Below are 140495 nucleotides of genomic sequence, written 5' to 3'. Positions count from 1 at the left end.
GATGTCCATAGAAACATCCATGGTAATGATCACCTGAAATCCCACTGCAAAAAATAGTGGGGTGAAAAGGTTGACAAGGTTTTATACAGAAAATAAACCACAACTTTAATCTGTCAAGAAAATCAAGTGTACAAGTTCAAATCTGCTTACAAGGCTGCTGTTCAAAGCAGTTATTTCTATGTATGATCTATTTGCTTCTTTCTTAGGTGTACTTAGCCAGATGGTTTGTGCAAGTCTCTTTCCTGAGCATGGAGAGGGGTTTCTTGATTTTTCTAATCAGGGATGTGCAGCTGTGTCAGGAGAAGGTGGGTTGGCTGGTTTTCCCTTCACATGTTGTTGTTCAAGGCTCTTGCCAGTGGTCTGGACACAGTCAGGTTTTTATTATGATGCCTGAAACTTCACTGGGAAGTTTAGAGTGGCTGTGCACATTGCAGGTCCCTATGTTTGTTTATATGTTCTGATGAAATCCATCCTGTCACATGTACTCAGAGGATGAAACTGGTTTTATTCAACCCAAACCATTCTATCATTCATCTTGAAAAAGAAATATAGCCAAGTTAGGTTATTATGAAAGCAGCTTGTCTTTCATGTTAAAAACCTTAGAAAAAATGTTATCTTCAAAGCCTTCTTTGAACTTCTGCATAATTTTCTTTCCTTGAATTTAAAAGCAGAGTCAGGTGACAAATAGCCTGGAACTTCACAGACAGAAGCTGTTTTAAGGGAGTAATTTGGAAAATACAGTAAATTCAGGGATTAATAGGAATAATATGCCTAAGCAAATTCCTTGGGGATTGACTTGGGAAACTGAAGACATTTTGCCAGTAATCCTGCAATGAATGCTACAATGCAAGAATAATCATCCAGTTGGCATTTTTGTATGGGAGAGAAGGGAAACTTGGATACTCATGTGGGATATATCTTTCACAAACCAGACTTAATCACAGTCTCTCTTACACTGCTTAGAAACCTCTCTCTTGGTGACCTTTGGCAAGTCTGAACCATAAAGATTGAACACAATTGCTTTTACTGTGAAAGGAGCACATTTGTTGTAATGCCCAGCCCTGTTCCCTGCTCTGCTTGTCCACAAACCATCCTTCATTTCCCTCCCATCTCTCATTTTGGGAAACCAGTCGCATCTACACATGATGAACCAAAATAGAACAGAACTGGAAAAATGAGGTCAATTCTGTGTAGACAAAAAAAAAAAAATGCTGAGACTGGTTTACTTGGGGAGAAATAGGGAGCTCTACCTACATGACTAAGCAAATTTTCTCCATTAAAGTGACTTGGGTTTGGCCCAAATCAAAGCTGATTTTTTAATGTTGTTTATTGAAAGTTTGGGGGAGGCTGCTTTGAAAGACAGTTCATGTGTGCAATTGAAGAGGCATTCTATGTAACCAAATATACCCTTAATCTTCTTATCTTGATTTGTTTAGTGCAAGTAGGTCCTAAAAACCAATTGACTAGTTTTAATCACTGTGAATCATGACAAGTGTAAAGGTGCTCCCCAAAATAAGATAATGTTTCTTTAGCTTAATTTACTTACTTATAGTATTTTACTTCAGTAATGTGTTAGAACAAAAGCAACAGCTAAACACAGCTATATCAGAAGCAACTGATGGGACAGATATGGTAACACACTGAAAGATGAAGTATCTATAGAGGGGTTGATGTGTTGGGAAAAAATAGTGATTAAAAAGCAAAGCATGTGTGCCAGAGGCTTCTTAAAACTTGGATGCAATATTATATATTGCAACAAGACTTCTCTGAAAAGCTTTTTGGAGCATAGTAGGGAATTAGAGCCAAGGTCAAACTGCAGCCCATCAATGCTAACTAGATTAAGACAAAAAAGCTTTCAATTTTTTTCAATTCTGAAAATAGTTGTGTTGGAACTTTGGAACAGACACAGTAGGGCTGTGTCTGACAGACAGTAGCTCCTGCAGGCACCATGTATTTTGCTGTCTCAGAGTTTGTTCTGTAGGGACCTGCTTGAGAGACAGGTACAGAAGAGCAGCCTCTCAGCTGAGACATGTTTTGACTTCTTGTGCCTATCACTGGGTGTGGAATGGAAAGTAATTTTTTTCATAAGGTGTTTTTGGGGTTGCTTTTTCAAGACAGGCTCAGCAGAACTCAAAGCACATATGGCCCAAAATAGCCCCAGTTTCAAACACAGCTGCCTTGCAGCTATTCCTCCCCTGCCTTTCTTTTCCTTGCCACTGGAATAGTGTGTTATGTTATGTTATCACAGTTACAAACATAGCTTGTACTTCAGCATAATTCACAGGGCTTCTACAGCTCAATTATGACATGTGCAGTAGTAGTAAAACATTTCCCAGTACTTCTAGAAGACTACAGTTCTTTCTGTAAGGTACTTAGTCTGTTCCTCTAAGAGTTAAAAGGGCAGTAAGAGGACTCTGTTTTCTGTTTGAAGGATACTGAGGAAAGAAAGTCTAGTAAGAAGCTGAGCAGTCAGCATGAAAATCTAATTCTGAGCTATTCCTGAGTTTCTGAGACTAAAGAGGTTTGTCAGGAGAAGGGAGTAGGTTTTGTGCAGGTTTCAACACCAGCTTGCAAACAATAGGTAAGTACTGATGGATTGTTAACTGGGACCTTGTTTCCAGCAATGTTTGAATATTGGACAGCACAGGGTATATTGCAGTCCAAGATTCCTGGAGAAGCTGTCAGAGGGAAGCACTGTATAGGACATAGAATGTGTTCAGGAGGAGATGTTCCTGCCCTTAATATCAGATCTTTTTGAGATGTTCAGTCTCTCTGTTCCTTTTCATTATTAGAAAAGAGAATCTTATACATTTCTCGTGCCCTTTTCCTCCAAATTTTGGTGAAATCCGGATTCAAACTGGATCTAAGTGTGTTAGTCATTTATGAACATTTGGATTGTTAATGTGCTGATTATGCCCCTTTTTACCACTTGGTGTCACCTTTTCTAGGCTCAGAAGCACAGAAAGCAGACGCAGATTGCAGAATTCCTGCCGAGGCGATGGCTTAGGGTAGAGCTGTACGTGCAGGGGCGCTGCTCCCATGGATGGCTGCGGGGTGACGGTCCCGCAGCGCTGACACACGCCTGTGGTCGCCCTCGGTGCTCTCTGGAAGCAAGTGATCGTGTAAGAATCAAGTGGAAAGCTGGGAAATCAGAGTGGGTATTATCTCTGTAGAGATGTACATATTTGAGGTGAAGGGATGGTAAACTATGAAGGCGACAGAGAGAAAACTTTTTCTGTTAATCAAGGATGCACTCTTTAAAATGAAAAAACTCAACTAACAAACCCACATTTTTCCCTTGAATAAGGAGTGCTTCCTATTGGAGTAGGTTTTAAAATCTCACTTGTCACTCTCGCTCTTCTAGTACATCAGCTGATTGTGTAATTACTGAATAACTAATTTAAAAATTACCATGTCATCTCACTGGGAAAATATTTCTCTGTTGAAAGGAAGGTGAGTTTTAATCAAACCTCTTTTAATGAAATATTTTTCTTAATTTAACAAATGCCAGTACTTTGCTACTTAAATATTTCTTGAAGTAATAAGGTAGAAAACTTGAAAATAAAAATAGAAGAAAATGCATCAGGAAGTATAAATGAGATCTGGAACTGTAAAGTTCATGTTAATAATTTCATTGCTATTTTAAACAAGAAACTAAAAAAATTACACTTTAATTAGGTGCAGTGAGGTACTTGGAGCAGTGCTAGTGAATGTTCTGAAAGTTACTGTCTCAATAATACTGGCCAAGGGGAGCTGTAGAAGGTAAAAAAATAATGCTTCCATGCTATTAATATGTTTCTGATTGTGATTAAGAGATATGGATTTATTCAGATTCTATATTATTATTAAAGTGAGATCCTGCCTACCTCTCTGAAGAAATAAGACAGAGGGTTCATCTCTCATGAAAAATAAGTAATGGGAATGAGTAGGGGATGGAGGAGAGGAAGGGAAACATCAACAAAAGAGCCAGGGGAAGCCAGGAGCAGAAGCATTTCAAGCTTCTTACAGGAGCCAGTCACACAAATATGTCACTTTTGACAAGATGAGAAATGGGCACAACCTCTGCAATTGGACATCTGAGACAGCCTGGCAGTGAAACCCTGGAGGCAGTCAAGGTGGCTGCATGTTTATAACCAGGTACTGGCAGGTTTTTCTGGAAGAAACCATCCCTGAGGGAAATCTTGCTGTGAACTTGGCTAATTCAGCTACAGTTAGAGGCTGAGGAGTTACAGGGAAAGATGTTCTTTCTGGGTCCTTTGAGGGATGCTGCAAGAGGAGGCTCCGTGGGTTGAATGAGAGCCTGTGCCAGAAGAAGCAGAAGGATCTCATGGTGGGAAGGTTTCTCAATCTATGTTGTAAGGAAGAGATCTGTAGCACATCTTTATGTCCTGAGCCTTGCTAAAAGTTCTGCTGTAGAGCACTGGAGGACACACACATCAAACAAGGGAAGGGCAGCTCTCTGTGGCAGTTTGTCTTCATAAGGGACAGACTGGGCGTAGTCCGTGAGGGAGCATATGCCATGGTGAGTAACACCACACCTAAGGGTTGTGGAAAGATTTTCAGCTGACCAGTTCCTGCTTCTGTCCTGTCCAGCAGGTTGCTCTTTTCCTGTCATTCTCAAACATGCAGGACAAACATAGACTATAGAAAGCATGGTTTGTTGTATGTGGATAAATTCTGTGTAATTAGAAGATTATTCTAATTACTCTTGGATCTGGTAATGTATATTACAAGGTTTCTGAAGCTGTGGCAATCACTACTAACCTGCAAAATAATCAGCTTTACAAAACTGAACTGACAGGGTAATCTATCACAGCTGTTTATTCTCACTTCATGCAGAAAACTCTTTGTCCCGAGTTGCCACATAACTAGTGATCCAAGTTAAGCTCATAATCACGTTCTTATCATTACATGCCTCTCAGCAGCAGCCTTCTCACACTGGAAAGCTGAGTCTGCTAGAAATAGCTAAGCTGTTTGCTGCCATATCCATCATACACTTATGAAGTTCTCTACAGTTGTTCATTTTAAGTAATGGCAGTAGTTTTATTGTCTGTGTTGCTGTTAGGGCTGACAGAAAAGTAGCAGAACAGCATCAGCCTTTTTTTGCTTTTGTGAAGAAGAATGTGGTTTTAAAGCAGGCTTGTTAAAGTGTGCAGTGTTACACAATCACTTGTACAAGGAGACGACACAAATACTGTGTGAGGGAGCTATGTAAATGTATTCATCCACTTGAAATAGTTGGATACCTTTTTCAGATGATGGAGCTAAGTGGAACAGGGGAATAGGGAGCATCAATAAAAACATGCTTGCTTACAGAAACCTGCTTGGAAGAGGAGCCAGGGAGCTTAGGTGCATAGGAAATGCCTTCCCTTTCTCATATCCATTCCCTGTGTGTCTGCCTTCATCTTAAATCCATAGTGTTGAAGTGGCCACATGTGTGAGCCTAGTCTTTCTTCCTAGTGACAACACCTTTATTGGTATAGCAACTTCTGCCCAACCCAATACTCTGAGAAAGTCTCTGCCTAAAACATTTTGCGTGGGTTCAGCCCAAGAAATAGAACTTACAGAAGTTTGCAATTAAGAAGCCCCTTTCTCAACTGTCTCCACAAACAGAAACCACCCTCTTTGAAATAGGATCTGTGAGCCCCGTGATGCTGGTTACTCAGCATTGTTGGATGATAACATACTGCAGCTAGGAAACAGAAGTGCTTCAGACTTCCAGAACTTGTACAGTCAGGGTCTTTCTTTCACCATTTAAGGCACTTTTTTGCATTTCTGTGGGTGTCTCTTCTCCCCTCCTTCCCTCCCCCCATATTCAGAACAAACCCAGTATCTCTTTAAGTAATGAAGAATGATTTAAAGCATACTGTGTCGTTTATGACAAGCAACTGCACGGTCTAATTTAATAAATGCTATGCTGTAATTGCAGGCTTTCCTTTTCCTATTAGCTCTTCCCTTTTGTGAGTCTGGCACTGAATGAAGCTGAGGAAGCAGAGTGCCTTGGGGAAGGGAAGTAATAATGACAACTTTGGAATGTTTTTAAATTGACTCCCACGAGCTCTCATGTTTTTGATTGCTGTTGTAAGATTCCTTCTCCATACAAGGCTTATGCACCAGCAGAAAATGCATTAAGCATTTATTGCTCATCATGAAGTAAACAGGGTTTTGGGGGGGGAAATTCTGGTGTTTTTCTTCCCTCTGTAAAAAGAGGAATTAAAGACCCAAGAAAACCCCCCATAAACCACACTTACACATTCCCAGGAGTTTTAACCCATACACAGATGGTAGCTATAGTACAGCAGGGATGAAAAATAAAAATAAGATTCTGTACAAATTGTTTGATTGGGATATTAATTTTGTAAGGTATTCCTTCTCATGAATACAGTGGATATCTTCTTTTAAGGCATGTATAAAGTGTTGAGATCCACAACCAGTTAGTTCCAACTACAAGGTGATTTTTTCTATTCTCTTGAGTTTTTGTGTTTGTGTATGCTGACAGCCATCATTAGCAGTTCTCATCTCTGGGGCAGGCCCATAATGCCTTGAATTAACATCAGTAGCACAAGTACAGGCAACACTGTGGAAATGGAAGGAGAAGCTGTGAATGCAAACCCTGACTAATTGCTCATGTAAGTGGACAGCAGAAATGTGACTCAGGACTCTTCAAAACCTCCAGTTTGTGAACTGTGGCTTCTCCTAGTTTTATCCTTGGAGGTGCCCTAGTGTTCTGCTTTATACACTTGTTAGATTGTGGCAGCTTGCCTACACTGCTGTCCCAAAATAAGTTTCCTAAATGTATATTTAATTTAGTTCTGGAATGAATACTGTACATTGTTTTGAAAAGGAAGACTTATGTTTCCAGTCACCTTTATTTCACTAGAAAAGTATAAATTACCATCATAAATACAGATAACACCAGTATAAAAATTAGATTCTCATTTATAAAATAAATACTACAAGTCAAAGCAACAGGTATCTCCAAATCCCATCACCAAGATTATTTGAATCTACACCACAGAAACCATTCTTCAACTGTTAATTAAAATGATGTTCAAAATGCAGTAAATACTGCTACCTATTCTGTGCTTGCTGAAATGAGTTACTATTGACTCAAAGCCTGCAAAGTCTTTGTTCTAACACTTAGTTGGAACTATCAGACTCCCCTGTCTATATAACTCTAGGTGTAACTGGATATACTTTCCAGATAAATAGCAAGTACCTGCTTCAATAGTGTTTCTTACAAGTTGCCAGTGCAGTAGTTTCAGTTTGTTTACCTTTGTCTGCTTCCAAAGATAAACAGACCAAGTTAATTTTATCCAAGAAGTGCAAAAATAATAGTAGCAGTTTTGTCGCATCTGAACTAACAGATTATTTCACCAGTTAATATTGTTAAGAGGCAGATAAATACAGGGTTTGTTTCATAGAAACAGAAAAATATTCCTTTTAGTTAGGTAAAGGACACCTATTTTTCAAAAGTAGTGTTTTTTCCCCTCACAAGTACTGTAAATCTTCTGGCTCAATAAGGCCACACTGATCAAGTTAAAAGTACCTCTAGTTCAGAATCCTGTTTGACAGGACAATAGAAGGAGCTTGGGAACAGTCTAGGAAAAATCTGTCTACAAAGAGACCTTGGCAATTTAGAGACAGGCAATCACCAGCCACAGGGAGCTCTACAAGGGAAAGTGCAGGGCTTGGCACCTGACATGGGGCAAGCCTGGTGTACAGACAGGCTGGGCAATGAGAGGCTGGACAGCAGAAAGGGGCCACAGAAAGGGGCCTGGGGGACCTGGTCAAGGGAAAGTTGAACATGAGCCAGCAGTGCCCTGGGCAGCCAGGAGGGACATCCCTGTCCTGGGGACATCAGGGACAGCATCACAGCCAGGCAAGGGAGGGGACTGTCCCGCTCTGCTCTGAGCTGGGGCGGCCTCACCTCAAGTGCTGGGGGCAGTTCTGGGTGCCACAATACAAAAAAGACATTGAGCTGTTAGAGAGGGTCCAAAGGATGGTGAAAGCTCCAGAAGGGAAGCTGTGTGAGGAGTGGCTGAGGTCACTTGGTCTGTTCAGCCTGGAGAAAAGGACACTGAGGGGAGACAGTTCAGCAACCTCGCCAAAGGAAGCAGAGGGGCAGCTGCCAATCTCTTCACTCTCATGACCAGTGACAGGACTCAAAAGTCCAACATGAAGCTGAGTCAGGGAGGGTTTTAGTTCAGTATCAGGGACAGGATTTTCACCCAGAGGGTGTTTGGGCACTGGAACAGGCTGCCCAGGGCAGTGGTCACAGCAGCAGCCTGGCAGAGGTCAAGAAGCTGTTAGACAGCACTCTCAGGCACAGGGTGTGACTTGTGGGGATGGTCCCATGCAGGGCCAGGACTTGGACTCGATGATCCTGATGGGTCCCTTCCAACTCAGCACATTCTATAATTCTATGACTGTAACAGATCACCAGAATGTTCTTCCAGCCTTTGGCCACTAAAAACACAGGGCTTCCTGATATCTGGATTTTTCGTCTGTACTGTCTAGTGGATTTTTTAATCCACATAACGTTTGGGCTTCAGAATTCCTGTTTCAGAGAGCCTAAAAGGCTCCACTCAATTACCCAATTTTGTTGTAGGGGTTTTTTCTGCTTTGGCTCTGCCACTAGTGTCTGCAATACTTTTTCCTTAGACACCATTAAGCAGCTCCTTTTCTCTCACAGCTCTTGCTTTCTTTGCTTTCTTGCGTTTACACAGAACCACGGGAAGGACAATGGCGAGAGTGATGACTGCAACTGCTATCACTGCTAAGATGATAAAGACTTCTGTTCCATATTCTGTAGAGGAAAAAAAATATCCAAGAGGTTACAATCTAGAAAAGACCAAGAGAAGATTTTTCTATTTAAATTTTAATGAAATTGCAATTTATTACTTTTTTGGTAAATTCTCTGGATAAAAAAGCTAAATTGAGTTCATTTGCCATTTTAGAAGAGTTTTTCTAGAGTGCAGATATTCTTACTTAGGGAGAAGAAAGATACAGTACAGCAATGTGATATTATTTAAGTAATATTGATGACTGTATATTGAAGAAAGTGTTATCCAAATGGCTAGTCTGAAATGGCTAGCTGATTCACCTACACTTGCTAACTTGTTTACCAGTAAAGAAGTCTATCTGCCAACCTCTGACCTCAGAACAAGAAAGAAAGTCTTATTCTCATCAGCTGTTTTTGGCATAACTAAAGGTCAGTTCATTCTACAAGTAAATGGATATGCAGGTTTCCAGCACTTCTATGTTTTAGAGCTAATCCTTCAAGCACTTCCTATGGCACTTGCTATTGGAAGGATCCAAGGAAAACAATTGGAAACAAAACTGAAGCTGAAGGCTAGTGATGACATCTGGAACCTCAGACACCAGTCATCAATTGAGACATTTTAACCAAAACAGTTGGGCAAAACCCTAAAACCAGCTCCAACTAACTAAAGATGGTGTCATACTTAAAGTGAGGTCTTCCCATGAATTTCCATGTTCCAACTGTTAAATAGTTTATTTCATTGCAGGCACCAGAATTTAAAGATGTGGGTTTTTTGTTAGAATATTAAAGACTGAGTGACAAACCTCATCTGATACTTACCATCTAAGATATTCCTTCCTACACTGGTGCAGAGCACCCTGCTTTCTAGGCCATTACGATTTTCTCTGCGAGAGGGAATGATTGCCTGGACATAGAAGCAATAGTTCTTTCCACTGTCAACGCTTACTTCAAAATTATGGCTTTTTGTTGTTACATCTTTCTGTAAAGGAAAAAAATATTCCAAGTGTCAACTATGAAGGTAGCACAGAAATTGTGTAACTATATAGAATGTAACAATTATTACAGAACAAAAACTAGAGTTAGACCTTACCTTTCCAGAACTTTGATCTTTCCAGTAATAGAGTTTGTATTCCAGGTCATGCTGGAAAATATCTTGAATACTCATAAAGCTTCCATTAGGAAATATATATGGAGTAAGCGGATCTTTGAACACGACATTCAGTTTGGAACCTTTTTGTGAATAATCCTTTATCTCTGGTTTTCCAATAACAGCTAAACAAAGATTTTTAGAATTTAAAAAATGACATCATTTATATATGACACGCTCTTTTTCCTTCCACCCTCCGTAACCTTCCCTTCTCAAATCTATTACAAATTTACAAAGCCAGTGAAGGCCTAAATTGTAAACAAGTATCCTCACCTAGTACATAATATTAACTAAATGGTCTACTCAGTGCAGTGAGAAACAAATGAGAAACAAACTAAAATCTTTCACTCTCCCCTACAACAGGGAAAGCTTTATGCCTGAATACCTTTTTTTCCAATAGCAGCAGGGTTACCATAAGAATCTATAGAAAAAAACCTTTAAGCTCAATCTAAACCTTGTTTAAATCAACAGAAGTAATCTTGAAAATAAATTTATAGTAAGATTTAATGACAATCCTACTTACTCTGGCTATAAGGTGTAAATTTTTCAGAGACTTCAAAAGGTGGCTCTTCAAAGTTATCCATCTGCGCAGGCTTTACAGACAGTATGTGTGCTGTGTAGGTCTCCTTTACATTCCTGAGCGCATCAGTAACATCACACTCTGTTTCTGGTGTCTGTATGCATTTTCTCTTCACGTCAGATGTCTGTCTGAAAAGAGCAAGAAGGAAATGTCAACACTTTTGAACCAGACATATATGTATTACATATTTAGATACATTAAAAAACATTTTTCCCCTCAAACTGTATAGATTTCCCTCCTCCAATAGAACAGCCTTGCCGGCTAAAAGGAGAAAAGCTCAAAAGTCACTACCTGTACAGCTGTATTTCACAATTCAAAGCAGAATTCAGTAAATCAAGTATGATTGATATTAATTACAGAAATGTGCTATAGGACACATTTGGTTTTGCATTTATGCAAATGCCACTAAGAACCAGACAGTAGCAGCAAATTTCAATGCAGAATTGCAATTTAAAAACACTGACAAAAAGCATGAACCATGCACTTGTCTTGATTTTTAAATGATAGAAAGCAAGTCCATTTACTTGCAAGATAGCAATGAGACTATGAAAAATGTTAATTTCTCATTTTAGTTCCTCACAAGAAGGAACAAAAAACCAGATTAGATATTAATCCTTCAATTCTTTTCCCTCTTTTTGCTGGTGAATTAAGGAGAGCAAAAATTGTGTGATCTCAACTGGAAGAGCGAGTGCTGCCTGTTTGAATATTAACAAAGTGTTTTTTCTCAAAGTAGATCAAGTTTCCTTGTTTAGAGTCAGCTGAACTCCCTTCTCACTTCATCAGATTTCTTTTGTCACAGATCAGTGAGGGACAGTGCCACAAGAAATGCACTGAAAAGGGATAGAGGTTTGACCTTTTTGATGAAACAAATGTATTTTGTAAATATACGTACACAAGAAAGCAAACATTTAATCCCACGTCCTCCATAATAGCAACTTCAGTTAAAAGAGATGCCTCTGCTGCAGAACTACACCTGATTCTATACTGAATCTCGGGCAAACAGATTTCAGGTTTTTGCAAGCCTGAAAGGTCTGGAAAGAAACTCCAGATTCAAAAATATCACAAAATGTGTTCTGCTAAGTGTGTGCTTTTAAGTCCATTAATCTAATCACTCCTAAAGAATGAAAAAGAACATTAAGCCATTAGACTGCTATTTCACTTTTTAGTCATGAGAGAACACTCATTTATACGCCACTTTTAGAGACAGTAGAGACTACAGTATCACTTTTTCATTAATATGTAGGAAGTTTGATGATGCATTTTCCCTTTAGGGCACGTTTAATAGGGCACGTTTAATAATGCTCTGTGTATTAAAATGGGAGCTAAAACCAGCACAGATTTATTACTGAACTTCATGGAAAGTTTTGTGCAGTTCTGAAAGAGGTATTAGGCACTTCACATAAGCTGGCTATGTTTATATCTACAATATTTTACAGCTTACATAAAACACAATATCAGAGGAATAATATCATAACATAACATAATATCATAACATAACATAATATCAGAGGAAATCTTGACAGAGGTAAATGAACAAAGGTAATTTTTAGTATTACCCAGCAAGACAAAATTATTAATTACTGTGATTCACTGATTAGAATAAAATGCAGACTCATTTATTAGATACCTCCCAAGACTGAAGACACAAGTCCAGACACCTTGGAAGACATAAAAAGGTAAAGTTCTGTCTAATATGCGGTATGTCAGGTTGAGTATCAACTCCTTCAAAGTATCCTGGCTGGCTCTCTCGAGCAGCACTGAACCCCAGAACTGAAATACTGATCTAAAGCTCATCTCTCCATTTCCAAAGTGGGCAAAACCAAAAGTCTAAACCTGATATTTTTATAGTTGGACACTAAGAAGTATTAGACAATTTTCCTAAATCCCAGTATTTGAGCACTTTTCCTGTTACATTCCCTTTCAGAAATATTCAAACATGCTCTCTTTTCATTTTCTTCAATTGCCATTAATGAACATATCATGGTGTTATCTACTTACCCATGTATTTCTACAGTATAGAAGTAGCCTGATGGTTTTGGTTGCCACTGTAGTATAGTTTTAAAATTGATTGAAGACCAAGTTATATTGACTGCTGTTGGTGGGTCTTCAGAGCCTTTAAATACAGAAGAGAGTGCCATCAGTCATATAATATATAATTCCTGTTTCCCTGCAGTCATTGTTCAGTTGCCATTAATTGCAACTTGGAAACGTTTTCTTGGGGGAAAAGTCCTGCCCTTAGGAAAGGACTGCTCATCTTACTAAAGGAATGTGTCCTGGTAGAAGTGAAGAATGAGAAGACAATTATTTTCTGTCTTGTAACTCTGAAACTGATGAGGTAATTTAGAGTTCCTTTTTGATCCAAGAGCTCTGCAGAAGGTACAAAAGCTTGAACATTCTCGTGAATGAAGCACTGAATAAATGAGACATAGTTCAAAATCATCCCTAGCTGTATCTGCAGCAAGCGTTAGCTCCTGGATTCCCATTTACATATTTAGGAAAGATAGTCTCTGTAAAAATCGGTGGTTACCGTACACACCTACAATATATGAGAGAGGCCACCCCGGGATGAGCTCGTGTCCCCCTCAAGCACATTTTTGGCCAGCCACAGCTGCTTCGGGGAAATGCCCAGGACGAAGCCGGATGGGAAAACCCCTCGCAACCCTGTAACCTCTGGAAACCCCTCGACAAGCTCGGAGCTGGGAACAACGGGACGAAATCTTGCGACTTTTCTACAGCTGCCCACCCCCGAGGCCGACCCCGCTCCCAGCACGGCCGCGGCCAGCGAGGAGCCCGCAGTGACGCCCGGCCCCCGGCAGCCGGGCGGCGGAGCGCTGGGCAGGGAGGGCCAGCGTCCCGTCCCCTGCCTGCCAGCGCGGGGCCGCTCTCCTCGGACTCCCTCAGGGACACCCTGTCCTGGGGCTCCGAGGGACCGATCGCTGGCGCCATCCCTCCCATATCATCCCGCCCCATCCCATCCCGTCCCGTCCCGCGGGCCGTCACTCACCGGCGGCCAGGTGCCACAGCAGCGCGCCGAGCAGCAGCGCCCGTGGCGGGGCGGCGGCACGCAGCAGCATCCTGGGCGCGGTGAGGGAGCTGCGGCTGACGGGCCGCCGCCGCATATATGGAGCAGAGGCGGGACCTAGGCCGCGCCCCGGGGCCGCCCAGCGGGGGCGAGGGGACGGAGCGCGGCGGAAGCGCTCGGGCACCGCCGGGTTGCGCAAACACAGAGCGGGATTTTCGAGGAAAAGGAGGGAGGGGCGCTGAGGGACGGACGTGTCCCGCGGGATGCGGCCCTGCCACCGCATCCCCCGGCGCAGGCCGAGCTGGACGTGAGGGCACACCTGGACATGCCTGCGGTCCGTGTCCCTCTGCCTTTTTGGTGTCATCAGGCCCTTGTTACCATCCCTCCCTTCTCCTCTTGGAATTCTGGTGAAACTGGACACCACTGGATAGCCAGCTTCATCCTCTGCAAACATTTAGCTGGCTGTCGAGGGACACCCCAGCTCGGAAGTGGCTGCTCTGTGGGGCAGCTGGTCATGCAGAAGCGATGTTGGGTTAATTAACTTTGATCCCGTACATTCTGAAGGGCTAAATATGTCAGTCCTTCCCTCGGCACATAGGACATTGGACACAACTGCTCAGCTAGATCACATCCTCTATCCCCTCACAGCGTGCCTAGCGGACCCCGTCAAGGCTCATCGGTCACACCAGACAGAAAGTAAGTTTCAGATGTTCAGGGCTTAGTACCTCACCTCTCCTATAAACCAGGGGCTCTTAACCCTTTTCCAGTAAGGTCACATTGGAAAGGTATGCCATTTTCAGAGGAGCAGGGAATTTCTGACAGAAGGCATTCCGGATCTCAGCCTTTGCTGAGGCTCGGGCTCCTGGGCTGTGCGTGGCGATCGCGGTGTCCCCCAGGGCCTTTGCCCAGGCGGAGGCTGTGGCTCTGTGTAATGCTCAAGCTCTAGAGGGAGCTGTGCTCGCAGGAGCTCAGGACTCTGCGCAGGAAGGTGGGAAACAGACCGTGCAGTAGAACCTGTGTCATAATTCAGGGGGACATACGCATTTACAGTCTTAGACTGACTTATTTTCATTTTGATGCTGACTTGGTACCATGGACGTGGAACATGTAGGTAAGAGAAGAAGACTAATGGAGAAGTTGAATATTTCATTACCTTTAATTTTCATGATTGACACATACTTGTCTGCAAGCAATCAGTTCTCTCTCATAATGCAAAATAAATGCATATGGAACAAATTACAATATCCATTCAACCAGAGTCTGCATCAGAATTCATATTATTCTAAGGCACACCTAAACCCTTAACTTTTAAGTTTTTGACATACCTTCATTAAATCCAGCCATACACCTTCTCATTTTCCTCCTTTGTTTTTCATCAAATTTCAGCACCGTCTGTATGTAGCTGTATGCTAACATTGCCTCAGTCAAAAATACTTCCTGCTTTTAACTGGGTGTGGAATACAGATCTTGTGGGGTTTCTAGCTTTTCAGGATGGTGACCTTATAAGATCACAGTTGATTTTCAAAGGACTTTAGAAGAAGAAGAAACAGTACACACGTTTAAAGAAAGAGATGCTTATATGAAACTTTTAAATGACTTTTAGGCTTTAATTTCACTTAATTTCATGTAGTTCAGTCACAAAAGATGGAAAGTGGGTCAGCGGTGGTTTCCAGTTTTAATGCAGATAATCTCAGGATGCCCTTCTCCTGCCTATTCCTTCTTATTCACATATCTTCTGTCAAGAGCACACTTGAGAGAGATGAGGAACCATCCAGACCTTGTCCAGACTAACCAGTGTGACCACTGCTACCTTATTCCAGTTTCCATCAAGGTATTTAATTTTCACTAACACTAAGCTCTTAGATGTTCTCCTCCTTGCTGCAGCATGAGAGGAGGACACCAGTTTGCCAGAGCTGATCAGGTTGGCATGGCAAGGTTGTGATGGAAAAGGGAGAAGCACTGAGGTGAGGAGCTGCTGCTGCCATATCTGGTCTTCTTTCTCTTCTTTGGCCAAGAGTAGATTTGACCACAAAATAAGAACTGCTCAGCCCTGCCTGGCTCCAGGCACCAACCAGCGTGGGAGAGGAGAGGAACCTCACACAGCCTGACATGGGCTGAAGCCTCTGAAGTCTGCTCAGCAGCCAGTGACTTCACTGTGACATTCTGGTCACATTTCCTGCCCACTTTATGGTATTTCAACAGCTCATTTAACACAGAAAAAATTGTGCCTTTTTTCAAACATATGTTGTTACATGCAGGAGAGCCTTCTGCTGACGTAAAGCTCTGGCAATTTGTCTAGAAACTTAGTACTTGGCTCCCATAGTGGAATGCCAAAATGTAGGCATCATCTCTGTACATGTCTCTAACCCATTTAGTCATCCTGTGCTCATTTAGAATCAGCTGAGAAAAAAACTCATTCCTAAGGTGAAGTACATATTTTCTAGTATAGGCACCACCTAAAGCAAGTCAAATGAATTTATTTCAGTGTTGAAATAAATGGAACATTTCTATTGATGGAGATGAAGATCTTGCTGGGACCATTTAGAATATGTGGGAGACATGCAAGAGCGCAAGCCTGGCTGCACAATTTGGTTTAGATGACCTCCTCCACTCTGTGACATCTTCAGTCTGGTGAACTGGGTGGAATCATGGTTGTTACCCATTTGGAGGGTTTGCCAGAAGGCAAGCAGGTTCTACAGATTTTCTTTCCTTGATATGTTTGCTATGGAACCAACTGATTATGGGAAAAGTGAGGAGGAAAGCAAAATTAAATCTCTGAATCTCCATTCTTTTTTAAAGAGGTGTGTGCATTTATTTTTACTGTATGACCTGCCAAGTCTCTAAACTGGTTTGCTTAGAGAGAGCTACAAATCTTTGCTTGACAAAGCAATTGCCACATCATGTTTTCTGTACAGTCATATATAATTATTGAAGTGGAATGCCTCAGGTGACATCAGTGACAGATTGGTTTCTTTACGCTGGTGGTTTTGCAAGACTGTAAGTAAAATTTTGTAATAGTTATTAATGTTTTGAAATTCTGTAGTGCTATAAAACGTTCATCACTATGTGATGAATATCAATATCATCAATATGATCATATCTGTTAGTGTCAAATGTATTTGTGTGAGCAGGATTTGAAATCACTGAGAACTTTTTCCACAATGAAATTGCTCCTGATATTTATCTTAAATTTAAATCTTTGTTTAATTTGTCTTAGTGACCAATATGATTGGGTAAATAATGTAATTATACAATTAATTATATTTCATTAGAAACCCCAGAAGTTTAGGTATCAACCTGTAATTTGGTACCTGCTCCCATAAATATCTTAGCATTTCTCTTGCAGACGTGCTTTATCAAATACTGTGTTATAAATGCATTCACAAACTCACAAATACCACTGAGAAACAGTATTTGCAATTAAGAGGAATTGTATAATGTTGTAAAATTAGTTACTAAGTTCCCTTTTTGATGCACAGAAACTCATTTAGTATTGTCTCCCTTTGGTGAGCAAAGTCATTGAACCAGTGTAATGGAGTGAAGAATCAACTTTTATACCTAAAAGTAGCTGTGTTTATCCCTGAAATCTCCATACCAATGAAAGTCCCTGTATCAAGATTTCCTTGTGAATCCCTGATTTTCTTATTATCTAAACCATTATAAATTATTCTGTGATTTTAAAGCTACCTTTTGATTTTATAATGCGATCGCATGTAGCTTAACAGAAAACAGTTAAGCTTCACTGGGATAGAACTAGTTAAAAAGTTAAGTCCAGTTCTGACATTAATGGATCTTCCTTTCACTTTGAAAAAAAGGAATGAATAAACAAAGTTGATAGAAAATTGAAACTCGCAAAAGATATTTCTAACAGGGGAATCATAGGTACAATATGAATTTCTTATTGATAGTGGAAATCCTGAAGTGAATATTTGTGTGTTTTTCTGATATTCTGCTTTCAAAATGTGTGTTTTTACCACGTTGGCTATACGAACATCTCCTCACACCTTATCATATGGATATGTTAGAAAGAGACACTAGCACAGGAACAAATCTCCTGGGAGTTTTTGGGTCTGGATGGGCTCTGTGTGGAAATGATGCCTGCTTGGGAGGCAGGACATGCATCCCAGGGAGGGAGACTTTGAGCCTTTTCCACTCTGAAAATTCTTGTCAACATTGCTTTGGTGTTGGCTCCAAATTCCTGTTTTTCACTCACAGAATGACGTGTGATGAGTTTATTACCCTTCTCAAAATCTTGTTTTGTAGCCCTATTTCATGAAAAAGAATTTGACAACTTATTCGGTGCATTTTATTTCTGTGATTTTCAGTGATGCCTTGGGGTAAATAAGATCACATAAATGAAAATTTAAACCATGCTTTGGTTGATTTGGTGTGTGGAAGGAGTCCGAAAGCGAGTGGCTACAGCAATAGCACAGCTGTGCTGTGAGGAGTGCCAGGGTCCTGGGAACAGCTGGGTTTGTTTACTAGAGACTCTCTCCTGCTAGAGGACAAGCAATTACAAAAGTAGTAATAAATGTCACTGGAGCACAACAGAAACTATGGAGATAGAGACACTGACTGGTATTGGTTCCTTCTGTGCCCAGAGGCTTTACTTCAGCCAAACCAAAGTGTTACAAGATTGAATCTGTTGTTTGACACTGTGATGCAGTCTGTCTTCCCTTTATTCCAGGTGTTCTGTCCCAGCTGTCAACTACCCTCTTGGGATATTTAGCTTACCCTGTTATATCTTAATGACATAAATTAATCTTGCAGTTCCAATGCATCTCCCCCATAAGATTTATTTTTCCCGAGTGTTGTTAGACACAAGTGCAACTAGTAGACCTTACTTATTTAGGTTTTCTTCTCATGCCTGAGTTTGTGAGGAAGAGACAAAACTGAAAAAAACCAAAAAGCAACATAAATATTAAATAAACAAAGCTTATTTTAAAAGAGATAGTACATTAAAAGTAACCTCCTTTCTTTTCATATTGAATCTAGTCTCGGCTCATGAGTCTTTAAATTTCAGGTTTGAAATGAATCCATTTTACTAGATAGTTATAACTGTTAGTAAAACTTACTCCCTTTTCTTATAGATTATTAAAAATATGGACTTGCTAATTTTAGATGTGACATATATAACTTCTCAGTGAAGGTAGTGCTAGTCAAATTCAGTGTTCTTTGAAAATGACACAAATGGTATGAGCACACCTTGAAAGGTTAGGCAATTCCATGGGTAAAGTAAACAAAGCTTCAGTTTGAACAAATATGATCCCTAGGCTGTCATTAAACCTATTCTTAGGAATTGTGAGAGAGGAAAAGATAAACAGCACTCCATTTGACTATGCTATTGTAATGTTTGATCTTCGTGTAAAATGGCTTTCTCTTTTGGAGAAATTTGATACAACCTAGACCCCATTCTGTATGAACCAGGAAAATTAAATTGAGTTTCTTTTATACCCTGCATCTCTGTTCTTTGCCATTACATTACTTTGTTGATGCTGCCTTTTTTGCTGAGGTGGGAGTCAGTAGATTAAAGATAATTGAAAAACGGATCAGATTAGCTATTGGAGAATAATTCTGGGTTTGATAATGGGACATAATCAGCCTGCTACTCCAATTATCCAAATGCTACAAGAATTATCTATTTAACTTGACATAATTGCTCACAGCTTACTGAATAATTAAATATCACTGTAAAGTGACATTTTTTAAAAAAACTATACAACAATGTAAACAAAACATAGCATCTACTGAAATTAGTATACTTGTGCCCCCAGTGTCGGACTTGAAATTTTATATTCAAGGAACGAAGCAAATATTAAAATACATAAAAGGCTAATGCAGCACGATTTTAGCTGAGTTCGTCATCACGACAGGAAAGAGTGAATTTTACTTCACTGTAAAATGTGAAGTGTTTTACTGTGAGATAAAGAGGGATTTGATTCTTACTGTCCTTTGATGCCAGTTAGTGTTGACAAAATACTGGCAGAGATCATATCACTTACTAGATATTTTCTGCCACTTTGTGCTACTTGTCAACTCAAATTGTAAATCAGTATAAACAACTTAAAATTTTAGCCCTGACAAAAAAAATACATGCAAAGGGGTATTACTGCTGCTAATCAGTTTCCTATCTGTCCAGTACAAAGGGAAAGAAACATCTTAGATCTAATTCAACAAGATCTGAAGGAGTTTTCTCAAGTATCTCTGCACTGTTTTTTACAGACATACTCATTCTCTGTCTTTGAATGTAAGAACAATTTTAACTCAGCCAGTTTAATGGCAAGATAAGTACAGCATAAACTGGTGCTAGCTAAGGCATTATTCCCCATTCCTGTGTGGAGCAATCCTCCCGTAGCAGCCAGCACCCAAATACATTCTTTCACTGTACCGGGGGCACAGAGTGCACTGAGTGCACTTCGAGTGGCTCCGTGTGTTCATTTAGGATTAGTAGAAAGGGCTGAGGGAAACATCCAGCAACCAGCATTTAGCTACAAAAGCTGTGTGGTTTGTAGCAAAGGGCTGAATGTTGAACACTGAAAGTCTCAAGGATTTAAAAACAATTGTGTCATTATATTTTGTATTTTGGTGTGTTGGGAGTCAAGTTAGGGTCTCTTGTAAAGCTTGAATGCTGGCATTCCAAACTGCTGCCTTTGAACATGCAGCTGATGGATTAGCGGTGCTTAGAGATTTGTGAGTGTATTTGAAAAAAATGTAAAGTACATAGAGGAAATATGTTCTTACATTGAGTGTTTTCCTTGGAACAAAGAAAAACTACAAAATAATAACACTGATCAGTTATTATCAGAATATGTCATTTCAGCTTATTTTATTAACAGCTAGGTAGTCTAGGATTTTAAGTTTGAAAAACTGATTTTATTTTAGTCCAGTTATCTTGTTCTTTCCCCATGATATTTAGCTTCAAAATAACATCAGCCCAGTTTTTGTTTCCTGGTATCTGTCTCCATTATCTAAACCACACTGACTCCTACTGATGCCTACAGGAACATCTTGGAACATCTCTTCCCCCCACCCCTGGATTTGATTCCGAACAGTGTGATTGGTATCTGATTGGTACAATAGTTGTTAGAATAGAAGGTAAATACCTTTCAAATGAAGAGTAAATATCACTTTGCAATCTAAGACATCTAGAAAGTCAAAGCCATCCTTCTGTAAGATTCCAGTTACAAACTTAGGCTCCGTGGTGCTTTAGTGAAGCAGCAGTAAGAAGTATTCTCTTGGTCACAGGTAACAGATTAGTGCAAACTCTGAAGTACTATTGCTTTTCCAAATGCTGTGTACTTTAGCACTTAAAGGAGTTTTATAAACTCAAAGCTAACTTACATTTAGAAAAAAACCCCAGAAGTATACACTTTAAAAATAGGATAATGTAGCATAAGACATAGGAAAATGAAAATGCTTATTAGATTGAAGTGGTCTACTCATTCTTTCCTACAAAACACAGTCCTGTCCTCTAGGTTCACACTTTTCCCCACAATCTTTCATGGGCTGCAGTAAACTTGAAGAGTTCATTTAGGTCCCTAGAAAAAAAAATTTAAAATCAGTTGGAGAATTGGCTTTCAATTACTTTCCTGATCTTCTCAGCAGTCTTCTATTCTCTGCTTTTATTGCAGGCTCCTCCTTGCAATGCCTCTCATTCATTCTTTTTCTTCTTTTCTTTTTAGCAGAACATGATTTACAAGACACAAATAGGACTGGTAGACTTGTATGTCTCCTCTTCTAACTTCTCAGGAAACCAATAATGCTAATGTTCAAAAAGTATGCAAAGCAGGGATAGTCTTCCCCTGTTAATCAGTGCAATAAACATAAGGGGGAAGTAAATAAACCAAGGTTGAGACTGATAACAATGCAGAAGCATATTTACATTCACTCAGTATATAGATACAGTGCACTGTGCCTCGTGCTGAATCACATACCTGCATGTCCAGAAGTTAATCTTGTTGGAGGTAGTTCCCATTTTTTAGTGCAAGTCCTAGATGCAGGGGAAAAAACTGACTGTACAAGTTGCATAGTTTCTGCATAGAAGATGTCTTTGTGCTGATAAGGGTCAGGGTGTGCATTGGGTCTCAACTCAATCACAACTCCCTTTGCAGGCAGCACATTTGTTCTTGAAAGATATAGAAAGATTTGCAAAGATTTCACTAGATATAGGTAGCTTTGCCCTTATTTGTGAATAATCTGTAGCATCTGTGCTGATATTTTCCTTTATCAAATACAATATTGTGCAATATTGCAAAACACTGAAGACAGACAACAGTGTACTGATTAATTAGTAGCCCCAGGAATAGTAAAGAATCTTTGGACCCGCTGGTGCAGTCCTTGTTAGTGTTTCTATTTTCCTGTGTTTTTGTTTTGTGATCAGCTCTGATAATTTTTCCTGAAATGCTTTAGGAAAAAGAAGCCTGTATTATCATCTAGATTACCCTATTTCAATCATAAATATTACTATATTTTGTTAATAATTTTGTTGGAGCTTCAAAGTATTTCAACTAAACCTGAAGCCTGGCTAGGCAAACACAATCTTGAACTGCATTTTTCAGATGTTTCACAGGATGCTTTCCCTCCCTCTCTCCTCTTATTCTGAGAAGCAGGCTTGACATAGTCACCTCTTGAGAAACAGCAGAGGCTTGAGCTAAGATTGTATCATCTTGGAATTTTAAAATCTTGGGAGGAATTTGAACTCGAGGTGTTACCTTTTCAAACACATAGTACTGCCAGGCAGAGAGACAGACATTCAGTGGGAGAGGGGGAATTCCAGTGCTAGAGGCCAGAATTAGCTGAATTTCAGCTTCCAAACTCTTTTAATATAGTATTTAAACTCTTACTGCACAATTCTGCTTGAATCCAAACTTTGCTATTTTGTCTTGAGTCCAAAGCTATGTCCCCAGAATCTGAAAGACTGTATCCAATTTTTCTGTTCTTATGGCTTCAATATTTCTGAATACATTATAAATTCTTGTCCAAACCCCAAACTTGTTCAAAGTTCAGTGTTTATTCTTTGTTACTTGTTTGAAAAGACCAGATGAATTAATTGGGAAGTCATGTGTAGTGGTGTGCAAAATACATAACTAAGTTTTGATTCTTAGCAAGGCTTTTGAATTCAGCATGCACTGAGAATTTTCTTTCATTGACTGTGCTAATTCCTAAGCCTTCTTACGATAAAGATTATGCTACTTCTCTCTGGGAATGAAGGGTGGGAGCACTAAGAACTGGAACTCAAACACTTTCAGAATATAAATACGGCCTCCTTTGCCCCTGAATTGACTAATGCATTGCTCAATGATTCACTTGAACCAGGAATCTGAGAAACATAAAATACTAGATTCACAAAGTCTTTTATGTGCTACTTGAAAGGAAGAATGAGGTCAGACACCTTTTTGGACTAAGCCTTGATGACACAGGAGAAATTCAAAGTCAAAAGAAATTAACAGAAGTATGCAGGGAAGCATATTTTCTTGCTGCCAGGAAAGAAACAGGCAAGTTTTGTTCTGCCTCTTTGGATATTCTGCCAGCAATCAGCAGTGCAGACTCTCTTTTGTGAAAGGCAGGCAGGGGACCAGCTTTTATTGGTCTCTTTTGCTACCTCCCCCTTCACTGTCTCCTGTAACTTACATTCACAATTGATCTAATTTAATTCTGAAGGAAAACTCTGCTTTTAAGAAGGAAAATTGCAGCTAGAAATGCTCTTAAGCTAAACTGTCACTCTAGTTGGTGTCCATAACAGCTCTGTACTTTGCCTTGATCACTTGACAAATATGGCATGTTTTCCGAATTTCCATAGTTGTTGCCCAGCAACTAATTCCCCTATTAGTTGTGGGGTTTAATTGCCTTCACCCAGCTAGATTCTCCATCTCCTTTCAGGTTGTTCCACCAACCCTCCCAGTTCAATCTCTGTCAGTAGCAAAGGGGCAAGTAACAGAGACTCTTAAGTGCAATGGAGATATTGTTAACATTATGTTATTTTTGTATTCTTAACTTTATTTATCCTTCAGAAAAGTAGTCCCAGATGAAATTTTTTATAAGCACTTGTTTTCAGAGACAGGGGTAATTATTATAGGAAAAAATATGCCAAATATATATTTATGACTTATGTTTTTAACCTGTTTTTTTTCTGGAATAGCTTACTTGTGCCAGATAAGTGAACTGACCTATAGCAGCAATATGGCTGGAGTATGCAGAGAATTATACAGAAATCCTTTGACCAAGAAAACTACACAGATTTAACTGTATTACAAAAATTTTCATCATAAATCCAGGTTCACAATCAAAATATTTGTCCGTTCAGGGTCTTGGTTTTCTCTTAATGACATTTTTTATTTGCAAAAAAATATATTTGACCTGGATATACCCAGAGACCCAATTCCAACTTTATAAGTATTTTTGTCATCTGTCTTGGAATTATTCTGCAATGTATAATGACCTTTTTTGTTTTGTTTTCATTCAAGTATCTTTGATTTGAAGATGAATGACCCAACCCTTTACTAATTTTTGCTTTACACCGCTGCCTGAATGCTAAAGTGTTTACTACTGAGGCAGATCAAAACTACCTTCCATTAGCAAAGAAGCATTAATTCTCTCTAGATCTGAGAGAAGTTGTCAGAAGATTTTTCAATTATAACCTAGATTTATAATTTGATGGTATATAGTTCATAACAAGTCTGAACCCGTAGAACCTGGAACGTTTAGATCATTTAGTTCTAATTAACTACATTTATTTGTAATCTTTGTGTAGTTGTGCAACTCTATTAAAAGCACACATATTCTAATCTTGTTTACACTGTCTGTATGGTAGTTTAAGCTTTATGGGTTTAATTTGATGATAGAAAGGAGAGGAAAATCAAGTTCAAAGTGTATGACATTTAGATGTGTAAGACCTGCATTTGTCAGCAATAGTATCTGCTGTGTTAGCAGGCTTAAAGCAGACATACACAGGTTTTGTTTCCTTCTCAAGACCAGTACCTCTGTGTCAAGGGATCATCAGCTCATGTTATCTTCTGACAGCCAGCTCGGTGAATATCACATCAATCTTGCTTTAAATTTGCCTTTTCTACTTTTCTACTCATATCTAGAAATATCAGAAATTTGCCTTTTCTACAAACTTTTCTGCTCATATCTACAGTTAAAATGTTAGAGCGTGGTCATTTCCATACAGGAAATAGCTGCACTCCCAACTGCTAACCCTTGTGGGGTGGCAGGGTGTGACCACACAGCACAGTCTGCATCTCACAGACTTTCCAAGCCTCATGTTGTCTTGTGTGTCTCTGTGGTTACACAAAAATACACAAACCTGCCTGTGCATTTTCATGTTTGGTATGACCAGTAAGGATGCACTGCCACACATGAAAGGAAGGAAACTTTGGTTCTCATTTAATATGCGCTTAATTATGAATCTGCATTTACTTTGGGATAGAACCAGCTCTTTTCTGTTTCCCAAGTGGGTACCTATATAAACATAGATTGCACTGAGATATTGCTAAGAACCACTTTCAGCTTGACAGAGGAGCTTTGTGTAAAACATCCATTTCAAATTTTCTGATATTGATATTCTGAAATTCTACAGCACATATTTTAATGTGTTTGAAGAACAAAATTATCTTGCTTTATTCTTCTCAGACTCTAGCCAACACCAGTAATCAGCACCAGAACTGTGTAAATAGGGTTTTGTTTCAAAACTTTGATGTTTTTTGCTTGTCATTTGTCTTTATTTGAGGCCAAGTGAGCTTTCCCTTTTTGTGCTGTTTTTGGAGCTGCAGTGTTGCTTGATGTACTTCTTCATGTGCAGCAGCAGATGAAAAGTACATGAGAGACAGAGACAGGATTTCTGAAGAAGAGGAATGTGACATCAGAGAAAGGGAAGTTTGGAAACTGTAGCTCTTCAGCACATTAAGACCCTCTTTGTTGTGCCTTAATGCAATGCTGGATCCTATATATATTATAGCATACAGTTTTGAAAAAAAAATTTCAAAATGAGACAAAAAGAACTCAACAGAGAATACCATCACTGGGAATTTTCACTCAGGAATGTGACCCCCTTATTAAAAAAACACATGAAACTGGGAAATGTGCAAGTAATTTCAGAATATAATCCACCCAAATAATTAATTCTTGCATGTTTTTAATATTATATGAAATCAGCAGGGACAGTTTTTCGCAATTCCAGCAAGCCTTTAGAGGAAGCAAGATGTGCGTTAAAATGAGTATCATGTTTTCCCTTGTTGAGCACTTGATCTCATAGATTTTCTAGGAATCTTAAGGCATGACAGGCAAACTGCAGAAGCTGTGAAGGGAGCATCTTGTGTGCAAATGGAATGATGGATCTGACCCAGCTTTTGCTGACTGCTCCTTCCCAGCATTCCTAGTACTGTGGCATACTGTAGGACTTCACATCACTGGCAAATTTTCTTAGCTCCAAATCTGCACTGCGTTTAACATTTTTCTTTTTTTGTTTGGTTGGGTTTTTTTTTTTTTGTAAAGAATGCCTATCCTATAATAGCCACTAGCACTCTCATCACCCTCAATTTACACTTAAAATATTAGGGCTCAGTTACACCAATGCAAGTTTTCTTGCTTTACTGAGTAAAATGGCACAAACTTAAATTCAGTGGTAATTTCAAAAATTTCACAGTATTAGGAAATAGCTTTAGCCAATGCTGCAGTTATAAGGCTTTTGGTTACTTCTGATAAATCTAAATGTTATCTAGGATAATTTGCTTCCTGAGTGACATTTGTAGTTCCAGTTTTGACATGTTGATAAAATTGAAAACAAAAATTTTCATTACTCTAACAGAAATTGTGTGTTTGTAGTAAGACACAGGCAATTGACCCAGTGATCGAAGTAGGCTGAAGCCCAAGGAATTCCTGATCACCTGAGATAAAATACTGAAGCAGTATGACAAAACAATGAGATTGTGTCTCACTACACAGCAAGACAAATAGAACAATAGGAAATGTTTCATCTTAGTAAGATAGAGAAATTATATTTATTTAATGTAATGCTGATTGGGATTCATAACTCCAGTGAGACACTTCTGGGTGTGTACTGTTATAGTAAATACACACATTCCACTGAAGAGATTAAAGCTCTTGGCACTAATAAAGAAAGTGATCAAGGTGGCATTTATTGCTTAATGACGTGTGTTTGCTGCATCTGTTCAGAGGCACTACCTTGCCCTTCAGTAAAACTTGCAACAGACACTCTAGAGATAAGTGTGGGTGGTACAGGGAGCGAGGCTCTCTCCAGTCTTGCTTCATGACTCGCACAAGGACGTGTCGCCAAGTGAAGTACGGGACTGAAGAACATTCTTTCTCAGTGAACAAATAATAAAGTACTCTAGACAGACTAGGGTTTGTCAAATCCAACTACCCCAGCTTCCCTCACCTTAGGGGACAAGATGAGGGCTAAAGACTGATGAAAAGACGGTGCAACTGATGGTGTGGTGATGGCTGCTTGATAAAATGCAGCAAAGTCACACCTTCAACACAGGCCTCTGTGTAAATTGTGCAGTTTAGCCCAAAATGCCTGGCTGCAGTTTGGTAACTTAGGTTCCTTTTAGATTTTATTTTCTGGTGGTTTGTTTGTCATGCAGCTCTCTCAGCGTGTCTTTGCCCTTCTTCAGAATAATGTGTTTTGTTGCTTGCTTTGGCACTGATCTCCATAGTCAGTGGTATAATTTTTCTCTGTATCGTTATTTATTTTTTCTTGTATGTATTGCAACTGCTGTAGTTGGTTATATGTGTACCCTTCCCCAGAATGATTTTTCCAGTGGGATGAGGGTGGGAGCAGGAGATATATCCATATTATGACTTTAAAAGCCTATCTTTTAATTGGTTGTCTTATACATAGTCTATAGTATTGGTAACTCAGATTATCAGTGGATACCATTTAGCTAGCCTCATCATAGTATGTAAACATAAGCAGTCACGCCTGCTTATACACCAAAAAATCAAATAGCAAGTAAAAAAATGTATTATCTAAGTATCTCACCTTTCCTTGAAGTACCTGAGAGAGCCTGATAAAGATAGATAAAGAGTTAGAGAAAACCAATGAATCTGATGATTACTGAAGCATTGGAATTACCACTAAGGCTGGTAAAAAGGAGTTAAATGGAACTTGTCCTGAAACAGGCTTTCTGTCAGCAATTCAAAACTTGACTAGACTAACTGTAACAAGAAAGGACTTACTGTAATCCTGCTCTTGATTTAATTCCTAATGTTGACTTTGTCTACAGCACTTTGTGAATTACCAGTTCAAGTATTCAAATTCAGCTTCAAGTATTCAAATATTCCCTACTCATCAGCATAGCCTAATTGTGATTGTAGACACTTAAGTTTATTAATGGCAACATTTTAAAGGCACATATGGGAAGTCTAACAAATGAGATTTTGTAATAACACTACTTTTCACTTGATTGATAAAAACATTTTAATCCTATGTATATTTTCTCAAAAAGCTTTTACAAAAGGCAGCAGTAAAAGTATATTTGCTATGACTATAAGCTCATGATGAATATGCTGCTATACAATGTTAGTATGCTGGGACCTATATCAAAGAAAAGTTGGAACACAGAGCTGTGGTAATTTGTGACACCGAATTGCAGATACCAAATCATGTAATCTTTCATAAAATGCTTAATTATTTGATGAACATTTAGTTTGGAATTTTTTTTTTCTCACTCTAGGACTCTTCTAAAGTATGACTAATTGTTACTTAATTCCTTTGAGAATCAACTTAAGAGCACTGATAGTCACCTTGTACTCATTGGCTCTTGTACTCAAACTTGGTTTTAACCTGAACAGCTTTTTTAAAGTTTGTGTTTGTTTTGTCTCTGTGCAGGTGGCACAGAGATCACAGTTTGGGAGTTTCCACGTGTTACATTTAAACAAGGTAAGCTCTCTGAGGTTTTGTCGTCAGCTGGGATCTCTGATCTCCTGGTCAAATTATTAGCTCTGTTTAGCATTTGTGGAACCTTCAGCTCTACTGTAGTTAAGGTGGCTGGTGACTTGCACAAAGCCACTGATAATTCTGTGCTGGAAATAACTCTTCTCATACATCACAGTGTTACACATATCTCATCCAGAGTGGAACAGTCTGAGAGCTTTAGAGTCTGCTTGCCATTCTGGGATTAGTGAATATGCTAGGGCTTTTTCATCCTACAGGTTATTTCCAATAAGGCCCTCTTTTGTGCCAAAAGACTGGGCATTTGGTGGAGCAGGATTAATTAAATGTCTATTGGTGATTATATTTGTTTATTTTTACAGGTGTTTTTTTTTACATTTTTTCTGTCTACTCTAAAACCTTACAAAAGATTAAAGTAGGACTTAATGACCAGTACTTGTCAATTTACCATTTTATGTAGACATAGCGAAACTATAGTGAAACCCAATAGGTTTGCTAAAACTGTTAAAAAGAAGAGAGATATGTTAGATTGCTTTGTCATAACACTTTTTTTACCTTGTTTACTGTACATTACCTGAACTCAGAACAACATTTCTGGAGTTAAAAGCCAGTGTTTCTGACAAGGTAACGACAACATACAGAACATATGAAACTCTGTGACCTTCTTCAATCTAATTTGGGTATCTTCAGTTGCTGTTGAAATGCAGTGCATACTTTGAATGAAAAATGAAGAACAAATGTGTGTTTAAAATTAAGTGGATCAGGACAGATATGAGTAACAATACTCAATGTAACAGTCATGAGGAGCAGAGAATATTCACGTGGTTTGTCTTTATACTTTTAACTTTCAATGTTGAGATTAGGACTTTTACCTCAGCCCGTTTTCAGTCAGTGGAGATAGAACACACCTGTGCTCTCAATGGCCCTCCAGAGTAGCCCAACTTAATTTTAATGGTTATACAGGAAGACGAAAGAGAGAAGCCTCATAATTTAGGCTAAAGTTGAATGCTAATTAACCTAAATACACACATCTGTTAAATCCACTGGTTAGTACTGTAATATTGACTTTATAATGTAAGGCAGGACAGAGGAGGAGTGAGTTATGATTGCTATTTTTTGTGTGCTAATCAACAGACTTGACTAGATGTATAAGGCATGTAGAAAAGAGTGTGATAAGAATTCAGAAGTTTGGTCTGAAGCTTTCAATGTCAAAATTCAAATACATAGGTCTTTATGAAATAGCTGAATTTTATCTACAGCAAAGAAGGAACTTATTTACGTAAGATACAAGAAGATACTATCACTATATTGCTAGCGTTGCATTTGTCTTAGAGAAGTATTTATTGGTACTCTCTTAGGTATTCTGGGGAATGTCTAGAGAAATTACCTGGAGAGCAGACAGAACATGAAAGCATTTGAAACTGAAAGGGACTAGTTCTTTAGTCTTAGAATTTGCAGTTTGCAATCTGCCATTACTGGGGAAATTACATCACTTCAGAAATGAGGGAAAGAGAAAAAATTGCAAGTTTCAGGAAGTTTGCACAGAAAACAGCTCTTCCTTTGCTTGTGATGACATGACACTGTGAGTGGGGTCCTTCTGCAGGGAAATTGGTTTGATTCTGAAGTTTTTCATTTCAGGCAGTGAGGAACACGCGCTAGAAGATTTCTTCACTAATGCTGTCAACTGATTATACTTACTGCTATGAAAAGCACTGTGGAAATACTGCAATTGTTCTTCAAGTATCTTTGGTAGACTTGCTGCAAGATGCAGTCTGCTATAGGGGTACTTGTTATAGACAGGATTCTCTACTGTAAGTGGTGAATACTATACTGTAACTGGTATATTTCATTGTCTAGTTATAAGGAGAGACTCAGAAGACAAAATTTCACTGACTCCTCAGTCTTGGAATATATTAAGAAAGAGGGGTAGTACTAAAACATGAAGTGAAATAGAAATGGGGCTGTGGATATGACTACATGTGCTAAGTGGACTGGGGTTAAGTATGAAAAGTCATATGCAACTGCTGTCTAGTGAGCACAGTGGGCTCAGAGTAGAGGAAACAAAACCAGGGGATTTAGCAACTGCACAAAAACCTCCTCAGCTACTGAACTTGTGACCCTGCAGCTTATACTGGACAACTTTATTTTGGTGATTTAATGTGGCAAAGAGAGAAAGCTATTCAAATATTTAAATTAAAAATGTCAAGATATTTTTTTTTTAAACTCTACTACCACTGGGAGAGGAGGCTTGTTGAGAGAGGTTAGTATGCCTTTAATATTGATCAATTTTTCCTCTAATTAAAAAATATGAGGCCTTAGAAGTTATTTTCTAAAGAAATAGATATACAAACTTTTTGATTTTTCCACTTGAAAATAGTAATGTTGCTGAAGGAATATGCTGATCCTCAGATTCCTTTGTTTAGAATTAGGTAATAGATTCTTACATTGAGTGTAAACTGCAACTGCATACATTAGACAAAGTGAATGATGAGACTGCCTGGGAGCACTGAGAGTGCTTCCTCTGGGGTTAGCTTTCCAAGACCAAACTGAAAAGAATAATTTGCTTTCCTGAAAATGATGTCACAGGGATGGCCAGAGCAGTGAAGTCACATCTCCAAACAGAGGAACTGTCAGTTTTGACACATAGATTTCTAAATGGGGAAGATTGCACAATATCTTTAGAAATATGCAAATACGTCTTCATTTAAATAGCGATCTTTTACTTTCTTGCAGTATTCTGTCACATAAAAGCAAAGTATGCAAAAATATTTCAAGATTTTGAAATTTCAAATTTTTTTTAAAAATTTCCCCAATTTCAAAGCATCACCAGAGTAAAAAAAATTACATAAAATCTAAATCAGTTATTTCCCCATATCACTATCATCTTGATCCCCAGATGAAATAAATTCATGGTAGTTCCATTGTATTCTGCAGTCATACAGCTTCACATGAGCTGAAAATTTAATTCAATATTTTAAATTTTAAATGTCTCTAGAATTTTAAAATGGGTCTGTAGTTGTGTAGTCCTTTGAAGTTCCTGTTACAAAAACCACGTTATTAAAACATAGGCCACTATTTCTCTTCAGACCTTCCAACTGTCTCAAACACTTGTAATTACTGCTGCTAATACATCAGGTATTATGTATTAACATAATGCATAATACAAATGTATAAGGAAAAATACTAAAAAAATGTTTAAATCAAAACACAGAGAATTTTAGTAAAAGAGATAGGTTTATTTACCTATGAGTGAACAGATGCATATTAAATGGAGCAGTTAAAAACAAATTGTGTTAAGCACTTGTAGCCTTCCACTACTTTGATCTATTCCATAAATGTTCCAGATTAAGGGATGTGTTATGTAAAAACACTGTGTAGTGAGTATTTTGTTTAGTTTGGGTCAAAGTCCAGTCTAACATAACATAAAAATTGTGTGCAGAATGGTTTTATTATATTTTCTTTAGTGGGTAGTTTGGGCAGAAATCCAAACTGGATCAGAAAAAGCCAATGCCAGCCAAGCTTGGTTTTGCTTTTCCCTGTTTTTCTCTGATTTGTGTTGAGGCTATAATGTCTCTGTGAAGCTTAGAAAGGCTCTTTTGGGCTGCAAGAATTCCCCTGGCTTGGGCACTCAGAGCTTTTAGAAACTAGAACAGAATGCTGTAAATAAAAGAGCACTGAAACAAATTGCCCCTGCTCTGTTTTCTGTCCCTGGGTCTTTCACCGGGCTGAGCAGCTGTTGACATGTGGCATGTGAGGACAGGAGGCCTCTGAAAGGGAGCAGGAGAGCCCGGTGAGGGGTTTTGAGGAGGCACAAGAGGGACCCCTGGGCCTGTGCTGTGCCTCCCGTTCTCCTGCTGCAGTTGTATGACCCCTCTCTGAGCTGGTGGCACTGTACATTGCATACAGAACCATTTTTAATATAATCCCAAGCTTTAATGTTGCTCGAAGAGTTCCTTGCTTCCCTTGGTGTCTCACATGCCGTGAGTGGTGGAAGGAGCCAGAGGAGGAAATGCAGCAGAGCTGAGCCAGGCATGGGCACCAAGGAGTGAAGTGCTAGAGGGCTGAGATGGGGGGAGGATAAGACAGGGGGATGCTCCTGTACTGAGGTCTGGGGAGGAGGAAGAGGATGAGGAAAATGCTGGGAGGCAGCAAGGTAGGGTGGGAATCCCTATTCAGTCACAAGACCACAGCCACCTCCACAGTCACGCAGTTCATTGTAAGTCTGAGGCAACATCTGAACCTCCCACTCCTGGAGAAGCTTTGTCAACCTTTGTCAACCCTGTGACAACCCCTAGCATGCCCTAAAGAGTCCATTTACTGCACCAAGACTGTTCAGACTTGGCTAGCCCCTCACTGATTCATTCTTGGAATCTTCTTTTCTGCCACTGCAAAGCTGAACGTTGCTTTTCACCCCCGAGGCCATAAAAGTAATTTTCATGTAGCCTTTTTTCTAAAGTTTTGAACTTTCCCAGTATGCTATGTTTCTTTAGTTTCTATAACATCACTGCTACAAGTACACCAAGAAGCAAGGTTAGAGTTAACTCACACATCTCTAGCTGTTCGCTGGCTTTGTCTTGCTGGAAAGAACCTAGACCATAAATCATTGTCATCTGCAAGGGCATCCTTGATGCACAGAGTAAAAAATAGATTCATAAGAGATGCTTCCATTTGCAGATGTTAGATCAATCCTACAGTGAAACTGCAGCTCCAGAATTACTTCAGCCAAGTCAATTTAGTTTTGCCACAGCCCTATTTACTTATGTGTTTTGACATAAACACTTGGTGTAACAATTTTGACAGATAAACTGCCAGGAAACATAATATAAAATAGTAATTTTCTACTAGCTTAGCTCCTAGAGCTGACTCACCATAGATCAGAGCATGATACCACCATACATTTAAAACATTTTGGTACTGCACTAGAGGCACAATTAATGCAAGTGATTACAAGAGAAATAATAGTAGTCCTTCCTTCCAGCCAAAGAGTAAAAGAAAAAAGAGCAAAGCATTATGTTTTGTAATAATTTTTGTCTCTTTCCTGGCTAGACAGATGAGCTGATTTGAGTCATAGAATCAGAAAAATGATGATCTCTTCCAATTGTTTTACTTTTTGTAATTACTCAATTATCCCAATTGTTTTTAGTCACTATCCACTGTCACTTTTAGAAACAATGAGCAATAAATGGAGAGTTTAACTGTTTCCTTTTAGTGTAATAAAAATAATTACTATAATAACAAAAAAATTTTGAATAGAAAACTATGCCTTCCTTTGATAGTAACTTCAATTGATAATAACTTCTACTTGTTTACTTGTTGATATGAAGAACAAGAAACAGCTGCTGCTAACCTAAAAGAAAGTGCCTGCAGAAGAGGTGGCTCTTTTAATTCACAGACACACTTATGATGCCAGATAGTGCTTGAAAATTAAAGCTAGACAATCTAGACATCAGTAATAAGATGCAATTTTTCAATGGCCACTGCAAAGCAGAACATTAAATATTACTATAGGATTTTTAATGTTTGAGATTATTCAAAATGGCAAAATATCTTTATTATGCAGATGCTATTACTCAGACACTTCCTTAAGCTGCAAGTTTAAAACCTCTAGGACTGATCTGGGCTGCTTCCTTCACAGAAATGGCTTTAAGGACATGTAAGTTAAACTCAGATAAATGAAAAAAAAATGTGATCATACATCTTTGCATCTTCTCTATGCACCTAATGAAACCTTTGTTGTTTGGGCAAAGGTGTCATATACAAATAACAAAGCTTCACAGTTTATGGGAAAATCACTCAAAATGTTGTAGAAAGGCAGATTGTAAAAACAACTTATGTAGTTGAAAGCTTCGTTACAAATACTGAGATCTTGGAAATGTAATTTAGTAGTTAGTCTATTTTAATCAGGAAGACTAAGTGTGAAAGGCTTAGTCCTGAGCAAAGATGGCTCAACAAGTTAGTGAATTAGAGTTGTAATGCCCTGTGGCATCCCAGCTGTTTCCTGTGGTAAAGCCCATTAAGCTATAGACTTTCATCAGTACCTCTTTTTCCTCAGAGTTTCATCTTCTCTAAATGGGGGTCATTTGTTCAGTCTTGGGCAGCCTGAATCCCACCAACCAAGAGGAAGGACAAGTCATTGGAAATCTTCTCTTTGCACCATCCTTAAGAGAGAGCTTAAGGCCTGATTATGCTTTGCTGCCTTCTTTTTGCTCATTTTTCCTCTACGCTTTGGGAAATGTCTCAGTGCATGTTTCTGTGCCTTCTCATAGGTGGGTACAGTTTGTTCCTTTTGCATAACTGCTTCTGTGGAATTCTCCTTGACCTCTGATGGGTTTCGTTTACCCACACAGATGAGCTCACATCAGTTCATTTTTCCAGGGATTATCCAGTCCAGCTGTATTTGAAATTGTTTACTGTATCAGGTTCCTGTACTGATGACTGATGTATGTATTGACATATTAAATGCCACTCTTCTTGGCATGATCAAGTTTCTTGTCCTTGGCCACATTTAATCTTTCACTCCAATGTTGAAAATCTCTGGAGTGAATGTATCACAACGTGTCCTGTTCACAAGGAGCACTTTCAATTACTTAATTTCTGCTGAAATTACTCACTGTGGCTTTAGTCGTTATTTGTGCTACTACATCTCTCCTAAGATCAAGTGTGCTTCATTAGAGTAAGCAGTAATAAATTGAATTAATTTTTTCTTTCTGTAGCCTGTGCAGTGACAAAGTGGAAAAAAGAGAAAAGAACCAACTAAAAAAAAACTCCCAAACTATCAAATTTTGTATTCCTGTATTCCTGTATTTGTGATCAAATTGTATTTTGTGATCAATATTGTATTTGTGATCAAATTGTTCAAGGGCAACAAGGCTCAGAGCTGACACAGTTTAGGAGGAGACCAAATCTGGGTCTTAGCAGTCCAGCTGATGAAGTTTTGTATTACTGATGACAAAGGCTTTTAAACTGAAATACAATTTGCTTCTCTTTTCTTCAAAAGTGATCAAGATCTAAAAGAAAGCCATAGTAAAGGAGCCAAAGTGGCTTCACTGTAAAAATGAAATCAAATAAACACGTGCCAATTTCAAAAGTTTTATAAAATGCATTTGTATTTTTCTGATTAAATAAATTAGTTCTCATTTCGTGCTATTACAAAGAATATAAGGTGAAAACTCTCTTATCCCAGATATTAATTCATGGAGAAGATTTTTGACACTGCTTTCCTGTAATGCACCTCTTCAATGATCAGTCTGTAGAGATGCTTCCTTTTCATTCTGCTGTGAGCTTGTCTTTTAGTGCCAGAATTTCCATTTCTCATTTCCTTCTTTTATCATTGCACCACAGAATGAATGGTGAGAGGCTGACTACACAAAAAAAAAAGGTCTGGAATTTATTATTAATGTTAAAAATAAATTTCTTCATGTTTGTGAGTTTAGTAATGCAATGGAATTATCTTGAATATTGTTACATATGCAGCAGCTCAGAATTCCTGGGGTACTGGTTCATTAAGGGAAGGACAAGATGGCTCATCTTCAGGGGATTGACAAATCCACTTTGACTGGTACAGTCCCTAGTCTGATCTTTTCAGTAAGCCACAGAACTTCCTCCTGGGTATAGAAAATAGGAAAACACAATATTGAGCTGTGCCAGTCAGAAATGTGAGGAGGACCTGAGGCCCTTCTGTGCCATATCTGCCTTTTCCTTTAAGATAGGTTGTACATCAATAGAATTGTATATCACTGGCTATACAAATAACAAACCAGAAAAGTATAAATCTGTAATAATAGAAAAACACCATTCTGCTGTGTTTTGCTCCTGGACACTCTGTATCTGCAGAAATATAGTTGGCCTTTTTGGTAACAGGACTATTCTAGAACTTGTCTGTAAAGCCACTGTAGATACCTGGTCTGCAGGACCAACTGAACAGGTTCTGCTCCTGCCTCACGTTATTAAAGCTGCCTTCTACCCATCACTGGTCATACTGGACCTGGAGCTGCTCCCTGTAGCAGGTAATCCCCTTCTCACAGCAGTCTCCTGGTCTACACTTGTCTTGACTTCCTGTCTCCCTCTCACTGCCCCAGGCTGTACCCAGCAGCTTTTCCACTCTGACTGTGCCCAGTTGCTGGCAGGATGAAGTGCTCTCCTTTCCCAGGCACACAGGCAGCTGTTTTTAATCTGGTCACAGGACTTGTTCAACAGAATGCTCGATATGCGTCTCCTGAAGTGAACCCAGAACTGAAATGTTACTGCCCTGGAAGCACTGGTAGCTTTTTGGCACTGAATGTAGTTCATAAGCATGGCCAGCAGATAGCCCGGTGTTAAGGGGAAAACTCTGGTTTTGCATGCACCTGTGTCTAGGCATGGCTGGAATGGGAAAAATGGAGCCTTCGTTGCAAAAACATTATGGTATGAAGGGGGATTTGGGACCTATACAGCTGTCTTCCAAAAGATGGCATTACTATAAACTAGCTTGGCAACACCCCTGAACAGAACAGTGGGGAGCAATGACTAACACCTCTGCCTATAACAAAATGGACTGGAAATTAGTCAGTCTGAAAGGTTAGAAGCTGCTGACTTTTCTTATTCAAGCTTCCATAAAATAACATTATATCAGAGGATTTATTGGGCAACTTGGATATTTCATTGTATCTGGGGAAATGAACGAGCAGCTGAGAAGAAAAGCACATCTGAACAAATAGAGGATTGCACAGTTGGATCCTTTAAGACACGGATCCAAACTGTAGCTTTAAGTTACATGCCTCTTCTGTGAAGTTCAGTTTTGATGTTGGTGGGAAGTGACTGATCAAAAGTAGAACTGGTATAGGGGATATAATTTGCATCAACAGCAAGCAAATAAATAAAGTCAGGAGATGTTATGACTGACCCCACTGATGTCATTGGCATCCTCATCCTAAGTGACTTTCTGTCTCAGATGCTAGAATAACATTATCATTATCTTGTTTACTGAAACAAATTGAATCATTGATGAAGATACAGTTTTCCTTTCTAATTCAGCATTTAAAATTTCAGGATTAAAATGCCTTGAAGCCAACAGTAGAGGACAAGAAGTGTCCTGGCAACATAGAAAACATGCTGGCAATGGCAAAGTGCTGAACTGATAAAACTGTCACAGGTACAAGGCTTTTTTCACACTAAGATGTTGCCACATGAAGGGTAATTTCCTGCTTTTTGAATTCCTAGAAAGAACTGTCTCATTTACCAGAGGGTGTGCCCGATAGCTCTTTTCTGGAAATGATGGTTTTGTGCAACTACATGGAAAACTGTTCCTGAAAACAGTGCGGCCCACAGACATTTCATGTTCCCCATTGTCTGGCTGCCAGTGCCCCTGAAGAACTTCAGTGAACGTTATAAGTGCAGCTGCTTTTGCTGACTGGGGAGCCAGGGTAGAAAAATATATTGGTGTTTCTTTTTTTTTTTTTTTTTAATGTTTGCTTGGCTGTTCTTAACAAGAGCATTGAAGGTAACTGAAAAATAGGTATGAGGTCTTTGGACCGCAGCACTAAATCTGAAAGTATTTGAAGTACAAGTTTTCCTGGTAGTTACAATAAGGCCATTCTAGAAGCAGCTTTGTGTAGATTCCTATTAGAGAGAAAGGGAGCAGGTTAAAAAAGAGTGGGAGAAATCAAGGACTGTCAGGGGGAAGGGAGAGGTGGCTCATGAATGCTTAGGAGTAGGGATGAAATTCTGCTCAGAGGGGAAGTACTCAAAAGGAGACACAGTAAAGGAGAAGAAGGAACACTGAATAGAATGGACAAGAGAGACTGGAGGGCAGAGGGAATGATCTTAGAACCCAGAGACTAGAGGGGAGAAGATGAACAGGAGTCCAGCTGAACAGCCCTAATCAGCAAGAGGGCAAGAATATTCAGAGTATAAATGTGAAAAATTGTTAAGCATTGAAGGGGATTTATGAACTCTGGCATATTTCTCTGTTCCACATAAGGCCCAAGTCCAAAAAACAAGGCCACCATTGTCCCACATCTCATGTCTCCTTCCTCCACACTGTCTCATCTATATAGCTTTTTATAGCTGAGGCATCTTTTTATAGCTGGTATGAAGGCACCACACTGAGGTCTTGGTGTTCATGAGGATAATTAGGCATTTTGAAAAAAAAGTAGAAATTATATAGAGAGGGATAATGTATGATCAGATGAACCTATGCATGTATATGGTATAGATAAAGATATTTCTAGCTATCCACCAGTTATTTACAATGAGATATTACCATGATCTTTCAGTATTTCACATCATAGACTGGATGAAGTAGATCTTCAGAAGAACTGAAAAATATACTTATATAGGGGTATAATTAAAGTATCCTAAAGCAACGTGACTGATATAGAATACATGAGGGAGTACAGGCTTTGTGAAAGTAGTTTTTTTACCTTCTGCATTTTATCTGTAGTTACTACTACATAGAGCTAAAATCTATAAGCCGTGTATTTGTGCTTCTTCAAATGGGGGTTGTTCCCCATTTTGAAGGGTATTTTTATTTGGATTATGCAGACTCTGACTATAATATGAAGCAGAAAGTGGAATAAAGCTTTCATAGAACCCCAGAATATGCTGAGTTGAAAGGGACCCATTACAACCATCGAGTTTAACTCCTGGCCCTGTGCAGGACTCCCCCAGAGTCACACCCTGTGCCTGAGAGCATTGTCCAGGTGCTTCTTGAGTTCTGTCAGGCTGGAGCTGTGACCACTGCCCTTGGGAGCCTGTTCCAGTGCCGAGCCACCCATGGGGTGAAGAACTTTTTCTTGATACCAACCTGAACCTCCCCTGACACAGCTTCAGGCCATTGCCTTGGGCTCTGTCACTGGTCAGGAGAGTGAAGAGATCAGTGTGTCTGCCCCTCTGCTTCCCTGCATGAGGATGTTGAAGACTGCAATGCTGTCTCCCCTCAGTCTCCTTCTTGAGGCTGAACTTATGACTCTGTTTATTCTCCAAAATCTTTATTATTCTCATTAAGTGAAAAGATAAAGACTCAAGAATCTCTCATAACAAACCAAATTAAGCCATGTCACTGGAGACTCCTGATAGCTGGTGTTTTAGCTTATGTGTTTAAAACCCTACATCACTTAATCCCTGTGAGCCTTTTCCTCATTATACATCTGCAGATTTTGGATTACTTAACCTTTTATTGTGTGCAAATCATGCAAAACCATCTCAGAAAAATATGCTGAAGAGCCAGCCAGGGCAATACCTTATAAGGCATTTCATAGCAGTTCCAACATGTGTCACAGAACACAGCTGTGAGCACAGAGTGCTTTCTGCTCATCATCCCAGTATGTGAGTCAAATCTGCAATGCCATGGGAGAGGAGCTGCTTCTTAGTATGTGTATGGAATGAAAAGGTATTTGAGAGAAACTGTCCTCTGAAAATGGAGTTATTTCTTTGTCACTATGAAGATCATTTTAGAAGTTTCTTTTGTAGCAAAACCAAAAACCATACAGAAAATTCAAACTGATGTTTAAACATTAGCAAAATATATTCAGATATTTTGTTATGCTACCTATCTAGGAAAATACTTTTTCTTACTTAAAAAGAAAGGGAATGAAGAGATGTCTGAATTTTTCTAAACCTGAGGGTTTCCTTTAAACAAATTGAAACCAAATAATGTATAGTTCCACGTGGAGGGATAGAATGTAAGAGATTAGTGTAGGAGGTAGTCTCACACCTGAGGAGTTGCAGCTGTACAAATCACCAAAGAGTAGGAACAGGCCTGCCTTTAAGAGGCCACAGCTGTGTCCAATAAGATGAGTGCTACAAAAGAGTGGGTTAGGTGGGTGAGGAGAGAGCTGGAGTTTGTTGGCTGTGCTATGAAGAAGAAGAAGTCGAAGTCAGTGCTGCAAGGAGATGCCCATGGGAAATCATCAAAAAGGCATGGAGCTTTGCATTAAAGATGACAACGGTTCCATCATAACAAATTCTGGTTTAGTCAACTGGAATTGGAATGTTACTGACTTGGATTTTCTGCTTTTAATTGCAGGCAAGCCATTGGTTAAACTTTTTAGTTTACATGTGACCTTTCCCTTTCCCCCTCTTTCAGCGCATTATATGTAAGGCAATCAAATAGATTAAGCTTTTAAAGAGGCACAAATAACCTACACCCTTAAGGTGTCTGTTAACTGAGGTGATTGATTCAGCCATTAGTGTGGGGTCAGCTGCACAATTCAGACCTCAGTTAGTACATCCTCCAAATATGTGAAGAATTTTAGACTGGAATTTAAATTTCAGTCACTTTCAAATTCACAGCTTTTCAGAAAAGTGAGGAAGGAATCATGCACTTGGATGAAAAGAACATTTTGGAACTGGAAACCTCTGAAGTTAACATTAGTATTTTTCCAATGATTACTTCAATGAGCTTTAGATGTGACCATTTTGTGGTCTTTTGACTATGAAATTTTTCACGGTTTTCTGGTAAAACCACAATATAACAAAAATGTGATATCATTGGCAACACACTGAGTAAGCACAGGCTTAGGAGACACTCCTTTCTGCTGTTTAAAGAACCATTCCCAGCAGAAACCATGGGAATCTGATATGGAAACCAGAGTGCTTTCTGCAGAACTATAATTATTAACAGATTTTTGCAACAAAGACTACATGTGGTGAGTTCCAAAAGAAGACTTGGAAAAGGCTGAAACTTTGACTAGAAATTGTTACCATCTCCTTCCTACCATTGCCTCCCACACCAACCACTAAAAGCTAAATTTCTTTGTGGGAGCTCAGGGCAGCAAATCCAGTTGGTTTTTGTTGGGTTGTTTTTTTTTTTTTTTGAAACTACTTTATATACTTGCATTTTTGTAAGTTTTAACAAGTGCTATTTGAACCAGTGTTCAAGTTGTTGCTAATTCCTTGAGGAAGATCTCCCTCTCAAAGAGGCCAATAAATTTATCAGCGTCTTTCAGAGGGAGATCTTCCTCAAGGAATTAGGCTATTTATAGCTGTAGTGACTAAGCATATAGACTGCAATAGTCATATGTGAAAGGAATCTCATGATGTGAGACTATCTGCTGCTCTGTGAGGGTAGCCAAAGGCAGTTTTCAGAACACATCTGTAGGCCATCAGGTCATGCCTGTCCCTTCCAGAAAGAAGAGCTGCTTTCCTAAAAATTGTAAAAGGCCTTGTTTCAGGAATGAAAGTTATTTTATTTGATTGCTAACCACATAAGATGTTTTGCCTGTATGGCAGCACAGAGTTTAAGAATGGGGCTTGCTTCTTTTAAAAAAGGTTTAGAACTGAGTGATTTTTTTTTTTGTGCTCCTAAAATAGAGCACGAATTAATATAGAGGTATATTCCCTGCATTGATAGCATAAAGTCAATTGATGTTGCAGCTCTTGCTGTGTGCCTGTTAGAGATAATCTATTAGAGATTAATAGATTCTGAAAAATTGATGATTTTTGTTTCATAACACCCAGAGGAAGACATGGAATGTGAGATTTCCATTCCTTTCCATTAATCTGACTAGGTTTTTACTGCTTTAGCTTTTTCATTTTAGTTGGATCTGCTACATCTTATTCTGAAAGGGCAAGTGGAACAAATTATGTAAGAAATAATGTTTCTTCCAACTCTGAATGAAGGCCTTATAAAAAAGCAATTGTGGGAATGGTCATCAATTTTCTATCAGATAGGTTTTCACTAGTAAACTGTGATTTATTTAAATGTGAGTTGGCAAAGACTATGTACATACATCATATATATATATTTATTTTAGAGAGCTCGTGATACATGCAGTACCTTGCTAGAGAGCCTTGTCTGCTTCCTTTCTAACTCATTCAGCTTGCTGCTGTGGAGCCTTGGCTTTCACAACTTCACATCTGGGGAATATCTGCAATCTGTTTCAGGACTGGAGATTGCTAAACTTCCAAGAATGTCTTACTGGTTTTAGTTCCCAAGCATGAACTTCCTCCTGCAGGTGTGGTTCTAAGGATGTCCTGGTCCCTGGGACTCAACTTCTCAGCTGATCATGCTTTCATAGGGGTGAAAAACCATAGCAAACCCTGCATTCTAGTTTGCTCCATCATAAAAGCAGCATGCACTCCCCAGTATTTCTTCTGGGTATTCTGCTTTTCTTTCATTCTTTTAGGTGTACAATAGGAATGGCAGGCACGTTCATCAAGTCACAATGCTTAGCTCTGAAAATTAGGAGGGAAAGAAAGTTTTCTTTCCACTTCTTTTTTCTTGCTTTTGAATTCTAGATGGTGTAGATGGAGATCTAATTCGACTTAGACAAAAAAAATAAAGCTTGTAGACAAAGGATGCGCTTTTATTTTACTAATTTTAAACAGTTCCATTTAAACTGCTAGACAGGTTTTATAGCAAAATTCCTGTATTTTTGTATTGTGAAACAGATTAGAACAATAAGCTGGAGTTTATGTTTTAGCATGAGTGTAACTCTGTGTCTTAAAAAAAGGGCAGAAATTAGTTTACTTTCAGGTTCTTCCTTTGAAAGGTTGAAATGGATTACTTTATGAAATATGTTTTGTAAAGAAAATGTTACAATCTTTTGCCCTAAGCCCTCTGGAAGCTCTAAGTGGTTATGTTAGATGAAGTTAACATCTCCTGTATGTGCATTTCTGTTGCACAGATGTTTTATACAAACCTGTATTTCTTTCCTTCTTATCACATGAAATGGACAAGATTTTACTACTCTAATCATCATCATCTGCGAGAAATATGCTGAAGTAAAAGAATGGCAGGGGTGCATTCCATTGCTTTTTCTGGCCTCCGAGTACTATTCCAACAAAAATACTGTCAGAGAACCCAGTTCTATTATGTATGTGTTCATTGGAATAAGGAATAAGTTCACATTGTGCCACTGAACTCCACAGTCTATTCAAACTGGTTAGTAGTATGGCAAGAAATACAAAAAAGTAAATTTTACCTGTGGCAAAGAAAGTACAAACATCTCTTGGAAGCATTATGTACAAGTTTTTCTCAGTGACTTTATACTGACTGCAGTACACACATATAGTAAAGAAAGAATTAATTATGTCAGCCACCAAGTAGCAACCAAAATCCCACAGGAGTAAGAACACCATTTAGAAGCACCCACCTACAGAGTAAACCCTAAATGCTCTATAATTCACTTTGTGTCTTGCAAGTGCATCTATACAGGTCTACACCGCAGTGTTGCTCTCTGCTTTCACATTGTGGGCAAATCACATAATGGTTTCATGTTCATTGAAACCATCCCAAAAATTTCCTTTGTTGCTTAACAAACAGGAGATTGCAGTGAAAATCTTACCTGACCTAAAGAGGGCTTATCTTAATTCTTGATGAAATGCAGTTTAATTCTTCAGGCTTTAGCTCAGGTGCTTTGTCTATTCATGCCTGACTCGACATTTAGCCAAGTTGATGTGGAGACTCCTGGGCAGTTTGCACATTCTACAAAAGCTCTGCTCTGCCCATGAAATTGTTGTTAGAGACTGCCAAGGTGTATCACCTGCCTGGAAATCTGTTTCTAAAATATTACTGTGACTGTCTCTAAACAGGAGAAGGAACCTGTCAGGGCCTAGAACATGCAGTGAGTAGCTGTGAATTCTGGCATCCATGCTGTTTGCCAGTGTCACTGTGGTTATATAATGTCATGTCTTCCTGGACCCCTCTAGTGTTTCATCCATGCAGGAAGTTGAGTAAACATTAGATCTGGATACTGCATTTACTACCAAAGACAAAAGAACAAACAGATCCTCTGATCATATTCCCAGAAGGGCTCCAGTATTTTGCTGGGCTGCCTTCCACACAGTCATTCAAATGGTGAAAAGCCCAAAGAACATATTGTTTCTTTTTGGGTGCTTTCAATTCCCTGTCCACTGTGTTGGGGATTTTCATCCCCAGGAAACCTCAAAATAAAGGTTGAACCCAATCAACCATCTGCTGAACAACATGTGCAAAACACAAGGTTTTCTGACCTTGGACAAATTCTGTCTTGATTCCAGAGAGTCTCACACAGTCACAGGTTTGCAGGAGTGGTCTGCTTTCCAAGATATTTCCCCAGGGCTTTGGTATTACACTGCACTCCAAGGCTTTTATTTCCCTCCCCCAGGTTCCTTTTGGCTACAGACATCTCCCTGCTGTCTCTCTCTCCTGTTTTGAGCAGGATGCTGGCTAAAGATCAACAAGTGAGAGTCAGAAGGACAGTATTTTTCCATTGAATGTTCCAAGAATCTTTTGAGGAGCCAGGCCCATGCAGCCCAGACTTGGATCTTACTGGGTACCACAGTTGCTTAGTCACTGTTAGTGCCTTACTTGTCTTCCTATGCATAGGCTAGAAATGTGCATCATCACAGGAGCAACCAACATACACACACAGACACAGCATTATCTGGTGGATCTTCCGTAGGCTCTGACATACAGAATGAAATGCCACACAAAGAGGCAGCCTCTGATTTTGTCATCTGATAACATGACAAAAAACACTTAGGATAACTTAGGCCAAACTGTGCTAAAAAACATTAACATTTGGGTTTGCACTCTACAAGATGCTTTGCTCCCCCAACTCTTGAGTTGGTAGCCCAGTACTATTTTCAAGTAATTTTTCATCAGATATTTTGTCTTTTGTAGCTGAAATACAAACCTCTAGTGGGTCCAAGTTCTGTCTCAAAGATACATTGCTTCCCCTTTACCACCCCTTCAGGATCTACGTGTTCCCACAGCCGTGTTGTTCCTGTTTTCCACTGCAGTCAGGTAGCCCAGCCCAAACAACATTTGTCACAGCTCCAACAGAAAACCTTTCTGCCCTTATTGCTAGTCAGATCAGAAAGAATGAAGTGATTCAGCTGGCTGCATGAAAAAAGTAAATAATCTTCTTAGGCCAGTCTGGAGTGTAATAAGGAGGGAATAAGCCTCAGTGCCTGCCCCTGTATCCAGCACCTCTTGCACAGCTTCTGCTAGAGGTGACAGTGGCCATTCCTGAGGACCAGACCCTTAGCCAGCACTTGGCAGTGTGTCTGTGCAGCTCCTGCCCCATCAGCCTCTCCACTCTATCACATTTGGAGAGGTCCCATATGCCCTGCTGAAATCACAGTTACAGTGCTCTGGTTACTTAACTTCTCATGTGCAAAGGAAAATTTTAAAATCTCAGGTGTTCACACATTTAAAAGTGGACATCACTGTGTAAACTTTTGCTTGTTAAAGACGGGTCTCCCATATCTACTACATAGGTAAATAAGCAATAAAAACTATCTAGTAATGAAAAAAATTATGATTGACGGCTCAAGTCACATGCATAACTGCAGAGTACTATAACAGTTCCAAATATCAAAAAGGGGTTCCTTCTTTTCCAAAATAGTTGTCTTTGAGTACAAACTTTAAATTAAACAACTGATTGTATCATTTTGAGCATAGAATAGATTCTTAGTCAAAAGAAAAATTCTGTTTTGCTTATTTATCAGTCATTAATATTTACATATATGCACATAATTTAATATGTAAATATCCAAATTATTCTTTCAAAAAGAGGCTTTAGTAAATGTGCATTTATTTTAATTGGTTTCATTAATTCAGTTGTTACCTGTGTTAATTTTTAGTGTGTGTAGTGAGTACGTGTTTAGAGCAGTACACCAAATACGGAGATTCACACAGACCCATTGAACACAGTTGGCGTTTCTTGTTTCCAAAAAATAGTTTTCAATTTTCCCAGGACATTCTACCTCCTCCTTGCAGAATGGTTTGGCCACGGTTTCTAATTGTGTGAGTCAGATGTTCTTCCTTTTCCACAGCCTCCCACTTTTGTATCAATCTTTTCCAGATTCACAGAGCAGAGAAATAAAAAGCATTTGAGAATTGAGCGATATAATGAAAGATTCTGAATTTTAAAAAATACTAGGCTTTTAATCTCTGAAAATAAACTGGTTAGTTTGTGGGTTGAAAGTGTAAAACTACCAGAAAGCAAACACCAGATATTTTTGATACAAAGGGATTTTCTTTCTGTAAATATGAATTTTAGTTTAATAATTTTCCAGTCATTTTCTTGGCATAGATTTTAAGCCACAAATGAGACATTTAATTAATTTTTTTCTATTCCCTATCACACAGAATTCCAGTTAAAAAAAAAAGTAACTCTAATGACTCCCTTGCATCAGACTTGAGGAGCCAGCACTGAAGACAAATTAAAGTCTTTTCCCACACTGGTGAAAGCAAAAGCTTCGTTACAGACAAATTATTATGGCAGAATGTGTTTCCCCTAGTAGTCCCCTAATACAGGAAGTGTTTGGATAAAAGAAAGCTGAGCAAAGCAATTTGATCCCTTATGCTGGCAATAGGGCCAGCACTTCAGCTTGTTGATTCCTTAGAAACCCCACTAGTCCAACCACAGTTAGGCAGACCCAATTGGAGTCTGTAGACTTGTAAATAGGTAAGTGTACTGATAAAGTGTACTGCAGAAAAAAGCAGTGTGGCTGCCTGTTTCTGTTCTATTGAGGAACTCTGAAAGCTCTTCTTTCAGAAACTCAAAAAGCAACAGCAAGCAGTGGAGAGCATGACACTGCCTCAGGGAGCCAAGCCCCACCAACAGGCTAATGAGAGACATCTGTCTCAAATTAAATAAACATGCTGGAAATGAATGAAGGCAGATGTTTTTAAAAGTCAAATATATGGCTGAAAATCTTTCCAAACTCATAGGAACTTTGCTCTTAATGTGTGACTCCTGTGTACTCAGAACTCTGCCAGAGGCCTCCCACTCCAGCAGCCTGTTCCAAGACCCTACAGGAAGACATTAAATACTGAATTTCTGATTCTTCCAGAGTATTTGGAAATAGCAAATTTCAAAACAAAGTCTATTGTAAAAGTTGTGATGTATTTATACAGAAAGATCTCTTATTTATTTATTTGGGAACAAGTATGAAACAACTCTCTAACCTTGCTTTGGTATATAGCCTACTTTTATTATGCCAAAGGAAATAAAAGTCTCAGGCCCAGGCAAGCTGGGGCCTGATGTGCTCTAGGTACCTGCATTGCTTATGACAGATTTGGTAACGTTTCCTTCTGGTTGGGCGCGTGTGTGTGAAAGATTAAATTGTGGAACAGCATGGCACCCTGGCTGGCAGCTGACACTGCTGCAAGGTGTGAGGGAGTGGGCATGGGCTGGGCAGGCATAGCTGTGCTTGTGTTCAGAGAGTCTGTATACACAGTTTGGTTATAAAGACACACTCATGTTTAAATCACTATATGAGCAAAGCTGTCAAAGCACAGTCTGAATATGTGGGTAGCTGTTTATACTTAACAGATGCCACTTCAGGAGAAGTCAACATAATTCCTACCAACAAACCATGTGCAAAAAGCCCACAAAAACAGATTCATGCCTTCAAAGTCAACAAGACTAGACCTTCTCAAAACAAACCTCCAAGCTGAGAGTTCTCTGTATCTATGACATTTTCATTGGCAAAAGTGTGCTGGATGATTCCGGTTATCACAATACTGCATAAAGACAGATATCCTGTAAGTAGTCAGGCTCCAGAATGTCTAACATGTAGATAGTCTCAAGCACTACCTGAAATAATGCTCAGAAATGAACAAAGAGAATAAACACCATGCATTCTTTATGGTTTGCATCATCAGGCAAACAGACATATCTTACACCATCATTACTAAACCACATTGTTTAAAAATTCAGTCGCTTAGGAAAGAGTACTTGAAATATTGTAATCTCAATTTTAAAAGGCCATAACTGTGCAAAACTAATCCATATTAGTATTGTGTTAGTTGTACTATCTCATACCATACTTGCATATGCTACAAAAAGGATTTGACAGCCTAAACCACAGACTTAGGACTTCTGACCAGCATCAAAACCCAAGGCATTGAAATTCTTTGAAAAATACTGTGCTTGTGTTATTTCTATTGCAAGTAAAAGCAAATGTTACCGTCAGAAATGCTTTGGGGACAATAGTCACTTTTCACAAAGGGATAGTCAGGATTTCAAAATCTTGGTAGGTTCCAAGAGTTTAAAGATACTGTTAAATACCTACTCTGCATTTAAAACCATCCCCGAGTTTGAAGTTTTAAGCTGTCCCTGCCTCTGAACCTAAACTAATGATCTTCAAGTAGTTCAGCACTGTAGTGATTACTGATAATATTCCATAAAGGACTTCCTCCCTGTGGCAGAGTCCAGTAGGGAATGATGAGATGCAAGGGTATTCCGTATTCTTTCCCTACTACCAGACCACCCATAAGGAGCATGTGTTTATCTTTGCTCTTAGATTTCAAGGTATTTTGGAGAAAGCAAACCAAAGTAATTATACAAACAATACTATCTTTTTTTCAACTGAAATACACTATCAAAGGAAGGTAGAAGTCTAGGTGGTACAGTCTTTCATTCTCAGATAAGGAAACTGGGTCATGGGGAGCTAAGTGCCTTGGTCAAAGACACCTGCAAACTTTATCTGTCAGCTCTGCTGACAGCTATGATGCTTTTGTTTGTATGTACAAACACATATATCTTTATATTGCTGTAAGGATGTCATATTTATTCCCATATTAGCTCAGCTTAGAAGTAGCTGTGAGAAACATGATCTTTTCTCACAGTTGTGTAAAATGTCCCATGAAATAGAAATACTATTTGATTGAATGTAGTGACACATCAAAGCAAGTAGCATAAAGTCATGTGCATAACAAGCAAAATTTCTGGGTCAGTGGAGAAAAGCCTTTGGCAAAGACATTGAAATCAACAAGTATATGTTGATGGGGAGATTAGAGAGAGTTTCTCTTGCATAAGCGACAATGGCTAAATGTTATATGACTTGAAAAGTTCCTCTATTAATATAAAAAACTGTGTTCTCTTATTTTCCCAGCTGAATACATCCCAGATTTAGCTGCTGTTTAATATTCTAATACTTGAGATTTCACTACATTTTTTTGATAAATGTTAGAAAATTAGGTTCATATTTTTATAAACCAATTCCACTATATTTAGAGGTTATGTACTAGGTAGTATATGATTCATAGCCTCCACATCTTACTGTGCTTCTGGACATCTTTAGTCATGAAACTGTTTACCAACACAAGAAATAAGATCTGGAAGATCACTGATCGTACGAATTCTTTTTGTTACAGTAAGATCTGTTTCTGAGGTAAACATCCTATCATCTCTCTGATCTAGTGTTCTGAAATAAATGTTGTGGTCATGTCAATATTCATTCACAAATCTGTATGAATAGATTTTTAAAATCCTAACTTTCACTTTACTGTGCTTTATCAATTTGGATAGGAATTCAAGGTTCACAAGGAATGCAGAATTAAGATATAGTATGTTTTTAGTAAGGTAGATAGAGAGCAGCCTCTCCCTTTTAATTTCACGGATATTTTTCCACATAAAGTTTTATTTTCCACAACACACAATTAACTCTTTTGGTGTTTAGTTCTCTCTTCTTACCAGTAGGCATTAAACCCTAAAATGTGTCTTTAATGCTGTTTGGTTGTACAATCCTTTATGTGTAAGATGTTATATGCAGGTTATAGGACATATGAACTGTAACCTTCAGAAATACCATATTTTGGTAGAGAGCAGTGTGTATATGTATTTATGTATATCTGTATCTATATTATCTATATCTATGTATACATACACTTGCCACATACATATGTGTATATGTAAGTATGCATGCACCACCCAAGGGAAAAAGCTCAATTAGGAATTACCTCTTTTTTCTAAAGAGGGATTATTGCTCAGTGCTAAGGAATGTAACAGTCCTATTCATAGCAATTTCTGACACAGCGTTTAGTATAACCATACACAGACATAACAAGCAAAAGAACTGGAAAATATTTGTGTAGTTATTAAGTGCTAATAAAGCTGATAACAAGCACAACTGCTACAGACGTTATGCAACATGGAGTAGTGAGGTCTGTTTATAAAGGATGTGGTTTGCATGAGTCGAAGTAGAATTTTTTTCAGGGATAGCATTACTCAGCAAGTTTCATATGTTGGAGTCAAATCTTTCATTTCTCTGGGGGTTTTAGATGCTAAATTTTAGCTTGTCATAGGGAGTACATAATTCATGTTTGTTTTTTAAATTAGGGAAAGGACATCTTTTGGAGAAAGAAAAGGCATAAAATAGTAATAAAAGCAACAATAATGATGCCATGAACTCTTTAATTTCTGTAGTTGAAAATAATTTAGAAATGTAATTTGTCCCATGGCAGATGAGCTATTAAAAGCAACCCTTTAACTAAGTAGATGAAGAAGGGGAAAAGGAAAGAATGACAAGTTGCTCAATCAACTTTCCCACAAAAAAATATATTATCAGGCTGCAGTCTCCTGCCTTGCTGTGTGATGAGCTGAAGACAGTTTTTGGACCCTCAGATGTGTTGTTGCCATTTGACACAAATCAATGTAGACAGCAACCCATGTTTTGCCAGCGTTTCCAGGGAGAATCATGGGACAGAGCATGTTACCACTTGCTCTGTATGAGTTCTTGCTTTCTCCTTCCTCTTTATCATTGTGTGGGCGCAGAACCAAGGTCTGGGCATTTCGACATTCTGTAGGCTCTTGACTGTGCTGTTCCATGTTCTCAGCACGCCCTGGCTGCCACGCCTGTGCCGCTCCTGTCCCCGGCCATGGGCATTGCTGGGCCTGGCAGCCATCCCTCGAGCTCAGTGCCCGTGCTGCAGGAGCAGTGCTGGGGAACGGCTTCTCTGGAGCCCTGCCAGGGACTCTCTGCAATTCTGGCCCATCCTGGTGGCTCTCCTCAGCCCCAAGCCCCACACCTCCATGCCTGCCCCACATCTGAGGTGGTGTCATGAGCTGCACCTCCTCATTATGCTCAAGGTTCATTCCCATGTTCCTCCCTTGCCCCAGGTCTCACTCCTTAGTCCCTGCCTGGCCCCTGGAACCCTGCCAGCTGCCTTCTTTACAACACCTGGTTCAAATCATCCTCCCAGCCCCTAAGCTTTACCCCACCATATTCACTCTGCTTCCAAAAGAGCACGAGGTCACAGCTCCTCAGTGCTGCCCTGTCTGTCCTACCACCTCTCTCAGCCCAAAGCTCTGTGCTGCACCCATACTTGTACCACACCTCCTACCAGCACTCCAGATTCCGGGTCTCCCATCTGCCTTTCCACAAACTGTGAGCTCCGTCCCACTGTCCTATTTCACTACTGCTTTGTGGCACATAAAAAACTCAACACAGATACTGTCCAAACCTCACTAATTTGTGGTTTATTCTCTTAAGATGAATAGTGAGTTTATGCTTCACTGAGTGTAGAAATCTATTTGTTAATCTGTCAGATAGGCATGAAATGAAATGAAATGCAGGAAAAGATTTCAAGTAATGCAATGCTCAGATGGTTCCTGGGATGGCAGATCTCCGCACTGACCTGCTGTGACTCACTCTCTATAGCTTCTGTAGCTAACTTCATGTGATTAGGTGTTTTCCAAATTTTACTTTTTATAGCCTGATCTTCTTAGACTTAGACTGAGTCCACTGAGAATTGTGGTTATCATTATTTCTAAGCTACAAAAACTCTTAAGCTACAAGAGATTTATCATTCTGAAGTTCTTCCTATCATTATGTCATTAAGTAAATTTGACATATTTTTCCTGATTTTCTTTCCTTTTTTTCCTGTTTGCTTAAGTAAGTGAAAGTGTGAAGAATCAAGTTCTTTCTAGTTTCAGATTTGACATCATAACCAAGACAGTTCTCATATATTATCTAAGCAGATACATTTTTGATCATCAGAAGAAAACAAAAACTTCTTTATTTCTGCTGATAGTATCTTGTCCCTACGTTACTTTAAATTACTTATTTAAAATTAGCATTGCCAAATCAATTATTAGGAACTGAAGTGCAGTTCCGGTGGTGTCTGGATCCTTCTTAATAAATAGCTACAGTTAGAGTTGTAAAACTCAGATGCAAATCCACATCTCCCTCAAATTCTGAGACTCAGTTGGCAGAGGAGAGTTTCAGTTAAGTATTAGGCTATACAGACTTTGAGAGATAGTAAATAAAATACCTTTATTTTTCAAAGACATACCTGGAGTGAACATTTCAATTTAACTTATATTGTTTTATTACTGCATTAAGAACATTTTCTTATTAACAGAATTATGTAATGAACGTTTCGCTCTTATAATACTTGGGCTTCAGGCATACTAAAACAATGCAGATCCATGTCAACTCACCCAGTAATGCAAGAATCAGAATGGAGAACACCATCACTGAAATGTATTTTCATCACAGTAAAATATTGAAATTTTCATAGAGTTCTGGAAAAAATAAGAACCAGAAAGCCAAAGTGCTGCATTTTGACATTATCAGAACAAACCCCCCACATTGAAATATTCCTGATTCTAAAACATTAATATCCATTTGCTTACATTTTCAAATTGATTCAGTATGATCAGTATTTCTTTCAATGTCTTCAGGGATATGGAGTTTGAGGAGTTTTCATGTCCCCATTTCCTGCATTGTCTAGTAAAACATTTTTGTAAAACAACTTATTAAAATGCAGCGGAAAGATTTCAAAGGGCATCATCCTTTGCAAGTTCCATCAGTTGTATCCTGCAGAAAACAGGACTGGCTCCAGTGCCAGGGATGAATCTGTAACATCTGCAGTGAACTGAGTGCCATCAGGACTGGTTATAAACAGGTGTTATTAGCTTGGAAAGGCATTTTTTACCTTTGCAAGATAAATACAACCTCTCAGAAGCCAGCAATACTTACATATGGTTCCTCAAGCCTTGTTTCTCATACTGTGTTCAGATAGCAATGTCCTGCAAATGGCAAAGCAGATAATGGCTGTGATCATCCCCACTGTGTGTCTGAAAAGAGGGCACATCTTGTGTTAGCACCACCTCCCCCATCTGAGACATCTTCTGTGTCTGGTTAAGTTAGTCAAGTCAATGACACAATATTGCTACTTTTTCAGGGCTCCATACATAACATGATATAAACATTTTGTATTTACTGCTGCTAATCATTCATCAAATTGTTATTTCTGGAAGTCACAGTCTGCTCAGAGGAATAAATACTTCCATTAAATTGAAATTGGCTGGACTGTGTGTAGTATAAATGAAGGAGAGATAATGATGTCTCTTGTTTCCTCTTTTATGGGTTTACTTTGTGTTAATTTTAAGCCATCATCAGGGAAGACTGTTTGGAGCAGCTGCTCCCTAAAGTATACACTTTAGAGATGATTGTTAACTAAATATTTTGTAATACAAAGATACTGCATAGCTCCTTCCTGCATTGTTTACAGACTTTCAGCCCCATTGGCTTCAGAAAGTTTTACACTGTTTTCTACATCAGTCAACAGCTAACTGACAGAGAAAGATGATTACTGACAATTCTGGGAACGGAATAGCACTGTAACAGCAAATAGTAGAATAGGAAAGAAAAATATTAGTAGGCTTGATCAGATCACCTTGGTCAACACTGACCCACATTCAACTGTTCATGTCTGGCATCCTCTTAAAGCCTTAGAACAGAACAATTGGCACAGCAAATACATTTTATACAGTTTGAGAAATGTATGCTCAGTTAGATTGCCCAGAGTTACTAGATTTTGGACCAGATGCTACATTTTCAAAGCACAATGGCTTGGAGGAGCTGGAGCACAATGAATCTTTCTGTTCCCTTCCAGAGGAAAAGTCAGGTCCTGGAATATATTCTGGGGTCCCTTCTCTGTCTCATAAGGACGCTTGCAACAGGGCAAACATTGCTCTTGTGCTGTGCCCCACCACTGCAGGGATGAACACACTATTTAGTCTAGACTGCTATTGGCTGCCTTTTCTGGTAAGGTGGATGCTTGACTGCAATGGGGAAAAGCCATTATGCAACCCACTACTAATTGGAATTTCAAGGGAAGATAAACAAGTTCTAATTGTTTGGGTAAGCACGCTGTTATTTATTGCTTTACAGTATTACAGCTTAGCTGTTCAACACATATTGATGAAAAATACAGGGAACATAGACATCATGTGACTTTTGAGCCTGTAGGAACCTGTGGGCAGTCTGTGTCTGCTAGGCAGCACTGACACAACTCTGCTAACTGCACATGCTGCTCTGTATGTGTGAGATGGACAGAGGAATAATCTTTTGGCAGTAATTTTGCATTCTGTTGTCTTGCTGACCTGCAGTGGTGCCTCTCACTAACAGGCTGATTACTGCCTGCCTAGGGTTCAACTGGAAGTACAGGCATACACACAAGATTTGTTTTTAATACATTACTACTTACATTTGTCCACTTCAACTCTTATTACAACAGGCTTCAGTCAATTTTAATTTTAATAAAAATTCCAGCCTGGCAGTTCCAGAGACATTTTCTGTCTGTCCATTATACTGTAACTACAAGGCTACTCCAATTTAGACCACCTGAACTCTGCAAGCCCCATTTGATGGGGCTGTGAATCAGGGTGAGTCAGTCTCTAACACTCATTTTCCCTTTAACTACTTTTAATTTGCTTTCTTTTTTCAATATTAGTGTAATGGGCAAAAAAAAAAAAAAAATATATATATATATATAAACCACAAAAGGAGTATATTAGAGACAAAAAAAGGAACTTGTTGCATATTCTATTTTCTGTCATTCTTATGTTGCTTCCTTTTAGAATGAAACCATGTAATGACTCTGTCCATCTTTCATTGTGCCTAGGCCACTCATTTCTATGAATCAGAGCACAGATGGATAATTTTGCATTGTCTGCTCCTCTGTCCATTGTCTGCTTATATATCCACCCCTCCTTACTGCTCTTTAGCTGTTCACATTCATGCTGAAGGTTCACAATATTGTGATCTAACAATTCACATTTTAGTTTCGAGAACTGTACAACGTACATGTAGCCAGATGGTAACCAACTGGTTTGTCATGTTTGCTCTCAGGAATGCCCTATAACTCTTAATATCTGCTCACCTGTATCCTCACAGAACCATTACTTTCAGGTTATGGCCATTACTTTACAGTCCCAGCACACTTGTAAACAGGCCTATATATTCCTGGAAAAGATGCTGGCAAGTGAGTAGGCCTGAGTCAAAATAAATCTAGGCATCAGTTATTATGGTTATTATAGTTTTTAATTATCAGTTATTCAACCATTTTAACTACTTTTAACTGTTAGACATGGTCATGAGTGAAGGGGAAAAAAGTTAAAAAAATTTATTAGTTGAAGAAAACAACATAAAAATTTAAATTAGAAATTAGCCAGTGTCATTTCATAAACAGAAGAAAGATCTGAATCATAGGAATCATTATTCAATGATTTCATTTTAGGAGGAAAATGTATACACAGTAAGTACTGTAACAGAGGGTGTCTCAGGAGCTGTTACCATGTGCTCTGAGAACATCAAAGCCCGGATGGCATTAGTAACTTACAGCATGGCTGATTCAAAATCCATGAATAAATAAGCACAAACCACAGCAAACAGGGACACTCTGACTCTCTCCTTCCATCCCTGGAGAGGTCCAGGCATGAGGTGCAGAATTAATTTGTTGAGACATCAGGAAGGGCGGCAAATATTAGCACCCAGAGTATGTTTTCCTACATCTCTCTTTCTCCTTTATCACAATGAGAAATGACAGATGAGAATCATATTGAATACCTGCTTTTGGTTTTGTCCCCAAACCTTCCTGTTCCATTGTTTAATATTTCCTATTCCTTCTGAATGTTTCTTAATAGACAGGGAGGATTTAGTCCATTTCTATATTTTGCCACTGAAATAATAACTAGGAGTTAGACTCATGAGATTTCTGCATTCATTCTGTCTATAACATTCATTCTTAGTTGTAAGTAAGAACAAAGAAAAATCATAGGAGATTGTCTGAGAAACTTTGCTGTCTACACTTCTAAAGTCTGTTTTCTCCCTGATTACTCAAGCATTTAATATCATTGCCTGAGGCGCATCTCTCCTCTTTCTCCCTCCTTGACTTTTCTGTTGCAGGAGCCTTTGCTTCTGACCATGGAACTTTTGAGACATTGGTTGCTTTGTTTTCTCTGTCTCACTAAATTTTCCATACTACACCTAGCACTCTTTGTCACATGATATATAGAGATGGAATCCAAAGAAAAATGGACAACTGCATAAAAAATTAGCCTCTTTATCCACTATTAAAATGCTACTTCACTGATCACTAGTAGACAGGAAGTGAGATTTACACATGGGGATTTCTAAATTTTAATAAGTTGCAACAAACTTGAGTATGAGGAAGGAGGAACTTCCTTCCAGTTACCAAAGATACAGATACTTAGAAAAATCCAAATTGTTGTAGAATAATGAAATACCAGCATTGGGTTCTCATGGAAAAGCCTGAAAAGCAAGTTGCAACATGAAAGACGTGACTAGTGGCTTGGTTTACAAACATATCTGCAGAAGAGTTTTTAAAATAAGGTATAAAGGAACACAGTGCCATGTTTGGAAATTAAGTATCTTTACAGTTCCAGTTTTAATTAAAGGTTTTACAGCATTCCACAGCAACACAAAATGAAACACGGAATACAACTTGTTAATATGGGTAAGAAAACTTACAGCTACTTCCAACAGATCTGATCAGATCTGTTTAACAGGCTACCTCCATGGCATGTGCTGTTATACAATCACTGAAACACAATTTACTTTGGCCCCCAGTATTTGTTTCATAACCCTCTTAGAAGAAGAGTGATAAGTAATGCAGACCACACTTGCTAAAATTCTGTGGATTAGGCCTTTTTCTCTTTTTAAAGTATCAGATACACAATGAATATATACTTCTCTGGGACCAGTGAGAATGGAAATTGCATTATTCTATGGAAAGATGGCATAAAAACCTATTGTCTATTGCTGATTTTCAAAATAATTCAAAGAAATCTGGATCCAACTGTGACTCCCGATGATGTGGATGTTGAAACTTCTTTGCAGATAGCTGGTTCCTGAGGGAAACATATCACAGTTGAATGTTTTTATTAAGATTACGTTATCAAATATAAAAATACTTTGGTTTTGGTGACTACTACCACAGTAAGAATGGAATATTTGAATTTTTAAAAAATAAATCAGGTGGAAATATACACTGGCCACTAGTTTTAAAATTTCAATAGTCTTGTTACACGAGTACTATCAAAATTACAACTCATATGCAATATATGTATTTTTCTCCTTACACTGGGTGTGGTGCACAGCAGACCACAACCAGATTAATTCAATAAACAAAGCCATGTGTGGCAAAGCCAGCATGCTTTTATACATAGATTGGAGGTTGCTTTAGGAGATTAGATAAACACAGCTGCTGCCAGTTTACCAAGCAAGAGGCAGGATTGAGGCAGGGAGGGCTGAAAATACTTGCTGGACAGCAGAAAGTCAGGCACAGAAGAAAGGGTGAACTATCGAAAGGACATATCCCTACCTTTAACCCAAACCTTGTGTAAATTCTGCCTGAAAGAATGAGCAAACAAATTTCTACAAAGGAGTAATCATATGGGGCCTAGTGTGAGTGCAGGTCTCTGGTGTCTCCTGGTGAGCTTTCAAATAATCCATTTTGAGCTATGCCAGCAAGACCACTACAGCCCAGGGGTTTCTATGGATGCAAAGACAAGCCAAAAAGAGAACAGAATCACCTTTTGCCTCTAACTCTCCTAGAACAGTTACATACCCAAAGCAATCCATTTCTAAATAGTTTCTTATATGGCATTTATTTTCTGAGCCAAGTGTTGACAGAAAGCTGGATTACTTTTAATTGACTTAAGACGGGGAAACTGAAGCGTAAAATCCACATATCAACAAGGTGAAGAGGAGCAAACTCTATGAATAAGAGTTTGCATGATTAGCCCATAGAAGTTTGTTTTGTCTTATTCCTTTACTGGTACACAGGAAGGGCCATGGGAATTCCCAGACACATCCACATCCTTTGGGTTGTGCACTTTCCTAGTTAGTGTTATCAGCAACATTATGTTGTGCAAATATGTTACGTGGACAGGAAATTGTTATACTGCCATTGCTCATGTCAGTTTGACAACTTCAAATTTTAGTCACTAGAAAAAGGGTCAACATCCTTTTTTCAAAATATCTTTCCATTTTTAAGCACGCAATGGTTGCTGTGAAATCTTGCTTCCTCAAATAGCTGCTCAAAGAAGTTTTTACCTTCCTTTGAGTGTTTTTGTATCAAACATTGCCTAACAGTCTTCTCCACTGTAATGATACACACTTACTACGACAAGTGTTGGGAACAGCTAGGAGAATGCTAATTCTTTTTTACTGCATGAATGCAATCAAAGCACAGTAGATATCCCATGACTTTACCCATAATGTGACAGACTAGGAATAGTGTTGTTCTGTGGTTTAATCACAACAGATGAGTAACAACCCTCAGTTTATGTGCAAAGATTAAAATAAATCAAAACTGCAACAATATCTAGACATTTATGTACATTTTGCTTTACACAGGTCTCGGTGTAAGACTGTATCTCATTTTACCTAACACCACAAAAACACTTCACACAATAAGATTGCTTATGACAAGCATTATGAACCGAGTGATGAGTTGTTATTGCAGAAGCAGAAATGTTCCTTGAAAAGAAGTCTCAAAAGAATGCAGTTCTTTAATCTTAGTAATGGAAAAATGTTAACTCTAGTGACAATGCTACAAGATTAGTTAATATTGATCTTCCTACTATTAAAGGAAAACTGTTTCTTCTTTCCCTTTAAATGATTTATGGAAATATTGAAACAAAGTGATTACATATTGTACTAAACTATATATTGGTACTGGAAGTACCAGCAGGCAATGGATGAGAGCAGAGTAGGGCTAGCCAATGACATGGAGCTCCATGCTTCTGATTTTAGACTCCAGCTGCTCTGCCTAGCTGAACTTCATGCACATGTGCAGGATAAATTTTGTGAGAAAGTTTGATATATAACATGTAACACTATTCTATATCTTTTCAGATAATGGGAAAAAATTAAATGGAAAGAACGTTAGATTTCAGGATTCCTCTCTCCAAAAAAGTTGTTTATAGTATTAGATTCCAAGAATTCTTAATAGAGTAGGAATTATTTCTCTAGCTATTTCACATTTAATTAGGTTTTGCAGAACTGGACCACAATTCTTAGCAAATATTTCAGCTATTGCACTCTTACCCTATAAACGGGTGTGCTAGTAAGAATGACTGCAGAATTTCTATGAGTTAGAGCTACTCATCTGGGAGAGTGCTGATTCAATGTCACTTTAATGGAGATGAATAAACTGTTTACGTAAGTCATGCCATCTCATAGTCTGTAACACCACCAGTGGCTGCTGGGCCCATTACTGCATTCCACTCGCTGTTGATTTTTCTTCTCATGACTGATTAAGACAAAACATAAATTGAGCAGGTAATTTATGAGAAGTCTCTGTAAAAAAATGAAGGTAAACCAAAGGTAGTATAAAGAGTATGTCAGATAAATAACAGACACCTGTGGGCCATTATCTGACTCAGTATGACTGGCCACATACTGATCTTATAGACGTGCAGTTCAAACATCAGTGTTTGGAGAGCAGATTGATGATTCTTTGACAAGGGAGCCTATGGCATAAGTACATAGATAATCACCTTTCCTCCTGCTCTCAACAGGCTGTGCAAAGCAGGGTGTTCAGCATTCACTTTTCAGGTAATGAAGATATTTAAGTCTTTTAACGTGTGTTGCAATGGAACTTCAGGTCCTGTCTAGTTGTATAAAACTTATGCAGAAACACACTATTGTCCATGAACACCCTTTCCCTGGAACTCCTGACTAAAATAATGATTATTCTCACGTAAAGCAATTGGTCACAGTGTGCGCTGAATATAATGAAATCTACAAATGGACTACTAACTTGAGTAGATTCTGTGCTGGTTGCCTGTGCTGTTGTTGGGAGCATTACATTTGAGTAAACTAGATGGCCTAATGCCTTCTCTAAATACAACCTTTGTTATTTTGAGGAAGAAAAAGCAGAATAATAAATGCTGCTGACAAAGCCTCACTAGATATTGTCAGGCTTTGTTTTAAAAAGACAACTAATTAACACAGAGAGAATTGTACATGCTGTCAAACCTCAGTACAATAAACATCTAGTGGCAATAAATCCATGAAGTTAGGCTGTTTCCACTAGAGGGACCGGTGAAAAGCAGTGCTCGCAAAGTCCAAAACTAAAAGCGCCAACAAATGGCACTGAAGCCTCTTAGCAGACCGTGCAGCTGAGCAATGCGCGGTACCTGGGTTTGCCAGGAGGAGCTGCAAGGCGCTGCCGCGGCAAAGCGCAGCTACAGAACTGCCCGAGAGTGACATCCAGCGGGAGATGGGGACACCCGCTCCTTCTGCACTCGCGGCTCTTTGAAAGCCCTACAGTCCAAGCTGCCTCTCTGGATACAACACCATTATTTTTCTCTGGCAAACACTCAGTAGCTGATTCCATTATTGTAAATTGTCCTTACAAGAACTAAAATATCAGTGAAGCATCTTGTGCTTTCAGAAAAGACTTCCCTCTAGTCGTTGCAATGATTCTGCTACTTATCTTAGTGTTGATAAAAACCACTTTTCCCTGGTCTCCACCCAACTAATGAAAACATCTCATTGTTTTCATTCAGAACTAAACCTGACTCTGCAGGTCACAGATATTTCTGCATACTCCATGCGGTCCCAATTGAAGCCTTTTGCAATACTCTTTGATTTGGGTTTATCCTAGGTTATTCCATTCTCTTTGTGGCTCTCAAGAATATTTTCCATCCTTCCTTGCATGTACATAATTTACAGAACAAGCCATCCTTTCCCAACCTTCCAAATTCACAGCTTTCACTTCCCAATTCCTCTGAAACTCAAGCAATTCCTTTCCCTGGCTTTTTGAGGGGATATTTTGAAGAGCAGTGTAACTTGTCTGTTCTCTGTATTGAGACACTCAGATGTACTGGCATGTCTGCTCTTTAGACCAGAGAGGGACATGAACAGCCCTGAGACACAGAAGTTTTTCCAGTTCAAGCTCTTTCACCTTCTGCTACCCACGCCAGTCAGAACCCTGGGCACATTGTAATTCTGATTTCCCACAAAGGTACGGCTCCAGCCTTGTCTGGCTTGGTAGGTAATGTTCCATGTGATCCTGAAACATTGATTCTCTTGCTCTGTTCTCAGACCTTGAAATGAGTCACCTCTAAAGTTTATTATCAAGTTCAACTCAGTAAACACTTTTCTAGGGTCAGGCTGTGCTCTAGCTTGTGAGAAATGAAAAGGCTCTTTGTGCAGATGTCTGCATGCTTGTGTGGCAAGTGGAACAAATTAACTTTGTGGTATTATACTCGTTCCTTGAATGATTCATATGTTTGGTAAAACACAGGAGGGATGGTGGTTTGCAGCAGTAATCTAAAACTATAGAGGCAGTAAGATGTACACACTCCATTCTTCTAGACTGCTGGCTAATCTACTCAATAATCATTATCCTGAAATAAAAATAGAGCTTCTCAATGCACTAGAAATATCCACAAGAATTTGATTATTAATTTGGTTATTAATTTGTTATTAATTTGGTTATTAATTTGGTTATTAATTTGTTAAATTCAAGTGAGAAGGCTGAGAAGTAAAACATCTCAAAAATTACTAGGAAAAATATTGCTTATTTTATCTTTTGTGCATTTTCCTAATTATATTTACAACTAAGTATTTAGAAAGTCCAGCTGTAAATGATCAGCAAACAGATGAGCAAACAGAAAAGTGAGCATGGAGCATCATAAAGAAACTAACTCAAGTCATCAGAAAGATTGGACTCTTTAGATGCCTTGGACAGAAGTCTGCCAGTGGATCCAGAGGAGCAGTGGCAGTATTGGCAGCAGGCTGATCAGAAATCTGACTGGGAGCTTTGGGTTGATAGCCAGGCCTGAGTCTGCCAGGGCACTCTGGCACTCTCAGGCCAACACTGAGGATATTTGCTGACAGGAGGATACTCTGCTTGTGAAAGTGAGTGGTGGCAGACCCAGATTCTTTTGATCATTCCCCACAGTCTTAATCTTTTAAGTACCTTCAGGACTTGTGCTATGGCTTGTTTATGCCCACACAGCTTTCACTGTCTACCCTTTTCTTACCTGGCCAGTTTTATGCCTCCCCATACCAGTTCTAGCCTCCCTTAGCTCTCAGGGTCCTACTTTTTTCAGTCTTGGCCTCCTTTTTTCAGCCATTTCCTCCTATCTCTCAGTCTCACTCACATCCAGCCCCACTCTTTCCTCAAATCCTGCATGCTGTCCCTTGCATGCCAGTCCTCCCTCCACCTCCTCTCTCTGGCAGCCATTCCCCTACTGTCCTAGACTTCCATTTCACTTCTGTTTCTGTTGCCTTTGCTGAGCCAGTCCTGGCTTTCAGTCTGTTACTGTGGCTCAACAGAGGCATAATGGCCCACTGTCTACAGCCTTAGGTTAAATGCTTTCATGATACTGACTTTTTGAATCCTTCTCAGAGACCTGCTAGGTCCCGCTTTCCTTATCAACCAAAGTATTCCTTATCAACTCCAGAAACCTATTCAGCAGCAATACCCAGTTCTCCTTTTTCTTTACATTCATCTCAGGAGCAGTCTTTGTCCATTGTGCCTGCTCTCCATCAGGACAATCACTGATGTGAAGGTGAAACAGTGAAAGTCCATGACAGGTCAGAAGCACCTTTCAGGGCTGCCCAGACTGTCTCAGCCAGGCCCTGGGTACACCATGCAGGCACAGACTACAGATCCTTTAGCTATGAAGGTCATCAAGTTGACTGAGCATACACCATGATTTATCAAAGTGGTTTGGGTAAATATGGATGAATTTTCTCAAATATGAGAAAAAGCTAGAAGCATTTCTTTCCTCTTGTCCATTAAAAATCTCTGATGAAATAATGTGTAATAATTTCTTTACTAGTATCCAAGAAGGGATACTATATTGTCTGGTTCTTTAATTTCATTCTTAAAAGTGACTGAATAATATGTGCTGATGTTTTTCAAAAATCTTCAGCACCTGCCATGAGAAATTTCATACTGAATGGTCCAAGAGAGATGAGATCATAAACACCTGCACTTAGAATGCAAACCTGAGTAGCAGCTTGAGCATCATAGGAGGCATTATGTTTGGTTTCTGGGTGTTACAGTTCAGGATTTTCCAAGCATAGATACCTACAGAGAACAGTGCCTGCCTGCTAAGCTATTGTACATAAGCAAGATCATTTGAGAGCAATGGAAATTATGCTCAGCTGCACCTTCTCTAATCAGGCAGAAAATGTTTGCTTTTAAGCTGAGTTTCCCAGTTACCGTGTCCTGTTATTAAAATAATTGGTCTCTGTTCCTTGTCTGACCCAGAAGGGGATACAGATAGGGATAGTCATCTCACTTAACCAGTCTAGCAAGGAACTGTCATGTTTTCATTTAGCACCTTCCTCTCCCAGTCCACATTCCTGCTCCGGTTTTAATCAGGTAAGTTTCTTGGTAAGAAAGTTGAGCCCTAAGTTGAGCAGGCAGCACCAGGACTCATTCTCAGTGAATAAACTACAGTCATAAGAAATAACTAGAACTTTGTTATTAAAGCTTGGAGTCACAAAGCTTGATTTCATGTTTGATTTTTTCTGTATCTTCTATGTGACTTAATGAAAAACAGAGAGTTGAAAAATGCCCATGAATTTACACTGCTGCTCATCTCTGTTGCTGATAAACATGTCTGAAGATGGGTAACATGCAAAACATCCTTTAAAAACTACAAGTAGTCTCAGAAGAGTAAATGTTAATCTCCCTTGCTGTGGTTCCCCCACTGCAACACACCAAGCAGGTTGAATAGTTAGAAAATTTAAAAATGTCTTAAAATTCAAATAAATCACTGTGAGTTCCTGGGTACTCCAAGACTGTAAATATTTTCTTTACCTTTGCAAGAAATGTTACATTCTTGGGAGATCAGTGCAGACTTATGAGTGAATGTGGATCCTCATGATACCAATCTCCCATGGAAGTGGCTGTAGTTGGATACAAAATTGAAATGAAGATATTTATTTTATAAAGTCAGCATCTTCTCCATGTAGACCAGGGGACTGAGACCAAAGGCTCCAACATGGGCTTCTCACCAGAGACAACACAAGCCAGTGGCCATCTCTCTGGCCAGGTCATTATGCTCACAAAGAGGGACCAGTTCTCTAATGCAATACTCTTTCTCCAGAATTCATTTTCATCTCATTTCTATTTCAGCACTACAAAATATCACTTCTAAAGCTCCCTGCTCATCACAGAGTGCTCGAATGACTCAGCTGCAGAAACCAGGCTCTATCCTGTGAAGGTGGTAAGACAGAAAATCCAAAATCAATCTTTTGGGCAATTTTTGGCAAGATTGGACAAATAACAAGTGACAGTTTTTGGTATTATGCTTTGGATGTGGGTGTTTAAATCTGTTATCCAATCTGACCCTTGTTTCCTGGTATTTTCTTCAACTGTAGCATGAGGATCCTTCCTCATTTGTGAGTATTGGCTCACCGTGGTGTGAGGCTCTGCGCACCCATCTCAAATGCTGAGCTGCAGCTCGAAACTGGGAGCCGAGCCCCACCTAGTGACACAGGACAAAAGTACTCAGCTGATACTAAGTAGAAAAAATGTTTTATTCGATCATGTTTGAAACTCAGGATAAAAACTTAGTACAATTAAAATATTTAATTTACGATTTTTAAAAATCTTATTCTAATTGTGAGTTATTTTCTAGCATTTCTAAGATAATTGCTCCTAGTCTGTCTAGCTGAAGAAATAAAAGAATCTTGATTGATATTGCTCAGTAAAATCAAGCCTCTACTTCTGATTCCAATTGTTTTTTACATGAACTTCAGTTACCTGGATTCTGGAGTTTATTAAAAAAATATTTGTTCCATTTGCTGGTTTCCTCTATTCACAGTAAGAATAGAACACAAAATTTAAAGAGGATCCTTCAAAAAGTGCCAGACCAACAGCAAAATATTAGCATGTGATGACAGCAAGTCATCAGATTCTAATACAGGCCTTCATTACTGGCATTGTTCTTCAAGATGCTTTTTCTTAATCAGATAATGATCCTGTCTCAGAATTCTTTTTGTCTAGGTTAACAAGTTATTAATAATTTTGGTTAGCTTTCTTGATATAACAAAAAATTTAACTTCTCTTATAAAAAACCAAAACTGTTAAGTTTCTTGTGGACTTTCACATTTGTATTTGAAGGGAAAATGACTTTTCCCACACATTTTTAAAGTGCAACAGCACAAAGTGAAGGAAAAACTATTTTCTCTGTTTAGGTTTTATAAGCACAAAACTGATCCTTCGTTTTTAGAATTTTATTTTAATTTTCATCCAAATTCTGAAAACTCCCCAAAATTGATGAATGATGAGCATTAAAAGACAAAATGCTGATAAAGACAAGAACTATGAGCTGGCTGGAAACTAAATGGTTAATAAATCCTTTGTAAGACAGTTTTTTAGAAATCTTTCCTGCTGTGTTTCTTCAGAACCACTTCTTGGGAGGAGGTGGAGGTGGGGGTGGAGGTGTGTGTAAATTTAAATCAGAATTTTAGCAGGTTCTGTCAAGACAGTTAAAATGTCAATTTCAGAAACATTGTATGACTTTGTATGTATGTATGCCCCAGCACATTGTGTGTTCTGGGGCAGAGATTCACTCCTTTTTATAAAAGCCCCGTTTCTAATATTACCTATTTACTTCCATCTGTGCTAGTTTGTCACCAAGGTTTCATGCTGCATTTTCTCCAGAGAACTGGAATACATTGGCTTTGTTTTGCTTTCTTTTTCTAGAAAAGACTAGCCTAGTGCTCTGTCTCCTATGCTAGATGGACCAATTCTTAAACAGCTTTGCAGAACAGCTTCCATTTAATTCAATTTTATTTCAATTGCAGATGTTGTGGTACTTCTTAAAGACAATATTTATTTGTTCCACTGACTGTCAGGAAGAGGATAAAACCATACTTTTAACATCCTTCCAATTTGTAATTTTCTCTAGATTATTGAGCTGAATTTACTGAACATAAAGATAAATCGGCAACAGGGACAGCACAGAGAAAACATGTTATTAAAAGTGGCTAATAATTCCCGCATTCCTCAGTCATCTGAGTTACATGGATTGACCTAATTTAGTGTTATTCCTATTGTTGCAGGTTATTCCTGTGCATGCAAAATGCATATGGACATAGATGGGAGTATGTATAGCATAATACAGCACGTCGGCGTGATGTAACTGTACAACCTACAGCCAAAGAAAAGCTGAAAAGGATCTATGACTGGCTGTGTATTGATAATGCAGCCGGATCAGCCGACCGGGTATCGCGGTGTCAGTGGGCTTTACAGGACAGAACAGCCCCCGTTCTGTGCCGGCAGTGACAAATCTTCAGCTGTTCCCAGGAATAAGCTAATGAAGGGGGAAATATAAACCTCCCACCCCGGGCGGGGGCCCTGTATAAACCTGCGGCTGTGGAGGAGCTGCCGGACCCCCGAGCGCCTCTCCCGGGAGCGGGAGCGGAGCGCCCGGGGCAGGAATGCCGCTCTCTCCCTCCCTCCAGCCGGCGCAGCGGCCCCGCCGCCCCGGGCACAGCCCGGCCACAGCGGCGGGCGGAGCTGCCGGAGGTGCCGCCGCCCGGCCCGGCCCGGCCCCGCGCCGCTGGAGCCGAGCCCCGGGCAGCCGAGCCCCGCCGAGCCGGCTGCGCCCCGGGCCCGCCCGCCGCCCCCGCGGAGCACGGCCCGGCACGGCCCGGCCAGCGCGGCCATGGAGCGGAGCGGGGGCCGGCGGCAGGTGAGCGCGGGCCGGCACAGCGCCCGGCACAGGGCGGGCAGCGCGGGGGGCACAGGGCGGGCAGCGCGGGGGGCACGGAGCGGGCAGCGCGGGGGGCACGGAGCGGGCAGCGCGGGGGGCACGGGGCAGGCAGCGCGGGGGGCACGGAGCGGGCAGCGCGGGGGGCACAGGGCGGGCAGCGCGGGGGGCACGGAGCGGGCAGCGCGGGGGGCACAGGGCGGGCAGCGCGGGGGGCACAGGGCGGGCAGCGCGGGGGGCACGGAGCGGGCAGCGCGGGGGGCACGGAGCGGGCAGCGCGGGGGGCACAGGGCGGGCAGCGCGGGGGGCACAGGGCGGGCAGCGCGGGGGGCACAGCGGGGGCACAGAGCCGGCAGTGCGGGGACAGCGCGCCCCGCCACGGCACAGGGCTGCCAGGTGTTCCGCACTGAAGGGGCGAAGTTACGCGCTTGCTGAAATCTCCGCCCTCTGGAACTTGAGTTAATTTCACAGGAAGTTTGTTCTGTTCTTTTCTTGAACTTTTTTTTGTTTCTATTTAGGACTCTGGAGATAGTGTTTATGAACTACGGGAATGGAGACCAGCCGTTTACAGAAAGTGCACGGACATTCTCTGGCTGCTCCTCTTCTGTCTTTTCTGGGCTGGTTTGGTAAGCGTGCACAGTTTGTTTGTTTGTTTCCTGGAAGGACAAATCAAAATAAGTCTGCTGTAAGCAAAAATGAGATTGCTCTCAGAACTAAAGAAGCATATTTGTACATGTTTGTGTATGAGACGTGGTTTTGCCCAGATCCAATCTTTAGTCACAAGTACTAAAAGTAGAAGCCCAGATAAAGGCTCTAAAGCTGAAGTTAGAAGGCAGTTGTGCTGGTCTGTGCAATCTGTCTTGAGCACAGCCAATATTCAGCTGTACTCGTTCAAAGCAGCAGTGGTTAATGTGGGACTGGGGAGCTTTGCTGCAGCCAGCAGTTGGCACATAGCCACAGGGCTTAGTGATTGTCCTTGGTGTGTGTGAAATGTGACTTGCACCCCATGGGACAGAGGAGAAGCTTGCATCACTGAGTTCTTCAGTAGCTGGAGTGATGGAGAGATAAGCCTTGGGTAAAGCAGTACTCAGGACTTCACCAGTTTCACAGAAGAATTGCTGCTGCTGAACCTTGGCAAAGGTTCTTTCCAGGGATTGTTTTGGCCCTCACAATGTACAGGAGGGTTTAAGCTGCATTCCTGGACAAGGTGTTTCATTTTGACTGAGAATTGCTGCTACTTGTCCAGCAGAGGTACTTAGCTACTTTTGGGGCTTACAAGAAGATGAACTTTGATCTGGCAACAGAACAACTAAAAGGTCAGGGCAGTGTTACCTAAGTGACACTGCACAGGATGGCTTTCTACATATTTTTTACGTGTGTTAAAGATGCTCCTTCCTGAAATTTCAGGTAATCTCCATTTAAAATATATTTTGTGTTTAAAATAATTCTGATTATTTTACTTTACATTCTTTACTTTACTTTACTTTACATTCACTAGCAGCTTCAAGGGCCCATCATGGCAGCAGTTCTATTGTCCAAGTGTGTCTTGAAGGTCACCCTGTAACATGAGATGCAGTGAGCACATGAAAAATCACCATTTGAGTGATCTTGCCTACTGACACACATGAACATCACTAGGAACAGTGTTCAGCACCTTAGTAATGCTTTCCTCTTATTTTAATCAGGACCTCTATCTTCTTCTCCTTTGTTATTCTGCTTAATTTATATACTTTCAACAATAGATGAAGGAAAGCTCTAAGGAAGCCTTAGGCTATAAAGTTGCCCATGTGACTTGCTCTGGCCTTGTGCAGAGGGGTGAATTTTAGGTTTAACTGTTTGCAACCAGAAGGCAAAAATGCATGACCTAAAAGGAATATTTATTGAATAGGAAGGAAAAGCTATGGTAGCATGCTTTCATATTTAAAAAAAATATTTTAACAGATGTTTATAAGTGGCTATGCTGTGGTGGCTGGTGCTGCAGAAAGACTTGTGCTTGGATATGACAGCTTTGGGAACATATGTGGTCGGAAGAACACTCCTGTAGAAGGGGCAAATCTTTCTGGATTGGACATGACTAATAAAAAGTAAGTGCATCAGATAATGTACAAATCAATCAAATGTTTGAGGACTTAGTAAAATATGTATCTTCTAGTTGTCAGTCATATACATCTCTGTAACTATACACTGTCGTATTGAAAGGCAAAAAAGGTGGGAGTAGTGCAGAAGAGTGAGTGAAATTAAAAAGTTAAGGTAGAATTCAAAAATTTGCTGCATTGTTATGCTTTATGCAGCTGTCTTCTTAAAGAGGATCTTAAATGGGACATCAGCCAAACAGGCAGTCATTCTATATGGCAAATCTTTCTACTTTAGGATGTTGCACATTGAAGTTCCCAGTCATTCCACTGACTCCTTTGGAAAAAGTTTCACTTGCTTTGTAGCACTTTAAAAAAGAAGGTTCAGAATTTAAACTTATGAAAAACCAAGAAAGCTTGTTTTTTGAGAAGAGGATCTTTTTTCTTTCTAGGTATGTGTTCTTTCTGAATTCATGCAGCCTGGAAATACAAAGCCCCAAAATCAGTTCACTTTCCTTGTGCGTGTCAAGTTGTCCACAACAGCAACTCAACTCTTTGGAAGATCTACAGAGTTTTGCAAGGAATAATGGTGTGCCACAGGGAATATGAGTACCTCAGTGTATCTGTAGAACAGTTGAGCAGCTTCCACTTTGTTTTTGTTATGGCTCTTACACTAGGGAGTCATATCTTACCATTAATTTCCTGAACAGTTCATGATAGCAGAAAATAAAATGTCTTGTTTCTGCTTTATTTCAAACCCATAGTTTCTCGAAATGTTACAGCTCTCTTATGCAAATTAGAAAGTTGTTCATTAACTCCTGCACAGTGCTGAGATTATGTAACAGAAAACCGACTGTTGATAATGAACTAGTGAAGTTTGGTGGGGGTGCCTGTAGGTGACCAGGGTTCATATGTTGTTTGTGACTCTTGTCCAACTGGTTCCTTTAAATGTAATTAAAACTGTGGTGGAATTATTAATTCCATGAAGACACAGGTGGATTTATCCCTCTAGACATTAGATCCCTACGTTTGCTATTCCATTTTGTTGTAGTTTAACCCCTGCTGGCAACTAAGTACCACACAGCCACTCACTTCCCAGCAAAACCAGGACACACCTTGAAATTTTATTTGATTCTGGTGTTCAAGATGAAAATGCTGTCAGAAATAGTCAGAAATAGTTATGTGAAAGAGGCTCCAGTTTATTCATGTCCAACATGTAAATAAAATAATCTGTAGCCTAAGCCTTATTTCATGGGGTGTATATAAACTTCAGACCATATGAATATTAATGGCTATTATTGTTGGAGGTCAGTATCCCTTTTTTTTTGTTTGTTTTGTTTTTGTTTTGCTCTTCTATTTGGCAGGGATTGCTATTAAAATTGACAATATTTGTTTTAATTTAATTCTGGGGTAGTTTGACATAATTTTGTATCTGCAGAAGCTGTAAACACCTGTGAGATTATATAAGTATTTTCAGTCTAACTAAACATAATTGCATCAAATTCCAGCTAAAACTGCTTGCATGTTTATGTCAAGGCAGAGAGAAGTCTTGCATTTTGAATAGCTTTCCCAGGAGTGCTGTCTAATGGAGCAGAGAACCTGGAAATATTTCACCTAGATCCCAGCACAAGTTAGGTTTCTGGATACAGATGTATTCTATTCTAACTCAGGAGGGCCTGGCTCTATTGTAGCTTCCATCTTTTCAGGTTTTTCTCTAGTCCTAGTGAGCAAGGATTAATGGCACTGTGGAGCAAACTGTGTGCCTGCCCTCCAGGAACATAAGTGGTAACTGTGGTTAAGTTGAGAAAGCAAAAGATTCTGCAGAGGTTGGTTTAGATTTACTCAACTACCTAATTTGCTATTCATATTCCCACTGGAATATCAGGGATGAAAATGGCCTGCTAAGAATCAAACCAGAAGTGCAAACAAAACTTAGCTGTTAATGTGTTTTTTCTCTCAATTTTTTACTAATCTTAAGTTACTTTTTCCTCTCTCTGATTTTTTTTTTTTTTTTTAGGTTCTTTCCTTTGTGTTTACAGCCTGAACGTTTCCAGTTACACAGTAAATCCAAAGGCAGCTCAGCTGTGTCCCACACTGCCAGTTCCACCAAGGTAAGAATGACTGAGTACTTTACAACCTCCTTCAGTCCAAACAGCTTCTTATGGATTGTTACTTTCTCACATTTTGTATTTGGCTTGATGCTTCACAGTCAGGATGGTTTTGCTTTGTTTATTTTTTTGTCTGTGTATCCTTACAAGTTCTTTTATGTGCCTGTGAATATGCCAGTGTCCTGTCCCACAGAACAAACAAGGACTGCATTCCTTCCATTCCGCTACCCTTTAGTCCTCTACCCTTCCATTCCTCTTCCTTTTCCAAATTAGGAAAAAGCACTCCATATGAGGAACAGCTTAGCTGCTGCAAAGATTTTGCTTTCTCCCTCAATGCCAAGGATGTGGTCTTTAGCCTTGCTTCTTCTCCTGAGCCCAGAAATTTCCATCTGAATAATTTTATAGCCAGATGGATTGAAGCACAGATATGTGGATGTCACTGTCTTTGTAAAATCTGGCATTTGTGAGTCAAAATTCTTAAACCCGTGATTTTAAGTTCCACTGTGTCATGAAAATACAGCAGAGAATTGGAATCTCTGTGTTTGCAGAGCTAATTAATCTGCTCTGAACAGCAGAAAATAGAACAAAATGAAAAGAAGAGAGCAGGAGACATGTAAGAACACTACATACAGTGGATCAAAGGACAGCGTGTAAATTGATGAAAAAATATGGCATATTTCACTTATTTCCTCAAATTTCTCGGCCTTTTTTTGGTTTGTCAAGGAAATCAGCAGTTATTAATCTTGCACAGTAACATTACATGGTAGAAGCAAAGATGGGTAGTGATTTTTTTTAACTGTTGATAACAAAACCTCTCCTTTTCAGGAATGATTTTGCCATTGGCTGTTGTAGGACAGCGCTGCCAAAGTGGGACAATAAATATATGCAAGAAGCTTGGCTAGGAGTGCCAAATAATTTTGTATAAATATTTGGTGCCATTAATTGTGCCTTGCAAACATTGTTTTGGTGCAGCTTTTAGAATGCTTAAATATCATAAAAGCAATACAAAGTGGTTTTGATCTAGAATTATCTACAACAGCATAGGTTACAGCTATGTTAGCATGAACTTTGTTTTTACATAAATACATGGGAGCAAAGCAGGTGAAGCCAGACTAGAATGGGAGTAGGAGCCATGTGCTGATGCTGATAGTTAATGAGAGAGTTGTTAATTTCTTTTCTCAGGCTGATCTTGAATGGATCTCTTCTGGTATAGTGATAGAGGCATGACACTGTTAAGGAGCTTATTCTGCAGATTATACACAAAACTACTCTTTATAACAGAATGCTCTCTGTGGAAAATGGCAGGATGGATCTCTGTGGATTTTAAACTGTTTGTCCAGTAATTAATATTTTTTACCACTTTTGTTTTCAACCTTTCAGTAAATCCTTTCCATTATTTAATCGCTGTGTTCCACAAAATCCTGAATGCTATTCCAAATATGCATCTGTCCTCATAAGTATGGTTAATGAAATGGATGTTTTTCACCGAATTCTGAGTGGAATATTGGCAGGAAGAGATACTGTGATAGGACTGAGTGTCCTTGCACTAGGTAAGGTTATAAATAAAAAGTGGATAATGATATTCAATTAAAAGGTTAAAGTGTTTCTTGTAAGTCTATATGTTTAATTCAAAAGTAGACTTTTTTCATATTTTCTGGGCACAGTTATTTTTTAAGGAAGGGTGATCAGATTTTATCAGGAGAGATTTAATAGACTGGTGAAATGCAGATCTCTATCAGATTCTGTGGTCCATGACATGGTTAAATACCTCATTTTGGAGGACTGTAAGAAATTGTTGAAGAAAAAGATTACATCAGCATGAATACTTGAACTTAACTCTTACATAAGATGTTATTAAAAAGCTAGTATTTTCTGTAGTGAAATATATCAGCTATAAGTTTCTTATTATTTAAGTTAGAGGTAACTGTGTGCTTTAAATGTTAAAAAGGTTGCCAGCTTTATTAAATGCTGTTGCTATTAAGATTACTGTTTAAAAATAAAAGCTAAAATTCTACAAGAACCTTAAATGTATATTTAAAATTAAAAGGGTTGTAACACTCAAACTTTATGTATTTTTCAGCCTTTTCTTTGATACTGGTTTTAGCCTTCAGATTCATTCAGACCCTCTTCATCCATACTCTGATTGCACTGGTGGTGTTTGGGCTGTTGTGTAAGTATATTTACTGTTTCACTGTATTGAAGGATTAGCAGCTGAACAAACAGCTATCCTTTATTTCCATGGCCATCCTCAGTAACCTTCAGCTTACCACAGTCATTTCCAAGCTGAGGCCTGCTTGCCGTTTGGTGCCAAAGTCTGGCTGTGCTGTTCCAGCTGCTGAGTGTTAGGATGATGGTGATGTTTATTGTTTTTATAGATGCCTAGAAACAACATTTCTTTTGGCAGATGAATGCAGTTATGAAAATGCTACTGTTTCAAAGAATGCTTAGTGAACTCTTACACTGCCTGCTTTAGGAGGGGAGAACCATAGGAATGTGTCTGGCTAAAGCTTGTCATTCCATGAAAGTTAGCTTTGGATCTCCACAATGAAATTACATGCCTGAGCTTCGGGATAACTGCAGGAAATCCAAATGTTCTGCTGCGGTTTTACCTCAGTCTGACAGGCCATTGCTGGAAGCTTCTCTGTGCTCACTGATCCTGTGCCTCACTTTGGTGACTGGCAGTATTCCCGAGCCCTGGGGGATGGTCAGGAGGGCAGGACACTGGGAAGGGAAGGTGGGCAGGCATCATCCTGCCAGCAACAGCGTGCCCTGCCCACCCTCACGCTGCTCTGCTCTGCTCAGTTGTGTCAGGTGTGCTCTGGTGGCTCCATTACGACTACAGGAATGACCCCAGCACTGAACTGGAAACAGAGAAGGAAAATGCAAAGTTCCTACTTGGATATGCCATCTTCTCAACAATCATCACTGTAAGTAGCATTTTGCCCTAAGCAATGGCAGAGGCTGTATCTTGAAAACTTGAACCACAGTGGTTCTGCAACAATAAAAATAATTCCTAATTCTTTTCAAATTGGAAAATGAGAGTAAATTCTAAGATCTTCTTACATTCATTCACATGTAATCATAAAATAACAGAATGGTTTGAGTTGGAAGGGACTTTAAAGATCCCTAGTTCCAAATAGATTTTTAGGCCCCCATCAAAACTACAAGAATAATTTTATATATTCATTGCGAAACTTGTTTTTCAGCCTTGCCATACTTCAAAACTGTACAAACTGTGTCAGTGTTGTTGGTGTAAAAATGCCAGAATTGTGTTCCATGCCCATTTTCTGCTGCATCAGCTCACTGGAGAATCATGTTGAATATGCACAGGGGCACTGGTTGAGTATGGACATGAGATCTATGGAGTCATCCCACCCTGTCAGCAGGAGAAAGGGGTGGCAGCTCTTTGAGACAATGAAAGGGGCACTGAAATGCAGGCAGCATTGTCTAGACCTCACGTTATGGGGTTAAATTCTGTTTTTCTCTCACTGACCTTGTTTTACAACAGAAAATCTGACTGTGACTTGCAACTTTTGAAGAGAGTTTTTTCACTCTGATGTTGCAATGTTAAAAGGAGCCATTTCTCAATTTGATGGTACAGTCAATTTGTACTTCATGAGACATTTGTCAAAGCAGTTGTCCTGTTGTCTTAGAGATGAGTAAGATCCATATGGAATTTGCCAGATATGAACAGTCTGACAGTTTACAGTGACAAATATAAATGTGTCACAGACCAGATTTTTTTTTAATATCCTCTATAAGTTATGACCTTTTTACATCTGCTGATACTAAAAAGGTAAGAAAGTTTCTTTGAATGCTTGTGTGTTCTAGTACAACTGACTGTTGTTTGCAGAACTGTGGGAACAGCCACTGCTGCAGGTTATGCTTCTCTTCAGAGCTGGTGGCTTCTTTCCAGAGCAGGCAAGAAAACTAGTGAAGGAACTGCCACTGCTTGTATTTATTGCTTTAAAGATTCCAACCTCCCTTATAATTGCTGTTCATAGTGCTTTGTCACATACAAAGAATTGGGGATTTTGTGGGATTTTTGACTTGGGGTTTTGTTATTGGTGGGTTGGGTTTTTTGCTTTGGGAAGACGATAATTTATTTTAAAAGTTTTCATTTTATGTCTTCTTTGTTCCTATACATACATAGCTCAGAAACTAGTTGGGTTGTGGACTGCAGGAAAGGACTGGTTCTCCTACCATTGTGAAAGTGAACAGTGGCAAACTGACTTGAGTAGAAAGAAAGTTTAAAAGTTCATGACATGCCGGGTATGTGAAAGCAATGTGCAGTGTGTAATGTATGTTTATGTTTGCTATAAAGCAAAACAGACAGTATCCATTAGATCAATTAAAGTCTTATGGATGCTATTTTGTTAAAAAAAACAGCAAGGACTATTGTAGGAATATAAATTTTAGTCCACAAGCTCTTTGAGAACATAGGCAGTGTCTTGGAAGGACTTTCTAATGTGTAATAAGATTGTATAAATTGCTTTGTTTTCATGTCTTTGTGAAATCTGTATCCTCTGATCTCACGTTTGACAACTCTGATAATTTTCTTGAGGTAAAACCCCTAACAATTTGTCTTTTTCTTTCCTGAAACAGGTTGTTCTGCTCTCCCTTATATTTGTACTAAGAAAGAGACTTCCTTTCTCTGTACAACTCTTTCGAATTGTTGGCAAAATCATTGGCAGAATTCCTTTCCTCCTGTTCCAGCCACTCTGGACTTTTCTGATTCTCATTGTCTTCTGGGTATTTTGGGTTGCTGTACTGCTTAGCTTAGGAACTGCAGGTAAGCATATGCTTTACATGTTTCTGACTGAGTGCTATCCACTTCCTAAATTCTCTTCTTAAATGTGGACCTCTTGGTGTTGGCCTACAAAATGTGGGCTAGCATTGTTACACAGCTGAGTTATTTTATTTTATTTTAATTTTTAAATTCTTTTATTTTTTAATTCTTTTATTTTTTTTTTACCTGCTGTTACATTCATTGTGCAGCTCAAAGGTATTTTATGTTTTGTCTTCTTTCTAGCTTAAAAGAAATGCTGATCTTTTCAGCAAGTGATGCAAACAATACAGAGGACAGCACAAACTTACTGCACAGCAGAGTGATGATAAAGTTTCAGTTTTGAAAGAAATTACTTTTTTCAGATTTAGCATAAGAAGGGAAGGTAAATATATTGCTTTTATGAGCAACCTAGTAAAACATATGTTTTGACAGAGGTGTTCTGGCCGGGTATTTTTAGTGCAGGTGTCAGTCCTGATAAGATCTTCCTGTTAGAAGCATGTTAATGTCTCTAAGAGCACGGTGCATTTTATAAATAACGCAAATCACGTCTCAGTTAAAGCCCGAGCATGAGTGCAGGTGGGAAGGCGCCGCTCTGTGCGGGCTGTGTCCGTGCGTGGCTTGGGCGCTGGCTCCGGCCCTTTGGGGCCGTCGGACGCTCGCTGTGCTCGCAGCAGCGCCCGCCAGGGGGCGCCGCAGCCCGCGGGGAGCGCCTCAGGCCCGCACGGCGGGGGAGCGGCTCCGGAGAACCGGGGGGACAAAAGGGCGGCTCGGCCCCGGGACACGGCGCCTGAGCCCGCCGTGCTCCGGGACACAGCGCCTGAGCCCGCCGTGCTCCGGGCAGCGACCGGCGGAGCGCCTGAGCCCGCCGTGCTCCGGGACACAGCGGCTGAGCCCGCCCGCGGGATGAGCACACGGGCAGCTCCGTGTCAGCAGGATTGCTGTTAGGATTTCCAGCCCCTTACTCTACCTCAGATGTGCTTCGTAATTCAAATCTTGGACGACGAGCGCTAAACGAGATCTGGTACTGAGAATATTCCGTTAGGTTGTCGCTCAAATTTTCAACCCAAATGTGAGTCCTCTGAAATGCTGCCTGTTAGAGCAGCTCACCATCAGATAACTGGGGTCGTTCTGCTGTTCTACGATGACAGACCCTCACATCCTGTAATGACAAGTGCATGCAGTAGTGTATGGTTAATAATGCACTGACAGGACACCTTGGTATTATTTGTTAGTTTTCTACAGTTGTCCTGTAAGTGGAAGACGTTTCTTTTTATTTTGAGTTCTAGGGACTTTTTGCACCACTTGAGAGTACTTCTCTGAAGATCTCCGAAGATATGCTTTCTCTTACATAGCAATTTGTTTTCTTCATTGACAAATAGTTGCCTGTCTAGGATTCAGCTTGTAAAATACAGGTGGTGATTTTCTTGGGTTTGACACTTTGACGTTTTCTTCTCACAAATATGTTTTCTGGGGCTGTGCAGGCTGTATTTTAAATGCAAATATACCAAGAAAGCTGAAAAAATGAAATGTTTACAAAGACACTAGTCTTTTTGTCTAATACAGAGAGATGGGTAAATTAAATTGGCTTGCTGCTGTGCTGCACCTGTTCTTAACATTTTCTTTGAATCTGCACTAGTTATATGATATTTATGGTGTCTCTGCATCTTAACAGTTCTGGAGCACTTGATCCTTGCTTCAGCTGTGGCACACCTGATCATTATGCGACCATGCAGGCACCTTATTTACATCTCCTCCAAAAGTTAGTGTTACTGTGAGACAAAAATCCTAACTTCTTGGGGGCTATGGAAGGCTATAGCCTGCACTTGAAAGGTACTTATGCACATGACTAATTTGAAACACATGGATAATCCTATTAAAATCAGTGGGACTACTTATGCATTTTAGGGTAGGCACCTGCCTAAGTACCTTGGTAATTCAGAATCTGTAAGAGCAGCAGAGACTGAGTGAATTCCAGACCTACAAAACTAGGAGAAATGCCAAGACTTCATGAGACTTTAGGTAGCACAGTGGCACCAGTTAGAACCATTAGCTGGCTAGGAATGGAATTCAGCTGTTCTTTGGAAAAGCTGATATGTCTTAGAGTTATTGAGTTTTATTGTTTGCTAATTTGTGGGTATTTCACTGCAGAACTGAAGTAGCCATGTGGCACAGCAGAGAATGTGTTTCAGCTTTCCAGAGTGCAGGAGCTGAGGTCTGCATGGTGTAAATAGTGTGAATGTAGGAGGAGAAGGTGGTGTGAATTTTTTGTGTAATAAAGGTGCATCCTACAAGCAAGTGAGCAGCAGAACTGCCACATAAAGCTGCGCAACAGCAAAATGAGCAATAAAAATGTATTTCCTGCAGGGGCCTTGACATTCCAATTACAGTCAGGTAGCTTACCTTTACATGAAAAAGCACAAAATAAGATAACACAATAGATTGTGTTGCAGGAAGCACTAAGATTCAGTGTATGATTCCAGAACCTTTCCTCACAGTGGGAGTGGCACAGCATATTTTCATGTTAACAGGAACTGATAAACAGGCTCTCAGTATTTTCTTGTCAGTGGCTCTTTGTTTGTGATAAGGAAATTGCTGGATTAGACTTCCTAGGAATTTTTTGTCTCTTACAGCAGCCTGTTGCTGCAGGCATCAGCAAAGCCTCAGAGCAGCAGCTGCTGAAGAAGGACGTCTGACCTAAGTGTGGCAGTCCCAAAATGCTGCTGAAGGTGCCACACACAGCCAGCACTGACTGGTGTCCCATTGCCCGGCTCTGCTGGCTGCCAGGGCAGTGCTGCGAGTCCCAGGGGAAATTCTCCTGCCTTCTGCTGCAAACACTTGGCCCGTTTGCATTGTTAACATCACTTCTTTTGAAGTATTGGCAGCAGATCAACACTTGTTCTGATCAAAGGCTTCCAGATTTGGTGGTTCAGATGTAGGGAGTTCAGTTCTTTACTGAGCTGTTAATGTCATCGCTAAGAGTGTAGGATTCATTATTGTGTCCTTGGAGAAAAACATTCTGTTGACAGATTGACCTGTATTTCAGGGCTGTGTTGAAAAAGTTTAGTTTGTATGAACAGATAGATCATAGTACAATGATGAGGGAAATGGCATACACTTTTCTTGACAGGTTATCTAGGACAGCTTTAAAGTTTATCTGAGATACTGATGTAGAAAAATAACCTTGCATGTAGTTCTGCTGACAAAATCAGGCATGTCTGGTAGGCCCAGAAGACAGGAAATCGGACAGATATGTTTATATCATTAAACAGATTTTTGTGAAATAACAAACCTAGTTTACCTTATCTGATCAGCAAAGTGATCAAAGGTGAAATCACAGATGGCTCTGCCTGATTTCTGTGCAGCTGAGCACAGCACTGTGCACATGTACAGGTACAAGGTTGTCCAGGAAAGACAAAGCCATTACTATTATTACTGCAGGTGGTTATTTAAGTAGGCTGGTAAAAAGCAAACAGGATTAGCTTGCCATATGAATATTTATCAGTCTTCATGACAACAGTACTGAAACAAAGCCTGAACAGGTCTATTTTGGAAAAAGAAATGTTCAGGAGAATTATATGGTGGAAAATGTCCTTAATTCTGCTACCAAATGGTGTAATGTCTTTGCACGAAAATGGAGAAGCAGGACACCTTGTGTGTCACTGACATCTTGTTGCCTGAGTTCCCTTAGTGAACTCAGGGCAACTCAGGGCTGTAGGCTCTGGATAATGAGTGTATTTAGCTAGTTGTGTGCTGCAGGAGAAGGCAGTTGAGAGCCTCTGGAAGAAATATGGGAAACGAAAAATCTCTTGAATTCATAATTATATGGTGCCTCACTTATTTTAATGACTTAAGTAAATTATTATATCCTCAAAAACTCACCTTAAAAAACCCTCACTTTTGCAAATTTAAAACCAGCAAGGCACTGGATGGGGAGGAATGAGGGAGAGTTTGTGAGAAGAGATCTGAGTAGTAGCTTTTTCAAACCATCAAATATCTTGCACTTCACAGACTTAAAATTCATTTGAATATATTGGAAGCACTACATTGTTTCTATGAATGACCAACCAAACAGCACTGTAGAGAGCTTGCCTGTTCAGCCAATATTGTTAACATCTCAGGAAAAAAAAAAAATCTAGAACATATATCTGTATTTATGTACCCATGTAGCATTTTTTTATCTTTCAAAGAACTTTAAAATAATGTTGCAGTGCTACTATGGGGTAGATGGATATTTTTCTTTATTTACAGACTAAAAGGCTGCTTCTGAAAACTTAAAAAAAGCTTGTCTAAACCTGATGGTATTGCTGAAACAAATCTTTACTGTTTCTACTTTTAGTTATTCTGAGTAAGAAGTCTGTGGCTGTAGAAAAACAGGCTAGAAAAGAACCATTTCCTAGATAGCTTTGTATATGTGGCGGTTTTGAATTTGAATGTGGTGTGTTGTCCTGTAAGAGAACACAGAGTCATAGAATCAATTAGCTTGGAAAAAACCTTTAAGATCATCAAGTCCAGCTGTAAACCTAACACTGCCAAGTCCACAAAATGAATACATGAAGTATTAAAGCTTAAGTTATACTGCTGTTTGAGCAGTAATAGCCAATTCTGTCTCACTTTTTTTTTCTTTCATGGAGTTGGAGTAAGAAACTACTCACCTCCAGAGATTGTTTTATTTGGTGAACATGTTTCTCTTTAAGGTTAGTAGACTTAAGGCTTGGTAAAATAAAAAAAAGCATAGCATGTTAGGAACCTAGAGACCTTTTACTATAGTTAAATTGTCCTAATGCCATTATCCCCTGACTACCCTTCAGAGTCAAGTGCCACAAACAGGATTGCACAGAAAAAAGGTCTAATGGTTGAGGAATCTGAATTGACCCCACCTTTTGTGAACAGCCATCTATGAATATGAAATACATTCTTTGTTAATAATAGAAGTGGAAGGAATGTTTTTAGCTTGGATAAGTTAATTTATCCATGCTCCTAGATACAGTAGTAGCATTGGAGCATGTACTACCATACCACGTCTGCTTTTTTGCCTCCTAGAGAGCCTAGATGTATCTGCCTGTATTTTGCACAAAGATTGAAAATTATAGAGAACAGAAGACTAATGGCCATGGTTCTGATTAGTAATAGCAGTTAAAATATTTGTTTTGTTTTGCTGCAACAGTATGTTATGTATCCTTAATATTTTTCTGTAGTCTTTCTCTTCTGCTTCTTACAAAAAAAACCCTAAAGCATTTCATAACTATGCATTTATTTCAAATTTGAATAATGGACGTCAAGATTTCATTTACTTCTGAACTATTTGATTACTCAAGTCTAGAGTAATGTCTTCTCAGATATCTTTACTAATATGTAGCTTTCCTTTTTCCTTTATTGGTAGCTGTGTCTCAATCCCAATTCAAACACAATCTTTTGCTTTTTGTGAGATTTTCTTTTTCAAAATCCAAGTTGAATTATAAGATGTTGTTTCTCTAACTTTGTTAGAATGGACAGAATTAAATAGCATCGAATTAATTTTTTTTGTAACTTTACTGAAGAGAAGTTAAGAGAACATGCACAGAAGCACTTCCATGTCCTTCTTTGTTCCTGTCCCCCTTTCTCCTCTCCCCCCTTGTCTGACATGTTATAATAACACAGTGGTGTAATCCCAACTTCAGGTACTGCACAGGCCACTTCAGGAGGACAAGTAGAATACAGAGCTCTGTCTGGAATTTGCTACATGGCATGGTATCATTTCGTTGGCCTTATCTGGACTAGTGAATTCATTCTTGCCTGTCAGCAAATGGTCATTGCTGGGGCAGTGGTTACTTGTTATTTCAACAGGTGAGTGCAGAATTGCCTCTGATAGTTTTGGGGATTTTCCAGCATTTACTTTCAATCTTTTTCTAGGAAAAATAGTCCCAATTAGATTGCAATTTATGTCAATATCAGGAATCCACTTTACTATAAAATAATGTTGCTTGTTGTAAGATCTTGAGTAAGATTTTACAATTGGCATGATATTAATGTGGCTCACCCCTGCTGCTGGAGATGCTGGGCCAAACTGGGCCTTGATATTGGAGCTCTGTTGGCTCTGGGGGAGTTACATTTGGAAGGCACAGGCTGCGTTGCACCCTTTTCCAGGAGACTGCTTTAGCTCCAAATGAGAAGCAGTATATTGTTCCTTGGTAATTTCATGTATTCATGGGCAGTTTCACCATTGCATTTTGGTCAATACACCACATAAATCCCTGAGGCAAAGGCACTGTCCATATCTTGTTGGTGCAGGGCAGGGAAGCACCTGTAGAAACTGCTGTGATGACATTTACTGCTCTGCTAGGGGCTTCCGCTTTCCAGCTATTTTTTACTGCTGCAGGAACTGGCTGCCAAGTACAGAAGGTTCCTGCTCCCAATTGTATTGGTATCATTTTGTACAATACCATTAAGCTCTCCTCTTGCTTGCCAGGTGACCTGTCCTGTGTTGAGAGAGTTTTGTTTGCAAGGGGAAATGCAACTTTTCTGTGGTGGTAATCCCTTGTCCCGGCCCTTAGGCTGTCAGCACAGGTCCACAGAGATGCAGAGCAGTGCAGGAATGGGGAGGGGTGGTTAGAGGGTGGTTAGCTGCAGGAGCAGCCACACCAGCAAGGGCAAGGGTTATCTTCAGCTGTTCCAGCAACTCTGAGCTTGTCTGCTGTGTGTTTTTAATGTATTCCCTGGGGCTGCATCATAAAGGCATGTCACAAGAGTTTGTTTATGGGATCTTACAGACAGGCTTTCTTCTTGTCCTGTGAGTGCTCTGAGGAAATGGCACGGCCTTCCCATGCGGAAATCTCCCTCCACAGCACGCTCAGCAACGCGCTGCGCAGCCAACAGCCACGGCTGAGTTGCAAATGGGGTGGGCAGGGGGTCATTCTGCCTACAGGATACATTCATTTGGCCTCTAATACCACGACTGAAAATGGATTTGGCCTTCTTTTATTTTAGGTTAAATGTGAATACAAAAAAGATTTCATTGATTTAATAAAAATAAGTAGATTTTCTTGCTTAATGATTACATTTTACAACTTGTGGAAAGGGCTTGGTCTTTTAAAAAGCCTTCTTTTTTATAATTGGTGTTTTACATGAGGGTTTATTCTCACCTTGATGTGCTTAGGTGTTATGTATCTATTTACCTTTGCAGGGAGATGAGCCTTTCCCCCTCTCTGGGAGTAAAGGAAGGTGATATGGTAACTCAGTCCATCACAGGCATCACAGTTCTGTCCATGTCTGAGCTTCTTTGGCAGCTCCAGTGCACATATATCACTGCACAGATTTGAAATTAAGGGTTGGGCTTATTTACCTGACTAAGGTGTTGAGTACCACAGTTTCCAAGAGAAGTGAAATACATATCTCTCCCAGTAAGTCAAAAATGAAGGTTTATGGATGTTGCACTGAAGTCACTGAGAGATGAACTAGAACAAACTTTTAAAGGCTTCCCCTTCAAATGTATTTGCAATATTTATGGCCATCCTTTGCCCTACTTATATACTTGACCTAAAAGAGTCACCATCATGTATGTGGTCAGACCTGTTCCATGTGGCTTTGAGATAAGGTAAAAGTGCAGTACAGTCTGTGTGGTCTCTGTTAGTCTCATCATGTCTGTTTTATTACAAATCTTGTAATTTATTGTGTTTGTTTAAAAATTGAGATTCATATTTACTTGAGGAATAGAAGATTAACTCCTTAGCATTTCTGAAGTATTTTATACTAAAGTTATTTTTAGACAGTCTTTGGAATTGGTGAGACATAAGTGAAGAAATCTGTAAGCATAGCTCTTAAGAGAATTTTAAAGAACTGAAGAAATACACTTTTCTCCCATTTAAATATCTGTGTCTGTTGGGTGTGTCAAGATGACATTTTCTTTATTCTCAAAAAAATGTTTTCAAATGAAAGCAAAGATGCATGTGTGATCATTTGATTCAAGGAACTTAGTGTTAAAGAAAGACACTGAGTGTCACAGAGCTCACAAGCAAATGAAGGCAATTGACAGTAGTGAAGAAATAAAATTATTCAAAGACAATGTGATATTGAACACAGGTCCACAGGAGTTTGGAATAGCAGTGTTGTATGTAAATCAAACAATCTCATGATAACATAAAACAGAAATACCAAAGAAGAAAAGCAAGCTGTGGCTCTATTCAGTCTTACAACCAATCAGGCAGATTCCCAAATTTCCCTGGTACCTTGTGCACATGCAGATGAGTGCACATGCACAGAATCCACTGCATAATGATTGTTTGCTTGTGCTAAAGCCCCTTCAGGATTGCAGCCACATCATGCACAAAGGTGGGTGAAACTTCAGCCTTGGGAGCAATGGCAGTAGGTTGGAGCCAATCTTGAACTTGTTTACAGACATAACCATCACCTATTGCTGTGTTTAGCCTCTTTCTTGTTTCCTACTCTGAACCAGAATTACAAGGAAAATCTGTTCTTTTTCCAATCTGTTTGGAGGCAAAGCAAAATCCTGGTCAGATCCTGTTCTTGTGCTAGTTCCTTTGCTAGGAAAAGGAGTTGTGGAAAAACATCCAAATATGTAAAAATTTATCTAAACTAAGCTTTTTTTTTTTTTTTTTTACATTCCTGTTCATTATTTAGTCATTTAAAAATATCAAAACCCTTCTTCATTTTTCTCTTCGGTAATAAGTACATTGTTGACACAGGAATAAATTTTCTTCTTTCTGTTTCTTATCACTAGTTAGCCTTTAACTTGCAGAAACTTAATAATTTGTATTCTGAGATCAAACTAACACTGTCATATGTAGGGAAGTGTTTTGGGGAGAAGAAAACAGTGGATCAATATGAATAGAATAATTCATCCACACTACAATGCATGTGTTTCTAACACAGAAACCTGATGACTCTAAAAAAAATCCAAACTGCCTTATTCAGTATAAAATTCCACTATCCCCCAAGCTGTTCCCCTGGTTTTAAGACAAAAATAATAAATGTAGCAACTGCTTTGCTGGAATTTCCTATTTCAAATAATGTGGTATATTCACATATTTAAATACAACTTTTCCACTGCTAAATTTTTTGTGTTTTGAATGAACTGCAGTGATACCTTCAGGATTCTTGCAGAACTATAATCCCACTCGTGAATATAGTGTGTATGATTTAAATCCTTGCTGAAGTGAGGATTAATAGAATATTAATATTGTATTTTTAGAGCTTCTTAGCCCAAACCAGTCATTCTCTTATTGATGTCTTTTTATATTTTAATTTCTTGTGCAAACTACTGATTTTTCAAGATAACAGAGGTTTTGAAGAAATCAGTTCTGAAAACAGGGCTTCTTATGTGTGATGTTATGTCTGATCTTTATGTAGCTACTTAGTCAAACTGCTGCTGGTTCTGTTGCTTAACTAAATATTTCAGGGTTGGGCCAGTTGCTTAAGAGTTACTTATGGAAGGTCTAATTATGACTATTGATCCGTATGTGGTTTTTTTTATCCTATGAAATATTTTTAACTGTACTTAGAGTGTTAATCTAGTTGATTTTTTTTTGAGTGTTTGACAAGGGGTGAGGGAATCTCTTTAACTTGATTTCCTGAGGTTTATATAAATTCTTGAGAGCTGTGTCATATTACTGACTGTAAATGACTGACATTAAACTGACCTTTATAAAGGAAGCAAAGTAATAAAAGTTGTATTTAGGCCATTTATTGGCTTTGCTTTCTGATTTTGGCAGGCATCATTTTTACAAAACAATACAGGTTAGTGTGTACTAGAACTACAAGTTTTTTTTAGTTCAGATTATAATCCTAAACATACAGTATGATATTGCTTTTTTGCTGCATTCAGTTTAAAAAGAAAGCCTCTTCTGTGGGGAAAAAAAAAAGCATTAATATTTTTTTAAAATTTAAAACCAAATTGGGCCAAATTACAATTATAAAAGTAGATAGTAACTCTCAATTCTATATGTGAGAACTTGTGATTTTATTTTCTAGTTTTAATTTTACCACTAAAGAAGAAATAGTGGGTTCATTCCCTCAGACTAAAATCTTGCAGAACCAAGAGTTAAAGAAAAGACTGCAGAGAATAAGAGAAGTGACAGAAAAGAGGTGTTCAAGGAGTATTCTCAGATATTGTTCACTTCTCCTATTTTCCATTGTCGTTTTTTTCCTAGATATTTTTCCATTCCAGAAAATAGTAATTTCTTAAGAATTAAACTAACCCAGAAGTTATAAATTTGGCTGCTTTTCTTTGGACTAAGGTGAACATTCAGATGAAGTCAGTAGAAAAACTGGAGTAGTTCAATTAGGAAAGGAGGTAACAGCATAATTCTTAAAATTTCCCCGTACTGAAAAGACACAATGCTTATCTTTTTAAATAAGTTGCTAAACCATTTTTAAAACTGTTTGTTTCTCTTTCTAGAAATAAAAAGAACCCACCACCTCACCCAGTCCTGTCTTCCATATCAGTTCTTTTCTGCTACCATCTAGGAACTGCTGTCAAAGGCTCATTTCTAATCACAATACTGAGAATACCAAGGATTGTTCTCTTTTACCTTTACAATTTCCTAAACCAAAAGGTAGGTAAATACTTCTGTAACACTATAGAAATAGTATTTTAAAGATGAGATAATGGGGCAAAGAAGTGAAGAATATATATCTTGCTTTAAAATAGATGGTATTGCTATTACTGTCTATTATTAATAGATGGATTTTATATTTTATCATGTTTTCTTCATTAGGAAAGCTTTTTTCTCCCAACTCAGATATCAATGCTTCCTTTTTATTCTCAAGTCAGATAATTTTAAAAGCAGAAAATACCAATATGAAACTCAACTTTAGTGTTTTTATACAAAGGTTTTTCTGAAGGATAAAGAAAAAATTGGCAGACTGCTCTATTAAAACTTTTGCATTCTTTTTTTAAGGAGCAGGAGTAAGAATACTATTGTTAGATTTTAAATCTCTTATAGAAAATACTTCATCTGCCTTGTAAAATGCTTCTATCAAAAGAATATATGGAATAAGAACTGTTCCTGGGAGTTGTAGTATCCAAGACACATTTTTTAAGACACATAAAGCGTAGATCTGGGCTGTTTTGAATATTTTTTTTCCTTCTTTTTTCCTTTTCATGCATCTCCACATCTATCTTCTGCTGAAAGCACAACACTGTAGGTAATTCTGGCACTTTTGCAAGGAGGGAAGACTGTCAGGAATGCACAGTTCTGATTTTAGGAGAAGATTTAAGAAAAGATTTTAATGTAGGTCTTTTCCTCTAGGGTTTATATTGGCCTTGAGCATGTTATGTATAGTTATGACAGGGTGTTTACATTTACAGTGACAATGTATTTACTATGAGGCATGTGTTAGCTATAGGTTATGAATGCTTAAATAAAAACTCCTTGTCATAAAACACTTGAAAGGTGTGGTCTGGATTTATGTTGCTTTCATATGGAGGTTTTGGTTATAAAACTTTGTGAGTTGTGTTCACTAAGAACATTGTATAAAGACAGTAGGTGGGAAGACTTAGAATATTTTCTGTCTTTAGACAAAGCAGGATAATTGGACTTGCTTGTTACATGCTCTTGTAATCTGAATTACTGTAGATTTAAATAGCAAAGAAAGATTCTTTGTGTCTGCAGCACTGTGCTGCAGGCTCCTTTTGGTCCAGCTCCCAAGCATTCAGTGACATGCCCCACAGCTGTAACTGCTGCTAAGGACACTAGAAAGTGCTCTGGGCAGCTCATGTGCTCAGTCCTGGGAAGGATCCCCCCAGGAGTACCCAACCTTGCTCCTTGGCATGGCAGAAGGGACAGGCCATGGTCCCTTTCACTGAGGGCCAGAGTAGCTGGACTAAAGGATGGGGAACTGACCCTGCATTCTTGTAGAGCTCACACAGACTTCCCCACCCTTGCAAAAAATGTTGCTGTTCTCTATGAACAGAGAAGAAGTCAGGGGCCTGTGAGTTTGCAGGTAAATTTACAGATTTTTCTTCACAGCAGTCTTCAAGAAGAATCAGAGAGGAAATTGTAGGTGAGATGCCTTGCTCTAGGCTTTTAACAAACAGTCCTTACTGAGATAACACAGCTTTAGTAAAATCATCTCTCCAGCAATACATAGCAAGAGTAAATTGTTCTCTGTCAGGAGTTTGCATGTACAGTCACTGTTTTGAAGGAGTTATTCCTGGAATATTTTCATGAACCTTTTTGGAAAAAAATGGGAGGTTTGTGGTTTCTGCCTCAACAATAGTAGCTGTTCGGACTTGAGTTTTCTATAGCGACTGGAAGATCTCTGCTTTCCAAAACAAGACAAAAACATTCTGACCTTTGGAAAAATAAGATTAAAAAGACTGAGTATCCCTGAACTGGATTTCCTTTTGTTGAGAAAAACAAGCACTTAATTTTGGAAGGCTATTCTGGATACCAAGGTGTCTTGTTCTGATCTTGCATCATCTCCATGATGAGCTGTTCTGAGCTCATGATGTGATGGAGGAGCATGGAACAAACCTTAAGCCTTACTGCTCAGTTTTTGCTATGAAATTAATACAGCTCAATGGTCTATAAAGAGCCTGTTCTAATACAAAATTTTTCTTCCTGATCTGAAAAATGAATGTAATGCTCTGAGTTAAAACACGGATGTTCATATAAGCCCTTCTACCCATTCTTTTATTTTTGTTCAGTAGAGTACCGGTCATTTCAGAACTGTGAAAGGTTTTTGATAATCAGGTTAAAAATTTGTCTCTGTACTCCCTGATCACTGTGAAGTGCTTTAAGGATTACTGACTTGCCTGCCTGTTTTTCTCCCCGGGCAGCTGTTAGCTCACAAAGCTGCTTGCAGCACATATTTTCTTTTCCCAGAGAAGAATCTTCCATCCACAGGAAGAAAAAGAAGAAAAAAGCACAGCTCTGCAGTCATTAATATTGAACAGTCTGAATTAAAATCTATTCCTAAAATCCTAATGGAAATATCTGCTGCCTGAGTGAAAATTTTATTAGAAGAGTCAGTCACCTGTAAAGCAAGTTTTTTTTAGACCATTGGTTTTGTTTGAGGCTAATTACGTGTCCAATAACCAATCATTTCATTTTATTGCAGAAGAATGCAAAGCACCTGTTCAACTGCTGTTCCTGCTGGGTTTGCTTCCAGACAAGTTGCTTAAGACACTTTAACCAGGTATGCTCTGTCATCTCAGTCCCTCGGCCTAGCCTGGATACCATGGTTGGTGCCTGACCCTTAGCATGGCTAAAAATGGCTTAGTGTGGTGTGCAGGCCAGAGGTTCCTGCTGGCCACCTAAATTAAAGAAACAAAAAAGCCTCCAAGTGCTTGGTGCGAAGAAACGGAATTGACAAATATGCAAGGTGCTAGATTTTAGAAAACTTAATACAACTTGAGATAGTCAGCCCTTTCAGAGGGCCATGTGCTATTTCTGGAGGTAAGAATACTTAACATTTTGTTGAGTTGTGCCAGACTCCTGAAACACAGAGTCCAGGTAGCAGGGAGCAATAAAGAATTAGGAAACGTACCTGGAGATGTGACATTAACTAGCTACAGTGTTTTCCACCTGAAAGTCCTTAATAAAGAAACTTAAATTCCTAGTGATTGCCAGTATCAGTACATCTGGAAATACAAACCATGATGATAGCAGTCTTGTTTAAAATATGTTTTAATTGGAAATGGATGATTTCTGATATACAGCAGTTTTACAAATACTTGACACCTCTTTTTACCTTCACAATTCTTTTCTCCCAATGCATTTACACATATAATTGTAAATAGTTAGTTTTTGTCTTTGTCATTGCCTTGTTTTTATCTCTGGGAACTGTGATATTCCTAATGTGAAAGGGAATCATACCGTTCATGCTGATTCCACCCTCTGAATGCTGAGCGCTTTGTTCTCATTGCTGAGGGTAGTAGTGAAGTAAACAAGACAATCCTGATAAAGGTTCTGACTTCTCCTCTTAAGTAGGTGCATAAATTAGGTTTAGTCTTGGACAGTTATTAAGAGAGTTTTCAATTTAGTTCACCATAGATCAAATACTTGTGCAGTGAAATTTCTGAATTTTCCAGGTTTAAATTTTCTAGGTAGGTCTTGTAGGCAGTGACTTGGTGAGGAATATCAGAGCTCATTTTGCCTCCAGGCTTTCCATTTGTAGGCACTTGTTCCCCTTGGCTTGGCTTCCTGCCTTTCAAAGAGATATCCAGCATCCAAGAGTGTTTACTTTCTCCAGCTGTTGCCTGCTATGTGTTTGTTAAAAGAATTAATTACTGTAATGTTCTTCCTTTTGTTTCAGAAAGCTGTATTGTATCTCTTTTCCCCTTTAAAGATTTCCTGTTTCCTATTCTATTGTTGGCAGGTTTCTGGTTTTATGTGAGTTGTGGTTTTTAATCTAATGATCATAATAAAGTCTTCACTTTTGTTTTGTTTTTTGAATATATTTTTAGCAAAGGTGATGGTTGTCCACATGTTTCAAATCCAGGGAAATTTGGGCAATAATTAGAGAAGAAAAAAAGCAAGAACAGGCCTCAAGATTTTAATAGAACTTCTATCTGTACAAATGAGTTATTGCATCTCATTTAGTAATTTGTGGATCTAATTATTTGTTTCATTTTTCCAGTATAACTAATCTGTTCAAGGCTATTTATTAAAATTTTTTTTTTACCATGATTGAAAGTATTAGTCTTTGGTTCTGTAAAATCTGTGACCATGTGTAGAAGAGAAAAGAAAAAAGGAAGGAAAAAATGTCTGCAGTTTTAAGCAGCTTTGACATATTTCTTGATTAACAGAAGTAGTGAGCTCTTAGAAGCTCCTACTGAGATGGGTGGAAGCTGCCAGGAGCAAGGTAGAAATTTCCTACATATGTTGAACACAGACTTGAGAATAGGACTTGGGAGGGAGGGGTTAAAAATTGTACCTGTGTTTCTAACATTTTCTTAAAGAAGTATTCCTTAAGTTCAGATTTTGGTATTTTTGTAACCTTAAATGTGGAACAGCTGTTGTAAAAGTTGGTCCAAAGATCATTGTGTAAATTAGCATTCCTTACTATTTACTATTCTTTTGCTTTTTATTCTAGCATTATTTTCACTTTAAGGAAAAGCATATAATTACCTGAAGCTCTAAAAAAAAAAAAATAGAAGATCCAATCACTTCTGCACTATTTTCTTCAACCTGTTGTTAAACTGCTTAGGTAATTTAAATTCTTTCTGTTCCTTCATTCACAAGTTTAATCAGGATTAAACAGTATTTTGTTTTCCCTCTGAGAACTTGGCAGATGAGAAACAGGTGCTGGAGAAAGTAACCCTGGTGAAAGAATGCAAGCTTCTTTCTTCCCATGCAGAATCAACCAAGTGCTCTATTATGTTATCTAAGGGTACTTTCTGGGCTGCATTACCACCCTGCATGTGATGATATTTAATACTGACTTGAATAGTTGAATGCATCCCTGAAGTGACTCATTCTATGCAGGCTCAGTTAGGCTCTGCTCAGCTCTCCTGGAAGTTAAGTGGAACAAGCCAAAGAGTTACCCTGTCATCTTCCTGTCATGACAGAGTGCTGTGCTAGATGCTGGCTATTGTCATATTTGCAGGGGGGGTAATGTAAGCCCAGTGTCCTGTGCCGATTGCAATATGGACAATTACATTCAGCCTTCCTAAATTTCTCTTGGATTTGCAACTGGATCCTGTGCTAAACTGTGGTGTAGTGTTGCTATGTGCTGTAAAACAGTTCACTCCTTAAGCTGTTCCACTTCAGTCATGGGCAAAGTGATTCATGTGTGTGTATAATCCATTAGCAACAATTGTAAAGCACTCAGGGTTCTGTGGCTGAAAAGTGCTTTCTGAATATAAAGTCACTATCCTTACTTGACTGTTCTGCTTGCCAACACTTGTCAGAATTACCACGGATTTTTTATCTGGCTCTGATGGTTTCAGTATGTTCCAGATAAACATATCCAATCATCTGAAGTAAAATCTAGGAGATTGAACTTTTTCTTCTGTAAAAAGAATATACTGGTTTTTAATGTGATTTGGGAATTATGAGGTCTGTGTCTCTCCTGCTTTCTTAAGTTCTGATGGCAGTCTTAACTTTAGATACATCGAAGTGTTCACATGTTCTCCCTTTACAGCCCTGTTGCAGTGACTTTTTGAAAACAACACAACTGGATAGTTTTGCTTTTCTGTGTCTGCTTTAGGTCTTTCTGCAGCCAGTTGGCAAAGTGACTGCTCCAAAGTACAGTGCCTGGGTTTCTGAAGGGGTTGCTGAGCAGGGTGTGGTTTCTGTGTTCATCAGCACAGTTGCTGCAGTGCTGCTGCCTTCTGGGCTGTCAGTGAATTCAGCAGGGTGTGAGCCCCATTTCCTGGGACAGAGACCCTTCCTGGGAGCTGAAAGCCAGCAATTGTCCAGTGTAATAAACCAAAGCAAGTCTGTCTAACGCCTCTATATCCATAGCAGTTGGTTGTCTCTTAAACTTTGGATGGAAGCCTATCAGGAGGTTTCAGTTAAATGCCTTGTGGAGAATTCACCTAGATAAAACCAAAATTAATGCATGCTATTGTAAAGCACAGTTCTCTCCATGCCAAACACATTGTGCCTCACCCCATCAACTACTTCTTTTTCCTCCCAAAAACAATAATGCATTTTAATGTTACTGGCAATATTGCTTCTAGATATAGAGCTAATTTTTCAATCCTCTTGAAAATACAAGGATAAAATGTTCTTCTACACTGAAATAATATTTTATATAAGTTTATCTCCCCCCTATGGACTTTATGTATATGATAATAGGAAACAAAAATCTTTAGGTCTTAACTTATTCTGTAGGAAGAACCATGTAGGGAATAGAGCTGGACAAAGTTGACTAATTCTTACTTTGATACATTTCTCTTCTTCCCTATCCCACTAAGAAGAAACAAAAGGGGGGGAAAAGAGAGAGAAAGAGAAAATAAAAGGCAATTAAGCGAGTGACAGGTAATTCTGTGCTTTTAAGCAGAGAAATTTATTAACAACTCTCTGAAAATCTTCAGTTTGATTTATTTCAAAAATCCCAAATAAGAACATTTTCTCACTAAGTGCAGAAGCCCTGAAAGCAACCCCAGTAATGGTGTAATCATCATGCAATGGGCACATAAAGCAGCATCCTTTTGCTCCAACCCTGTCATGGAAATGGAGCCCACATGTAACACTGTGATGCAGCAGAAAAGGACACCTGATTGCCCTCTGAGAAAAAAGCTGTGTTGGTCCTACCCACTGGATGACAGCCATGGAAGGAGTCAATGATGCAGAGAGTAGGAAGCAGGGAAACCTGAAAATTTTCTCCAGTAAGTCCAGACTGAAAATATAAGATGGAATGGAAGTCCTGGAAACTACGAGATGAAACACTTGCACTGGAAAGAAGGGGATAAATGCCATTGTACAAGTTGCTGCTTATGTGCCCAGGCTTATCTCATGGAGGGGACTGGAATATCCTGTGACAAATGAAGGGCAAGAGCGAGCCCATTAGCCATCTATGAGACAGCAGGGAGGGCTAAAAGCCTGACAAGATCAGCAGAAAAATAGAGTAGAGTAGATATAAATTGTTCATGAATAAATGTCTGGAAGTTGGAAGGTTCCTAAGGACCAGCAGGACAACTGTCTGGAACAGCTCCACGTGTAAGGCCTGGGAGAGGGGAAGTCCTAAGTGATTTAAAGAAGGGGTTTTCCACTTAGGAGAAGATTTACGTAATATGTTAATCTGAAATAGGCACTGGAGTGGCTGAAAGTCCCTTCCAGTCTTGTATGTCCTCATCTCTTCAGTGGGGCCTCACAAGGCCCATCTTGCTCTCATTTCCCACCATCTGAGAGTCATGATACAACACTCTCACCAGACCACTAACTGCTGCACAGCAGCCACACTCATTGCCTCTTGCTACCACTGGATTTTGTTTTCTGAAGGGCTTCCATTGGCATCAGTGACACTTGCAGGCTAAGACAATTTAAGGTCCAGCCTGAGCTACACTGCACTGGGGGTAGCTGACCAGGGCAGTCCCCAGGAGAGTTGGCAGCAATAAGATCAGATTGGGATGAAAACACCAGCAGAACAGAAAAAGCTGAACTGGAATGAGAGATCAGCATGTCTCCTTCTTCCTTTTTAAGAAGATTCTGTTGCTATGGCAATTTTCTCTTCCCCAAGCTCATTTTATGAAAGCAAGCCCTAGAATGGAGGACTGAATTCAGCTGTTACACAAAGTAGCAATTATTCTCAACAATTGGAGAACTTACAGCCTGGATCCGAGCCACAGCGCCTTTCTCATGAAACTACCAGGTCACTTTTTCCAAGACCTTTGACATTCTGTGTTGTGAGGCACAGAAGGATATATTCTTTAAATAGATTTTTTTGCATACTGTGGTATTTGGAAATATGTAAACATTCACATTCCCTATTTATTCATCCTGACACTGAGAAATCAGTGTCTAGTTCCCAGGCCCCAAGGCAGAAGGGCTTGTGTTCTTCAGAGAGGTGGTGATACGAGATCAACTTGCTGGTGGAAAGATAAATGCTGATCCCAGTCCACTATCCCCTGTGCTTTCAATGCTATCAATGCCACCATTACTTGCTTGTCACCAGAGCAGAGACTACCATTGTAAAAGATCAATTTATTAGGCAAAGATAAAAATATGAGTTCTAATGTGTATATAAGATCAGACTGAATCTCTTTCTAGCTCAGTATCCCATCTTCAGCAATGACTGTGAGCAAATGCTAAGGTAGAACAAAAGGATATTTCCCTGCCTCTGTGCTGTTTCTGAATCTGTTTTCAACCCAGGGACTTCTTGAGCTGTATGTTTTCTGTGTGTTAAATAACTCTCAGCAGATTCCTTTTCCCTGAAATTCCCCATCTCCACGGAGCTCCTGTGAACTTTTAGAAGCTAAAGCATCCTTCGCCCAGCAGTCCACAGTTTGCAGATTTATGGTGAGAAGGAATACCGTCTGTTTTTAAATTTGGCTCCTAATGCTTCATACTGTCCTGCCCCTGCCTGGCCTTTGTTCTGGAAGAAGCAGTGAGCCATCTAAGCCTACACAGCCTCCCTGCATTTCTCATGAGTCGGCAGCGTCAGCCTCCTGCTGCATCTCCTTCAGTCATGTCTTTTCCAGACAGAAGAGCCTCACGTTCCCCAGACAGAAGACATTCCATGCCTTTTGGATCATTCCTGCTGCTCTTCTCCCAAACATTTTCAAATCCACTAAAGCTTTTGTGCATGGAAAAATATTTTCTGTAGAAACACATATTTAAATAACCTGTTTCTAAATGTTAGCAGGTTCTTAACTGGCCATGGTCTTCCATCTTAGCCTTTGCAACAATCTTTAATTTGAAAGCCTTTGGATTACTGCACATATGCTGCAATTTTAAACTTAATGGGATATATAAGCTTTTTTCTTGAAAGTCCAAAATTATTTGCAAATATAGGTAATAACTTGTAGGTGTTAGGTGTTCCTTGATGAGTAAGAATGAAAAATTACTTGAGCTCATTTTTGTGCAATGCTGAGTTGCATGGAAATGTATGTTAGCTTAAATGTTTGATGTGTTTTGTTAGTGAGAACATGTAGATTTCTGTGTGGCCGGATGGGATCAGGGCATAGGGTCTGTATGAGAAACTTGAAAATTGTGAGGCAAGTGCGTGGAAAAAGATTCTAGGCTGAACAAGAAACCCTTCAAATATTTTTTTCTCAGAAATGTATTTTTTGCTAAAATGTAGAGATCACTTGGCTGAGTCTTCCAGTTGTGCTGGTAATATTCTTGCTTCACATGTGTCTGACTAGTTTTGTAGCCTTCAGCAGTTCATTAATTTCTGTCTCTCTCCTATTCATTCTAGAATGTTAGATTATTACCTGGCTGCCTTTATTTCTTGAGTATTATCATTAGGTAATACTTACATTATTTGTTTAAGTTGTAACTGCTATAAATGCCATTTTTTATCAGCTGGTTTGTAACAAAACAAATGCCTGTTCAGGTAGTGTACAGTCTCCAGCGTCATTTTCAATCTTTCCAAGGTAACCATTCTAGTTAATAAATATCAGAAATTCTTTTCATTGCACATTCTTTGAATACCAGAGTGGCTATTTCAAGAGTGCAAGCAAATGAGTATTTATTTTAAGTTTGGAAACAATGTTTGTACAAGCTCACGTGCTTTTTCAACATTCTTTTTTATTTTTAAAACACATTTTTTTCAATTTATAATGAATACAGAATCTCTGTTTAATTTATTGGCAAAATTTATACTGACCTCACCAGATCAGGATCTGCTCTGTGAATTTAGATCTTAAGGAACAAAAACAAACTTAGAAAACACTTTTCTACTTTGTGTCTCAGTTCCCTGTGTGTTTAATGGGAATGATGAAAGAGACTGAACTCACAGCATGTTATAAAGAGAAATCTGTCCATGTCTGAAATCTGCAGTGACAGCTCTGGCTGGCAGACAGAGGCAGTGTGATGTGAGGCCATCTCTGCCCGTGTCCCGGGCCAGCAGGGCTGGCACTGGCAGCTCTCCTGCGGCCACATCCTGGGAGTTCTGCTGTGATGGCATCCTGCCAGGAGGGGAACACCCTCAGGATAAATGAAAGTTAGCAAAGAAAGCGTTTCTTCCTATTTAGGAATGAAGTGAGCTTGCTTGTTTAAACATATTTTTATGCAGATACTCTTTGAGTTTCTGTAGAGTTCACTGGTGTCTCTGATGTTTTCATAGAATGGGCAATAGATCCATGGTCTTTATTTATACTTTTTCCATCTATGGATGTATTTTCTAATATGTAAGTACAGTATTTACAGAATGTCAATGGTTTTTTCTTTACTATCAGAGGAAAAATCACTGTTTTTTATATAAATAATATCCACAATAAAGAGGCATAAACTCTTTGATTGCATCTAACCAGCCTTCCTTCCTGCCTGCCTTCCTGCCTGCTTCCTCCCTTCCTTTCCTTCCTTCCTTCTCTCATACAATGTCATAGCTTTGCCATGCTACAGAAATTGCTCACAGATGAAACTGAACTCTACAGAAATGAATTTTCTTTGCTTCAGATATCTGAAATTGTTTTATATTTTGAATTGTAAGTAAGAAAAACCAGATTTTTGAAAAGGAAGGGTTTTCAGTAGGCCAGTATAATTCACTTTCAGTAAACCCCTTATGGGCTGGGTTTTTTTTCACTTCCAGGTGAAGCAGAAAGCAATTGTAAGCACCACGTACATGTTTGGTTTTTAAATTCCTTTAGAAGAGTAATCCCTTGCACACTGTGGCTCTTACTGACCATATCAGATGTGACTAAAGTTCTTGTGGTGTAATCTGCCTTCTAATAGTTTGAGTAAAGGGAAACTACTCATAAGTATTACTGGTAAAGCCAAGGATATGTTTCATGTATCATGAGTGCTGCTTTTCTTAGCTGATATTTTGGACATAATTTCAAAACCTTGCTGAGGAGTTCCATAAATGGGACATACATGTTAATTTATGCATAAGTGCAAAAATAATCAAATCCATGAAGGTAAATATTCTATCCTCCCCACCTATCCAGGCAAGTTTCCACCAAGCAATATAATGTAAAATTCTCAATACATTGAAAAACTGGGAGTGCCCCAATTATCTGTTGTTCTGAGTGGGGTGGGGCATTGGTCTAGTCCAGAATCCTTCACAAAAAGGTTTGTTTAATGGCTATAACTATAAGCTTGAATTTCACTAAAGTGTTTCAAAGAGCCATGTATAAAAATTCTTTAATCATCAACTTTTAATGACCCAGTAAATACACAACTTCATTTCTCCACTTACACAGTTGGCCAGCAGTGTTGGAGATAGATAGCCTGTAAGTTTGGACAGTGACTCCAGGTGTTCTCTGGTAATTGTGTCATATTCATTCACAAATTTTGGGGTCAGGAACTTCAGTGTTTTAAAATAAACTGATAAATGTGGCTTCAGTGATTTATTTAGTCACTATTGTAACATTTGCTAATGGTGGAAATTATGTAGAAAAACTCTTTGAATTTAGAAGCATGACTATTATAGTAATTTAAAATAAATAACTCTTTATATTCATAAAGTCAGTAATTCCAAATGGAGTTTAAGGCTTTGTGTTTTGCTGAAGTAAAATCTAGATTATCAGTGTTTCCTCTCTCACTACATTATTATATCATTTCAGCATGCATACACAACTACAGCCATAAATGGGACAGATTTTTGTACATCAGCAAAGGATGCTGTCTGTATTTTGGCAAGGAATTCTGCTAAACTTGCATCCATTAGCTGCTTTGGAGATTTTCTCCTATTTTTAGGAAAGGTAAGAGTAAATAAAAATATTGGTTCTGTAAAAATGAAGTGGAAAATCAGGTTTGATTATCTTTTCATATACCTAAAGTAAATAAAGTTTATCTTTCTTAAATCCAGTGTTGTCAATGCTATAAAATAAGTTTGGGAGAGAAGAATATCTGAGGAATTTACCTTTGCAGAGTTATTTTGTTGTATGATAGCAGTGTCCTTGGACCCTCTGGCAGTTCCAATTGCATCAAGTCTTTGGTAAATACGTGGCAAGAGGTTTCCTCTGCCCTGTGGTATTTACACATGGAATTGAACACAAAGTGCCACAGCTATGTGATGCTGGAAATTGCTTAGCTATCTCCCAAATGAGATGTGCTCTTAAAATACTGGCTGTAATGTATTTGCCTCAGGGTTTGGGGAGATTGTTTTTTTACTTGAGAAACATATCTGCATGATTAATGAGGCTGCACTTCTCTCTTGCTGCCCTTTACAGGTGTTTGTTGTGTGCTTCACTGTTTTTGGGGGATTGATGGCATTTAACTACCACCGGGAGCTGCAAGCTTGGGTAGTTCCTCTGTTGCTGGTTGGATTTTTTGCCTACCTGATGTCCCACAGTTTTCTGTCTGTGTTTGAAGTGACAGCAGATGCCATGTTCCTTTGCTTTGCGATTGATATGGAAACAAATGATGGGACTGCAGAGAAGCCATACTTTGTGGATCAGGAGCTGCTGGTAAATCCCACTGATTACAGCAAAGATATTTGAGACATTCTAAGCTTTTAAGCACTTTTTCTTTCCCCAAGACCTAGTAATCTGAACTCACAACCCATGTTACTTCCTTTCCAACACCTTAGAACAGGATGGACTCAGGGATACAAGTACATTAATTTATAAACTGAAGTAAATGGGTCCCTCTGACTCCTGTGTCTAGCTATGACCTGCTGCCTTCTTTTAGATCATATTCAGTAAGTAATGGCTGACTCTTTAGGCCTAATTAGATATATCTTTAATATATTGTTGGTAATTAGAAGATATAAATAAATAGACAAGCTAGCTGCAGAAATTGATCCATGGGGTGCCCTAAGATTAATGCTTATATTTCTTGTGACTCACTGTACACTGATGAGAAAAAATTAACAAGTAGCAGGTCAGGGATCCACTCCACATCCTACAGGTGATGTAGTTCTGAACATATTTAATGCAAATCTGAGTTGCTCTGCTTCTTACCTTTACAGATTCTTTTGCCAAAAAATTGTCTTCTATCTCTTGATTAAACTCTTCTGCCTCTGGACAGGTTGTTCTGCATCTTACCCTTGTAATTACTGTATTGTAGTACCTTCGGTACTTAGCTAATAGTGATGCAGTGCTGTAACTGAAGCCTTTGAATATATATGTGCCACCCCTTTCTAATTAGGAGAATATCTGAAGATGCAGGTATTTTTTTCCTTTTGTGCTATTTTTGACACTTCTGTCTTTTCCTTCACAAACTACTCAACAAGAGAAAATCTTAGCAATCCATGAAAACAACCAGCAGCCAGAGTAGCTCATATGACACAACTGTTCTGGATGGCTTTCTTCAGGACAATGTCAGAACTGTTTTGGAGTTCTGGTTATTATTTATTTTTTTAATGCTGCTGTTAGAGTTTCTGTAATATTCATAGAATTTTGTTGAGAACAACAACAGCACAACAAAAAGGCAGCCTAAAGATAGGCTTAACCCTTTGTACAGAAGAAAGCAGATATATATTCTTTGGCTTTGGTTCAGAATAGTACTTAAGCACATCGCCTGGCTAGGAATATAAAACCGAATGGAAAACTCTGAAGCCTTGACCTCTGTTCTTCCCTCTCTGTTTTGCCAAATTCTAAATACTTCTTAAGCCAATTTTCCTTCATGAAACAGAGGCTCTCCTTTCTCCACTTCCATACTTTGTGGTAGTTTCTCTTTAACTCTGCTCTTAATTCTGTGTAATTAGCCATGCCCTAGAGCTGTGGGTGAAGAGAGGATTTCCCCCAGGGACAAGGAGTCTTCCAAGCAGGACAGGCTCTATACCCTTCTATGGAAAAACTGTGGGCAGCACATCCAAACTCCTCCTCATTGTATGATCAAGAGTAAGTTTGCTAACACAGACAAGAATTTGGAGTTTCCCAACACATGAAGGCATTTGACTTGTCTGTGTTACAATCAGGTTACAAACATCCCGGGGGTGGAAGGGAGGCTCTGTGGCCCTCAGGACAATATGCAGAAGTGGGTGGAGAGCTGGGGGAGGGATTTCATACAGCTGGAAACGTCATTCCTGCAGTAGGAGTTGTAACAGAGATTTTGATTCATCTTTCTCACTTGCATTCATCACTTTTGCTGTCTCTGCAGTCCCTTGCAGTGTCACTCAGTGTCATCCAGCCAGGAACCAGCTACAGTTTCTTAGCCCTGGGCTAATTATCTTCCTTCACCAGGTATTTTTATTAGTGTAATGGTTTCCTTTCACAAACGCTCTCACCCTGGTTTTTGCTTGTAGACCTTTGTGAGTCAGAGTAACAAGTTAACAGAAGATCGAAACCACAGAAACACAAGACCATTCCAGGATAATGAAGATGGGACAGAGCTCCAGCCTATGGTGAGACAGGAGCGTGGGATATGTGTTTACCTGCCAGCTAATGTGTTTGCCTTTATGTTCCAAGAAGGGATTATCACGTAGCTCCTGACATCTCACAGCAACCAGGATAGTGTATCCAGTATCCTGTTCTTCTATTGCTTTCCCTCCTCAGGAAACCCTCTGCTAGTGCAAAATAAATGGATAAAATAATTATTCTCTTTTTTTTCCACATTCCCCATTGTGCCCAGCAGAAGAAGAGAAAGTTTGGACAGTGCCAGAGGGGTGGGAGATAAATCATATTCAGATAGTCTTTCACCTGCCTGCTGTATCAAAGTCAGAAGAGTGGTAGGCTGCTTAATTTCATGCTGAAGTTCCAGACCTCTAAGACCAGAGCTTAGAGTCCTCTCCTCTCCTCTCCTCTCCTCTCCTCTCCTCTCCTCTCCTCTCCTCTCCTCTCCTCTCCTCTCCTCTCCTCTCCTCTCCTCTCCTCTCCTCTCCTCTCCTCTCCTCTCCTCTCCTCTCCTCTTTCTCTCTTCCTTTTTTATCAGAATATATATTTATTTAGTTTTATGATGGAGTAACAAAGCTGACATGCCAGAAGGGAGTGTTTCCCCACACCCAGGCTTGGGAAAGTCCTCAGAATCAACACTCATTCACTGACATCTGAAAAAATACTGCAAATTGCCCAACCTAGAAGCTGCCCCAGCAAGTTCAGAATCAGGGGGACTGATTTTCCCCAAGCATTGTGGGGGCCAGGCTAGGGCTGCTAGAGGAAGATTCTGCAGGAACAGCTCCTCTGGCACCCACACTTGCTGGGTACTACAAGTCCTCTGCTGTCACAGCTACTTACACAAGTGTAACAGAAGTTGGTGATTTTTCTTGATCTGCGTTCAAAAGGTAGCAGGCTCGTGACCTCTCACACAATTCTGTGGACATTCTGCTACAGGCAGAGGACTCCTCCAGTTTAGTACTACAGTGAGGGATAGTACTAAATATTTTCATTGTTTGGGTCTGTTATTGCATTCTTCAGTAATTTTTTTGCCAAGCACAGAAACCAGAGGCTGGGTGGGTGTTATTCCCTGCAAAAAGATTGTGGATTTGAGATACAAAAGAACCTTAATCATTTTCCCAGTTTACTCTTACGACATTTAAATGCAGAAACAGTGCTACACATTATTTGACTTCTTTTTTCTCTCTTTGTAGACTTGAATGTGAAGTACACCAGAAAGTGTGGAAGCAGATCAGCAATAGCAAAAACGGGCATCAGTAAAGGTGACCAATAGCCCAGGACAAAGTATTAGCTCCCTAAATCTGTTGTATCTTCTGCACTGGTAAAATGACACACAATCTGTTTGTATGAATAAAATATTTTGTGTGTCATCACATCTGATTTTTATTACTACATTTGTTATGATGGTCTGAAAGTTGATAATAAACTCACTCTTTGTAAATTTCTATGTTGTCAGACTAAATTAGTAAGTCAAAGAGGTCATGGAGCTAACATGATTTTTTCAGGTTTCTCTGGGAATGCTGTGCCAGTCAACCCTAGAACAGTAAATGCAGAAACATTTGTAGAGGAGGTGCTCTGAGATGACTGTGTCCTGATTCATTCTGCATATCTGAACAGCCAATTAAGGAACAGACTAAGCTCACTGATGGAAATTACCCTTGATAGAAATTCTCTGTAGTCAAGATAATTAGCGGTTATGAGGTAGGCATCTTTCTTTCAATTATACTCTTTTGGGAATGGTTTTTACAAGTTTGTAACATAAACTGTCCAGCTCCTCTCCAAAGGGCAGATGAGGAATAGTCCTTCCTTCCTTCCTTCTTTCTGCAATTGAAAAGATGAAGCAGAAAAATTTGCATCTGTATTTAGAGCTTGACAAAGTAGCAGATGACAGAGATAAAATAACAGGACAGACATGAGATAAAAATGCTATAAATAATATTTTATAGAAATGTTAGCTGTAACATGGGTGTTAAATACATCATGGAGGAAATGGAGCAACTGTCAGGGCTTCAGTCAGAAGAGGAACACAGGTGTAGACACTTTAAAAAAAATTAACTTGGTAACAGTCTGCCAGCACTTTCTTGTGAGCAATTTTAAAGCTTCTGCCTGGATCCTGACTGTAATACATTTTGTAGGCTCCACCTTGTTCTGAGTATGGAGTGGTTCCAGATTTTACTTGGTGGCACATTTTATTCTCTTTGTTCAAATTTTATTTGAGAGGTTTGTGGTGAGAAAATGATGCCAGCCAGGGATTTCAGTAAAGTATCAATATAGGAAGTGTGACATCACTGCAGGTGACTCAGAACTGTCTAAATGAATAGATTGATAAACCCTTGATTAGTCACAGCTTGGAAATGATGTACAGAAAAGCTCACTGATGCCTGAATAAGAAATCCATTTCATTTAAATACTGTATCTGGCCTCCTGCTGTTGAAAGCAGACGAGTTATCTAGAAATACTAAGAAATACTTGCTTTTTATCCATAATTTAATTAACTTCAGTCTACTTTAATATGAGCCACTTCAAGAAGTTGTGGAATATAGGATAAATGATGAAAAAGGGAAAGAAACAGATGAATTACTTTCTGCCTGGCAAGATGATAATGCTGGCTGTGACTCACCACCTCTCCTTATTTAAATCTGTACCCTTGGATACTTTTTGTGCTTAGCTTCTGGATGCTGTGGGAACTTCTGAAAAGTCCTGAATAAGCAATAGCTCTCTAACCCTGAGGAAGTGTGCAGATATGGTACTTACAAAGGGGCAAAACTTTTTCTCTGCCACAGGTTTCACATAATTGCTTCCAAGAAGCAGTGTCTTCACTATATAAACATGATATTTACCAGTTTACAAAGCATAAGAGGTTTGCTTTGAAGTTTAAAAACCCCCAGTTCTTATTAAACATTCAGGGTTTTTTTCCTGTTTGTATTTGGTACTCACACTGCAAGTTTTGGCCTTTGACTCAGGAACTCTGGTGGAAAAAAAGGGAGGGAAATTTTTATCTAAGTATGTCCTTGTTTTCAGAAAATCCCTGGATGACCTTCAGAGGTCCCTTCCCATCTCAACAACTCTGTGGTTCTGCTCATTGCAATTATGATGTAGGATCATTGCCTTCACTGCAGCTCCAGAGTGGAGAAAGGATTCATACACTTCCTACAAATTCTGGGTCAACTTTTAAAGAAGGAAGGTACTGAAAAATACCAGTTAAGCTGTATTTGAGTGTATGCTGTTTAAGGAATACTGTATTGTCATTAGTCCAGAAATTACATTATAAAATAAGTTTTGAGAACTGTGTACATTTTAGAGAATACTTCAAAATATATAGCTCTCAATTACATTTGTACAGAAAGCATAGCTTTATAGCTTTCATTTACAACTCAAGACCTCCCAATCTTACATCCATTCCACTGGCAATTGTGTCAACCATCTCCAGCTGTAGCATTCCTGGGTGGTAGGAGCCTCCACCTGAGTGAGAGGGATAAGGCACTCCTACAGAAGCTGGTGCTCTTTAGTGCTTGCTTGGCAAGGCTGCCTTCCCCTGCAGGGTCCTGCAGTCAGGAGCTGTAAAGGAGGCTGCACATCCTTCCTGGGAATACAGTTCCTGCTGCTTCTGAGGCTGGGCTAAGCCACTTCCAATAATCTGATGTCTGCCCTGCAATGCAGCCCAGTAAGCGTGGACTCATCTTCCCTGCAGCTATGGAGGATTAGATTCAGCAGAATTAAAGGTACTTTTATAACTATGTTCCTTAAAAAAAGAAAACAGGGACTACTGGTGTCTGCTAACCAGAAAATAACTAAGTATTGTAGCCTAATGTTTTCAGCAAAGCAGCTTGATTTTGGTCTTGCTTGGTGTCTACTTCAACCTCTCAATTCAGTTGTGATTCTATTGGATATCTCTGTGGATGAAACATGCATACCAACAACAGCTTGCCTGTTGTTTGTTTCTTCTGTTTAAGTACATAAGGGTCAGGTAGTTTAAAGCCTAAGATTTGGCTTCAGAAAGAAGGAGGGCATGGTCAGGCTTTCAAAAAGATTGCTTTCACCTGAACTATAAAAACAAAAAAGCTTTTGCTGTTGATTGTAGAACTGCTTTTCAGGATTCAATACAACAGTTCTAAATAATTAAGAACTACTATTTTCAAGGGAGAGAATCATTCAGGAAGAGTAGGTCTTAACAGATCTGTTGCTAATAATTCTCTTGCCTCAGATGCAGGGCTTGGACCAGTGACCTCTAGTGAGCCTTTCTAATTTAAATTCTGTAAAATAAATAAGCTTAAGAGTTACACAACAAATAGGTCAGCTGAAAGTCAGATCACAACATCACATTCAAAGATGACAGAAACTAATGGAGCATGCACAAACAATTTCCAATCTTGAGGAAAAAATCCTTCATAAATCCAGAACTTGCAAATGTAAAACATTTAATATGTGAATGTAGTACATTTAAGCTGCAGTGAACACTTTTAAGATAACCTTGAATTATTTTACAGAAGGTAGAAACTGCAACATTGGCCCCCATTGACACGTGCTCTTTTTCCTCCTTTTAAAACGTGCAGGTAAATTAGTGTAGTTTCTCTGCATTCCATGTTGAGGAAGAAAGCATCCTCCATTTAGGAATAAAGCTCTGCTATCAGTAACTGGGTGCCTGGGATTGCAGGTGCTCAGCAGGCACAGGCTGTGTGTGTCTTTACATAATCTAAAGCAACAGTGTTTTGCATTCTCCAAGTGATGGCATAAAGGCAACAGGCTGAAGCAGAGGCAACAATAAATATGTGTGATCCTCGTTTGCCTTGACAAAACGGCAGGGATTTAGTGAACAGCTAAGGATCTCTGCTCATAACCTCAGAGTCATGAAGAGGGGAAGTGAACCCAGCTGTGAAGGACCTACATTCCTCTCCTATTAAGTCAGTGACACTCATTCCTGAGAGATTTTTACAAGATAGCTAGATTAAATCCAATGGAAAAAAATGAACCCAAACTGCAACAGAATGGAGTCCTACATTACCCTTAAAATAGGCAAAGGTGATGCTTATCTGGGAATAATTCTTATGACATCTAATCTTTAGGACTGGTAGCATAACAAATGAGACAAGATCCTCTACGTACCTTTAAGAAAAAAATATTTATTTATAAAAATACAATGGGATCAGTTTCAGAAGTGTGGCAATAAATACAGTTCAAGGAAGAAAAAAGCATTTCTACATGGATATATTATGGCACAATAAAAGGCAAATGCACCATTAATCATGGAACTTCTGTTGGCTCAAGACTTTTTACAAGCTCCCTTTTTAGTAAGACAACTATTTCTAAGTTTGGTCAGTGTTGATAATGGAATGAATACACAATCACAAATGCACACTTATGTCTAATGCAGGACTTAACATTAGCAAACAATACCTTAAAAACATAGCAATGATATTAAATCACTAATGAGATATCTTAAATTTAATTGGCAAAGACCACATGTAACTTTAAGCATGAGATTCTTTTATCTCCTCCGGAGAAAAGCTGTAAATATGTAAAATGAAGGCTTAACTTGGTATGTAAAAACCTGCTTAAGTAGAGATTGTGAGAATGCATAGCTCCTTACGAAACAACCTGGCTGTATGAGAGCACTCCCCCTTTCACAGTATTCCTTTTACTTCATATGCAGTTATTGTTTATGCTGTAGACTACAACTGTTACAGCACTAAAGGCAACTAGACAGGGAAAGGGCAGAGAAAGGAGAAAGGAATGTATGTAAGGCAGTATTTCTTTAGGTACATTAAGCGTAGTGTGTAGGAAAGACAGGTAACAATTCCACAAGGCTAGTTTCGTTCTTACTGAATAAAATAATCAACTAATACTGAACTTTTGATGCCAAGCTAGTAATCAATGCCCTGGTCACTGTACTGGCCATGGTAATCTCTTTGATAGTCATCTTGGTACTCCCCGTGGTAATCATCCGGGTACTCTGCCTGGTAATCGCTATCGCTGATTTCTGACCCGTTCGTCCCCGTTCCTTGGCTGCCGTTGTGAATGACAGGTTCTGTGGGAGCAGCACAGTACTTGGGGTCGTACACTTGCCGTCCAAGCCCATAGACACTCATTCCCTTCTGTGAAGCTACTTTGTTGGTACCCATTTGTAACGAAATAGTCGAGTTATCCACAGGCTGTAATATGTGCTTCTGATCATAGATGTCTCTCCTGGTACCTGGGGCCAGCATACCAGCCTAATAAAACAGGATTGTAGAGATTCAGTAAGAAGGTCAAGAGCTGTGATTACTAGATAAATGATTTCACTAGTATGCCTCACTGAAAGTGCTGAAAAGTAGGAACTAAAATATAACAAAACACAGTGAAGTAACATCCATTCACTAGTAGGTGAGTCACAGAAAAAAGTCCTTGCAGAAAGGTCCAGTTTATGCTCCTCTTTGGAAAGAATACACTAAGCATTCTGACTAAGGTAGTGCCAATAAGCAATTTCTTTTTTGCCTCTGTCTAGTTAATACTTATAATGAAGTTACTGTTTTCTCCTGGTATAACACTGCCAGCAGGAAATTCTAGAAGCACTGGGATGTTTTTATGCCTTAACACTCAGCACAGAACACACTGGTTAAGATAAGAGACTCAAGGCCCTCAATTACTGCATGAAGAGCACAGCTGAACTGTACCCACTCACTGCTGCCTGTTAGACTCTGCTACTGGGCACACTCCAGGCTGTCCTGTCCCACTGGGCTGAGAGCTGTGTCCCTCTGCACATCACACACAGTCCTGCTTACCTGACTGGCTCCTTTGTTAGTGCCCATCTGTAGGCTAATCGTTGTCTGGTCAAATGGCTTATCAGTTTGCATTTTTGGGTCATAGAGGTGTCTTCTAGTTCCATAAGCAGTCATGCCTGCCTGACTGGCACACTTGTTGGTGCCCATCTTTATTGGGGGAGGGAAGAAGTGGACAGAAGAAATTATTTTTATTTGTACATTAAGCATAGTCTAAGGAAAAAAACACGGTTGGTAACTGTGATGGCTGACAAAAAAAAGGTTCATGTTTTCCTCATGTAGTTTGACCACTACCTGTAATATATTACCCTTTCTCTTTTCAAGTTTCAAAGGGAAAAATAAAGGCAACTGTCATCCTAAGGCCCAACTGCATTGCAATTAGAGTGGAAGTATGCCTCAAAATGTAAAAAGTACCTTTTACCTTTGACAGTAATGATTCGTTTATACTGCCACAATTTTTCTACCACAGGAATTTTAAGATTTTACTTTGGCTTTTATGATTACTAAGGAAAGAGGAGAGAAAAAACAAGTTTCTACCATACAAAGAACTTTTTAACTATCCAAAGACTCCTACTTTAAAAACCACCTTAAAAGACAGAGATGATGCTGCTAATATTAGCAGTTCTTTTCCTCCTTATCACTCTTACAGCAGATTTAAAACAAACAAACCAACCTTCCAGGCAGTGACTTGATCTTATAAAGCCAATCAACTGCTTACAAGAATTAAAACCTCATTCCTCCTTCCACGATAAGAATATATTGTTATTCTGCACCTGGTTTTGCATAAACAATGTCCCAGTTAATCAAAGCAAGAAAGTTGTTCTCGAATGTAACAAATTACTCAAATTACTGCAAACTTGAATTTCATACTTACCTGCAGGCCAATTACACTTTGACCAGCTTTTAGTTTTCCTGCATCAAAACTTCGTGCTTGTTTCTCTGCATATTTCACACCGATATCAATTGTAGTATGAAAACCTTTAGTTTTTGCCTATTTTGGGAGAGGGAAAATAGAATATTCAGTGTTTGAAGTGTATTTTCTGTCTCCAGTCTCTAAGCCTGCGCTGCCACGAGCAGGTCTGTCTCCATGAGACCGTGTCAGGGCTGAGAGAAGGTACCAGTTCCCCACAGCATTTGAAGGCAGCACTCCAAAGCTACCTGAGTCAGAAGGACATTCTGCAGGGATTAGTGCTCTCCTGTGAGCCTGCTCTGTTCTGTGTATGCACATGGAAGCAGTCAGGAACCCCCACTCTGAACTCTAAGCCGTCCCTGGGGCATGTGGGAGCACAGAGCTCTCTGAAGTGCAACCTCTGCACTTCAGACTCTCAGTACTGTCTGTCCTCTCCTGACAGGCTGGATGCTGTTTTCTGTATTTACGTGGGTTGTAGGGTGCATCTGAACTGGCATGTGGATTTGGGCCAACTCCAGAGGTATAAATACTTACCAGACCTGCCAGTGCCACTAGAGTAGTCTGTACTTGAGTCATATTTCCATTCTCAAAAAGATCATTTGCTTCAAAAATGTCATGTGGCTTCATACCGTAGACTTGGATGGCCTTGATAAAATTCCCAATGTTCTCCAGCTAAATAGAAACATAAAAGCCAGTTTTCTACAGTGTTTCAGATCAGAAATTAAGTAATTTTAAAGCCTTCTGGTGTTGGTTGGTTTGTTGTTTGCTTGTTTTACTCAAGTTCTTTGCCTCGTGCAAACTGGACTAAATAGTTGGCATGGTTAAGAGTGACTGGTGAGAAGTTTTTGTTAGTTTTAACACTGATTTCAGAAATCAGACTATGAGGTCATCCAGCCTGGCATCCCTCCATCAGTGAGTACCATACACTTTGTTAGAGTGGGCTTTGGTAAGACTTGTCTCAACTGTCTGTCCCTTCCAAGAGAAATTCTAATCTAAAACCTGCTTCAAAATTAGAAAATCTGACATAGTATCCATGCTATTTGACTTCAGCAACTGATAATTTTGAATAAAATAAAACTGTAACTATATGGATGGGATCCTTGTATGGACTGAAGGCATTATCTTGCTCACCTCCTGGGACAAACAAGCCTTGGGGTTTATTAGCACTTTTTAGCACTATGCGCTGTAGAAATTGGAAAGCAATGCAAAACACAAAAGTAAGGACTGAATCTCTTCTTTCCTTCTGAAGTCTTAAGAGGTATTAAAACTTTAAAAACAAAAATCCTCACCCTTATTTAGAAGTGTTCAATGCTAAGAAAACAAGGAGGATGACATAACAGTATTAAGCTAGACTCAGCAAAAGCAAAGGCAGTAACTCTAGGCAGCAACCCTTCTAATGCTTGTTCCAGACACCTTCTCAGGAGGATGCTTCATACAGAGATGTCTAGGAACAGGCAGGCTGTTGACCTAATACCTTGCAGCACTGCCTGGATGGAAAACTCAGTTGTGATTCAATAAAAAGAAATTGCCTCTAATTGCCTTTTTTTAACTGGGCAAAGGCCTTGCTATAGGGCTTTAGATTGTTCTTCCATCTGACACTTCCCTGAACAGCTAAAGCACTGCTGTTAAATACAGGTACTCAACTGCCACTGATGAACCACCTCAGCTGTAGCTGCCTTCTGTTAATAAACACTGTTCATGTCTGCAGCATCCTCAACTCTTGGATATGTATCATATGTAAACTTGGTGCTACTAAGATTTAAAATGTACCACTTTCACAGCAAATTTGTTAATAGAGAACAAAAGTACTGTTTGGGGTTCAGGGGGTTAAAGGTGTAGTTCTGAGGTTGTTTTGTTTGTTTTACCTGGTGCCAATTTAGTTTTGATTGATTAATTTTCTTCACTGATCCTGGCTGCAGCTTATTTATAAGCCTGGGGAGGTGAAAAAGAGGGAAATGCTTAAACAATAAATCTCATCCTTATACCATCTGTGCAGGCATTATATAATACTTTCACTCATTAGTTGCATCAAAATGGTTAAATTCTTGGTTCATACAGTGGACTAGCTCAGTTCTCAGGTCTCACAAGTCTAACAGACTGTAAGTATTTTTGTGTGCCATTTGATTACTATAGAAATGAGCTATGCCATTAAATTTAGAAACACTTAGAAATCTTGGCTGAAATATAAAGGAGATTTAAGTGTTCATTTTTCCAACAGTTTCCAAGAAATTTTCTCCCACCCTACAGTCAGATATCTTTGACTGTAATTGTTGACATCTTTTCAAGGGGAATCTTCAGAAAGTCCCTTCTTAGTTCCTTTAAAGTAGAAAACTCCTAAAAATAAGGTTATTTAATAAATGCTTACTCGCATAAAATTATGCCATCTTTTAATCCCAGCTGGAAGTTTGCACCAATACTCAGCCCTGTCACCTCTTCTATCCAGTTACGCAGGTCCTCTTCTATTTGGGGGTCATATTTCAGGGCAATCTGTAACACAAGCAGTCATAAAGTTACTTCAGGAGAGAAATCTCCAACTCTTCCCCACCCCAACTCCATGTATGCTATAGCTGTCATCCAGTAATTTTATTGCTGGATTTTTAATCTGTATTTTATACATCAGAGTACAGATGTAAGTACTTTATCCCTTCAACTAGAATTTTCATGGCTTTACTAAAGGTCTGTTTGGAAAAAGCACTTTAAAGCATGTTGTTTTTCTTTGAGTCAGAATCCCTGGAGCTCCTGAAAAGTCTTTTGACAGCTACAGAGGAATGATTTTTGAAAAAATACAGGAGTCAAGTTATACTTTGGCAGGAAGTAAGGAAGGGAAGTAGTATATTCTGAATTGCCATGCCATCAGTACTACTGCTCACATGGTAAATTTCTACATAAGAAATTTTAATACAATAGATTTGAAGTTATTCAGCTGAAGATTATAGTGGGTTTGCTTTTATAGCTGGTTTATGATTAATGGAGATGACCTAGTAAGTTTTTTCCTTGTTGCTACAACATTGAGTTATCTCGCTGGGGATTCTGGGGGCTGTGTCTGTGTCTTGGTTTATCGTTAACCTTTAGTATCCCTGCTATTTCTTTTCTCTTTGACCTTCCTGGAAGACTCTTCTGGAATAAACTGATCTCATATTTTAATTGCAAAGGAAGAAAACCTGCAAAAATCTTTGAAGTTTAAGGCATCAAGAAGAGGCTTAGAACTGTTAGAAAGATGACTTAAAAATTAATTTTCCAGATGTTCAGACTTCCCTACTCTGTGTGTAAGTTTATGCTTCAATCACTAGAAATCAATCCATGTGAGAGAAATGCTTCCAAGCAGTGAACTTCAACACCACCAGCTGTCAACAGCATCCGTGTTCTTTCACTCTGCCCTTTGTTCCCCACCCCTGAATGCACCACAAAGCAGCTCCAACTTCCTTCAGGCTAAACCTGTCACCTTTGCAATCCTCTTCAATATTGGCAAGTTGGACAAAATAGATTCTATCCCTGAAATCATCCCTACATTTTCTGCAAACAAAGTAAGTTATCTGAGCACAAGATTGTGTGGGATAAATAAATTGTGCAGTGGTGCAGAGGCTGGCAGCACTTCCACCTTCATTAGCTGTCCTGCATGGGTCGGTGAGCAGGGTGGGAAGTGAGGGAGCCACTGTGAGAAACCTGACAGACAAGCACAGAATGTACCTGCAGCATTTCTAATGTGCAGAAAGTCAACTCAGCTACACCAGTTGCTTACAAACAAGAAACTCATGGACAGCCATTCACATTAGATCAAAATGTACATCTGAGACTTTTTACATATAGTTTTAAGACTTCAGCCAAGAAAGGCCAGCTATTAGCAGCTATATTTATACTGAAGGAGATTATAATTCCAACATATCTGAATGACTTGGATAGAGGCAATTGCTACATTTTGGCTAGCATTAATAATCCCTGGCTCCAAACTGACCAAACTACAATTTACAGTACTCTGTTCCACCTTTTTCTTCTAAGGGGAATGGAAAATTCTTGTATCTCTGGCTTTACTTCAAAACCCAGTCTGAGTAATACTTATTTTCCTTAGACTATTTGTAATAGTAGTGCAATGTGCCTTAGTTACAGATCAGGATAATGGACTAACCCATTCCTACATTCAGATCTTGACTAAGGTGTAAAATTCTGTGCAGCGTTCTGTACAAGACGACAAGGAAAATATCACGACTTTATTTTTTAATCACACCTTCTGGATATTAGCTAAGATTAGAAGCAGGCTAGAAAAGCTAACTGAGGATCACAGCTTCAAAGGACATGGCTGTGGGCTCGTCTTGTGGGTGGCAGGCAGTCCCCCTTGCAATCCCTTAAGTTTAGCACAGCAGCAGCACAACCATTCATTTCCAGTGATGGTAACAATAGCAAGGGATGGGTAACACCTTGAAAATGGTGTATGAAGAGGTCAACTGCCATCTTTCTCCTTCCTAACCTGGTGATTAGCTTACAAATGACTTCTCATGGATATTTTTATTTCCTGTGGAAGCAAAGCTTATGTGATCACATCCTTAATTTGTCTCCTCAATAACATCTGGCAGAACCCAACTAGCTCGCTCAACATGATAGAAAAGAAGCAGTCTTGGACAGAATTGAACCAGTCACATGTTGTGTGAAAATAAATATATGTGCAAGGGAGAAGGATACCAAAACATCTTCCCCAAAAGCCTGAATTGTAGCATCGTACTCTTCTTGCACATTAGAGAACCTGTTAAAATCTTGCAAAAGTGACCTCACCCACAAAACCTTAAGTTATGTGTACAGGCAAGAGAGTGTATAATTTATTTCTGTACCTCAATTCAAGTGAAGGAACAGGGTTTATAGAAAGGCCAGAACTTTCTATTCTGTTGCTCCAGTTAGAAGACAGCAGATAATTTGGGCTGGTTGTTCGTATGCTGACAGCTCAGACTATGATAAAATCACCATTCCAGCATCCATGTGGGTACAAAGCAGGGCTTGAGCTGATGTCCCCCACAAATCTTTAGTTACAGACATAATGAACATTGTGCTTTCTGAAAATTTAAGCAGTTTCAGTGTAGCTTAAAGACAGTGTTAGCAATCCTGCAGTTGAAATCATCTGGAATAGAACTGGACTTGTGTTTCTACCACTTAACTTATTTTTAAACTCTGGCAAAAAAAAAAAGAAAGTAAGTTTGTGATCATACCACCAAGAGACATAGTTTAATCTTTTCCCTCCCAATATTAAAAAGAAAAAGTAAATATGGAAGCCAGTAAGAGTGAGAACCCTAAAGACTTCTGCAAGTGTGGCTATCTTACATTTTCTTCTTTGCCTGCCAAGAAAGAAAGATTAAGAAATTTTTGTCATTTAATAGTAAGTGCATTCCATATGGAAGATTACAACTGAACTGAATATGAAATTGCTGACCCCACTGCTTGGGGACCTTAGAAGTAATCAGGTGGAATTTTATCACTTCTGAAGGATATTTACTTTATGTTGAAGTACTTTACCATGTTTCAAATCTTGAGCTTTTCAAGAGGTTTTAAATTGTCTTGGGGTATCACTACAGTGGTTATCTAGAGACAGGAAGTAAAAAACACTTATACACATGAGGAGAGTTCTTATTGCCACTAAAAGTATTATTTTTGTTCTGATTTTTGAGCTGGTGGGAAACTAAGATACAAAAAGTAAAACTGGTGCTAATTTCTCTGCAAATTATATTCAATCTACCTAAAAACCTAGAGATGTGGAATCTTTCAAATAAGGCTTTAAACATGTGAGAAGAAGGGATTAAACAGGGAGAGTGACAGGTCAGATACTACCAGAAATAAGGCATTATGCTTATTCTGAATTCTTAGCTCTTCTATTCCCAGTGGCACAACCAGAGGTTATGTAACGCTCTTACTGAATATTTCATATTTTCCACATGTGGATATCAGAGATGTTCCAGTTTTCCTTTGATTGCTATCTATGAGGTGAAGCCAGAGGCTTTGATGTGAATGTAAAAAATTATGTCTTTCTCCATTACTACCAATCAAAAATATGCCAACATTTGATCCTTTATAAATACTGACCCTTCAAGGAAGATACTTAAATCTTCAAGTCTACAGCAAAAGAAAATACTGTCTCTACTGAAGATGAAAGCAGTAGCCAAGCAGCTTCATTCCAAGTATCATCAGTGCCACAAAAAAACCCTACAGTTCCAGAATACTGTAAAAATGATTCAATTGTAGCAATGGATATAAGATTTTGCAGAAGTTTAATATAAGATAGCAGGAAGCCAACTGTTCATTTCTTTCTTCTGACAAATGTCAAAAGATACATAAAGTTGTTGATGTTGCTCTTTCTGTTGATGCTTCAGAGATATAGGTTTAATAGAAATATCTTTGAAAGGGAAGTAATGTTTATAGAAGTGGTCAAAATTATGGGTGATCCAAGGTTGTGGCAGGAAAAGGCTGGGTGTTACCTGCCTATGACAAACTGATCCACATGTGTTTGTGCCAATGTATGCTTCAGGCTGGAATCCTTGTGTTGAATTTGATTCCTCTGGCAACTTCACACCTGATCCTCACAACTAGTTCTGTTCAGGTAGGCCTTTCCTCTTTGGGAGATCTTAGAGTGTACAAACCCTCCCTGCATGTGCAGTGCAGCAACAGTAACAATCATCACTGGTTTTATCAAGCTCATGAATTCCTGGAAGCTAGCAAAGTTCTGCTGGCCAACTTGAATGATCTGTCTGTGTCCCTTGAAGTTACTCGGTGTGCCTGTAGCATGTTTAGTTTGAGTGATGATGTTAACCAGTGCTTCACACCATAACTGGTATCATATGGACTTTGAGCTGTCCTTTTATGCTAATCTTTTCCAGTTTACACAGTACACACTGTACGCTGAGGGCTCCATGTATGCCAGATCTCCAGTTTGAGTTCAGCTGGCTGCACTGCTGCTACTCTGGAAAATTACTGTAACAGCATCTCAAGGAAGAGTTTAAGCACACTGCACTACTTTTTACACTGGGACTAGCAAACACAAATCTTACTAAGCTAAAAAGCAGGTATAAAAGATAAAACTTTTGAAGTTAAACATCATGTCATAACAGCTTGCACTTCCTAGTTCTGATGAAATTTCTGATTAAAGCTGCAGGCTTCCTGCCCTCCCCAGCAGGAGTCAAAGGTTTCATGTGCAGCGCACTAAATTTAAAGTACTAGTAAGCTTTTGAAAAAACTGCTCTCTAGTCATAAGTTTCAACCAAAAAAGCATGTGCTTGTCAAAGTACATCAACAACTCTATTATAGGAACTGTGTTTGTCAACAAAACTTAAGATGTATATACATATAAAACTGCAGCAAAGTAGGTTTTACATTTTGGTTTTCCAAGGTAAATAAAGTACAGGGCCACGTATAGCAAGAGAAATAACCAGGACTTGACTCCAAGATAAGGTAGCATAGGAAGAGGTTACCTATATGCTTTTTCACCAAAGTGGACAGAAAAATAGATAGAGCCCTAAGGTGTGGATTTTAATGTTCTTCATAGGGAGAAATTTGGTATGGCCCATATTCTTGCTTAAAGTGACACAAAATTAGTAACTTTTCAATTAAAAAACAAGATTGAGCAGAGAAAGCTTACTGAATTTTTAGTAAGTATAGGAGCACATTCATCTTGTACAGAATTTAATCCATGTTTAGCCAGGGGTTTTAATACTAATTTTACTTTTACACATCTAGATCATAAACTATTGAAAGCAAATATAAACAACAAATTAGAAACTCCAGGTTTTAAGACCTAAGCCTGTACAGTTTCAATTTTAAGTAGCAATTTGTTCCTGTATCAACTTTTCAATCTTTATTAATTCAGAACTGTCTGAGTGAAATTGAATTGCTGTGGTTTCAGTGTTGCCTTTGCAAACATCCTTTGCATTGGAATAAGCACTACCTTCAGCAGTGATTTGTCCTGCTGAGGCCAAAAATACCAATGCTGATACCTCTTTTTCATTTGCTTGGCACTAGTTTGTGATGAAGTATTTTTCCTCCCCCTTTTCAGGGCTTATGATGGCATGGGGAAAGATGAAAGCAAAATTCTCTCCTGCTATCAAGGCAGAAGAAGCTCTTGACAGCCCTTACTGCTCAGAAGTGGGAGTCAGGCAGACCACAGCCAGTCCCAAATTGTTATCCAGAATTCCTGTTCACCACCTGCTGTTCTAGAACACACTTTTGAATCACCTATCTAAAATTTACACAGATAAATACCTGGGAGAAGAAAAGTGTTAAGAGCTTAGTGGCTATGTGAATAATCAAGACAAAGGCACAAAGAGTAAATTCTTCCCATTAGAGGGACAAGGATTTAAAAAAAAAATTATACAAGCAAGCTAGAACTTTCTGGTTAAAATTCTATGGTGTAAACAGATTACATATCTAATCTTCAGCTTCAGAGGTGACAGAATGGCAAGGACAATCACTGATTATTTAGTCATAGTGTAAATAAAGAGCAGCACACTCTGTAAGTTGAGACAGCGAACCCAAGACTGGAAAAATATAAAATTTTTGATTTTACTGAAAGTGGGTAAGAAGATGAAGTGACAGGGTACCAAGGTGATCAAGGGAAGCTTGCCATTTGAAGTTCCAACCCAATGAGCACTCATCATAAGGACAAATTCAAATTTCCTGTTAATTTCATGCATGTTGACCTGGATTGCATGCAAAAGCAAATGTCATAGGAGGCATATTTGTGCCCAAGAACCCCATATGTAACAGGAATGTGACAATGCAGATGAAAATCAAAGAGGAAAGTACTTCAAAAACTCAAAGCCACCACTCACTATGCCCTGGTATTTGAAGATGCATTTTTTTCTGTCATTATGGACTGTTGTTCAGAAAGGCAGAGAACACTGCATTAACATTACCACTGAAAGATCTCACTACATCCCAAAATGCTACTTAGCACAAAAATTTTACAGCTGTATCCATTTTGCTTAATATTCAACCTTTTTTTTTTAATGTGTAGCGTAACTGATACCCTGCCAACACTTCACTGTTTTCTCTGTAAATCAAAATTTAGGCTACAATCTTAAAAAAAGAGATGGATGAGCATTAATCCAAAATTCCTGGCACTCTTCCCATAGGCACCAGTTTAAACTCTGTGAAGTGAGAACAAACCATGCCTCAAAGTTTCCAAGTCATCTTACAAGTACAGATACCTGCAGTCATGCATGGTGCTTGTTGCCAGATCAGCTGGCTGGAAGAACTGAGTGTTCTACTCCCTGGCTGTCCAGTAGGATTTTATGACATTTTGCAGGTTTTTTTTTTGCATTTTTGCAGTGCTACCATCTCTTTCCCCAGAGTGCACCAAGAACTCGGACACAGGCCTGCCCTTGGACTGAATGCTGCTTCCCTCTCGTACCCAGCAGCTACTGCAACACCCTCACTTCTTCTAACATGTTCTCAGCTTTTCTTGCACTTTTTGCTCTCATCATGTTTTGCCAAAATCCCAATTTTCTGGCTTGTAACTCCAATTCTCCTTAGCCATCAGCTTCCACTGTGAACTGTAGCACCTTCTGGTCATGCCACCATACCTTATACTTCTTGGTATCCAGTTCCTTTTCTCTGTTTATTTAGTCTGTATATTGCTGAACTATTTATATTCCTTCAGAGAACATGGTTCCAGTAGTATCCACTATCTATTATTTTAAACCACTGCTTATTTTTGCTTCAAAAATCCACTGGGATATGAAATTTGTTCTCAGCTAAGACACAGCTGCTCCAACCCAATGGAGAAAAGCCTGTTAGTCCTTGATGGGAAGGGAATTCTCCTTGCTTTGAAACCCAGCCCCAGCATGACTGATATGACACAGCAAATCTGGACAGGCTCTGACATCACGAGCAGTAATGTCTCCTGAGACAACACACTGAGTGCTGCATGGAAAATCCTGGTAACCTGACAGACCTCAGTGATGCCTAGTTAATATCCTTTTGTGGGGGAAAGGAAAATACCATAGAGAACAATCTGGTGCATAAACAGAAAAAAAATTCCAAAGCATCTGAAAACAATTTCATTTTTCCAGTAGTAACTCAGGAAGCATCTCTTGGGACTGTTACTGCAACTCTGGTGGAAAAGTAGTTCTCAAAGGCTAGAAGGAGCTTGCAAACATAAACAGTAACATCAATGATCACTCAGTCTTTCTCAGAACACTTTTCTAATCTATTGCTACTACAGAAGCCCAAGAAATTGGACATTCTTTTAAGTTTATCCCCTTTTCTCCCCAACAGAATGGCTTTCAAATATGTAATTGTACAAGCAAACTGTATTCTGAGTCGGTAGCCCTTCCCCAAGGCCCAACTTTGTTGACAAGTCTTTCAAATTTTCCTCCCAAATAGGACTGCAGAGTCTGATTATTTCATTCTGTCTCCACACCTTTTTTCTTCTCTGCAAATCCTCTTCACTTACCCAAGCCAGAGTAATTATGTTCTACAGCAGGAAGCAGGTAACTGGTAACTCAAACATACCTCCCAGAAAAGTTGTCTAAAGAAAGCTAAGTCTGTCACTTCGAGCGTTGCTATAAAAGTTACTCAAAATGCACATTCCTTCTGCCTCTCCAGCAAAGAGGCAGTCCATGCTGCATTTTCTCAGCACTTTTTCCAAAGGCAAACCTCCAGACTCTCCTCTCACCGCTCTCATTTGCCCCCACCCAGTGAGCTCAGGTACTCGATTCCTCAGTGCCAGCTGTGATGCCCGGCCCAGCTGTGACAGGGACACGCACAAATGACAGGGCAGCTGCTGAGGTAACAGCACTTCCCAGTGAACTGGGCTCAGGGCTCCCCTCCAACCCACTGACAGCACCTGGTTCCCTGTCAGCCTGCACCCATTTAACTCCTTCAACTCATATGAGCTGAACAGGCTCACTGTGGTGTCTGTGATGGGTATTTGTAAAGAAAACACTGATTCCTCTCATTCTTACCATCCTTGTACATACTAATTCAATCTGGCTTTTATTTTTGTAATTTAGGTGAAAGACATTTCTTGAGAACTTAGCTGCTTCCAGCTACTAAGAGCTGCCCAGATTTATCTTTCATAAAGGTAATACATCCAAGTCTTTCAATTCACACATAGCATGTTTTTCTGGTTGAGATAATTCTCCCCATTGCTATAGTCTTAGCAGAAGCACAAGTAGTGCAGATTTCACACCCTAAGCTTTAGAAGACCTTGCCTATCAACAGCTTCATATTCTTGTTTTGCTTTACCGCCAACAAAAACATTACAAGAATGAACTTGGCAAAAAGAATGAAAGACAACGATAATCTGCTGCTCTGGCTCTTTACCTCACCCCCTCCTGGGTATATCTCTGACCAATTAAGGTTCAGGAGGTGATGCACAAGGTTGATTATAATCCAGGAAACATTCAAAAATATTTTGGATTTGGCCACCCAGACAAGTTGTGCTTTAACCACACAAAAAGTGTTATAACAATATATTTTTTTAAAGGGTAATGACCTTATGGTAGAACACGTTAGAAAATGTTTCATTAATTTTCTAATAATATACATCTTAAGAAGAATTTCTAAGAAAAGTAAGACAAAGTGAAAAAAATTACGATTACATGAACTTGTAGCCCAACCTTTTATTTAATGTCGGTTTAGTAATGTACAAATCAAGCCATAGGCCTGTTACACTGGAGTTTATGAGTAAAGAAGAAAGTACAAGTGAGAAAGCAGAAAAGACAGTCAAACTCCAAAGTAACAGACTCTGATTCAATACCCTGTAGAAACTTTTAAAGCACTATTTTTCAGCAATTTAACACAAGCAGAAAGAGCAGCTGGCATTGCTGGGGGTGGGTAGGAGATGCACATACACACTGTGTCCCAAACTCAGAATGCCACAAGGCAAATTGTGGTGTCACACGCTCCTGATTCGAGAGTAGGTTTGAAATACCCACCCAGAAGAATGTGAGGGCAAGGCTGTGCTGCAAATGACTGTGAGAGGTCTCAGTCCTCAATGATTTAAGGTTCCATTATTGTTCTGCAGAACAAAATGCTCAGGTGCACTGATTGAACTTTAACTTTGTTCGTTATATTTTGCTCCAATTCTGTTCCATCCATTCAAAGACCCGTGCTTTATTGCTGATATTTAATCTCACAATCGTTGTTTACTCTTTTAATAAAACCAGCTAGGTTCTTTCAAATAGAAGTAGATTTCCATATCAAAGACATTTTCATACCACCATTTATAAATGACAAAGGCTGTCATCAAGACAGAGCATAGTAAAAAGGCATTAGTCTTAATGTTCATCAAAAATTACTTGTACTTTTTGTTTGTATAGGACATGATTAACAGAACAATGTCAGCAAAGTAGGGGAACAGCTTCTTGCAAAATTAAGCAAAGAGCATTTAGTCTTAGAACACCAGATACGTGCCTGAACTACACATGCTTCACTGACCTAACACAGTATTGACTTGCAATTATGATATATAATGGAACTTCTAATTGATCCCCCACAGTGTTATGAAGTGAACCAAGGCAGTGGCAGCTCAGGCTGGTCACACAGTGGGAATCTCAACAGGAGCTGCAGTACAGGTCCTGCTCCAGCACATCCTTCTGCTTGCTGTGTACTGGCCTGAGCTCTGACTTGTGTTCTGCCCATGCTCAACACAGAAGGGAAATACTCTGCTGGGGTCCATGTCAGCAGCAAGGCAGGAGTTGCTTTTCACCATGAACGTTTAACTATAACCAAATCCCTTCCAAAATGCATGTGGATTTGAAGCCTTACCTTTTCCTGTGACGGCTTCTAGTATACAGCCAACTGATTTGGGACAACAGAAAAATACTTTTAAATTAAATTATTCTTATTCAAGCAAAACCAGGTATACTGAGATAATGCTGCCTATAAATAAGAGACTATATTGCTTTCCTGCAGGTATTTCCACTGCTACAATGGCAGAGCTTTCTTAGCAGGAAAGCAAAGTATGGTTTTTGCAATAGTAATGTCCTGTTTTATCCTTAGGAAGAGCCATGGTAAAAACATGCAAATAGGGCAAGATTTGTTTAGAATCCATCTATAATTCAGACAGCTAGGATTTTCAGTAGATCAGATTCCATCTTCATGCAAGCATTTCAGAATAGCAAGAAAGTGCAGAAATATTTAGGCAAATAATTGGCGTTCAGGTCCTGTGTGTATGCCCAAGCCACATACTGATTCACTTCTCTGTACCCCTTAAGGATTACTCAGTAACCAAAAGGTTGTCTAATGAAAGGTCTGCCTAAATAACATCCTCAAGAAAAATCCTGTGTTGACCCCAGAATAGAGAGTTGAGTCTTGGCAGGGAAGCAGCACAGGCACGGAATGGCTGAAGTCTGGTTTCCTTGAGTGTCAGTGACCAGGGTAAGCTCAGGCTCCCAAGGCTGGCAGCCTGCTTGGCCCAGCTGCTGGGACAGTTGGGGACAGTCCAAGCAGGGCACTGGACCGTGGCTGTGCTGTGACAGCAGCACTTCATCATCCTCGCTCAGTGGCCTTCCCTTGCTGCCAGCTCCTCCAGGGGCACCACGCCTGCCAGCCTTTGCCAGCTCCACAGCCAGAACGGCATCACTCTGGGTAAGAGACACTTTTGTACAACTCTCTACAACCAAAGTTTAATTATGTTTCCCCTCTAAGTATCTACTAGAATCTGCACTGGTTTGAGGAGGGGTGGAAAAAGAAGGGGAGGAGGGGGGTGAGTGTGGGTGGAAGGAGGGAAGGGTTATTGCAGCTTTAAAAAAAAAGTCCCAAACATAGAACCACCCACCTGAAGAAAAGTCAAAACTGTTTTTGAGAAAATCACTGTCATTCAACCCCACTAAATAGAAACAATGACATAAGTTACTGTGAGGCATTACTGCAGAACCAAATGTATTTACTCAAAAGAAAGTATTTGCTGCTGAACACAGCTATACAAGCTAACAGTTGTTTAGAATCAGATACTTACAAAAAGCATTTTTAAGCAAGAGTTCCTCTTAAAGAAAAAAAGAAGGATTTTCACATGATCTCACTTAGAAAAAATCTGTTTCAAATTGCCCTACGTGTCCTGGCCTGGAGCCCATTTTTACTGAAGGCCTTTCCTGTACAGTTCCATAGGGGATGGGAATCTCTACAAAGTTTGCCTTAAAAGGACGTATCAGATGCCCAGTGTATACCGTGCTATGCAGCTACAGGAGCTGACAATTCTGAGTACAAAGAAGTTTCTATCCTTTATTCACCAAGGCAAATTATAAACTATTTGCAGGCAAGAAAAAGCATCCAAATTAATGTTCTGTCAAAAAAAGACAAGGTGGGACAAAAATCAGAGATGTGCTGCTGTCCCACAAGAATGTGTGCATCCATCCATCTATCTTGTATGGGTATTGACTCAGCAACAGGACTAATAAGTATTTTTCTCCAAATTTTAAACTAAGACTAACTCTGAAACCACACAAAGAGCACATCATTTGTAAATTTTAAACAAGCAAGCACTGCTGTAATGCAAATCATAGTTTTTTATTTTCTGAGGCTGCTAATCCCATTTAATTGTCACGACTGTCAAGCTCTATTTACTTTCTTCAGAAGTGTTCTAGTCATAGGAGGTACACTGTGAGCTTGCATTCAAAGGATACAAAATACTTATCTCATATCCTTAAAAATTAACCATGTTTTATGGTTTTTAAAGTTTTATGATTTTCTAACACCAGTGTAAGATTTCCTGAAAGTTTATTAATTCACCATAAACCAGGTCACTGTAATACATCTTATACATGGACAGAAAATGCTTTAAATCTGGAAGTGAAGACCCAGGGTGCTCACTAAGGTTAAACACACCAGAAGTTTCAGCAAACACCCTCACTGTTCATTTACTGGTGCCCGTGCAGCACTGGCAGTTTTGTCTGCGCTGACCCCACACAGGAGCAGACCCCTGCAGGGCTCCTCAATGCTCATGTTCATGAGGCAGCAGTAGCTAATGTTGGCTGTGCTGTGCCATTCATCACCTTCCTCCTAGAAAGAAGGGTGCAAGAGGAGAGGCAGAGCTGGAACTGGCGCCCCTCAGCCAGGGCTTAGCAGGGCAGTGACATCTGCCTGCAGCTCAGCACGGCCCGCGCTGCTCCCACCTCACGTCTGAGGGGCCCCAAAGACAAGAGCCAGCCTGGCAATCCAGTGTCAGGGTTTACTGGGCATTGAAACCACTGGGGCAGAGGCAGCCAGCTCCTGTGGCAGGGCTGCACAGCAACCACTGCCAGCTGTCCCTGGGGCAGCTCCTTCCACACATCTGTCTGACCTACCCAGGGGCTCCTGAGCTGTGACACCAGGACAGGGCACATCTACCAGGTGGGGCTGTGCAAGGGCTCCCGAGGGTGAGTCTCGTTGTTTGTGCGCTCAGCAAGTGTCCAGAACAGGAATGGGTGCTAACATCCAAGCTGCTGGCAAGAGAAGCGTTTCCATGGCAAATCACTTGCTTCTGCTCAAGGTAAGAGATGTGTCCTTGCTATGAACTGTCAATGCAATGCTACCAAGGTTCCATCCCCATCAGTCTGTACCTCTCAGTAGGGTTACTTCTTACTGCTGTAGTGTTAACACTTCTCCTGAAGGAGCCACAGAACTGGATACCCATACTTGATCATGCCTAACAGAATGGACTTGTCCTGAGATTGTAACAGTGAAAGTGGTAAATGGGTTAGACACATGAAGATAGACACACTGAGATAGACAGTAAAGGATGAAGATGAGTGGAAACACTGTAGTTAAGATTCTCCACTGCTGGATTACCTTCCTCATTTAATAACAACAAAAAAATCTAATTAATCTGTATTAATACCAATTCTCGGTGAGTATGAGAACTCTTCACACACAGAACCTAACACTAGGAGAATACAAATTAATAGGTTACTACAGCTTAATAAAGCCAGTGATTCACTGGGCTCCTTTAAAAAAAAAATCCTTTGCAAAATTCCCAGCAAGAGGCTACAGTCACGTTTCAGCATTGAGATGGCAAACACATTCTCAAAAGCACAGGAGCCCCTGCCCAGCAAAAAAATCAATTCCAGTGATTTGGAAGTGCAGGGCAGCAGGGCCACCTTCTAGCAAGTGCTGTTGGACACAATTAAGTGACATTTAATCCTGTCAGTCAAAGTGAATCTAAGCATCAGAAACAAGGAACCAGCAGAGAAATTGTAAACAAATTGGAGAATTCTCATAAATTGGTCGCGGATACATTAAAAAAATCCACCTTAAAACTAACTGACAAAATGGATGGTTTTCTTTTTTATATCACTAATGTGTTTTTAGTGATGCATGTTTATTGTGCCAAACATCAATTGATTGTAAATTTTGCTATGGAATTATTCCATTGTGATATTTATGTTTCAGTGACAGTTTTGCTATGGACTTAATTATCAAAACTGTACCATTAAATACAAAGACAAGAAGTTCACTTAAACTGCAGATCTGTTACCAATGCCTGGATCCAGCTCGAAGAAATTCAAAGTTCTTTGAAAAAAATACAAAATTTGGACACAAAGAGAAAAGTTTTAGTGCTTTCCACAGTGAAACTGATATTTAGCTAGGAAATGTAACCTTCAAGAGCCATGATCAACTATCAGAAACCATGAATTAACTGGAGCAAACTAAAGTTTATTGCTTGCTCCTATAAATTCTTCTGCTATTTCCCCTGAAAATCCCTTTTCAGTATATATTTCTATGACAATATTTCTAAGAGCACCAAAATATTAGATTTTTTATTAATTCCCCATGCCACAAAATGAAGATTTGTGTAATGCAAATGGTCATGCAGGCTGATTTTATTTTAAACTAAACATCTGAATTTAATTCAAAACTTGTAAATGAAAAATATTACTTCTTTAAAAGTTACACAGATAATAGAGAATAAGAATAAAGAGGAATAGGAATGCAGAAATCTTATACTGTCATTTATGATGACAGAAAAATTCTCCTCTGCTCCTAAAGCCTAAGTTTTCACTGCCTTTATCCAGTACAGTCTCAATTTTTATTGTATAATTTCAGACAACATTGATAGAAATGCACTTTAACCAGTGGCAAACATTCTTACCTAGGGTTCACAAAATTCATTGAGCAAACCTAAAGGTTTGTTAAAGGAAAATAGTCCAGAGGAAACAGAATGGTAAAGCAAATATATGGTAGGAAGAGTTGTATTTTAAGAATGGAAAAGGGTATTATTTCTGTTTTGAAAGGAGGGCCTAACAGTTCAACCACAGACAGCCAAAACTTATCTCACTATTAAATCACTAATTAAAAAATCTGAAAAATAATGATTTTAATCTGGTTCCCAGATAAAAATATTTCTTTAAAAAAGAATAATTTCTGGACTAAGCAATTAAATCTGTTTATTTGGCCTGTAGCAGGTAAAATAGATGACAAGAATTTTCTCCTCAGCCATTTCAAGAGGAACACAATAATCATACCTAGGACTGGTTTGCATTATTCACCACAGACTTCAATTCTTTTTCATTAATCTGTAACTGCCCTCAAGAAGGAAAGCAGGAAACACTACTGCCCTCCTGCACACTTGCAAAACAGGGAGATATTTTGTTTACAGGCTTCGTTTGTCTAACAGCCTCCACTTCATAAAGTTTGTTTCCCTTCCTGTTCCATTTTGCTAGGGCTTGACCTTTCAGGGTGGCAGCTGCAGGGCTGGGATAACACCACAGTTACTCTGCTGCCTCTAAAAAGGCAGTGTGGAAAATGGTACTGCCCAGTGAAAGCCTCCTGCCACAGGGATGGCTCAGAGGGAAAGTCAGGGACATGCAACAGCCAAATGCTATGCAAAATTTAACTCCCCACACAAACCATGCTCCTGCACACCCTCACTTTCTTATGAAGATGAAACTGGCACCGTATCAAACGTAAGAGGAGGGGGAAGATAAATGCCTGTCTAATACAAATAACACTTCCATGGGAAGGGTGGAGCCACTAGGAGGCAGCTGAATGGACTGGAACCTCTCCTCCTGCTGCCCAATATTCCTGTTTGCTCCACACCTTCTGCAGCAAGACAATGGAGCATAAATCAGAGACAAACATAAAATCGAGTCTGCAGCTCTATCTAATTGCATCACCCTCTCATGGTATGTCAACCTCACGTACTGCAGAAACTCCCCACTGCTCAAGAAGAAAATGATTTCTTGCCTGCAGAAGAAACCATCCATTTCAATCATTTTAAAGGGCTCCCCACTGAATATTTGTTTTGGATCAATTATCTTCTGTGATCTCAAGTAAACAGGGAATCGGCTTCAAAGGGATTACACTAGTTTGACTACCTACACATTTCTCATGCAGACAAGTTTCCTTACAGCTGGGAACCAGTACACAAACTCCATGCTTTCTCTGCAGGAATGAGGAAAAGAGATCCTTAACAGACACCAGACACTATATTTGTGTGAACTAAGGTAAGGAGCAAAACAAGAGAAGGGTGGAGCCTCAAAGCAACAAAAAAAAAAACCAAAAACCCCCAAAACAAAGAAAAAAACCAAAAACAAATACAACCCGCCCCAAACTAGAAATAAATTTTAAGCTTAGAGACTGAAACCTGACCTCAATCAAATGCTTAAAAAGCATCAGGGCACGTTATATTAATCTATTTAAATACCATGGCGAACAAAAGGTCTCTCTGAACACTGATACAATGTCAAATGAGCAAATAAAGAAGAAAAACCAAAACCAAGGGATTTTTTTATCCAGCACAGCTGGACCCTTGGGCAGCATAGCTATGAAGCTGTCCATTTACTGCAGAAAAACACTGCTTGGAGATCAGCACTGAAAATTTCAAACAAGGGTATTTAACAGTAACTATCTTTCAAGCAGGGAGGTTCTACAGCTCCTTACAAATATTACCCCAACAGCACATTAAAAAACCCATAACATAATAGTCTGCACAAAGGCCAGTGTTTTAGAAAGTGTGATTATAACTGGCAGCAGAAACTGATTCTCCAAGAGTTGGAATTCCTCAAATGCTAATTCTTCAAATCTTCATGAGACAGAAAAAATCTGGGAAAAAGAATTTTTGATCTTTCCAGAGATATTATCTGCTGGTCCTCTGGAATTATACAGATGAGCAGACACACATCTAACCCACAATCCCATGCAACATACTAGATTGGAGGTACACGATATACCTGTATATAACACGATTGCTTTGAAATTTGATCTCTTCCAATGAGAACAACATTCTGAAAGCTCCAAGCTACACCTCTTCTGGCGATTTTGTTGTTGATTGGAGGCTCTTTTTGTTTGCTTGGGTTTTTGAAAGGGGATGAATTAATCTGCCTTTGGTGCACTTGAATCGTTTTCTATGGCACTGCTGCACTGACAGAAACAAACAAGTAAACTGGAGCTGCCCCAAAACATCCACCCCTCTGCTATACGTGCATTGAAGGCAGAGAATGAGAGCAAAACAAAACTCAGCAAGACGAAGTAGAAGGCCCTTTGCATAAAGGTGTGAATTACACCAGTTTCAAATCCTCTGCTAATGCACAGGCTTGGAACAGTTCTTCAGGAGGCCCTAAGGAAGCTGATGGCAATGAGAAACTGAAAGAAAGAACAAAGAACTTCTTCGCATCTTGTCCCCATTAAGGGATCGCTGTTAAACCTACATCACTTCGTCAATTATCTTTGAAGTAGAAGAGTTTCTACTTCCTTCCTAATTCACATGCAATAGTACACAACATGTTTTAGTCTTTTTTTAGGTTTGGGTTGTTTGTTGGGGTTTTTTTTTCAGTGTGTAATGGTGTAGATAAATCACTAAGTTTAGATGCTGGAAGCAACCACTCTGGAAGACATTTGGTTACATGATGTCATCAAACTTTGCAGCAGAACCCACAACCATCCTGAGAAAGCCAATAAAGAAAAAAAACAAAGCAAAATGTTTTTTGTAAAGCATAAATTACAATGTTTAAAGCAACTACTTTTCTCCCTGCTCTCCTTTCTAGTCAGCTACAAGTCAAACAGGATCTGGGGATCTGCTGAAGCCTGAAACCAGACATGCGTGTGAAACAACCGGTTATTAAAGACCACGTTTAGGTTTCAAGCCTGTGAATAAAGACACCGAGCACCAACTTATCCCCGCTTGTTTAGCGGTGTAGTTTTTATTGCAAAGGTTTTCCTTCTTATTAGGTGATTGTTCGCTGCAAGGTAGCAGCCAGTCTAACAGGACGACGCGAGACACCTTTTGTTCCTAAGAGAAAAACCTCAGCAAAGCCGCGCACAACCGGCGCCCGCCGCTCCGGCCGCGGGGCGCGGCTGCTGTCAGCGCTGCCTTTCGGGCCGCTCTCAAGCGGAGCCCGCCGGTGTCTCGGCGCGGCTGCCCCGCTGGCGGGGCTCCCCGCGGGGCGCGGGTCCCGCCCGCAGCCGCAGCCGCGCCGCCTTTGTGCGCCCCCGCGGGCGGGGCGGGCCGGGCCGGGGCGGGGCGGGCGGACAATGCGCGTCTGTGCGGGCCCCGCGCCGATTGGCCGCGCGCCGCCCGTGCCCATGATGTCATGCGGATGGAATGCGCCGCGCGGGGGGCCGCGACCCGCGCAGCGCCCGCGCATCGCCCGCGCAGCGCCCCGCTCGGCGGGCCCGACGGCGCCGTGGCCGGCTCTGCCCGCCGGGGCTCGCCCGCCCGCCGCGCCGCTCCGCCGGCTCTGGGACGGCTGCGGGCCCCAGCGCCGCGCCCCGCCCGATCCCGGCGGGCGGAGAAGGCACGAGCGTAATGTCCCGTGCCAGGGCTGCCGGCGCGGGCAGGTGCAGCCCGGGCCACGCTGCGAATCGCGGCTCCGCACACGGGCCCGCCCGGCGCTGACAGCTCTTCGGTGCCCGCAAGTTTTCCGAGCGGTGCCGCGAAGGGCAGCGCTGTCCCGGGCCGGCGGCGGGCGCATCCTTGCGCGCCTCCACCGCGCAGGGCGGGGTGGGGACCCGCCGGCAGACGGAGGCAGCGGAGCCCCGCGTCGTGTAGCGCTTCATCCCATCCCGTCCCGTCCCGCCCCGCCGTCCCGGTGCAGACAAAGCCCGGAGAGCCCCGCGCCGCCCGTACCTTGTTCTTGACCTCGGCGGAGAGCCCGTAGGAGGGCCCCTTGTTGAAGTGGGTCATGTCGGCGGGCTCCCGCGCTCTGGGGGCGCTGATCGCAGGCGCTGGCGGCTCCGGGCTGAGACGAGAGTCCGCCCGCGGCCGCGGAAAGTTCTAGTCCCTCCCCTCCGGCCGGAGCCACAGTGCGCCAATCGGGGCGCAGGGCCGGGGCAGCCCCCCCGACGGGCCGGGGAGGGGGCGCGGGGCCGCGGGGAGGGAGGGGCGCTCGCCCCGCCCGGGCCCGCCCCGCAGCCGCCGCCGGGCGCCGCCCGGGGGTCCGGCCGGGGCGGGGAGCGCGGCGGAGCGGGGGGACGTCAGCGGGAAGGAATCCGCCTCCACCGAGGGCTGCCGCCGCCGCGGATTGCTACGGCCCGCGGCGGCCCCGGGGAAGGGGAGGAGGATCTCGGCGAGGGACCGGCGGCTGCGGCCCGGCGCTGCCGGCTGCTAACGGGGGCCTCCCGCCCCGCAGCGAAGTACCGCACGCGGTGGGCAGCCCCCGCCGCACCGGGATGACGGCACTGAGCGCCGGGAAGGCGGGAGCACGGCGGTGGCTCTGCCTGCCTTCGGGGCGATGCGTGCCCGCGGGCCTTTCCCGGGCGGAGCGGGACCGGCCGCCGGAGAGGAGGGCTCGGAGAGCCCAGGCGTAGTGGGACCGACCGCGGGCAGGGCTGGATGCTGGGGAAACCCTCGGCCGCTCATGCAAACCGCTCTCTTGCGCTGTGCCGCGGCTGAGCTACTTGTGAAATTCCTTTAAAAGTTATAGTATGCGAAACTTGCAACAACTCTGGGAGACGGAGCAGGAGGGAGGAAAGAGGCGCGCAATTGTCGCAGTGAGATATAGCAGGAGGACGGGCTCATGCTCGTCTCGATCTCACTCCTCTGCCCCTCCATGTGCTCCTGGGCGCGGGAGGCAGCACCTCCGGAGTTTGTACGAGTCCCCCCCTTCCTTCCTTCCCTGCGGCGTTCAGGCACTCAAGGACAGCGCTGCGCTGTGTTAGTGGCCGCCGGGAGCCGTGGGAGTCCCGTCCCTCTGTGGAAAGCACAGGGCACACACGAGGTTTGCGTGCTGGGCATACCAGCGGGATTACACCGGATCCAGCCCGTTCCTGGGAGCCAGCGGTGGACCGCGGCTGGCATCGGCACTGAAGCCACTCTGGAAAGCGAGTACACAGTGAACACATGGTCCATTGAGGGAAGTCCTGACCCGAAAATACAGCACTGTTTCCTTCAGTGTTAGAGTAACCCTAGGCACGCAAAGTAACCTTTCAAATACGGTTAAATGTTAACAGATTTGAAAATAAAAATCATAAGACGATCCACTGGTAGGACTGGTTGTATAAGACACAGCAGGCTATCACGCTGGAGCTGTGGCCCGCTTAGCCACCCACTTGGTATCCCACGGAGAGAATAGGGCTGTGCCTCGATTTCATAGGAAAATATCAGGACTGAGTGGTCTTAACTCTGGCTGAAGCCAACGGGGCTCTTTCAAAAGACTTGTGATGGGGCTGTAACAGTCCTGAGGAACTGGCAGGGCAGCCCGCAGGTTGTTTTGTACTGTGGTGCTGTGGATCAGCTCGGCTCAAACCGCTTCTCCACTGCGCTGCCTCTAAGGAAAACAGCCAGGGCTGTTCCTAATTAAAGGAAGCAGAACTGCCTAAAGAACCCACTGGGAAAAGGAAACTGTGCAAGAGAAGCAGGAAACTGAAGAATGGGGTGAGGGAATGGCAGTTCACATAAACATAATGAAAGTTCATTAGTTTTTAGACATTCATGTTGGGATAAACTCATCTTTCATAGCCTCAGAGAACATGTGATTTAGGGCTAGATTCAACATCCTCCAAAGTCCTTGGAAATGTTTCCATTGACTTAAATGATGTTGGATCAGGACACTTTGTTAATGCTCTCAATCATTTTTGCTGCAACACACAGTGGCTTGGGAAGTTTGAGACATTTACAGTTGGTATGATTTCCTCAGCTCCCTAAATTATATGTTTCATCAATTTTGGAATAAAATGGACCTGATTAGTAGCAGACAAAAATATGGCCTACCATTTTCTTGCTGTACAATTAGGTTTAAGTTATCCTCAAACAAATCCTGTAGTTTGTGGGGGTTTTGCCTCATCTGAGCAGGGCACAAATACAATTTGTTGGTTTTTTCTGTTGATACTGAATATCTGATTAGAAAATAACCAATGGTTTGGGGTGATGGCTGCCGTTTATTCTGTGACCAGGAATATGCCCACACCCTGAGGGAAGAGGTTGTACAAGAAATATTTGAGTGTAGTTAAAATCACATTCTGTTTTGCATCACTCTGACAACACAAAACAAATTTAAGCCTGTCAATGCACTACAAAGCAGCTGGAGCATACTGGGCAAGCTGGCTCATTATGGGTAAATCTCTTATCTTTGTCCTATTTTTCCACATTTCTTATTACTAAGGCTGTTTGTATGGAAAGAGGATTTGTAGAAGAATTATTCCCCACCTGAAATCATGATCCTCTTTGTGACATTGTAATAACTTCTTCAGCCACCACACGTAATATCATAAACATGCACTGATGACTTCAGTTGGAAACTAGAGAAAAAGAGCTCTGAAGATACTAAGTCTGTTTTCTTGGAAACATGGACCATAGTCTTACAAATATTCTTGCACATGAATTATTATAAGCATATGTGTAGTCCTGTTAAACTCCCTGAGTTTAAATTATCCCATGTGTAATTCCACCATAATCTATGGAATTAATGTGGCTCAATCAAACTTCTAAAACACATTTGATTTCTGTGTTCTGCTCAATGACTGAAGATGTGCAAGGGGATGACTGGTGAGTCCTAATGGTGGGGCTGAGCCCAGCCATCTCTGAGGTGGAGCATTGTCTCCTTCCTACCCATCTGATCCCAATAAAGGGCCTTGGTTTAATCAGCCTGCTTAGCTGAGGAGTGGGATGATTTCCCTAAAGGATAAAGGAGATGGTTTGGGAGAGCTAAGCTGCGTACAGGAAGATAATTTGCCAGGATGAGCTCTGAAGGGTGATCCATAAGGGAAGGAGGAATAGGCAGGTGGGTGCTGTGGCTGGTGTGAGGGAGAGGAATGGGGTTCTGAACGGGGGAGAATGGCGGTACCAGCCATGGGGCTGGGTGGAAGCAGATGAGGAAACACACCACCATGTGTGTGTGTTTGTGGTCGTGGGTGTGATTTTTGCCTGGAGCACAGGAGCAGGTTCCCGGGTGGGAGCCACGGAGCTTGGAAGCACAGGAGGGCAGGGAGAAGGAAGGCAGGAGTGGCGCTGCCCCGGTAGGGCGGGAGGTGGCCGAGGGGAGCAGTGCCCGCTGTGCTGCGCTGCGCTGCCGTCCGTGGAGCTCGCTGGCCTGCAGGTCATGGGGTCTGGCTAAAGACAGGGCTGGCCACCAGCCTGGGCCTTGAGGAAGGGGGAAGATACTCTGGAATTTCTGAGTTGCAACTGTGCTGTCTCCTAAGGATTAAGGAAAAAAATACCAGTGAGTGAGTGAGCTGACCTGGTGAGGCTAAAGCAAGGCTGGGCTGCTCTCCTCCCCTTTGATGTGCCTCAGCTGAGACAAGGAGCTAAGCAAGGCCTTTTGCAATTCTCTTGAATTTGGGGGAGTTTTTCTCAGGCTGCCATGTCAGTGTGCTAACTACTCCCAGTGTTGTGAAATGGTGCATCCCAGGTAGGCAGGGACACTAACACTCTGTAATGTTTTAGCCTAATTAACTTGCATGACTAAAGGTGTTAAAATTGCTGTAGGATAAATACAACTTGTGACTCCAGTAAGACTTGAATTTACTGATGGTCAAGGCCAAGCATTGGCATTGAAACTGCAAAGAAAGAACTCTACAAAACAGCCTTTGTACTACCCAAAACTGTTCCTAATATTTCATTTATTAGGATTCCTTTCCAAAATAATGCATGTCCTAGGTAAGCTGTTTATTCATATGTTACCTCAAATATCTCCTTTAAAACCTTGCTGTGCTCATACTGCTACGTACTTTGGAACATTCTGGGGGTATGCAGCTCAGCTTTTGGTACTTTGGTTAAATGTGGTGTGCTGTATGTGTGCTGTATTGCCTCTTAACTACTTTACCAGACCATCCTCATCCCATGAGAGATCCTCTTGCCTTGTAGAACAATTGCAGACACTAAGAGGTGTTCATAGCCCACTCCTCTTTCCTCTGTACCAGACTACAGAAGACAGCATTTTCTCAACAGTCATTAATTCTACCTAAAAGTATCTTGCAAGTATCTTAAAAATCAACATCTGGAAAAACTAAGCACAGAGACTTCTTTCAAATACCACAAACTGAATCATGGGGCCAAATTCAGCCTTGATGGAATTATTATCTGATATCTGTGTTCTGTGTTTTCCCTACGTTGCTTGAGTAAATTCCCTTATATGGAGATGTTTTCTGAGATGCACATGATGCCAAAATGCTCAGAGAATCACATAGGACCAAGCCTAAAATACTGAAGTAGAAAAAAAAATTCAAACACAGACTTTTCTTGAAAGCGTGCTGTTCAAATCCTTCTTTTGAGAAAGGAACTTAAGTATCAGTTCTGGCAGTATAATACTGGAGCCCAGGTCTTAACTTTGGGAAGACTCCCCTTTGGGATTAATTTTTAAGGACATAAATGTTACTCACATTTATGATAAAATAACTTGCTTAAGGGAAAGACTTATCTACATGTATATATTTTTAGAGATTAAGCTGTATTTTAACAAAAACAATATATTTAGTTTGTTAAAATATCTAAATGTTTCCTTCTCAATCCATCACTTTTTCATTGATTCCAGCAGTGATGTCATCTTCTGTCCCCCATACTTTTATGAGGATGGGGGGGGTTGTTACCTGCTTGTGCTAGCTGTTCATAAATAAGCTTAAGGCAGACTTTTCTGCTTTTTTAAAATTTTTATTTTAGGCTTGTGACCTCCTCTTAAAATGAGATAGCTGCATTCTTATCAGTGGGGGTATAGCTCAAGAATAGTTGAATGCTGAAGCACATTCCATAGTAATATAGGGGAAAAAATCAAATACAATTTACCTTCATCCTGATTACTGTTGGGGGTCCTGTGTTGTCACGTGCCCCTCCGTGCCTCCTCCCTGCCCTGGTGAAAGACTTGTTGCTGGTGTGGGTTTTTAACTTGCAAAAACCACTGCACAAGCAGAAGGCAACAAAGGACTTCAGATTGCTTGCTGTGCAACCCAAATGCCTGGCATATTTTACAGTTCTGTTCCTCAAGCACGGGAGCAGCAGTGTGCTGGCTTGCAGCAGGTGGGGCAGAGTGCCCTTTCTCCCTCTATTTGATGGCCTCACTTCCCCACCAGTGGGACCTAACCCCTCGCAGCCAGGCTGTGTCCCCAGCACGCAGGTGCACAAGTGTGTGACTACCTGTTAGCAGCCATCAGTTTTATTCACTGTGGTATTTACCTACAGCAAAGGGAAATGCCTGCAGGGACACTGACACCATGTGCTACCAGAACCCTCCTTGTGGGGAAGACAAGACTTTGTGTGTTTTCCTTCTTTGTTGTATTTCATATGCATGAGGAAAAAAACCAACTCAGCTCTTGTATCTCAACTTGAGGCAGACTTTGGTAGGAAACTAACTTGGCACTGTATATTTGTGCCACTTTTAAACTCTAGACCTAGGAGCGTGGCCTTTTCCTTCTTAATTATTTTGCTTCTGCTGGCCCTTCTTGAAACTTCCCCTCAGTGACACCGTAGTTCCTGAAACTCAGCAGGCCACTTCCTTGGGAGCCTGGATGAGCCAAGGCTGGGACCAAGCAAGCAGCACAGCCCAGGATTTCTCCTCCCTGGGCAGAGGAGTGAGCCAGAGCATGGGCACACACACCCCTACTGCCACAGCTGTATTGAGCTGCAGTTCTGTGAGGACAGAGGGAGAGCCCAAGTGGTTTCACGTGAGCTGCTGCCCCGGGAGTGCCCTGAGCCACAGCCCCCTCTGGCCTGATGAGAAGGGGCTGCTGCCTCAGGATGATAAACACTGAATGTTAAGGACATGTTCCACTCAAACTCTGAATGGGTGCAAAAGGTAATGATAGAACAGGTTAATTTGAATACAGAATTACTTTGAAGCCTGAAACTTTCCTTATTTTTCTGAAACCTTCCTTATTTTTCTATGAAACTTCACCAGTCAGCCCTCTCTTTCAGAGGGAATAACTGCATGAGGGAATCAAAGAAAGGGAGAAAACTGTAACTTTGGGGTATTTTGTGCTTCTGTAATTCTTGGCTTCTAGTTACCACTTTAACTTTCCATGTATACATATGAAATATAGATTTTTCAGGTATATATTTTGAAGAAGCAATTTCTGTCTCTCCAGGATGCAGAAGAAATTATTACACTTACTCTTTGGCTGAAGCCTGCTCAGCATGATCTGAGATTGATTTCAACACTTTATCTCCCTTCCTGAACCTCCAAACTTGATTTTTATGCCACTTGAGCATATCCTCCTTCCTTTTATTTCCTTAACAGGTCCAGACAAATTCACATCTTTCAAGGTCTGGTGTGTTAACACCATTTTTTTTCCTTCATTCTCCATTGTGTTCCCAATAATAACCTCACAAGAGGATTGATTCAAGGTAGTACATGGTAACTTTTTCATGCAACTTCATGTTGCATTATTCAAATTTATTAATGTGGATACGAAACACAAAATAATTGCAATTGACCTGTGAACAAAACAGTTATTTGATGGTTAATGGCTTCATGCACACTTATTGGAACAAGACATTTCTTGAACAGTGCTGATATTTTAAAAGGTTGGTTAATTATCCAGTAATAATAATCTTAATCCAGTCTTAATCACCAAAATGTTAATATAGGAAAAAGGAATAAAACCCTTCTCCTTGCTGCCTAATTCCATGACTTCTTCCAATTTTAATTATCTCGGCAGTATTTTCTAAATGAGACTTATTCCTTGTCAGAAATATTTTCCACCTCTGACAAGGTATTCTCACAAGCTCAAGAAAATGTGCTGGTTTTTGCCTGTTAACTTTAGTTCATTATCCTTCTGTGAAATCTCACATTAAAGTTACACTTAGAAAATAAGACAATTTCAAGAGCAAAACAATACATAGCAAGTGATTGTCAGAGTGCTTTATAGGGTTATTTGGGACTGGAATGGTGCAATGGAGCAGAGAGTGCTGAGTGCTGCACATGAGTGACTGGCTGAGACACAGTGGCATTTAGCCAGAGGCTGGCTACCATGGCATGGAAACTCAGTCATTACAATAGTTTGGATCCCAAATCTGTTTGAATAAGAGAGGTTTCAAATAATCCATGTCACTGTTAATGTACTTCAGTACATGTCAGAGGATGTGATTCAGACTTGGGGGAGAGGAGGGAATTAGGAATAGCTGATGCTCAGATAACTGAGACTGTACCAGAACACAGAATGCTGAGGTTTTTAGCCACTTTATCCCAGATCATTAATCTTGTCTATTTTATGCTCACATTGCATCCCACAAAACTTCACAATTTCCAGAAGATGTTGAGTGTGGGTTTTTTTTGATGGTTTGGGTGTTTTTTCTTGTTTATTTTGGCTTTGTGCTTTTTTGGTGCTATGGAAAAGTACTTTTTTCCCTTCTTTTTCTTTTTTTTTTCCTCCCAAACTGAAACAAAGACTTAATATTTTAAATATTTATTTGCTCAAGTTTTAGTGCAAGCAATACCTATTTTTTAGAGCTCAGTGGTATCAATATGATGTACTTTGTGTGTGCTAGGTGTGCTTGCTCAGTAGTAAATGCAGTGTTAGGATGGTTCAGTTCTGTCTCTGCAGTTCCCACGTGTTGGCCCATCTCCAAAAGGGGCTGTGGGATGGAGTAGAAAGTGCTGGTAAAGATTACTTGTTGAAATAAAGGAAAATCCTGGTCATGGTAGTTAAAGCTGCAAGTAAACAGGTAAAAAATAAAGTTATATCTGTGGTCTATAATAGACTTTCTTCAGAGGAAAAGCTTGGCAAAGGAGCATATAGAAACGTTCATTACATCACAGCACAGTGTTGAACTGGGTAAATTCAGTCTAACCAGTATAAAACCTTAATTGCTTTGGCATAGATTCTGATTCTTCAATAAACCTGGAAGAACTTGGTGGGGGTGGGAGGTGTGTTAGGGGAGCAAGGCAGCAGTAACAACTGCTTTCCTCTCATAATTACCTGTTCAGCCTTTCCAAAGTAATACTTTACATGGAAGCAGCTCTCTCTGTATTTCCTCAGGCTTCCTATTCTACCTTCAGTGTTATTCAAAGAAAAAGTTAGGTTAAGATTTTCAGGAATTATCTCTAGTCTGGAATTTAATGAAAAATATGTTTAGAATTGTGATGTGCTCTGCTTTGCTTGTCAGTGGTCATCTTCTATCTGAAAGTGACAGAAGAGTGGAGATCCACCAAGAATTTTCAAAAGTATTTATTTTGTATCTAACTGCACTGAAAAATCTTAGTGTACCTTCTTATGAAGCTACTTTTTATAGGAATTATTACAAGTGTTAATGCAGAGCTGCTAAGATATCACTTAACTGCTTCTTTACAAATACAGCTACATTACTTTTAATATTCTGCTTTTCAGTGTGGATATGAAAAGCACATTTAACAGTAATTCCCAGCTGTCATGCTTGCTTTCTTACAAATGGGTGCCTGCAAAAACAGGCCCTGTTTACTGCTGCTGAATAATAATTTCTGGATTTCATCTTGGCAGTGAATGTTGGGGAGATATCCTTTGAGCCACTGAATTGGAGGTTAGGACATTCATTTCAGTGTCAGCTGACATCCCAAGCTGGATCCCAAATGAAAAGCAGCAGAGTTCAATTGCAGTGTTTAACAATAAAGCAGGAAACTCTAATTGCCAAGCTCCTGGCAGCTGAAAGTTGAATTTACCATAATGCTAATGGAGCAGATCTGACTGTTGATGCAGAATCACAAATGTCCACTCCTTCTCAAACCAAGGAGAGGGCTTCTTGATTTTAGGAAGCTACTGTGCACTGATGCATAGAATGGGTAGGATTTTGCACAGCAACTTCACTGTAGGGTCTAAAATACTTCTTAAGTCACAATATAAAAAAAAAGTACTATAACTTTTTAATGGACTCCTTTAAAAATTATTTGCTACATAGTACAAGGACAATTTAATCCATCCAAGAATATTCTCTTTCTCTGAAGTTCATACAAAATCTCTTTGAGCAATTTCCTAAATCCAGTACTGTCCAGGTCATCTCACTGCATAGTCATCAATACCTGACTTTTGTGTTAAAAAACCCAAACCCCCAACCCACTTCCTCAAAAAAAAAAAAAAAAGGAAAAAAAGGCACTCCACACTGCAAATGAAACATTCTAACATTCTGGGTGAACAGTGGACTAATGTCTGTGCTACTGTTCATTAATTTATCACTTTACAATACACTTGTTTAATATGCATAATATCTTAATTGATAAAGTGTTATAAGTTTTTTTAAACATTCCTCAGAGAGACCCTCATTTCCCCCATTTTTGTCTGTTAAATATTATTACTCCTGCTCTGTCTGTTGTTAGAGAATAACACTTCAAACACCTTGTTTAGCTTTGTTCCTCAGGTACACACGAAGATAACACAAGGTATGTGTAAAACTCACATTATCAATCAACAAATGCATCTTTTTACAGAGGCATGCATGGTTAAAGCCTATCCTTGACACTGCTAAATGCGAGATTGCTTGTTTCTGTTGCAGGCATACTTATGTCTAGTTATAAAACATGTTAAAAAAATTTGGGCAAGGGAGTAAAAAGGATACAAGAAATTCTAAATGGGAAATGTTATACTCTGCAGAAAGTGACCTGAGCTGAAATAAGTATGTCAGTAAAGGTCCATCTTCATGTATCATATGCCTCTTTCATTTCCTTCTCCATTGCCACTGCAGCATTGAAACAGCAATGAGAGGAGAAGTGTCTAAAGCTCTTACTGTGAGAGCTACTGCTTTTCCTGAATTCTTGTGTAAAATTCTGGTTCTTACCAAGCAGCTTATGCAAGATGACCTTTGCCTCTGAGTACTTCCTATTGATTTCAACAATACTGGCCATGAGACTAGCATTATGCTATCAGGAAGTATCAGGTCTTTGGAAAAAGTCAAATTCAAGTTTCAGAAAGGTCTAGGGCTCAGTTTGTGCTGTGAGCAGCCTGAGGGCTCAATGCTTGCTTTCCTAGATCCTCACCCAGCTCCTGGAAAGAGCAGGAGTTTGTTGGCACAGCCCGTGGTGCCAGGCAAAGGAGAGGCTTATCAGAGTACTGAGAGCCAGGCAGCTCCCTCAACCCTGCAAAGGCAACACGAACGTGATGTGAAGGAAACACAAGCACTGTGTGTGCACTGTGTTTGAACAGCCATGGAACATCTACCCAGGGTCTGTTACAACCCTTCATTTCCACTAGGCAGATGTAAGAGACACAGTTGCTAGAGAAATGTGACAGTGAGTCTTTTGTGCTTTTTCCCTGAAGTGTGGGGCAAAAATGTCTTCAATTGGATGGTGCCTCTTGGCACCAAACAAAGTAAAGTAACTCTGAATATTTAATATTTGTCAGGTAATGCATATCTAGATAAAACAATCTGATAAAGAAAATTCATTTAGAATTTGGCTTCCATGCTAGGATCCAGAGAATGAGTTTCTGGATGCCTTCTGTTCTCTTTGAAAATATTTGCCAATTAGGATGATGATATTTCCATAGCCATATTTGTTTTCTTTAAGAATATATTTCTTCCTCATTTTGCTTCAAATCTATAAGGTATTACTGTTTCCTCTTTTGGAGATGGAGAAAAAGAGGTAATGTATTTCACATC

At 40.0% G+C, this 140495-nt stretch overlaps 3 protein-coding genes across 5 annotated transcripts; 1 reads left to right on the top strand and 2 right to left on the bottom strand.

Annotated features, from left to right (window-relative positions):
• Positions 1 to 6850: 6850 nt before the first annotated feature.
• Positions 6851 to 13832, bottom strand: F3 (coagulation factor III, tissue factor). Its single transcript, XM_071436234.1, has 6 exons — positions 13517 to 13832; positions 12511 to 12625; positions 10456 to 10640; positions 9876 to 10057; positions 9605 to 9764; positions 6851 to 8809 (listed from the first exon to the last, which is right to left on the bottom strand). The coding sequence occupies exons 1-6, from the start codon at positions 13815 to 13817 to the stop codon at positions 8661 to 8663; spliced, it is 1092 nt and encodes a 363-aa protein (XP_071292335.1). The 5' UTR covers positions 13818 to 13832; the 3' UTR covers positions 6851 to 8660.
• A 52986-nt stretch (positions 13833 to 66818) lies between these two features.
• On the top strand, positions 66819 to 102399 carry SLC44A3 (solute carrier family 44 member 3). 3 transcript variants are annotated; one of them, XR_011680595.1, is made up of 17 exons: positions 66819 to 67135; positions 67672 to 67779; positions 69095 to 69237; positions 69678 to 69814; positions 71243 to 71336; positions 72714 to 72883; positions 73414 to 73503; positions 74136 to 74260; positions 75939 to 76125; positions 81780 to 81945; positions 86513 to 86669; positions 89179 to 89256; positions 98240 to 98377; positions 98849 to 99085; positions 100327 to 100462; positions 100867 to 100965; positions 102148 to 102399. XR_011680595.1 is itself a non-coding variant. In XM_071436233.1 (16 exons), exons 1-16 carry the CDS (start codon positions 67109 to 67111, stop codon positions 102151 to 102153), a joined length of 1962 nt encoding a protein of 653 aa, XP_071292334.1. In that variant the 5' UTR covers positions 66829 to 67108; the 3' UTR covers positions 102154 to 102399. The 3 variants fall into 3 exon arrangements, 1 of the variants encoding a protein (XP_071292334.1); XR_011680594.1 differs by having other exon boundaries at positions 100327 to 100965; XM_071436233.1 differs by lacking the exon at positions 100327 to 100462 and having other exon boundaries at positions 66829 to 67135.
• A 3655-nt stretch (positions 102400 to 106054) lies between these two features.
• CNN3 (calponin 3) lies at positions 106055 to 129889 on the bottom strand. The gene is made up of 7 exons (XM_071436232.1): positions 129636 to 129889; positions 110985 to 111106; positions 110485 to 110551; positions 109154 to 109291; positions 108584 to 108700; positions 107713 to 107859; positions 106055 to 107163 (listed from the first exon to the last, which is right to left on the bottom strand). The coding sequence occupies exons 1-7, from the start codon at positions 129690 to 129692 to the stop codon at positions 106816 to 106818; spliced, it is 996 nt and encodes a 331-aa protein (XP_071292333.1). The 5' UTR covers positions 129693 to 129889; the 3' UTR covers positions 106055 to 106815.
• Between the last annotated feature and the right edge of the window lie 10606 nt (positions 129890 to 140495).

This window comes from Agelaius tricolor, unplaced genomic scaffold (assembly GCF_023055355.1).
Source record: "Agelaius tricolor isolate 1412-34295 unplaced genomic scaffold, bAgeTri1.0.p SCAF_11, whole genome shotgun sequence".
NCBI classification, from domain to species: Eukaryota; Metazoa; Chordata; class Aves; order Passeriformes; family Icteridae; genus Agelaius; species Agelaius tricolor.
The sequence above is the reverse complement of the archived record's forward strand: the minus strand, read 5'-3'. Positions and strand labels throughout refer to the sequence as shown.

Bases quoted from the DNA above. Each gene is read 5' to 3' on its own strand.
- F3 (XM_071436234.1), bottom strand. From the start codon at position 13,817: ATGCGGTGGCAGGGCCGCATCCCGCGGGACACGTCCGTCCCTCAGCGC. The intron at 12,626-13,516 runs GTGAGTGACGGC...CTGTATTTAAAG, and splicing joins GCTGTGGCACCTGGCCGCCG to GCTCTGAAGACCCACCAACA. The intron at 9,765-9,875 runs GTAAGGTCTAAC...TTTCCTTTACAG, and splicing joins AAGATCAAAGTTCTGGAAAG to AAAGATGTAACAACAAAAAG.
- SLC44A3 (XM_071436233.1), top strand. From the start codon at position 67,109: ATGGAGCGGAGCGGGGGCCGGCGGCAG. The intron at 69,238-69,677 runs GTAAGTGCATCA...TTTTCTTTCTAG, and splicing joins TTGGACATGACTAATAAAAA to GTATGTGTTCTTTCTGAATT. The intron at 76,126-81,779 runs GTAAGCATATGC...TCCCAACTTCAG, and splicing joins GCTTAGCTTAGGAACTGCAG to GTACTGCACAGGCCACTTCA.
- CNN3 (XM_071436232.1), bottom strand. From the start codon at position 129,692: ATGACCCACTTCAACAAGGGGCCCTCCTACGGGCTCTCCGCCGAGGTC. The intron at 110,552-110,984 runs GTAAGCATTTAT...TCACCTCCCCAG, and splicing joins GATGGCATAATTTTATGCGA to GCTTATAAATAAGCTGCAGC. The intron at 109,292-110,484 runs GTAAAACAAACA...GTTTCTATTTAG, and splicing joins CAAAACTAAATTGGCACCAG to CTGGAGAACATTGGGAATTT.